The sequence below is a fragment of the Calonectris borealis genome, chromosome 26, assembly GCF_964195595.1.
Source record: "Calonectris borealis chromosome 26, bCalBor7.hap1.2, whole genome shotgun sequence".
In the NCBI taxonomy this organism is placed as follows: Eukaryota; Metazoa; Chordata; class Aves; order Procellariiformes; family Procellariidae; genus Calonectris; species Calonectris borealis.
Window position 1 is genome coordinate 1,574,423 of NC_134337.1, and position 107,039 is coordinate 1,681,461.

Genomic DNA, 107,039 nt, shown 5'->3' on the forward strand with positions numbered 1-107,039 from the left:
TTCTGTCAGAGACTTTTCAGGGACCACAGCCTGGGGGGTAAGAAAGGGCAGTGCAGGTGACGGCGTAGTGCTGCTGCCGCAGAGGGGACCGGGAGGAGAGGTGGTTTGTTTATGCCCGCAAGGCGCTCCACGTGGGGCCGCACGCAGAATCCTTTGGAAGGCAATTGCTAATGCAGAATATAGATGTTGCTGCTTTGAAAATGGCCTGGTGACAGTGATACTGCTCCGTGGCCTGCCAGAGGTGGAACTTGAAGATGGGAGGTCTAGGTCTTTGTATCAGAGAGAGCCGTCTCCTTGCAGCATCCTGTCATCACCAAAAATGTGGCGGTATTGGTATTCCCTCCGTTCGTCATCAAGAGGAATTTGCTGGTAGATTTTTCCCTGCTGGTTTTACACCTTTTCCCAGGGGCAGAAGTGTGCAGAGTCACTGGGCGCAGGGCAAAGCCTTCGAGCCACACATGGCTGACAGTGACGTGGGGGATCGGAACTGTGCAGGAATTAGATTTCCCAGGGGGGTTAGATTGGGGTTTTTTGAACATTGAGTATGCTTTTTAGTCTCATGTTGATTTTTGGCTGTTAGAGAATCTTCAGCCTGGCATAGATGAATTGTCTAAAATGGTTGGGGGGGCGGGAAGACAACCTGACCGCACATACGTTAGTTAAATGTGTATATGCTTCCATAGTATGACTTGTCTTTTTTATTTACTGTAATTACCAAAAGGATGTTTTGTGGGGTTTTTTTGAGTTTTTTTTTTGTTGTTGTTGGAAGAAGTCTTTGTGCAAGGTTAAGATAACAGTCCAAGCTGTGGAAAAAACCTGATCTGTAATAACTTCCTTTTAAAGGGGGCAGACGAACAAACTTGAAATAGAAAGAGCTTGCACAGTGTTTTGATGTAGCTGAAAACATTACAAAAGTTTCTCTCACAGTATCCCTTTTATTTTTTTTCTATTGAAGAAATGGCTGTTTACCAAAAAGTGCTAGAGGAAATATGATGCAATGAAGTTTAGCGTGATGATTCAGTACAGGACCAAGGGAAAGTTGTCATTTTGTGGACTGTAGGGACCAGAGGAGACCTTTGTGGTCCTGACAACAAAATTTCTCATCAGGAGTAATGAATGCAGTAGAAATAGTGTGATGTTTTGGAAATTACCACATCTTTCCTTGAAAATTTTCAAGAAATGGAAAACCCAGTCCCTGGGTGACCTATGCCCACAGTACAGGATGTCTGCTTAAGGATTTGCATTTCATTTCCTGCTGGGACTGTGACCTCAGGAAGGGGTGGCTGGAGGCTGCTGCGGAGCTGGTGGTGCCTGCTGTGCCACGGGGCCGTGCTGTTAGATTTCATCCCCATGTGGGTACTTCAAACTGGATTAGGTCAGGTTTTGACTTTGTCAAACTAAATAAGCAAGAGATTTGTTCTTTGCTTCAGGGTGGGCTCTTCTGTGAGCATCCCTTGCATGTTCCTCATCAGGGAAGATAATGAGGGCTGAACACGCTCAGCAGCAGGGTCTGTAGGGTCAGCTGTCCCTTTCACCCCTTTTCTTGTCCATCCTAGATTTCCAGAGGATAAACCAAAACAAGCAAAAAAAAAAAGTCCTTCCCACCCCATTCTGCTTCACTTTAAAAAAATTTTTTTTTTTTTTTAGAGTGAAGCAACCAAGTACATCAACCTCCCTAGATTGCTCAGATCCTAATTCTTTATTTAATAAGAATAGTTTATGGTCTCTACATTAGCTTAATCATAAAATAGGACAAAAATCACCTTAGCTACCCTACCTGTGGATTTGAGGCTGAGAAATCTGATTTTATTTAAAGCCTGCCTGTACCATCCATCAGACGTAGGGATCGTATCTGTTGTGACACCTTTAATTTGCTTGATGTGCACTTTCTCGTGCCACATGAGGAGCATCAGAACAGACTAACACACGCCCAGCTGCGTCGGTTGTGGTCACATTCAGCACCAATAAGACAACTGATTTGAAGGAGAGGCAAGGGTTTGGTTCCGCGTATTTCTGGTCTTACACTGAAGCCTACAGGGCTGAGGCCATTTCCAGACATTTCCAGGACCCAGTTGCAAAGTTCCTACGTTATTTGAATTGGGCTTTCCAGCACTCTGACCCCCATCAGCCTCTGAGAGAAGAGCTGTCTGCAAGGCAGCCCTTTGGCCCTGGCTCTCTTTCGGAAGCAAATTGAGGATTAAAAGGCTTCGTGACTCCAACACTGTCGTGGTTTAACCCGGCAGGCAGCCAAATACCACGCAGCTGCTCGCTCACTCTCCCCCCTGCCCCGCAGTGGGACAGGGAGAGAATCGGAAGCGTAAGAGTGAGAAAAACTCGTGGGTTGAGATAAAGACAGTTTAATAGAACAGAAAAGGGGAAATAATGATGATAATGATAGAATATACAAAATGAGTGATGCACAATGCAGTTGCTCACCACCTGCGCTGACCGATAACCAAGTAGCGATTGTTACTTCCTGGAACATGCCTACCATTCCTATACTGAGCATGACGTCACATGGTATGGAATACCCCATTGGCCAGCTGGGCCAGCTGTCCTGCCTATGCTCCCTCCCAATGCCTTTTTTGGTTGGTGTTTTGGTTTTTTTGGTGGTTTTTTTTGTTGTGGTGGTGGTGTTTTTTTTTTTTTTTTAAGCTGAATGTCCTTGACTAGCAGGGTACTTAGCAACAACTGAAAACATCAGTGTGTTATCAACATTCTTCTCATACTAAATCCAAAACACAGCACTGGGAAGAAATTTAACTCTATCCCAGCCAAAACCAGGACAAACACACGTTGGGGATGCCTTGGATCCAGAGTCGCTGAGAGCTGTGGAACCAAAGGCAGAAGGTAGGCAGCTTTGGAGGAAGGTTGGAAACGACGGTAACCAGATTGGTCACTATGTGCTCTGATCCACAGCAGCGGCTGGGTGCCCACGTGGATCTGCAGCCCTGGATTTCTGCAGAAAGCTGCTTCTGAGGGTGGCAAAAGAGATTTTAGGCAGTCGTGTCAGCACTTACTAAATGAAGGTGTTGGAAGTGGTGCTGGTTTTCTTCACGCTCTTCTTATACCACCTAAGGAGCCATCCGTTTCCTCTACTCACACCCTGGTAACGCATACACAGGATTTATTTTCCTCAGGCAGAAACTGCTGCTGGAATTGCAGTATTGGTGTGATCAGTGGTCAGTCCGACTGGCCACCAGCAAAGACAAAAATGTGTGGAACAAAGTACATGGGGAGAAAAGAGCATGCCAAGGATTTGGTATAAACGTCTTGTCTCGAACAGTCAAATAATCCAGTCCTTCCTTTCCCCAGCACCTTCTGGGTGATGGTCTGTGCCGAGACCTCTTCTTTGGGGTAAGAAGACAAAAAAGGTATGCTGTTTAGGGGTTAAAATGAGTTCCAGATACAGCAAAGGATGTAATTTCTTAGGGACAACACATCAGTCCCTAATACTTTGTACACAGTTGAAATTCAGGTATGCAAACAGAATTGATTCAGGGAGGGGGAATGTTCCCTTCACAGCTGTGGAGTCGTGTGTTTACGTATTAAAGGGCACTGAGAGGGGAAAAACAGAACTGAAATGTCGTCTTTGTGCATTGTGGGACTTCAGCAGTCATTTGTTAGCCCGACACAAGGATGGGGATAGGGGGTGTCTAATACGGACTAAATACATATATACTCAAGTAAACAATGCAATAACAAACACAGTTAATTTTACAGCTTGACACAGAAGCTGTTTTGTGTTACAGCTGACTGTGATGCGTGGAGGATTGTTAAGCGTTAGCGCACGTCAGGGAAAAGGGAGTTACAGCGAGGGACTTCAGCTGTAGGCCAGATCCCTACCAGGGCAGACAACAGATCAACGAAGATAAAAGCAACAATGAGTGTTTCGGCTGCCGTATCTGCAGTAGGAGATGTGTTTGTAGGACATGACTACCTGTGTCACACAGGATTTAGGAAGGGAAGGTCTCCAGAATACACACGCAGGCAGCAGCTACCTGGTAGCAACATTAAGGAGCTGAGGTGACTCTTCTATGAGTCTAGAAATGAATGTGCTTTTCCAAGAGAAGGGTTGAGGTACAGCCTTGAAAAACAGCTTTATCCTTTCTTCAGAAGTGAACAGCCCACATATTGAGAGTTCTCCTCTAGGACGTAAACATGTCTGTCTCTGAAGGCAACAGCCCCGCACCAAGAAGAGCATCAATGAAAATAAAAGCGATGTCTGGAAGAAGAGATAAAGCAGTCACACTAGATTATAGCACTGCAGGTTCAACACTCAGCTTCTATTTGAGACAGACAAAAATGGTATCAGTGGGTTCCAGTAAAAAGATCTTGGGTAGAAGGAACAAATATTTTATGAAAAAAAATAAAAGCACATGCGATGATGTGATATGCTGCTGGGTCCAAAATTCCAAGTGCTGAGAGGGAGGTTTGCTGAAAGGTGGTTGAAAAGAAATACTGACATACCCTAAATTAAAAGCAGTGCAGCGTCATGAAGGTACCTTATGTACCTCAGTGTTTCAAGTTCTGAAATGTTTGTTAATCCTACTGCTTACAGTGATGTTTTTAAAGGTACTTGGCTGTTTAATCACAATACTGGGCCAGATTTTATGTGTGTGTGGTTGCTTCCTGAAATCTGGGTGAGCTCGGCATCTAAAAATGTATAAAGATTTCATAAAAAGTAGTAAAAACAGTAGCTACCTGTCTACAGAACACGCAGTTCGCTCGAAGAGCATCTCCATCACCCAGGGTTTGTTAAGGACGAACCAGTATTTGTCGGGTGTTTGGGCTGCTTCAGTGCCTGTTGGGCTTTGGGGGTTTCGTGTTGTTGTTTCTGCCTGGAGTTAAATTTTAACCAAGCGGGGGACAGGTCAGGCATGTACCACGTAATGCCCCCGGATAATGCCTTGTAATGCAGGGTGATGCTGCGCCTGTTCCTTGTGCTGGCCGCGATTTCTCTTGGAGGATTTCTGCTGGTTACAGCAGTCCCATGTCAGCTGCACTTCTTCCTGTGGGGTCTTCCTTGGCACGGGTCCCCAGGGGAGCTCAAGGGCTTGTGTGCCTTGCCCGCGAGTTGAAACATCACAGGAGGACACAAGGAGTTAATCAAAATATCTTTTCATGCTAAGAATGTAATCTTTTTGTGGTGACTGAACTTTCTTCCCTAAAGCATATCAAAAGAAAAGCTGAATGTCAGAACCCATGCAGCTTTGAGGCAAAATGCGTGGCATTTGAAAGGCAAGCTTAAAGTTTGCTGGATTTGCAGGAAGCATCTATGCAGAAAACATGTGAAGAGACCGTGCAATGTACAAAACAGATGGGAATTCAAACCTGAAAAAGCCTGGAAGATTCAAATAAATGTAATTTCTACAAATACAGAAAGACGAGTTGGAGCATTCAGAGCAGTTGTACCGTCATTTGAGCAAAAAAAAGGATTATGGGCTAGAGAAGCATTGCTCTGGGATACCCCTCCTCTCTGCAAAATGTTAGTAAGCGCAGAGGAAACAGTCCTGATCGTTAAGAAGAGACAAAAATGATCACAAATACTTGCGCAGACATGTTGATTCTGATGTTAGCCAGCCAGCACAGGGTGCCAGCGGAAAGTCTGGTGTGATAGTCCTGGGCAGTAGGAATTCACTTACGTTTTCCACTAAGCCAAAATACTAGGACGGCGCAAGGATGAGCAGATGACCCTGGGTTAGCAGAAGTTGCACCCTGTGTAAATACATATTTGTTCCTCCAGCAGAAGCAGCATTCTGGATTGGGAAGAACAAGAGACAAAAATAATCTTTATTCACCTTGTAGAGGACTCTCTGGCGCTCGCAATGACCGGGCAGCCCGGAGGGACGGGGTGTGCACACCCTGGCCGTGCTGTTCAGCACCAAGGCCCAGCCTCTGCCTCTGGGTGCGAGCGGCGTGGCTGCAGCCTGCTCTCCTCCCCTCTCCCCACGAAAATACCAACCTAAATTGGTTGTGCCCGCGCCGCTGATTGGGAATGACCTTTGCTGTCCCCAGCCTGCCTGCCGCTGCCAGGGAGAGCGTGGCTTGGCACAGGACGCAGGGAGTGCTGGGCATTGCCTGAGCCCATGCCCTGGTCCTGTTCAGTTCAGGGGGAAAGACGGGGTCCATCACCCCAACTTCCCTAACTTGCAGAAGAAAACCTAACTTCACAGTGTGGGGGATGTTTTTATAAGTAATCCTCACGGCGGATTGATTTCAGCTAACTGCAGCTGTCCGGACAGCATCTAGCGTAAGCTAGAGGAGCTTCTGGAGAGCAGTTCATGCCACCTCCGCTGACTGCCTGTTTCGGATGTGAAGTCACTCTCTGAAGAGCTGTCGCTGCCCGGAGAGAGAGACCCCGCAGGGAGACCCCAGGCAGGGCTGGGGCGGTCACAGAAGGGCCCCAGCCAGCGTAAGGGCTGTGCCAAAAGAAGGAGCTGTCACTCTCGCAGGGGACGTGGATTAGTGCTAACTAAAACGGGGTTCCTGTCCGGTCCGCGGTCTGGCTATCTGGCCCTTGTGCGGGCGGAGGGGAAGGGCTGGAGCGAGGCGGGGACCGGGCGGCTGTGGGGTGACAGTGCTGCTGTGCAGCGGGGCACTCGCCTCCGAATGTGGCTGCAAGGAGCTGAACCTAGTCTTGTGTTTCTGTAGTATCTCGAGTTGCTCTCTTTACTTGTAGAGAAAATCTTGAACTCAAGTTGCAGAAGTCACATGCGTGATTTATAGGAGCATTTGCTTGCATTGCTCTTGACAAGAACATTTAAAAATATATTGGTGGCAGAGAATGTGACTGGACGCGTTATCCCAGAGAAACGGACTCCATCTCAGAAGAGGTTGGCAAAGCTGGCTTGGAATGTAACAAAATACAGAAAAAGAGCCAGGTGGATGGGGAAAGGATGTCTCTAGGAGTCTTGTTAGACTTGTGCGCAAGTGATGAGGCATGCTTAATTATTAAATAGCACCAGGACAAGACTAAAAACTAAATACTCCTGGTGGTAGCACATCGATTACCAGGTCATCACTTGATAACCCTCAAGTAGCTTTCAAGCAGAAAGTGGTGTGGGCAAGGAAAACAGCCCCTCACGGTGACCAGAATGACGACGGGCTTTCTCTGGAAAGAGAAGTTCCCCCAGCCTGGAGGGAGTCTAAGTCATAAGAGACCTGTAGGGAAGGAGTTAAAAGCGCATAATGCAGCCAGAGGCAGCATGGGGACTGGTTAACATGACTGCTGCCTCTGTCGTGCTTCCCAGGCTCACCCCTGCTACCGGACTGTTTACATACAAATCGGTGTCGTACTCCTGGGGGTCTTGCTGCAGAGGAGTTAACGACCAAATAGCCACTCGATTCAGAAAAATCCCCAGGAGCACCACACTCCAAAGCGCGTGGGACCTGGTTACTCGGACTTGCTAGCACCGTGCCAAAATGCAACTCCATCACCGTCCCTCATGTGAGAAGCCCATTTTGTATGTGTTAATACTGCTTTTTGGTACTTGTAATGATGTGTAAAACTGCTTATACTTCCTAAATAAACCGTTGTAGAAAACAGAGGTGGAAACAGAGCGGCACTCCGCTGCCCTGCGTACGTGTGGCTTTCGTTTTGCTCACAGCTCAAGGCCATCTACAGCTGCCTGGTTCCTGACTCAGAGAGTGATGGTAGCCCACTTTCTTTTGCTTCCCCTGAGCATCATGTACAGCACTATTCAAACCTGAATCAAGAACTTGAGGCTTAATTTACCTTCCAGCTCTGCCCTGCAGCAGCACGCCTGTAGTCTCTGCTGTCGCAGACAGGCTGCCTGCCTCTGGGACGACAGCAAAGCTGCTCGCAGGGTCGGCCCCGTCCCTCCTGCTCAAGCTGCTCCGAGCCAGAAGACCATCATGGTGCCCTGTAGAAGTGCTGCCTTGGAGCAGTGCCACCACTCATCCCCTCACAGATTTCTGCACAGAAGTGGGGCAGGAAGGACTCAAACCTCTTTCTGTGCCCCCATCTCAATGCCTTTGCAAGGAAACCTCAGCCCAAGGGTGACTTCACACCATTTAAAAGCAGAACTAAGCTGGTTTGGCCCAGGTGGCTGCATCTGCCCCTTCAGCGCAGGCCCTGAACGGCCTCACCCAGCTCCTGAGGGCTCGTCAAGGCTCAGGCTGGGAGCTCGCCACCGACACGGGTGGAAAAATGCGGTCTGAGGGACTAAACGCTTTTCCCGGGCTCTGACTGACCCCTGCCTCCCGCCATGACAGGAACTCCCCGGGTCTGGGGAGACGCTCGGCCCTGAGGCACAAAGGGGCCTCTCAGGCTCCTGCTCCGGGGTCCGCCGGGCCCCCCTGGCGCCGAGGCAGCGTCCGGGCTCCCTTCGGCGCGCTGCGGGAGCCCGGACGCTGCCTGGGCCCCGGCCCCGGTTCCCGCTCCGGGAGACCCCCCCGCCATTTCCCAGCCACCGGTCCGGTCCCGCCGCGCCACCGGGGGGCGCTGTGAGCGGCGCGCGGAGCCCCACCGCCCTCTCTGCGAGGCGGGGCGCTCGGCGACGCTCGCTCGCGCGCGCGTGCGTGCGTGCCGTGCGTTTGGCGCGCGCGGCGGCCCGTAGCCCGCGCGGCGGCGGCGGAGCGGGGGGGGGGGGGCGATGGCGGGCGCGGCGGCGGCGGGCGGAGGCGGCGGCGGCGGCGGGTCGGGACCGGGACCGGTGGCGCAGGGGCTGAAGGAGGCGCTGGTGGAGACGCTGACGGGGATCCTGTGCCCGGTGCAGGCGGTGCGCGCCGCCGCTGAGGAGCAGGTGAAGGTGCTGGAGGTGACGGAGGGTGAGTGAGGGCCGGGCCGCGCTGAGGGGACCGGAGGCGGGGGGGAGGGGGCGGTGTCCGGGTGGGGAAGGGCCGCCGCCGCCTTCCCCAAGCGTTTCCCGGTACCGGCGCCTCGTGGCCGCGCGTTGGCCTCGGCTAAAACTTCCAGGTGCAGCGCTCGGGCCGGCGGGGAGCAGGCGGCGGCGGCGGCGGCCGCTTTCCTACCGGCTGTTGGCGTGTGCCCGGTTTCTCGTGAGCAGCCCGTACCCTGCCTCAGGCGGTCAGCTGCGGGTTCGCCGGTGGGGTTCGCCAGGGCTGTCTCCGGCCTGCAGCGGAGGTCACGGGGCGAAGCCGCCGCAGGGTTTCTTCAAGGCAGCGCTCTCGTCAGCGGGGAAGAGGGAAATGGCCGTGGGGCAGTGTGGGGAACGGCCGTGGCACGACGGGATGTGTGCGGGAACTGGGTGACGAGGGAGCTCTCTAAGCTCACGAGTGGTAGGACGCGGAGGGGGAGGACGTGGATGGCGAAGCAGCGGCCCTGTTGCTTGGGGCACCTCTTTCCACCTGAGCTGAAGTCTCTAGGGTTGCTCACACGATGGTCATGGAGAGCCTTCCCACTGCCTGTTTGTCTCCCACTCCCACAGTGATTCTCTCCACCTCTGGACGTGCGTGCCCACGTTCTGCGAGTCGTCATCTGTGCATGGTGTGGTTTGGGTTGAGTGTAGTCAGGACGCAGCTGTACCCTCATCTTGTGTGAAACTCCTACGACGGGGCTCCTGGCGCTCCAGCGTCTGTTGCGGAGAGCTGAGGACATGTGGGACACTGGAGCTGGATGGCAACCGCCCTATGGCTTTGAAAAGACAGAGCTTAAAAGAGCAAGTGCCCCAAATTCAAACAGTGTCTCTAATTATTCCATTACTCATCTGGCCTTTTTACGGTGGCGCTAAACTAGCTCATGCACTTGCTGCTTTTCCTGGGTGGAAGCTACACTAAAAAACCTATCGATGGTAATATTTTATTTCACTTCAGCTTAGTTTTTATAACCCATCCCAAAGAACTGGAATCTGTAGAAACCACTGGAAGGTTTACAGGTAGTCTACCATTATGGGAGCTGGAGAGCGTGGCAGTGCAGCCCTTGGCCCTAAGTTGTGCCTGTGGCCTGGCAGCTTGATGGGCTGGTTGTTTGTGGACCCTCCTCGAAATTTTGCTTTACCTTTGCCTGATTGTGCCATTCTGAAAGTGTTTTGTGAAGTGTTTTAAAGTGTTTCTGCTCCTGAACTTTAGCTCAGAGATGTTATCAAAGGAAGTTTATGGTAAAGAGAAGGAAGGTGTAAGGACGTGACTGGGTCAAGAACAGTATTGTGATTATGTTACTCTGGAAATGTGATCGGGGTGATGAAAGGAAGGCAAATTGTTTGATAAAATGTTTCTTGTTATGCAGTCCCTTAACGTGTGCTTGTTACACTCTCAGGTTAAGTCTTCCTTGATGCTTTACCAGGAAATTTGTGTGTTGCCACCGCAGCTACTGGAGGTTTTAATGAGTGATTTGACGGCATTTGCAGTAGTACGAGTCTGGAAGTGCTGTGAGGTTCATTGACCCACAGAGCCTTTGCCTTGCAAAGCTACTACAGTCAGCGTGCTCTTCAGTGGCAACTTTTTTTTTTTCCCCCAAACAGCCTGATTCTTACCACAAGAATTGAAATCAAGTTTGTGTAATGGTTTGGATAACAGGTTTCCAGAAAAGAATTATTTTTTGAGGGCTCTAGGTGATGGATGTCCCTAAGGTCCCTTTGAGAGCCCAGGAATGCAACAGAATTACATTTGGTGGATAACATTGAGGGCAAGAGGAATGGAGTCATCTACGTCTCTATTTTTTCACTGTTTTACAAATATCCTAACGTCGCCCAGTACTTCTCTGCAGTTGCAATCCTAGAGCTGCACAGGTCTATTGCAGGACCTGTACCCATGACCTGGAGGAGGCTACAGAGTACCCTCTCATGCAGTTTGCAGGTGACACCAAACTGGAGGAGAGGCGGTTGATGTCCTTGAGGGCAGGGCTGCACCCAGAGAGCCCTGCAGGAATGGACCGAGAGGAACCTCCTGAAATTCAGCAAGGACAGATACCAAGTTCTGCACCTGGGATAGGAGAACCCACCACAGGGATGCGGGGCAGGCACTGCCTGGCTGGGGAGCAGCTTTATGGCAAAGGGTCTGGAAATCCTGGTGGCCGGTGAGCTGGACAGGGCCAGCAGCGTGCCCTGGGGGCCACCTGCCTCCCGGGCTATCTGAACAGGATCAGAGGCAGTGATCAGCCCTCTCTAGTCAGCACTTCTTAGACCACATCTAGAATACTTGTCCGGTTTTGCTCCCACCCCACCTCCCCCCATACAAGAAAGACAGCGACAAACAGGAGTGAGTTCAGCAAAGGGCCATCAAGTCGGTTGGGGAACTGCAGCACGCTCCACATGAGGAGATGCTGGGGGAGAGGGGTTTTCCAGTATGGAGACAAGAGGGTTTTGGGCGTGGATCTGACAGCAGCTTCTGGTAACTATGAGGAGGTTGTCAGGACACTGGGGGGTGGGAGAAGATGAAGGAAAACAGGCAGAAACTGAAAGAAGAGGTTCAGACTGGGTATAAGGAGAAATTTTTTCACTGTGAGGAGAGCCAAGCTTTGGACCTGCCTAGAAAATGCTCTGAGCAACCTGATTTGATGCTGCTTTGATCATGGGGGTTGGACTGAAGACCTCCTGAGGTCTCTTTCAGCTGAATTATTCTGCACTTCTGTGATTCCTCCTCTCTTGTCCTAGTCAAGCAGCATGGGAGGAATAAGCTGTATTCTCCTTTCTGTGCCGTCTTTGGTATGGAGAAACTTGCAAAAACCAAGAGGAGGAGCTAAAGGAATACAAGTGTTTGCCAACACCATATTACTGAGGTAAAAAAATGTGCATCATGTGTGTCAGAAGCCCTTTAAAGAAACAAAAAATGTAGTATCACTAAGGAGTATAAAGAAGATGCTGAAAGTAAAAATGAGGCAGTAGAAAAGAGCACAAATGTTGGCACTTTTACTGAAAAATAAATGAAGGTAGGCAAAAAAATTGAGGAAAAACTTCTTAAAGACATAAAAACTTATGATGCTTTAAAATGTTGCAGGAGCAGAAAGCATTTCAGAGAGTGTGCATGGCCACCAGGTGACTGAAGTGTGCAAGATACGTTCAAGGAGTATAGGGCTACAGAAAAGCTGCATTCCTTGTGTTGGTGTTGACTTAATTTGCCACATTGAAGGGTCTCTACAGGAGACACATTGGAGAATCCACGTCAAGTTGAAGCATGAGTAGAAGCATTTTCACTTATCGGTTTACTTTAAACAGCAAGTGCTGCAGGGTGGATCTCCAAGAGTTTTTAAGGGACTCAAACATTAAATTACCATGCTACGAATTGTGCTGTAAAACTTGCCACTGAAGGTCACTTAGGGACCACATAGATGTAAGTTGGTAAACATGGGACAGCTTTTAGTAAGGGCTCTAAGGTGAGGAGGGGAGGGATGAATGTTGAGGTTGTTACAGGTGAGTTGCTGTGGCCTTTGCACTGCCTGCAATGGTTAAATTGTGTCAGGAGTTGGAATGAGGAGAGCTGGGAACGTGAGATGGTTGTTGCAGAGTCGATATATGTTTAATAGAAGAGCTGTTTGAAGGAGTCCTGGGGCTGTCAAAAAGCTTTTAGAAAATTCCCTTACTGAAACTTTTTGAAAAAACTAAACTGCTGGAGACAGCTCTTGAATTAATAACTGATTAAAAGCTTGAAGACAAGAGGTAGAAGTGACTGGTCATATTTCACACGGCAGGGAGATAATCAAGAGTCCCATGTGAAGCTGGACTGCTCAGCACATCCGTAAATGATGTGGAAAAGAGTGAATAGTGGTGTGGCAAAGTTGCTGATAGTGCTGTGCTGTTCAGTCTGGCCGGAGTGAGAATTGGTGGCAAAAATTACAGAATGATTTCACAAGAGTGAGTTGAGTGTGCAAATGGTAGGTGGAGGTCAGTGTTGGTCAGCAAAGTAATGCTTGGGGAGGAGGAGACAGCATAGGTGATACCTTAAAAAGTAACTGACGGTCCTAACTATTGCCAGTGGGAGAAGAGATCCCATTGTCAGTGTGGAGAGTTTCCTGAAAATGCCCATTCACTGCTCTGCCGTGCTCCGAAAGCCAAATGGACCGTTAAGGAGGGAACAGAGAACAAAGCGCGACATAAATTCCTCATGCTTCTGCAGTCGGAGTGCTGCATGCATTACTGGCTTGCTGCTCTCTGGAGGGATAAAGCAGGGCAGTAAAAATGCAGCACAGAGACATTCACAGAGATGTGGAAAAGCTTCTGTTCTCAGAAGGAGCAAATACATTGACTTTTCTGCCTGGGAAAGAGTTAGCAGAGATGGAGACTCTAAAATCATAAGCGACAGAGAAGGTGAGTGAGGAGTGATTATTTGTGACTTTTCATAAAGCTAACATGAGATGAAAATGAATCTGAAGCAAGTAGAAGGAAGTAGGTTGTTTCCCTCAGCATGCAAACTATGGAACTCATCACTGTTGGATATTAGAGGTAGAAATGGTTTTAAAATGATTTGACATTCCTGGAGATAAGAACTCATCAAGAACCATGAAACACGCTGGTCGGATACACCACCTGCTGCAGGAGGTTCCCAATGCCAAGATTTCTGAGGGGGTGTGCTGGAGGAAGTGTTGCTCTGCCCTCACCTCTTTTCTTAAGCTGCTTGCAGGTTGGGTTGTGTAATACGGTTAAGCCAGTACAGCAGTTAGCTCTCCCCGTATGTTGTGTGCTGCCCCGCACTAGCGCCGGCTCTGCTCCATGCAGGGTTTAGCCAGGTTGGGATGGTTCAGTTTTTTGTGAGGATGCAGTCGAGCTCCCTGAAGCAGCTTGATAGTGGATCTGGCCAGTGCTTGTACAAGGGGATGGGTAGAAATGCAGTCAGAGGTCAGCCTCTGGAACAGGCTGAACTGTCCAAGAGGAGTCTCCTGTCTGACTCGATACAGCTGTTCTGGAGGAATACAGGACGTCAGCTCTGGCGTAAGGACATGGTGGCAGTTTCTTTCTGCCATGTCACACTTTAGCAACTTCCAAACACGTCCCCAGCGACTCAGTCTCTTCCCTGCATCTTCTGTCTGCTGAGAAAGTGTGGGAATAGGCACCATCTGTCAGCTTGTGGATGGGAGTTGCATTATCGTTGGTTTCCGGAAAAGTGAAAGTTCACCTGGTGACCTTTGTTGTCTCTAGGTTTTAATGGAACATAAATAAAGGCAATGTCTGAGACTGTTCAGGGGGAAGGCAGGAGAAATGAGAGCTCCAGGTTGTGGAGCAGTGCTGCTGTGCATGTGTCTAATTTGGCTTGACTCTGCCATCGACTTGTTCCCAGTGAAGTGGGAATAGTGCTTCCATTCCCCCTTTATCTGGTCCGTCCAGGTAACATCATACACCACCTCTGATGGTATACATGTGTGCGCTACCACTGACGTCATATGACTTGAGGATAATTCCATAATGTGTAAAAATAATCTCTTTCTCTAGGTCTTCCTATATCAGAGAACACGTATGGAGGCCAAGCCATCTCCAGGAATGTCAGAGTAGGGGCAGTGTCATTCTGAAGGAGGTGTACAGTGTATCTCGACCAGGAAGGATCATTCTTTGACCCTGTTAAGAGGAGCAATGTCTGTAACATTCCTTAAATTATGCTGATAAGGAGTTTTAATGCCAACTTCTTATACAGTTGAAAAATACCTGTAGCCACTTGTCTGGTTAGATAACAAGTTTGATGTTTTATGGTGACGATATTAAGTCTCTGAGCTATTTGCTCTTGTGCTCTGGAAGTGTGGTGGTGATAGATGAATGGCTTCAGGCTGGAGAATTGCCTTTCTTTTGCCTGTCTACATTATGTGTTTCTGTTTGCCCTTTTTGCAGGTGGAAAAGGCATTTATATGGCTGTCTTCAGCGTGGCTTATGTTGTGACATCTTGTGTATGAAAAGGCATCTTCAGCTCAGTCCTTTGCAAGGTTGTTTGTTGCCAGAAGCTGAGATATGCAGGTGGCTGTGAAGATGGTGCTGACCTTGGCAAATTGACTCATGTGACAATCTGGGCATGCTGACCCTCTTTACAGTTTCTTGTCTGTCTTGTTTGAGACTAGTCTTGTGCAGGAGACAACCAATGCTTTGATTTGAACGTGATCTCAGATTTGAATATTGGCTTTACAGGCCTTGTAAATGTTCTTCTAGTGTCTTCTCTTCCAGAGTAGGTGGCTCAGCCCATTTAGTTTGATGCTTTAAAACTCCATTGATTCTTTGATGATATTTGCATGGTACGGTTTGCTGTCCCTTTTTATCCGGAGAACAGCTGAGGATACAACGATAGCGCAAAACTTGTAGCGTCAGTTGTGCTCACCAGTTCAGCATGTTTTTGCTTATGGCCAGCTCCTTCCCAACATAAGTGTTTTGATGCATGTGGTGTCGAGAGTAATTTCTGTGTGGCATTGGGTACCTCCTTGAATACATGATTTTACGTGTGGAAGGAGGGATTCTGGAGAATTTACAAACATGACCACAATATGTGGTTGTATGGGTGGTCTCTTGGCTGTAATTTGAGTTATAGTAGAGTGGATGATGGGCAAAAATGGGTGGAAATCCTGTGATTGGATAAATTGCACTGCATTTTTAACAGGAGTTAACATTTTAACATTGAACTGAATTTTTAACAGGGCAATTGAAACAAGAAATGGCCACGTTGGGACACGTGATATCTGACTTGCAGGAAGAAAGGGGTTCACAGCAGCAAATGCTGTGAAATGCTGCAGACATGTTCAGTGTAGTGAGAAGTTGTGAAGAAGGCATTTCAAGTGAGATACCTAAAGCCATCACGGATGCTGGAGAAGACTGGCCTTAATCTTTCTGTCCGTTGCTGAGAGATGAGGAGAACACAGTTGTAGTTTTCAGAAGTGTGCTGAAAAAAAGAGTGCTTTTGGAGTAGTCGTTGAGCATCATGATGGGTGCTGAAGAAGTTCCTCAAAGAAGCACATTTGTAGTGTGTAAAAATTATGGCTAAGCTTTAGGTACCTACTTGGTATTTCTTCCTAGTCTGTCTGCAGATGCCCTCTGTGCTCTGCACTGGTCTGACCTCGTGGCTGTCCCTGCTTTGAGCAAGAGGTTGGACAGGATGACCTCCTGAAGTCCCTTTCAACCTGAATTACTTTATGATGATGTTATTGAAAACCAGTCCTGTGGAAAACATTGTCTGCGCCTGTGTAGCTGAAGACTGCGATGCACAAGGGGTGGGCAGATGTTGTGTAAAGGGAACTCGATTTCTGATGCTGCTGCGGTTGTGAGATCTGATCTCTGCAAGCTGAATGTTGTTTTAATTTGAAGTGTTGGCGGCCATGGGGCAGTGGATTCACCTGGGTTGGCTGCAGCAGCTACCACGGTCTCTCCCCCTGCCAGTGCCTGTCTCTGCCCCCAGCAGAGAAAACTAAAAGGAACTTGTAGCAGCCCCTGAACCAGCTCTGTATGGAAGTACTGAGCTGGACTCAGTCGGTGCGGGCCCACTTCAGCAAGGTAGGATGTGAAGTGCAGTGAATCAGTAGAAAGTCCTGCCCATTTATTCCTCCCTGCTTGCTTAATACTATTTTTCGGTTTGGTCTGGCTTAATTTCTCCAAAAAGTTGGGGGGGAAGAAGTAGTAGATTATGTAAACTGGTTGTGTGGTTGATGGAGCTTGGTTGTGAAGGAGAGTTGGATTTCACTAATATTGAGGTTAATGGAGAGGAGAAGCGAGCTGGGGGGACATGTGGCCACGCCCTTCATTAAAAGTTTCTAATCTTTTGGGTTTACAGACTTTATCTTGGGTAGAAGACTGGATGCTTCTGATATCTCAAATCTACAAAATATAAGTGGAGGAAGCACTTATGAAGAGATGCATTTGAACTGCAGACGCCCATGATAAAAATAGAAAGTTTCCCCAACTGGGAAAAAAACAATAATAAACCAATTCTTTGAGAAGAGAGGAGCCAGTAAGCTATACAACAATCAGTGTAATTTCAATCCCTGGAAAGATTCTTGGACCAGCTCATTAAAAGCTTGCCAGTGTCTATAACATAGTAGGATAAATAGATGCTACACAGCTAATGCAGTTATATGATCTGTTCTCGATAAGTTCATCTAATTTTTGTTTGACGGAAGAGCTGGCTTATTGCTTAAACAAGCAAGCACTTGGTATGCATGGTCTGAGTTCAGTAGGGTTCCTGATATGAATTTGCCACAATGGTCATTTATCAGTTAAGAACATACAGTTTTGTAATATTTTAAGATGCACAGTTGGCTGAAAACCTGTGTGTAGAGTTGTTATCGGTGGCTTATTGTGAAACCCAAGGGGCTTTTAAGACAGAGCTCTTGGTCACTGCAGTAGTGAGTACACCTCTAGTTTACTAATGATGGCACTGCAATCTGCTTGGAGAGCAGAATTAAAAAGATGTTGGAAAATTGGAGAGATGGCCTGAAATAATTGAAACAAAATTCTGTAAATCAAATGCAGAGTACCATATGTAAAGGCAAAAATCAAGTGCATATATGCAACCAGATTTAAAGATTGCAAAACAGAGTCATACTAGTGAGTTGCAACTATGTGAAGCCGTTGCATTTATTCTGGCTTCTTAGTTCATTTATACCCTTTAAAAATGTGGCTGAAATGCAATGCCATACTGAAGTCTGGAATATTGCAGACAGCTAGAAGAATCATTACCGCTACATTTAAGAGGAGTATTATGTTAAGTACATCTCACAATGAGGCTCCCTGCTTTTGCAGCTAGGATAAGAGAGGATTTTTTTTCCTTTTTTTTTTAAATGCATGATCTATGAATAAAGGTTGAAGGAACATGTTCAGTGTAAGCATGGGAAAGTGAGAGGCAATTATCTCCCAACACAGAAAAGCCTCTTACAAGTGAGGTGGATATTAGGAGAAACTCAGATAACCACATTTGCGAAGCACTCAAATATGCTGCTAAGGAAAGTTGCAGAACTCTTTTTCAGAAGAATTTTCAATACATTTTTGTCAGGGATGCTGTAAGCACGTTTATCCTGTCTGTGGGAGTCAGGTTGTGCTAGTGGGCCCTCAGGGGCATGCCTTCTGCTCCACAGTTTCTAGAACTAAAACCTCACAAATGCATTTCTTAAGCAGACTAGCAAAATTAAATGAAGTATTTAGTACAGTTATCAGCTACCCGGAACTTAAAGTTGCAATTTTAAGCAAATTTATTGAGGCATATGGATTTACTATACCAGAACAGCTGTTCTTCCTGGTTTTTATTTCCTGCGCTCAGTCATCAGCAGAATTGGTACAAGCGTTTTAATTTTGCCTTTGTTACAGAACTTGCTTGGCAACTAAAAGAAACTCTTAATTTTTCTGGACAAATTTCTTACTGGAGAAGGTCCCGCAGCCTGAATGATTGTACAGGCAGTTTTTGGTGTCAGTGTGCTCGGGCAGGGTTTGCTCAGGAAGGTGCTTGGTGTGTTCTGATCTGTCTTAGGGTGTGTTTTGGGACATCTGAAGTGATGTTTCCAAGTGGCTCTCTGGATGAACCTGGCTTGTCCAAAAAGGGACTGCTCACTGACAGTCTTCTGTCTTACCCCATCCTGGATCTTATCCATGCATCCCTCATGTAGGGACTTGACTAATGATGTAACGTTGTAGATAAGATTTTTTTGAAAGTTGTAAATCATTTGCTTGTTATTAACCTGTGTTGCAAAATTTTTTGCCCATGAGAAAAATAAGATGCTGAGAAAATAAATTAAGTTTGTGCAGAGAGCGCAAGGGAGAATTAATGCTCGTGATTCATTTGAGTAGCTATGCTTTGGAATTGTCTTCTCCTTCCCACATATGAGTCATTCAATTGGTATGATGTCTTTCTCCAAAAATCTTGATGAGTTTTGCTGTGTGGGAATAAAAGTTATGATACCAACATTTTTTTTTTTCCTTGCAGAATTTGGTGTTCATTTAGCAGAACTGACTGTAGATCCCCAGGGAGCTCTGGCCATCCGTCAGGTGAGTTTACCTGGAACTGTAGAAAGAATTTTGATGTTGGTTTCCTTGGTTTTTAAAATATTCTCTCACGTTTCCAGGTGAAAAATTGGAGGTAGCTTTCCATTACTGCTTCTCCATTTTCTTTTACATTTCTCTAGAGCCATCACCTTCTTTTTCAACATTATTCGGATGTTATAAACTTACCTTTTTTGAAAATAGTGCTTTTTGGACTTAATAAACCTGGTGCTGAGACAGTACTGTACTGGGAATGGGCACAACTTATTAGGTGGATGGTAGGCATCAGCAAGCAGAAGTGTGACTTGTCTTTGCAGCAACTTTTTCTGTAGGCGTCTTCCTCCTTGAAAAGGAAGTTTAGGTTCTGTATTTCTTTAGTTACCAGGTGGCCCATATCTTGTGCCTTTTTAGAAATAAAGCTGCTGCCTTGTGTCGGTGCTGTACAGGCCATCATTGCTCAATGAATGACCATCTTTTTACTGCGGTAACTTTTTTTTGCCTGTTTCACAAAGATTTTGCATTTTTGGCAAGCCCTGTCGCCCCTCTAAAAGCAGCATGATGGGATGGGAGAATGAGCAAACGGGTCAGGGGTGGTGCTGTGGTTGCAAGTTTTGTTACTGATTCTTGACCTCTCTTCTAATACAGCTAGCGTCTGTCATTTTGAAACAGTATGTGGAAACTCACTGGTGTTCTCAATCAGAAAAGTTTAGACCTCCAGAGACCACAGAAAGGGTAAGATTTGGTTTCATGTTGTCTACTTTTAGACACTTTATCCATCAAGAATATTAATTTTGTAGATGGTTTAAAAAGTATCACTGCCCTTGTGTATTATGAGGATTAATGTCTTCAGTTAAGGTTTTCTGACGTTTGCCACTTTGAAAATCTGTTTTCAGTTGCCTAAAACAACACTAGACTTGAGAAGCTTGGGCTAATTTCTGTAGGAAAAGTTCAGCCATGATGTTTCTGCTGCTTTAAGAGCAAGACTAGAAGAAAGCTGCTTTATAAGTTTTACAAATACTGATTCTGGCAGTCCTTTTTCAGAGATTTGCTACATCTTGTGTTTTTCAGCTTGGAACTTAAAGGCTGTTTTCCCATGACAAATTTCAGTTTAAAGGTCTGCTGGGTTTCATTAAAAATCTACTCAGTAGGAGTATCTAACAGCTAAGATGGCCAGAGGTTCTAGCCCTTTGCCACTTTGACTGTTGACTGGACCATCTTTGACATCTAGGGTATGATTCATCCCATCCAGAGATAGTTGCTTGAAATAGATCTTGTGAATTATGCCACAGAAGTGCTGGCTTTTTTCTTCCTGTCCCTTCAGGGTTGGGTGACTAGTTCTCATTTACTAAAATCTTCCAAAGTAAGCAAACATAGTCCCTGACACTGGGGCTGGGATTTATCTCGGCTAACTCTGGATGTCTTCCATGTAGATATCTACATCCTATCTAATTGCAGCTGTGAGCTATTTATTGTACGCTTGGACGAGTGCTCTGTGTGGGTAGAGTGCTACGTTACAACACACCATGCAGTTTTCCATAAAAAAATTACGGGGTGTAGTGTGCAAGGTTTTGTTGTCTCATGAGTGTTCATTTTGTAAAACCAATGTTAGAATCAATATCAGGATACAGTCAAAGGTATAATTTTTTTTTTATTGAATTGTTTTATGAATGGGGATGTGTTTTGCTAAATAATGTTATTCCCTACAGGCAAAAGTTGCTATTAGGGAGCTCCTACCCAATGGGCTGAGAGAATCGATCAGCAAAGTGCGCTCGAGTGTTGCTTATGCAGTTTCAGCGATAGCCCATTGGGACTGGCCTGAAGCCTGGCCCGAGCTTTTCAATCTCTTGATGGAGATGCTGGTTAGTGGAGATGTGAATGCAGTGCATGGAGCCATGAGAGTGCTTACAGGTATGTGTATGCGAGAGCTTTGTCAAGGCTGATGTAGGAAGCGGTTTAGGCTTTTTCTTACCTTAGTGTCCTATCACTTTTCCCTCCAAATTGAAGAAATTGGAATTTGCTGCTTCTCTTCTGCTGGGCATGATGCCTGTCGGTCACTGTTGAGTTGCATGCTCAGTAGATGTCATGAAAGCTGAGGAAGAAGGTTCTGTGCTATCGGTTGTAGCTCGGAAGGAACTTTGATTGCAACACCCTGTTTTCCAGATACCTGCAATTTTTAGTGTGATATTTTTCCTTTTGCCTTCAAGGATTGCCATGGGTAGGCCAGATGACACTGGTCTAGTCAACTACAAATCAATGTGTTTCTAATATGTTGTTAGTGTTTCCCAAAGATTCTGTTGTTGCTGTTGCCTACAAATTTGTTTTCTTATAAGAACTTCCCTTCTTTTTCCATTTTCTAGAGTTTACGCGGGAAGTGACAGACACACAGATGCCACTTGTTGCTCCTGTTATTCTTCCAGAGATGTATAAAATTTTCACAATGGCGGAGGTATGATCTTCACTATTAAGTTGGTACTGAATGGCATTAGTGGGAATGTTTCTTGGAGCAGAGAAACTCCACATTTAATGGTTAAGCTGTACTGTAGTATGAGTTAAACTTAAAGAATTTTCTTGATGATGTGGTAGTTGATGGCAGCTAATGTTTCAACAGAAATATTGAAGCCAATGGTAAAATAAGAGAATCAAGTTAAAGCCAAAAAAAAAAAAACCCACAACAATTAAAAGAAAATTAAAGGAAATAAGTACCTTGTGTTCCTGATCTATTATTTAAACTTTTTTTAGGTGTATGGTATTCGCACAAGGTCGCGTGCAGTGGAGATATTTACCACGTGTGCCCATATGATCTGTAACATGGAGGAATTGGAAAAGGCAAGAGTTTAACTTACAACATACGTTGAATTCAAACTGAGCGAGGTTCTAAATAATTATTAATATGAAAATGAAATGTTGGAGAGTTATGTACTCTGTCAGCTGTAATTCTGGGGAAGAGGTTGTAATTTAATACATGTAAAGTAGCTAACTTCCTCCTTTACATGCATGCCTTGATACTGTGACTTTGTTTCCATATTTAAGTTTAACTTGTGACATATCAATAGATGTTCTTGTAACAGCTCAAAGAAAGGGGAGTCAGCATGGGGAGGAGATAGTGTATCATCCCTTTGTTTGGAAATCCCTGCCGTAGCTCCCAGTCCCCAGGTGAACTGTGCGTTCTGGCCCTTGGGCGAGGCATTGGTTACAAGTCCTGGAACTTCATCAGTTGTTTTAGCATGCACAGTAGCCTTTTGTTCCTAAAGGGCTGGTGGAAACCAAACCAAAGAAAATTTTAGAAGAATAGGTCTTAAGAAAAAAAAAAAACTATGGAATTAAGCAGCTTTATACATGAGTCTCTTGTCTGGTTCTGAGCACATGTGCATTTTATATGGCCTTTGACAAGTGGGTTTCCCAGCACTCCCCAGACAATAATTGTTCTTTCTAACTTTTTTGGGGGTGAGAGTAGGAAAGGGTGACTCTCAATCTAGTGGCTGGTCGTTGCTGAGTGGCTATATCTGCTGTTTCCTCCCTGTTTGCAGAGGGAGCAATTCAGTGCAGACTTCTGGGAAATTCTGATAATTACACCATATCTCTAGTGCACTGACAAGGTTACTTATGCAATAATACCATGCAGCTGGTACCAGTATCCAAAAGATAGTAATAGCTCCCCACTGTCTTATTCTGGAGGAGGGCTGAAAGTGTCCTTTACATTGTAAACAAAACTTCGTCTGTTGGAATTTGACTTTAAAAGATTGCCTCTTTTTCTTTTTTTCCTATAAATTGCTAAGGTGGTATTTCATAGTTTATTTAAGCATACAACTTTGCTGTCTTAGCTGTGGAGTTATGAGGGATATGCTCAATAAAATGATTTTTGTCCAATATTACTTGCTCTGCCAAGCACTGCTTATGGAGTGCTTTGACATCTGGAAAAATATTTACTGCGTTTTCCTAGGAAGACTCATCATGGTAATCTTCAGGCCAGCTGTTGATACTCAGCTCACAAAGAGCTTGTTTGGTTTGGGGGAGGGTGGCTCAGGAGGGAGATAAATGCTGTCCACAGGGTTCGGTGTAATTGCTGGTGTGTGATAGTCACCCCAGGTTTCTTTTATAGCCCGAGGAGGGTCCAGGCGGTAGGGTGCAGGGATGATTCATTTAATCAAATGAAAGTGCCTCTTTAGGAGGACGTGCGCCACTCCTGAGACTCTCCGGACTGGATTGTCTGGATCTCTATTTAGAGTCTGAAGCGATTAGCTTAGATGTAGGTGTGTGTTTTGTAGCAGTCTGAGCTGTGTGATTTTGATGGGTGGGATTCAGCCGAGCTTAGTTCCCAGCATGAGGAGAGAGCCAACGTGATGTCTGAAACAAGTATTTCATGTGACTTTGCAACGTTCTGCAGTTGCCATGAGTCCCTCTTCGGTTTTGTGGCAGAAAAGTGCAATTTCCATTGCTTCTAGTGCTTTACGTCAGATGTGGGGGTTCTGTATCCAGTATTGACCTGTGCTTGCATTGATTGTAACTAGGGTGCGGCCAAAGTCCTGATTTTTCCTGTGGTGCAGCAGTTCACAGAGGCCTTTGTTCAGGCCCTGCAAATGCCTGACGGACCTACATCAGACAGTGGGTTTAAGATGGAAGTCTTAAAGGTAAGTCGCTTAAGACTGATTGAATAAAGAAAGAATTGAATACCAGTACACTGTCAGATGTGCTGGAAGACAGAGAAACTTGAGTGCATGTCACCTCTCCTAGTACTGCTCGTGTTATGAATAGTGAAGTTTTTTGGCTCCGAGCGCCATACAACGTTGGAATAAATTGTTCTGCCTGTATTGAAGATACCTATGATGAGATCCATAGGGATCTGTCCATAAAATGATCTGTCCTTGTAATTCGCTGATCTAAGACATCTTGGATGCGTCTTGTTTGGACACCATACTCAGTGGTTAAATATCTGTCTTTTGTAAAGATGCTGCAGAATTCTGCTGCAGTGAAGTTTTAAAAGCTTACTACGTGCAGGTGTTTTTCTAGAACTTGCCGGCTCTTTAATACTAAATTACCTCTGCCAAAGGGAGATGGAAAGTCTTTGTATTCTCCCGTTTCCCAGAGAAAGAAAATTGGATTGCAGAGCTCTATGTGTATGTAGCTCAGTGTGTGGGGACAAGAGTGGCAGTGTAGGTACGGAGATCCCTTCAACAGCTGGGAAAGCACTGGAGTTCTAGGGTGCGCTGCCTGCAACATGGGAGAGAAAAGAAGAGCTCAAAAACCGAAGCTGCAGAATCAAATCCGAATCTTTCATTTACTTGCACATGTGCTGCGATAAGCAAGACTTGGGTCATAGTGTGCAGGTTTCTGAAGATGAATGGCTGAGGCCCGTTCAGCCACGTTCCCTGAAAAAAACAATAAGCGTTATTGAAGACAAGCATCAAATGTTTTTCATAATGACCAGCTTTGCGCTGGAGCCATGAAAATAAAGGCTGGGAGGTGCAGGAGGGTGCTATCATTAAACAAACTAGCAACTACTAAGTTCTGTGTCGTGGAACTTGTTTTCTTAGTCCTGTTAAAGGCAGCAGTACCCTGGTTATGGCATCCTGTCACTTCATAGTAAGGGGTTGCAGGTATCGTACACTGGAAACAGCAAGAGCTTGTTTCCTGCCGTGCAGCACCAAATGGAAGGGAGTTTGGGGTAGGATGTTGGCAGGTTTTGTTGGGACAGTGTCTCTTGCAGTATTTTTTCCTTTCCATTGGCTGTGCACTGGGATTCCTGGTGATAGAGGAAAGCTAACATGAAGGGGACGCTCTGCAGGATGTAATCTCGATTTGAACAGGCTGCAGCTCAAGAATGTCTGAATCCCTGATTCCAAATGCATACCTTTGGGTGTTTAATGAGTAGAAGTTTTCAGCCTACTTGGAAAGCAGTTGTAATTGATAGTTTCGCTCTAACCATAGACCAGTTCTTCTGTTCTTGTTACATTCATAAATTTTGCAGCTTTAATAACTTTTTTTGTTATTTATGTAACAGTGCTTACTGGAATTGGATCTATTTGTACTTTTATGTCTGCACTGATATACAGCAGTAGTCCCTTGAAAGATGTGACAGGCTGGGAAACTATTTGAGGAAATGTCATCATGTTCTTGCTCTGTTCCTTAATTGTGTGTGGGCATCTGCTTTTGGCCACTGCTAGGTAGGTGCAATACAAGAGAGGATTTTGGTCTGAATACACTATTGTATGTTGGGTGGCATTGATGGCAGCAGAAAATCAGTATGGATTTAAACAGTAAATTCAGGAGATCTTCTGCTCATAAGTGGTTCGTAGGAGGCTTTTTGTGAAGAGATGAGTATCCTGGCTCAGGGCAATTCATGATTTTGCCACTTACGGTTTCTAAGCTGATGATACCAATTTTCTAAGGAAAAGGGATTCAGGTGAAAGACCCATAAATTGCCTTCCCTTCTAGAAAAGTGGATTTTATAGTCATTGTAATGCAGAAGTAAGAGATCTCAAGGGATTAGTTAAGCCAGCTTTACCGTTGAGATCATTACAGGAACCCCTTGAAATGCTGATGAAATGGAGGATGGAATTGAGACTTTTTTTTATAGTACATTTTCAACCAGATGCAAACTCAATCCTATCTTTTTTTTCCTTAATGAAGTGCTGTGCAGCAAATGACAGGAAGATTTTTTTTTCCTTCCCTGTCTCTTGAGAGCTTTGTACTCCAAGGTTCATGGAGTTCTCAGTGGAAATAAGAGGCAGCCCTGACCTAAAATGTCTTGCCCTCCATATAAGAACATCATGCAGGAGAGTGTTGAAAGCTTTAATGAGTAACACTGAAGTGTACACGTCTGCCTCTTATCCTATTTAAGAAAGTAAGTAGGTTGGATCACATCATGGTGAACCACTGATTGTTAATTTGTCCCAAATCTTTCCAAGTGTAGTCACAAGTTTAGAACAAATTATCAGCAGGAAAGTCAGTGCCTTTAATCCTTGTAGGAGATGGGACATTTGGCCACAACAGTAATCTTTTCAACCATGAGGACTAGAACAAAATACCAGTAGTGTAATTCATTGTTTTGTTGTTTGATAGTTTAGCATGAATTAAATTGATATCTCTGAGGAGGAATGAGCTGCAACTAAATGATTCTTGAATTCCAATTCCAATGTTGTTGTTTTTGAACATGCTGCTATTGATTGTTTTGAGAGAAACAGAGTTATTAAACATGACAGGTAACAGAGTTGAGGCAAATTTCATAGCAAGCGAATACAAATATGATGTACTTAGTATGCAGTAATTATATCAAGGGCATCAATTAACCAACAGTCTAAAGTATCTTACAAGATTGCTGTAGTGCTTCTTTGCTTATGCTTAAAGTCTGTTCTTTCAACACTGGTATATTGGGTGGGTCAGAAAAGTTACGCTTATATTTTTCCTGCTGTTTCCTGTGGAACAAATAATAAGTTACAAAAAATAATTAATCATACCCTCTCTGTTCTTTGGAAGACAAGGTAGTGGCCAGTGTCTTGGGGGCAAATTTTGCAAGTTTATGCGCAAAATACTTTTTTGTATTTTGCACTCTTACTGAACATTTAGCTTTAGCATGCTCTCCTGCTGCTGGCTAGCGTATATTTTAAGCTTTTTATCCACAAATTTGGGGATTCCATCTCTGTCTAAAGACACAAGTAGGAAGTGAAGCAAGAAAAGACTTTAATACAGAGTGAATTTAAAGAGATGCTGAGCAATTAGTCAAGATGCAGTTGGATGTTTGCTTGCGGAATAGCTGGAAGAGGTTCAGGAGCTGTTGTGTTGCTCCCTCAGTGGTGATTTTGGTGTGTCTGTGCAGTGAGTCAGGCTACAGGTGTGGATGCAGTCGGTTATTGCCTGGCCATTAAATGCCCTGCTTTGGGGAGCAGCTTGACTTTGCTCTGAAGAGAGACGGATAAGGATTTTCTTGGAGGATTTAATAAGTGGTGGAGCAGTACGTGGGGGTAGGCAGAGGAGGAGGAGGAGATCTGTGAAGCAGTTCTTTTAGCTCAAACAAGCAGTGGGAATTGGCAGAATGAGAGGCCAGGTGTTGAAATACAACATTTGACAGGAGAGAGTGCTCTTTTTTTAATGACTTGCACTGCGGGAAAGTGTTGAACTTGCAAACGCAGCCTTCTATTGTTAGAACTGCAGAGCTATTGAATTGAAGAACTCTCTTACCACTCCAGCAATGCTTCCTCCAAGATTGTCTTGGCATATAGCTTAGAAAAACTTGCATAGGGTTCATAAGCAGTGGCATATGGAACAAGTCTCTTTAGATGCTACTGTGGCCATAGTCAGGATGTTGAGTTTGCAGCAGTCCTGCAGATCAGGTTCAGATCCTCTGCCAGCACCTGCATAAACTTTTTTTTTCCCCGGAGGCTTCAACAGGTCTTTTCTGTAATGCTTCTAGCACCTACCAGGCTCATTCTCAAACTTATGTATCTGTATTATCTCTGACTGCCTGCTCATCTCTAATACTGATATTAGAATGCTGTTTTTTTTCTGGAAGGTGAATTTTTTTTTTTTTTCTATTAATGTATCCAATGCAACAAACAAACAAACTGGACAAAGTGTTTCGTATTGGGTAAGCAGAAACAAACTGATACCTGTATGTCTCGTAGCAGCTGCCAGACAGGCAGTTTGTGAGGGGTTCTTCTATAGCCAATATAAAATAATGGGGAGCTTTGTCCCTGCGGCAGGAGACGGTGTCTGTTAGGTGGAGTGAGAGTTCTCTGACTCCTGGAGGGTCCCAAAAGCTTTTTGGCAGGCGTCAGTGAAAGGGCTCCCCTAAATCAGGGTGATCAGCTTCATGAAACCCCAAGCACAATCTGCTGTAGAGCTGCTCAGCTACTCCAAAACCAGCCCCTGCGTTGGGCTGGCGCAGCTGCCTGTGACTGCAGCTGAAATGGATGAGAGAATTGATCTGGGTGGGTGTTTTTATCTGCAACTATTCCCTGGATGTGCAAATGGATGTGTTGCTTGCATGTGTAGAAGTGTGGGAAATAAGCTGTGGTCTGGGTTTACTTGATATTAGAGTTCATTTTCTGGGACGAGATAGCTTCCAGGTGGTAATCGTATCCAGACAGTGCTGTGCAGTCACGTACTTCTGATTGGAGTCTATACCTTACCACCAAATTACTGCATTGTCTTCATTTCCAGAGTTGTACATCTTGTGTCATCCCTTTGCTTTCCTGCAAAATATGAAGAGGGCCCTGTTTGTCAGAGTTCGTGCAAGTGAGGGGACTGCCTGGAGTGAGGAGGAGGAGACCTGGGTGGCAGGAAGACATTGGATTATCTCAATTGTTAATGAAACAGCAGCCCATGATTTGAGTGTTTGTTGACAGTTTTCCCCTGCTTTGCTTCTGATTGATATTCTTTTTTGTTCCAGGCTGTGACAGCACTTGTGAAAAACTATCCAAAGCACATGGTTTCGTCAATGCAGCAGATACTGCCCATTGTCTGGAATACCCTTACAGAAAGTGCCGCCTTATATCCTTTGTAGTGAATGGTTTTAACTAGAATAGAACAAGACAAACTCTGCCTCATACACAATAACGACCTGAACACAGCTGAAGAGCATGGTACATGGTGTAGTCTGCTGTGACAGAATATAGGCGTCTATGGTGTAGATGTACTGGATATTTCTGTTATGTCAGTAGGCTCCATTAAGTTTCTTCTAGCTTAAAAGTCATATACGATGAATGATGTGAGTGCCCGTGTTATACTGGCTGTAGAATTGCGGCTGATCTCTGCATTGTTTCTGGTACTCTTCGGTGAAAATTGTCTTCTTAAAAAGATGTCTAGTCACAATGTAAGGTGTTCAGGTAAAGGAGAATCTACAATATCCCTTGCTACAGCAGTACTAATGGCTGGTTACACTTGCTACTGATGTTGATTTGCCTTTTGAATTTTATAACAGTCATTACTTCACTGCACAATTGACCATGTTAGAGGTGTTCTGTTGGTAGTTTTTCCAGTACTTGCAAACTGACAGATCAAATCTTTCCATATTGTTAATCCAAATCTGCTTTTTTAACCTTTTATAATGAGACAGTAATTGTAGAATACTGAGTCTTCTGATAGCTTTTTCTGAATTTTTGGTATAAACACCAGAACTGGACACTGTGTTGTAATAATAGCGTGAGGGTTGACTGAGCTTTTCCTCTGTAATTTAATAAGAATGACAATTCTCCTAGAGATCATAGATCTAGACCTTTTTATATCAAAGCTGCCTGCATAGTCTTGTATTTCAGAATCCTGCTGCATATTGGGTGATAGGCTCTTGTAGAGTGAAAATGGGAAGGGAGACCATAAAAGTAGCCTTAGTTCTAGAGCAAGCAGAGACTGACTAGTTTCAAGGTCAGCTGTTTTTTTTGGTATGGTTTGGTTTGGTTTGGTTTTTTTTTTTTTTAGACATCTGTTAAAATACAAGGAGCTGTTTGTTAAATTTTTGATGGTGTATTTCTCCCTGTCCTGTCCTGACTCCTACTGCCATCCTGCTGGCAGCTGAGCTGACAAAACAGTTTCTTGTTTGCAAAAGGGGAGAATCCTGTCCTTCCTTCCCTTGTGTTTGCTCTGGCATTTGTTGGGCCTTCAATTTGCCATCCCCAAAGAAACCTCCTTCCTCTCCACCCCCAGGTTAGTTTTCTGCCACTTCCCAGAGTTGGAGGCTCATGGAGAGGCCTGACGAGGAGCAGAGCCAACATAAGGTAGCACGTCGATCAAGGGATGGCTCCTCACCCTTCAGCAGCAGTGAAGTGTTGAATTGGCTCGTTGTCCCCTGGAAAGAGTTGAGTCTGAGTGGTTCCATTCTTGCAAAGTTCTAACATAAATGAAGTTTTGGGTTACCTTGGAGGATTTGGTTTAAGTGAATCAAATGATCTAAAGGTTGCATTAAAGTGATGTGGAAGTGGTCGTTGAAGTTGCGGGGTGCACAAAGCCAGGAGCTCCTGGGGCTTGTCGTCTCTCTGAAACACAGGACTCTGCGTAAAGTTAAAGATATTTTTAAGAAAGAAAACTCCCCTGCTTATCAGGAGTTTTAAGATAGGAATAGATTAATTCATAAATAGATGCAGTTCTTTAGAAACACACACACATTTACTTAACTCCATCCACTTATGTGAGAACAGAAGTAAATTACACAGAAGAGGTGGAAGACCCTGTGGATTCTGATGGTAAGAACTTGTTAAACTGCACTTTTGCCTTCCCTTTTGCAGAGGAGTGGACTTACATAATATTATTGTCAAAACAGTGACTGAAACACTGTAGGAGATTGTGCTTAAAGGTACATTTATGGTGTTAGAACAGTGTACATCACTTTGCAAGTTACATGATTGTGATCAATGAAGCTGCCTAATTTAAGTTTTCTAATGACTCAAGGAGTGAGTTCTGCAACAATTTTGAGGTAAAAATAATGGGACATAAGAAAACCAAACAGGTTTTAGGTTGAGCTTGATCAGTTTTAATCAGGGGTGTGCGGTGAGGTGGGAAGAGAGCAGAAAGTGATGAGGTCAGACACCTTCCTGGGGCTGCTGCTGCCCTTGCTAGTCCAGGAGTAAGAATAAACATTATCTGGTCAGACAAGCTAACCATTTGTAATTATATTTCACATCCATTTGTACGTTTCTGTATGTTGGCATATTCAGTCATTGTTTTTGTTTTCACTTCTGCCTTTCTGTATGTTGGCATATTCAGTCATGTTCTTTTTTTTTTCCCCCACTTACTTCTTTGTTCAGGTGAAGTATTGGGCTTTGAAAATCTAGTGTTCAGCATATTTGAATTTGTTCATGCCTTGTTGGAAAACAACAAATTTAAGAGCACAGTGAAGAAGGCTTTGCCAGAGCTGATCTATTACATCCTCCTTTATATGCAGATCACAGAGGAGCAGGTGAGCATGTTTGTCTTGTGTAGGAAGCAAATGAGATGAGAGATTTAAAACAGCTAACGTCCTAGGAAGAGTTTCAGTGTGTGGAAGGTGCTGTAATTTAATGGGCTGTTCTGTCACTCTGCTGTGAGTTAGAGCAATAGCATCCAAATGTTCCTAAGTGGCGTATGGTGGACAGCAAATCACAGAATCATAGAATGGTTTGGGTTGGAAGGGACCTTCAAAGATCATCTAGTCCAACCCCCCTGCCATGGGCAGGGGCATCTTTCACTAGATCAGGTTGCTCAAAGCCTCGTCCAACCTGACCTTGAACACTTTCAGTGATGGGGCATCCACAACTTCTCTGGGCAACATATTCCAGTGTCTCAGCACCCTCATAGTAAAGAATTTCTTCCATATATCTAATCTAAATCTACCCTCTTTCAGTTTAAAACTGTTGCCCCTTGTCCTGTCACAACAGATCCTGGTAAAAAGTCTCCATCTTTCTTATAAGACCCCTTTATTATTGAAAGGCTGCGATAAGGTCTCCCTGGAGCCTTCTCCTCTTCAGGCTTAGCAACCCCAACTCTCTCAAGCTTGCTTTCTTCATTCCTTCATGAAGTATTATGCTGTGAAATTGAGGATTATCGTGCTGAAAGGGATAGCCAGGTTTCTGTCATAGTGAAAATATTGTGCTAGTGATGTGAAATAATTTGTACTGAAACCGTACGTGGCTCCAGGCCTCCCAAGCCTGACAGCCATCATCTTTTTATTTAGGTAGGCATGCATAAAAACAGGCACTCTGTTAAAGATTCATCTGCTTCTCCCATTACTTATCTATAAATAAAACTGTGTAGCATTGATTCCAGGTCAGTCATTAGTTTTGCAAATTCTGATCTCAAATGAGGAGCGGAAGAGCAAAATGAGCTCAGAACAGAGAGGGTGTCCTCTTTTCAAAGGTTTCTCCAATAAAATGTAAGAAAAATCAGTTGAAGACTATGACTTCTTATGGCAGAGAAAAATTCTGAAGTAGTTTTGCAGAACTGAGATTACTGGGAAGAGAAAAGCTCCCTTTTACCCTTGGTATTCTGAATTGGTCATCCACCCTATCCTTCTTGTCTCCTTTTTATTTCAGATAAAAGTTTGGACTGCAAATCCACAACAATTTGTGGAGGATGAAGATGATGATACTTTTTCATATACAGTGAGGATTGCTGCACAGGATCTGTTGCTGGTATGAAACGTGTTCCACATTTAGATGCAACCAAAATAATAGTAACAAATAATAAACCTAGCTTCATGAAGGGCATTTGGAGAAAAGGCCAACTTTTAAAAGTCTATACAAATAAGTGGTGTTATTTCCTTCTGCGCAGGCTGTGGCTGCTGATTTCCAGAATGAGAGTGCAACTGCTTTGGCTGCAGCAGCTACAAGACATTTACAAGAAGCTGAGCAAGCTAAAAACAATGGTGCTGAGCACTGGTAAGGAGATGGGGCAGCAGGGAACGACACTGATACGAATGGCAAGCTCTTTTGCAGCATTGGGTGCAGCACAATTTAATCACATTTTTTTCGTGACACTGCTACTGATGGACAAGGATGAAATTTGAGAACTCTGATTAGAAGAAGAAAAAGGAAGTACAGCAGTTCTTGAGCCAGATGATGAAATCTTCATGTGGAATACTTTCAGCAATTCCTAGCACAAGCCAGCTGTCCCCAGGCTCCCTCCCTCCAGACCTTGACAATTCCTTAAAACACATCGTTGGAAACTATAATTAGTTATACACAATCTGAAGAGAAATTGGCAATACTTTCACTTCCTGTTCAGTTATTGAGCTCAAAATTTCAGGCGTATCTTCTTTTACCTGATGTAAAGAAGAGATATAGGTGCTGTATGCAGATGTCTATGTTCAATTTTAGAACTTCAGAGTTGCAATTTTTAATGTTACTTGGGGATAGGAGGAGAAAGCTTAACTGCAAGAGTACCTGGGAGCTGTTCCATAACTATTCTGTCTTGGTTTTGTAGTGCATTAATTCAGTGTTTGTGTTTATTTTGAATATTGGTGTCAGAGTAGCCAGTCTGTATGGAGAGCAGCAACTGAATGGCAGAGAAATCGGACATTGAGTCCCCATCTGCGTTAATTGTGATCAGTTTTAAAGTAGGTTATTTGCTTCACAAATAAAACCAAGGAGAAGTGGTATTTGCCCATAACCCTATTTCATCATAATTAACAAAACGTAATGCAAGAATAGACATTTTTAAACCTTTAATGTACTGGCTCTCGCAGGGCTTCTGCACATGGAATAATCAAATAAGGCACAGCTGGAGATGTAAGCCTTCATAGAAAAGACTCATTTCTTTTTTTATTATGGGAACAAAATTGGTACAAGAAGTAGCAATTATTCAACCGGTATTTTAGAAAGTGATTGAGAATGCTGCTTATCCTGGGTGAGTTTCCAAGCCCCCAACTTGCTGAATATTGCAAATGTTCATTTCTTTCACGGTCTTTTTAAATTCTCTGCTTTGGGATCAAGAAAATAGTTGTGGTAGCTTAGACCAAAAACTTTTTATCGTTTCACTTCAGAATTTTTATTTATTTATTGAGGCGATGTTGGGGGAAAAACCTAAAGGCATCTGAATTCTTTTGCAGGTGGAAAATACATGAAGCTTGTATGCTGGCCCTGGGCTCTGTGAAGTCTATTATTACAGACAGTGTGAAGAATGGTAGAATACATTTTGATATGCATGGCTTCCTGACAAATGTTGTTCTTGCAGACCTCAACCTTTCAGGTACATTGGCCCTTGCCATTACTCAGAGTAATTGCTGAGTGCCAGACCTTGGAAATCTCTTACAAACAAAAGTATCTGATGAATCAGGTTGCCGTATGTGTGTGGTGTTGTGAAATGCAGTTGTACACATTGTACATGAGAAAGGGCATAAATCTTACCTTGTGAATCCACGCATACTACCAGATCTGGTGTAAGTCATTTAAATGTAGGACACTGTGCCTTTGGTTGCAACTCACTGTTGACTGGATGCTTGAGCCTATAGGGCTTGGAGATGGAACGGCGATTGCTTGGGGAACTTGGTGGAAAACAGCTGTTCTGTTGTCTTGTATCAGTTTCTGGGAAAGACACCAGCAGTGTTTAACAGGCTTCAGAATTCCTGCAGCAACGTACCAGCCCATTTTCTTTATGCTGGGGCTGACACTAGTCATAGCACATGAATTCAAATAATATTCCTAGCTGAGTGGGATCCTGTTGTTGGGATCTCTGCGGGCTTCTGCGTCTATGTTATCTTACATCAGTATGCAAGAAGGTCAAAGGAGTTGTTGAAAGTTGGACCACAAGAATCCTTAAAATTTGAGAAGTTTAAGCCAATATGAGCATTATTGGTGAGTCCACATTAAGTTGAGTCAGTGCAGAAAACCAAATTGCTGGATGCTTTCATCAAAGAAACATTTGTTTAGCCTATTACAAAGCAGGTTTTTTCTTTTTTTGAGTTAATTTTGAATGAAGAAATAGTGTGCAAAGTGCATAGTGTGCAATGCATGTAAAAAACCAACCTCAGCTATTTACATATATTTACACACATTTACATATGTGGTATTGGGTTGTAAATGAGCTATTGTGCTCTAGAAGGAGCTCCTGAATTCAGTATATAGATAGTTCTCAGAGGATGTCCGTTTAATGCCAGTAATGGTAATAAGACAAAGAAATCTTGCTTTTTATAATACTTGCTTAGAAAACAAAGCTTTTCTCTTACTATATATCTTGCATCTTGGAGTTTTTTGATGTCCTCATCTTAAAATTAATACTTGCAGGAGTATAAATAATGGCAGTAAAGATGCTGAGAAATAGAGAGCATCATCTGTTTGAGGATAGCCTAAATAGATAAGGATACTTTTAGCCTGAAAAGGCAGAAGGGTTAAGTGCGATAAAGATACCTCATACCTTGATAAGTGTAAACAGGTGAGTAGATAATGAGTATTCACTGTTTCTCTGGTGCTGTTGAACATTATGTTCTGTAATTACAAGGTGATGGCTGGAAATTAGAAATGTAATCTGTAAAAGATCCCTGTATACATGCTCTGTTTCTCTAATTCTTCCACCTAAGCTTCTGCTATTTGCTGCTCTTGGGGACAGAATATTGAGCTGGATGAATAGGAATTACTGAAAAAGCCTTCATTCTCTTCCTTTACTTTTGTTCTGATGATCACTGAAGCATGTATTGCTGTATTGATCAACAAATTCAAGTGTAATTAGTTGAGGGAAGATGATTTTTTTTTAAAAAATGAGAAATTATGTTTCTAAATAACTAACAAAATAAACTGGATTCTGCCCATGAATAAAAATTCTTTGTATGCCTGCATACTGGTCTTGTGTGTCATATCTTACCATTTTCCTAGTGGGATGACAAAATTTTGGATAATGGATGGAAGCAGCTGTAATTTTAAACTTAGTCTAAAACTACTGGGGTTTTTTGTTTTGTTTCAGTGTCTCCTTTTCTCCTGGGTCGTGCTCTGTGGGCCGCCAGCCGTTTTACAGTGGCTATGTCTCCAGAACTAATCCAGCAGTTCCTGCAAGCTACTGTCAGTGGTCTACATGAAACCCAGCCTCCTTCTGTCCGAATCTCTGCAGTAAGAGCTATCTGGGGGTAAGTAAACCCCAAGCTATTCCAAAGTTCCAGGAACAGGTGGTATAAATTACACTTATAAAACTGGTATGTTAAAATATTGATAATGTTTCTGTATAGATTGTGGAAGTATTGGCTTTGGGTGAAATAGATGTCAACTTAAAAAGAAAGCAAGCAGGTTCAAAATAGAATAACTCTAATGAGGAATATGAAATTGAGATTCAAGGTTGGCTACAATAAAATGTTATAATGGATACAGTTCCAAAGAGAAGCAGAACTAGACAGCGATGGAAAGCATAAAAATGAAACCAAGATTACTCCTGTTCAGTCACAAAGGTGGCTGAATGGCATAATATGGGCTTGTGGAGCAAATCACAACAATAAGGGATGTTTGCGGGGGAGGGGGTTGTTGGCATCCTGTTTTTCTAAGTAAGTTGCAAGAAGAAAAAGGGAAGATCTCCTGTATTTATTCTAATGTGAAAATTGAACATTAAAAACACACACACACAAAAAACCCACAAAAAACATGCAAAAGAACAACTCTTCCCCACCTCCCAAAACCACCTTGTCTTCTATTTGCACTGAAATGATAATGAATAATGGCAGAGAGTTACAACTTAGTTATTCCTGAAATTGTTTTTTTCTTCCCTAGCTCACTTGTAGAACATGGTGATTAAAGACGTAAGCAGTGAGTCTCTCAGACTGTTTTCTTCCTCAAGGTTTATTTTCTCCATCAGTGTGCAGTTCTTAAGAGAGAATTGTTACTAAGAGGCGGTGGAAGCTTTTAACATCACTTGGCTCAACTCTGCTTCTGCGAACCATTGGGGGTGGAATGAGGAGGAAAGATAGCTGAGCTGTTGAGAGATCAAGGAATAGTAGACTGATGGGGAGAAGTCCTAGAGGAGTGAACTTAAGGAAGAAGAATGGGTGGGGTGAAGTAACCCTTTATATATCATCTAGTGTTAAATGTATAAATCACTTTAATATATTCGATATGTATTTTTGTATCACAAATTTCTTGTCTAGCTACTGTGACCAGCTGAAGATCTCTGAGAGCACCCATGTGTTGCAGCCTTTCCTTCCTAGCATTCTTGATGGACTGATCCACTTGGCAACTCAGTTCAGTTCAGAGGTCCTAAACCTTGTGATGGAGACGCTGTGCATTGTCTGTACGGTAGACCCAGCATTCACAGCAAGTGTGGAGAACAAAATCTGCCCCTTCACGATTGCAATATTTCTGAAGTACAGTAATGGTATGCATTCAAGTTACATTCTCAAAGTACAGTTGTTTTTGCTACTGAATCCTGATGCTGAAAACTTAATAAATAATAATTGAATGAACATAGATTCCTTCAATGGTAAAGCTAGAAGGGAAACCTGCTGCTTTGCCTATTCGAAATAGTGGTAGCAAAAATTGAGATGTGTTTGTTAGTAAATGTTTTAGTAAATGGTGCTTTCTCTCTCCAGATCCAGTCGTTGCTTCTCTTGCCCAAGATATCTTTAAGGAGCTAGCTCAGATAGAAGCCTGCCAGGGTCCAATGCAGATGAGGCTAATACCAACTCTTGTCAGCATCATGCAGGCTCCTGCTGACAAGATCCCAGCAGGGCTTTGTGCAGTAAGTGCTACAGTGGTATGTGGTCTTGGCTGGAGATGATTCCCTGTTCTTTAACGTATAGGATGGCTGGTCTGCAAAGAGTAGAAAGGTTGCTTTTAAACTGCTTTGGAACAATGACTTCGATCATTGGTAGAGGTTGCTTTGTGGAGAGAAGGCGAACTGCAGGTGGGGGAAGATGCTTCCAAAAGTTAACTTTAAACTGCTCCTTTGTCTTCCAATCTCTACAGCATATCCCTAGTCATTTTGCTTTGACATAGCCATCTTTCACCAATAACAGTCTCTTCTTTCTGGTGGAATGTTCTCCAGCAGGGTACACGGCCATTCCTTGCATTTTTTTCTAAGTCTTTTTCTGATTTATATGTCACATATGTATAAATTGCTGGATATAAATTATACAGGTTTGTCCTTTCTATAAAAAGTCAGCTTATAAAAGATTAAGCATTGACTATGTAGAATGATTATGCACAATTAAACCCATAAACATCTTTATCAATATGCTAATATCTGCCTATTGATTGGTATGACTGTAACAATCGCTCATGGGTAATTAATATAAATTTAAATCAATATAAATAAAAATGGAACAACTCAGCTAGAACAGTTTTCTGGCTGTACTGATTTGCATGCATCAGGGTACCATGAAACTGCCATATTTAAGTGGTTACACTGCTTTTAATGTTTGAACTGCCTTGGGAACTTTTACAGCGCACACCATGTATCCATGTCAAATACAGTGATGCTGTGGGTGTGTGACTCCAAGGTCCTCTGATTTAAAAAATATTCTGGACTGTAAAATCAGGATGTAAAATCAGTACCGGCTCACATCCCTCCAGTTTACGCCTTTGATGCTTGCACCAGTGGTGGGTAATTCTGACTTAGCGTACTATGGCTGCTGCTGTAACAGTGCTTTTGTTTGTGTTTTCCTTTCAGACTTCTATTGACATATTGACCACAGTTGTGAGGAATACCAAACCTCCTCTGTCCCAGCTCCTGATCTGTCAAGGCTTCCCTGCAGTGGCTCAGTGCAGCTTGAACACAGATGACAATGCTACTATGCAGGTAACGCTGTGGGGAGTGGTATGGATTGCATGCAGGGCTATGCAAGTCCAAGAGAGGTGACCAAGTAAGACAGGTCACGTAGCCTTTAAGGGAGTCCAGGCTTTGCTTGCCAATAGCTATATCGGCAGCTCCTCAGGAGTCTCTGCCACCTCCAATTTATCATGAAAGTACTGCTGTTCAAGGGCCTGCAATGACTTCTAGTGTTCATTCCTTAATTTGGAGGACTGGAGTGAGTAAAGCACCAGCCTTGATCTTTTTTTCTATTTCAGGGCTCTGGAGCACATTAAAAAAAAAAACCCAAAACAAAACCCAAACAAAAAAACCCAAAACCTTACTGCTTTTCTTCCCCCATAATAACTTTCATCACACCTAGGAATGCCAGAGGCTGTCTTCAGGAACACACTCAGGCATAGGGAAGCAAAAGACCTCCTCGTAGACGACCTCCTAGACCACCTCCTCCTAGCAGTTTTCTCCTGTACTCATTTAGGTGGGAAGGGGAGGGCAAACTTCTCTTTGACTGAGCCAGATACGGGATGGAGGGAGAGCGAGAATTCATCTCAAACAGCAGTAGTGCCTGAGCTGTGCTTGTTGGCAGGCTCTGCTATTACCTGATGATGTCTTTCGAGTATTTAACCAAGAAAGAAAACGTGTCAGAGGCTAAAAGTGCAGGGTGCCTTTTCATTCCAGCTACTAGCTGGCATGTAAATAATAAAGCTGGTTTCATTCCTTACATAAGGAGTTTTATAGTGCCAGCTACCCTTTGCCATGTGAATACAGACCATAAAAATGGCTTTCCTTAAATAACATACCAGTAAGAGTAGAATCATAGAATCATTTAGGTTGGAAATATCATCAAGTCCAACCGTTAACCCAGCACTGCCAAGTCCACCACTAAACCATGTCCCTAAGCACCACATCTACATGTCTTTTAAATACATCCAGGGATAGTGATTCAACCACTTCCCTGGGCAGCCTGTTCCAATGCTTGACAACCCTTTCGGTGAAGAAATTTTTCCTAATATTCAATCTAAACCTCCCCTGGCGCAACTTGAGGCCATTTCCTCTTGTCCTATTGCTTGTTTCTTGGGAGAAGAGACTGACCCCCACCTCGCTACAACCTCCTTTCAGGTAGTTGCAGAGAGCGATGAGGTCTCCCCTCAGCCTCCTCTTCTCCAGGCTGAACACCCCCAGTTCCCTCAGCCGCTCCCCATCAGACTTGTGCTCCAGGCCCTTCACCAGCTTCATTGCCCTTCTCTGGACACGCTCCAGCACCTCAATGTCTTTCTAGTGAGGGGTCTAAAACTGAACACAGTATTGGACACCAGCAAGAAGAGGTTGGAGACCAGCATGCTGGTTGTTCTGCTGGATCTTTGTTTTAAAGAAGAATTCAAAAAGATTGCAGCTTGGCTGCTGAGTTGTGTTTTGTTCATGCTACACTTTTCTGTCTTCATCTCTCACTTGTTAGAATCTCTTGGCATTTCTCTGGGTAACAAGACCGGCACAAAACTGCAGCTATTTCAGGTTGTCTTTGTATTTATTAGATGATCTTCTTGAGAGCTGCCTGGGCAGTGAAGAGTTTTGTACCTGATAATGGACTGAAGTCCGTAGAAATTATTTTTAAGTCTAGGCACTCATTTTACTCACATCAGAGAGCTTGGATCTTTTACAGGTGCCACCAGTTTGCCCATTGTTTTCATCTTGGTTAAGGGTCTTTTTGGGGTGATGGAAGGAGATGTCTTCCCATGCCTCCCCGCTCCCTTACCTAGAAAGGGAAATTCTAACATAATTTTCTTGTTTAGAATGGTGGCGAGTGTCTGCGTGCATATGTCTCGGTGGCGCTGGAGCAAATTGCACAATGGCATGATGAGCAAGGCCACAACGGACTGTGGTATGTGATGCAGGTGGTGAGCCAGCTTCTAGATCCAAGGACCTCAGAATTCACCGCTGCCTTTGTGGGCAGGCTGGTCTCCACTTTAATTTCGAAAGCAGGAAGTGAGCTGGGAGAGAATCTGGACCAGATCCTGAGAGCTATCCTGAGCAAAATGCAACAAGCGGAGACGCTCAGTGTAATGCAGGTGAGCAGGCTGAGCACCCAGGAGAATAAGTAGAAGTGTCAGGAAAAGAAATTGCTGTCATTTTTTGTTTGAATTGTGTGCCTGATTATCTATGGCTACTGCAATTGGAGGTTCTACATATCTTCTTGAAGTAGTCAGGAAAACGCCTGCTCTGCTCATACAGAGTTGTCCGGATTATAGGGTAAGAGAGATTCTTGTGGGTAAGCTTTAATGCACCTTAAATAGTCCCTCATGACCTTGTTTGCAAGCAGTGAACTTTTAGAGGGGACAAGAATTGCCCAAGTACGGATGTTGTGGCAAAGGCAGCACATGTTTTCAAGTGTTTTTGTGCTGTATTCGAAGAATAAATGCCTGGGAGTTGAGACAAGGTGAACTTTTGGTGGATGGGAGGTGTAGTTGGCCTGCATCAAATAAGAGGCCAGACAAAAGCATCACCATCTCTTCTAGCCTTGACCTACTTCGAGTGGCACACTTTTACGGAATTATTTTATCCCAGTGGTCTTCATTCTCTCTCCTATCTTTTTTGTCTGTGCCCTTAATGTAAAACATCTAGTGATGGCTGCCCTGGTTCCTCAGCAGCAGCTGGGGTAAGGTGTTTTGCTGGCACTGTTGAGGAGTTCTGCCTTCTGGCAAGATCCCACCTTTGCCTTCACTGTGGCACTTGACTGAGGCTCACTCTGCTCTAACCCTTTTATCTTGTGTATTTCTCTGATTTTTGTATGTGCATTTTTCAAGCCAGCACATAGTGAATCAAGGAGGCCATTCAGATGTCAGCACAGATTTCATCTTAAAGCCTTGATTTTTTTTTTTCCCCCCCTCAGAAACACTGTTGATTCTTAACTATTCAGAATGGCTCTCACTTTGCCTATTTTTGGATTTAAAAGATCCGGAAGCTTAAATCTGAAGCAGTCACATGAAGCCCCTGTAGCCAGGGGAAGAGGAATGAGCCTTTCACAATGCTGAATATCTTCCCTGTGTTAGCCTGAAAGATGGACCTTTGGAGGTGGGCAGCTTTTCCTTGAGGAAGCCTACAGGGATGCCCTCAGATTTGGAGACTGACTTTTAGACATATGCAGCATGTGAATTCTACTCCTGGTTTTTCAGAGTCAGACTGTAAAACTGCATCTTGTAAAAAAAACCTTTCTAAAACTTGCAGTTCTTTCCCTAAAACTTGTGTTCAAAGTGCACTCAGAATTGGAAGAGTGCTGCTGAATTATGATGTGATGATGTGGGAGAAGGGTGGTCCTGTGGTGGAGGTGATGATGGGAAATCGCTGGAGGGAAAGGGGAAGAGAATATGGGTTCTGGCTCTGGACCAATAACTTCTATTCCTTAGCTTGATAATGAGACACGTTTCTGCCAGATATGCGTAGATTTATAGCTTTGTGTATAGGACTATGTGTACAGCTTCTGGTCCATTGAGCAAACCAGGGCAATTGCAGTGTCTGAGTGTTGCCATATGATATTTTTGCTAGTCAAAAGTCAATTGCAACCTCTGATATTTTTTAAATAGCTTTTCAATCTTTGCTTTAGGAAGGTTTGTTAGTTTGGGGCATGAGTGTGAGTAAACTTATTCCTGCTGTGTTTTTTGGTGGGGGGTAAATACTGCTGTTCACTGTAGAGGTTTATTGCCTGCTTTTGTAGCACGGAGTGTCTTGTAGAGGATTATACTTTTTCTTCCTCTTGGTGTAAGCACAGTCTCTACTCTTGCAGAAGACTTGGTTACTTGAATATTTGATAAAACATTTTCAGCTATTAAATTATGTACAGCTAACGTTTCCTTTCTCCTCCTGTAGTCCTTGATTATGGTGTTTGCTCACTTGGTTCACTCACAACTGGAACCACTGCTGGAGTTCCTGTGTAGTCTCCCCGGACCAACTGGCAAGCCTGCCTTGGAGTTTGTAATGGCCGAATGGATGAGCCGGCAGCACTTGTTCTATGGGCAATATGAAGGCAAAGTCAGGTAGGATGTTTGCATAAGCAGGATCCATGCATTAACGTTAGCTGACTGATCATCCCATTGCAATTAAATGCACTGGGTTTGAGGGAAAGGGGAGCTGGTTCAGACTCGGATTAGTGTGTACCAGCATTGGACAGAATTAATTTTTCCTGCACTGTCAGTTTGGCTCAGGAGAGCGGTGGTAATTGGAGCAATCTCTGGTCTTCCTTTAAGTGCTCCTCTTGCTGCCTGGTGTTTCTGTGCTGGAGCAGGGTGACCCAAGGGGGAAGGGGATATCTCTTGCAAGCACAGGAGGGCTTTTGAGATTGAACTTCTGTGAATGGGATGAGAATAGCTTCCAGACGTGAAATTGCCTTTATAGACTACTGTAGAGTTTCAGGGCATTGTAGAGGGTTTCCTAAGAGAACCTGGTGATTTCTTGTTGATTTAATGATCTCTTAAAAGTCAATAAAGAAATCAACTGAAACAGTTTTCTCTCCCTTTTACTGTAGGAGCACATTTGTGTTCTGGTGCAGGCTGAGTACTATATTCCAAAGCATGAAATGCTCTGTATTAATTTAAGTTTTGCAGCAGCTGCTGTCTTTGATTTTTCTGGAAATGTGAAGCCTAACAGACCACTCTTGGGGGTCTCACCAGCTTTTAACTCACTTCTTAGTATGTGTTGGTGTGTTATTGTTATAAAGCAATCAAATAGCCTGTGAAATAATAAGAAGCAGCATGTCTAAAATGGACATTTGTGAATGATCATGCAGAACAAGAGGCAGTCTGATTTGGGGATCTGGTGCTGTTTTCAGTCACACTTGGTCTGTTTCATCCTTAGGAGCAGTGGTTTATCCCCATTTTGACAGAGCAGGGTTGTCTGCAGGATCCCCTGGGACTGCTTATGGCCACAGGGAAAAGCCAAGTCTGATGCTGACAGGGAGAACAAGGTTAAACTTTGTTGTTCAGTGCTGTTTCCGTATTGTCTGAGATTAGAGCTATTTGTGTGGTGACTTGGCAGGGCTCCACACTATATTAAAGAGTTTGATTTGGGTTACTTACAGTGATGCTTATTGTGCGTTAGAAAATGCTAGGTGTTCTCTGCATACTGAAGAAAAGCAATGCCTGTTCAGAGGACCCTCTTGTTTAGAGTTAGTAAAAGGAACATGAAGATAGCTGACGCCTTCTGTGTGCATCAGTCCCCATCCCTGTGAGTGGCAGGTTGAAGAAGTGGCTGTTTGCTGTTGACTTGCATGATGAAAGGATGGGAAAACTTCGGGCAATTCAGGGGTGGCATGTAAGATCTGGATCCAAACCAGCAGTATGGGAACCTAGAGCCATAGTGTGGGAGAGAAAGAGGGTGTGAAGTGAAAGCACGAAAAGATGGAGTTCTGCGGAGCTCCGAAACTTCAGTTTGAGACGTGTGGAGCCAGGAGAGAGGTTTAATAGTGCCAAACGTAAATTGGTGGCCTTAACCTATAGTCAAAGTCATCTTCAGTATGGCTTGAAAACAACCTGGAACTGGACAAGGTTTGAAAGTGTGGCATAGAAATCTGAGCAGCAGAGATGGAAAGAACACATGAAGATATTGAGGGAGCAAGCTAGAAGGTCTTGAGTGTAGCTGAGCTGTGAAGGACAGAAGTGAAAAAGAGCTTTGAGACTGGAGAAAAGTAGAAGAGATGTTTGTGGCTGCAGATCAACCAAATTACTACTTTCTTGCCACTGCTTTCCTCTTAATTCCATCTTCATCTGCACGCGATGCTTCAGGAGTGTGTTTAACCTCGTGGCCCTTCTGAACTGGAAAAAACTTTAATGTATGTATGCACTGTTTGGTAGTGTTTAATCCAAAGCTTTGTTAGTTTTTGGCTTGCTGTGCAGGAGATGAGCCCAGTTTTGGATGCTGATATAAAGCAGAAGAAATAGGAAAATTCTGTATGCTTGTTCTTGGCAAAAGTGTAGAAAAAAGGGCATCTGAATGTCTGCTCTGGAGATGTGTTCCCTATTAACAGTTCACTGTGAAGGCCAGGCAGTTTAGAGACATTCTTGTCTGTAATTTTCCTATTCCCTGCTCCCCAGCTCTGTAGCGTTGTGTAAACTCCTTCAGTATGGCATCAACACAGATGACAAGCGACTTCAGGACATTAGGGTAAAGGGAGAAGAAATATTTAATATGGATGAGGGAATACGGACACGATCAAAGTCGGCCAAAAGTAAGTAATCATTTTGCTGTTTTTAACAGGTTTGTTTTTTTCCTGTTAGTAGATGCTATGAAAGGCTGTAAAATAGATCTTGCAGATCACAAAGCTGTGGGAGATATTTCCTACAGCTAATCCATTTAGAGCTAATCCATACATCATGTACTTAACGTATCCATTATTTGCTTTAATTCTGCCAAAGACTGATTTGGAAGACTCCTGATGTCTCTGATTTAATGTAAGTGGATGGAGGTGATTATGGGATAGGGAGTTATTCACTGCTATTTTGCATCATCCTGTTCCATCTAATGAGATAGAACTGATAATTTCATGATGCCTAGTAGCTTCTCTGAGAGGAAGGTGTGTTTAGTGAATGCAGAGATTTAAAAAAAAAAAGTGGTATTTTTTTCGATGAGACAGACTTTTACAAATATCAGCAATGATTTCAGCAAGCTAAAGATCACTTTTAAGGAAAGCTCGGCCAGTCTCCTGCATAAGACTTGTCTTATTTTTAATTGGCTGAACCCAAAATCCTGATTGGAGATTACTGTGTAGAGATTCATATATTAAATCGGAGAGAGCACTGGGCAGGTTTTTTTGGGGGACTCAGCCCCAGAGAGGAAGACACTGGGGAGCCGCTCAGTCAGCGGTCAGTCAGAACCTTGGTTCTGCAACTTGCTGTGCTAGAGCTTGTGCACAACCCGGTGCAGGCTAGGACGTAACGGCTGTCCTGACCTGAACTGGATGGAGGCCCATCGAGGCAGTCGGTGCTCCTCGAGCCTTCAGCTGTCGTAGGCAGGGGGGATTTGGGCTGATGCGGTAACACTTAGTAAAGGAAATAAATAGGGGAAAGTGCTAGGAGTGTAAGAGGTAAGTAGTGGTCACAAAACACCTGCTACCTTATTATTCTGTGCTTACAAAAAAACACCAAACAGCACAAAGCAAACAAACTCAGATATTGTCTAGTCAGATAGAAGAACAGTCATTGCTAGCATCTGAGCACCTAAAGAGTTAAAACTAGTGCTCCCAGTTTCTTTATTTGATAGCATCTTTACTTTTGCAATTAAGGACAAAAACACTGTCTAGCTATCCCTATGGAATAATTAGGCCTTGCAGGAGCCCTGGTGAGGAAAAGTTGGAGCTTGCAGTGTCTCAGAAAGGGTAGAGCCATGCGTGGGAGTGCTGCACTGCTCATTCACTTGAAAGCACTGCTAGATGTGCAACAATAACTTTAGAGAAGAATGCTTATTGAAGTCATCTCTAACTATGATTTAATTGAGTAGACTCACAAATAGTTCAGCTGTGAAGATTTTAACTATGCCTTCTCTTCATTCAAAATATGCAAGATTTGATATTGCCGTTAAGATCTTCGGAAATCTAGCTGTGAAGGTATATGGAAGGAACATCTGGGGGTTTTTTGTCAGTCCCTTTTTCCTCCCAACCTGGACGTTTTTGCTCGCCTGTGAGCATTTTAAATGAATGGTAAAATTGAAAAAAACAACCACCACAAAAAAAGGCTGTTTTTAACAACTTTTTATTAAAAGCGGTATGAATATATATTTTTCTTCTCTAGATCCTGAACGCTGGACAAACATTCCTTTGTTAGTAAAAATCTTAAAATTAATAATAAATGAACTCTCTAATGCAATGGAAGCAAATGCATCTAGACAGACAACTGCAGATTGGAGCCAAGGTAAAATACTGGGTTTGCTTTTCCTTTTTGCATGGCTTAAATCTACTTTGTAATCTCTTCAGAAGGATTTACAGTAATAAGAAACTCACAATAGTAAATAGTATACCTGTAATTACAAAGGCTTAAATAGCGATCCAAAGGATAAAATCAGTCAGTGTTGTGTATTCTTAAACCTGAAAATTATTTTGGGCCAGTTTGGAAGATGGGATTTGACCATATGCCAATAAAATTATCCTTCTTGATGTATCTTGTTTGCCTTTCTTCCTCCCTACTTCAGGCATCCATTCTTACAGCTGCTTTTTGCTTAGCTCCAGTTCTTGAGTTACTCGTTCCAAAGGGATGGTAAAGATTGCAGGTGTTTCCCTTCATCTACTTACACAAGCAGGGATGTTTGCCAAAAGCTATGCAGTCCCCTGTATAGTGATCGACAGACTGGACCTCTGAGATTTTGTTTATTTCTAGAAATTTTTGTTTCCTAAACAGATGATTCAAATGATATGTGGGAGGATCAGGAAGAGGATGAGGATGAAGATGAAGGCTTAGCAGGACAGTTCTTATCAGATATTCTTTCCACAAACAAGTATGGTAAGTAACAGCTTTAAAGTGCTTACTCAAAGCAAAAATAGAGTAGATGACATCCTAGTCAGGGTTTTCTTTCCTTGACAGCAGCTCAACAGAGACTGCAGGCAAGGGGAAGGAAACATTACACTGGGATTTTGAATAAGGACTTTTTTCTGTAAGAAAGGGACATGTCTGAATAACACAATGATTAAATAACTGCATTTTTCACCTGAGAGTTCAAATGCTGCGTAGGCTTCATGTTGCTGTGAGGTTCATGCAGGTATTTCTTCTAAAGAGAAAACTGATGTTTAAAGATGTAGACATGACCTGGGAATGACAATGTCATAACAGTGGATGAGTTTGTTTGTGGAGTGACCTTGAGAAATAATAGCTGCATAATGATGGAGCAGGTATGATATCTCCTTTCCTCAGCTCTCCAGTTTGCATATAGTCTTAGAAGAGAGAACCTTGCAGGCAAATATAATAAGGGAGACTGCTTACGTTACCACAGAATCAGAAATGTGTCACCCTGATGTAAAGTTGAGGCATAAGATAATAGCGCACATAACTAACAAACCTGCTTGCCTAGTATCCTGTGTATGCTCGTCTTACCTGCGCGTTCCTTGAGACTCCCACTATGACCCTTCTTGTTCTGGGATGTGGTGTTTTCTAATCATCTGAACTTAAGGAGCGAATATTCTGGGTACAAGTTTTTTTACCCAGCAGTGCTGAAACTATTTCTTTTTGCATCCTTGGATTTCAACAGTAGTCTAATAGAATAATTCCTGAGATATTTTGCTCTGTTTGATGTTAAAATCTGCTGATTTGCCTCTGACAGATGAGGATTACTATGAAGATGATGAAGAGGACGATCCAGATGCATTAAAGGACCCTCTTTACCAAATAGATCTCCAGGTGATGCTCTACAATGAGTTTTTAAAATCAGGTTCCTGTGATTCTTTATAAACTTAGTTTTTCTATGTTGTACTTTAATAAAACTGTAAACACCAGTTATTGATTGTTGTCCCGAATGTACTCAGTTCACTGAAATTACTTTGGGAAGTGCTGAGTATCCCAAGAATGCTTGGAGCTATTTTTCCTTATTGGATCAATATCTATAACTTGGAAATGTGAATGAACAAAACTTTTTGAACAGAGGGAGATGAGACTTTTCTACCTGTGAGCTTCACAGCTATTTGCTGAAGTCAGAAGTAGATTGGTGACAGAATTTCATACTCCACTGGGAGATGCTCCCATCCAGTCACAGCCCCTGTATGATACTTTGCTCCTGCTTTTAACACCACCTGGCAGCCAGTTATCAGCCCTTCCCCTCTGCTGCCACCCTTCCTTCTGCATCGCTTTTCTGTTCCCTGCAATCCCTTTGTCTTACTTGGTGCATGTTGAGGTTTATCTTTTGATACGTGAAAGAAACAGAATTTCCAAAGTGACATGATGCTAACTGGGTCTTTGTCTTCCTTTCAGGCCTATCTCACTGACTTCCTCTGTCAGTTTGCACAGCAGCCCTGCTATGCAATGTTTTCAGACCATCTCAATGAGAATGAAAAGCGAGTGTTACAGGCCATTGGTATATAAACCCGCTTGAGAGACCATCCTGATCATATCTGAACAATATTTTTTTTGGCTTATTCCACGTTTTATGATTAAACATAAAACATTTTCCAGTGTCTGCCTGCTTGTTACAGGTGGATGATGGCCTCGTTGCGATGTATTGAGCCTCATCTTAACATGAATCTGCTAAGGGAAGGAATACTAAGAAAGCAGCAAGGACAGAAGTCTGTAGAGCTTTGCACATTGATCTCACCATGGGAGCACTTTCATTTTCCACAGTAACTTTCCAGGAAGTTCTTAAAGATGAAAAAATGTGTCCTTAATATTTTTAAAAGGAAACTGTCTCTACCTGTGAAGAGGCACTTAACTGGGTTTCCCACAGCACAGTTGGACAGAGAAAGGAATTGGGTCACTTACAGATTGCTTGGATGTATCTTGAGAAATTGGAAGGTTGTTCCTCTTCGCGCTCGCATAACACATACAGGGTAAATATCTTGATCTTACAGCGTGACTTCTTTTTATAGAACTATAGACTCTTATCAGAGATGCCTGAACGGTATGGAACCTGTTTACAGGAGTTTGGATGGGAAGCTGAGACAATAAAACTGAATGCATATCTTCTTTCCTGTTGTGGATGGGGCTTTGTCGCTCACATCTGCTGTCTAGTCCCATGGGAGCAGTTCTTTACTAATGCTTTTGTGTGCACATGCTCAAAGGAAGCTACCACTTAAATTTCTGTTCCTGTGGCATGTGGCTACTAAAGACTTTGGTTTTATGGAACACAAGGAGCCACAATTTTTAGGGGAAAAAAACTGATTGTATTTAACGTATTTGCTCCATGACAGCCACTCTGAACTACTTTGCTTCCTTCACACTCCTGTGTGTATTTTTATAGAGTGGTAAAATAACATTCACAAATTGATTTACCCGTAAGAACAGCGTGATGTATTTCACAACACCTCTCTGCCTTTGGTTCCCCCTTGGGGAAAATGAAAATAAAACTATTAAAATGTACATCGGTATCCTTCTTATAAAACAGATTTAAAAGGAACTTGCACTTGTTTTCTGAAGTCACTTTTTTAAGACATATTTCTTCTTAGCAAACTTTCTATATGTGCCGTCCAGAGGATGTTAGGGTATTTCGCAGGAGTCATCTGGACAGAAAGGGAGTCCTGTAATGGATACATCTTCTTCTGCTTAAAAGAAAAAGGCTGACCCATTATAGAGTTTCCTTTCTTAGGAAAGGTACTTGCTGTTCCTTTGTGGAATAATATGCTTCGAAGTTGTATCTAAAAACCTCCAAAGAGCTGGAGTAATTCTGTATTTTACTGGTCTAACAGAGTATAGCTTTTCACTTTTTTACCAGGAAGGGATAATAAATTAACTTTTTAACAGACAAAGATGGCACAATTTGTTTAGCATGTGTGGGGAAAATGGTAGAATAACCCTGAATTCTAAAGCAGACCTTGCTCCCCTCTCCCACCCTAACTCCTCACGTTGTGCCCGAGAATGGGCAGAACGATGGGGAATCCCCAGCATTCGCTGCAGGCTGATCTTGACCCGTCCTTGAGTTCTCAATAGTTTGGTATGAATAGCTCTGGGAGAAGCAGAATTTGGAGCCTGATTTTTGTGTGTGTGTCTAATAAGGCATAAGCTCTGATCAAAAGTTTCCATGCAGCTGTGTCGCGCGGTATCTTTCTTCCCTGTGGATTCTCTGGTGTATAAGAATATATAATTAAACTTTGTGCCATGGCCGCCTCTTCAGTGGGAATGCCGTGGTTCTGTCTCCTACCTAGACTTTTTTTTTTTAAAGTCTATTAGGAATTTTGTTTTGAGGCATTTGTCTCTCTCAGCTTTCACTGAAAAGGGCCAACAAGTTGAACTAAACAGTGCAGTCTCTTGAGGAAACCAAACTAGAGAGAGGTGGCTGCGGTGGTGTATGCTGATAGCTGTACAGGAAGGATCAAGGGAGAGTGAGCGGTCCCAGCCCTGGGAAGAGGTGGGACCATCTTTTTTTGTGCCACGCATTGGCAGCAAGGCTCAAAACCAGTCATCCGTTCTTGGAGGTAAGTGAATACCAAACATCTGGAAGCATTTAGGTGTGTTTTAGGGTGTCAGTTGTAAATGGAGCAGTTCAGGTCTGGTTAGCCAGGGCTCGTGAGAGGTGCTGGTGGGGTTCGCGTGCTTTCTGGTGGGGGTTAACTGGTGTGTGCCTTAGTGGTGCTTGCTTTAGTTAAGTTGGATGGTGGGTTTAAACAAGACCATGAAAAATAAGAGCAACCTAGTACTACTGATACCATTCCTCATCCTGAACTGAGAAATCAAAGGATTTCTTTGCAATTGCAAGGTCCCAAAAATAGATGGGTCAGTTCCTGTTGGAGCTCTTCAGTGTGTTGGTTAGGAACTGCTCTTTGATTTACAGATATCGATGGCTTTTCCAGGGGTGTAGATGGTGAGATGGGAAAGACTAGGGGATAAGTGGCTTTTGGGGACTGGTGCACTGCACTCTCCTCCTGCAGCGTCAGCTCACACGCAGCCTGAGCTGGCTGGGCAAGGTCTGCTGTATAGGAGCTGGGATAAGGTATGGAGTTTGGGACCAACCATGGAGATGGCGGGCACAGGAACAGCGTAGCTGTGCAGCACACTCGATTGCAAGCAAACTCGTGGTGCGCAGGATGTTTTTTGGCAAGAAATACTGTGATTCAAGCTTCCCCTAGAAAGAGGCCAGGTAGGATGTGAGAGCGACGGTGGGCAAGGGAGATGGTTTGAAGGACCTCTGCCTGGTGCTACTGGTGCTGGCACTGATGTAACTCCTTTGCCCTTATGCTTTCTCACTGTTCTTCCTCCTAACAAAATTCTGAATGCTCCATGATGTATCTTTAAACAAGATTTTTTTGCTGGAGGGGCGTCAGCTTTGCTGAAACAACTGTGACTCCTAACAAGGCTCGCGATGAAGAATGCTGGGCTCTACGGAGGTGCATCAAGGTCTGGTTTTGAGGTACAGAACAGTCCTCCTCTTGTCTGCTGAGAAGAAACTAAACTAACAGTCGTACAGGTTGCTAACACCGTGTTAGGAAATACAAGCTCCCCGTTAAACTGAATTAAAACTGAAGGGAGGGCTGCAGGCAACCGCACAGCCCTGGGCACGGGCCGCTGCCAGCGCGTGTCCGCGGGGAGGAGCCGGTCGTGCTCTGCACAGCGTGAGGCTGCGATTTAACTACTTAAAGCTCAGCTATGACTCTGGAACGAGACTTTGTGCGTATTCATGAGTATTGTTCTTGGTTTGGTTTTTTTTTGTATTAACAAATAAACTTGTAACGTCCCAACCTGCCTGGCTCCTCAGTCTTGGCGAGGCGGCCCCGCTGCCGCCTCGGTCCCGGCGGGCTCTGCACGCGGGCGCGGGCCTCGAACGCGGGACCCCGCCCCCTCGGAGCGGTGCATGCTGGGGGCTGTAGTCCACGGGGGGGCGGCCGGGCACGCCGGAAGCCCTGGTCGCGGGGCACGCCGGGAGCTGTAGTCCGGCGGTGAGCACGCCGCGAGCCGTAGTCCGGCGGGCGGCCCCGCGGTTGCTGGGGGCTGGCGCGGGCCATGGCGGCGGCCGGGGCGCCGGCGGGCAGCGCGGGGCGCTCGAAGGTGGCGCCGAGCGTAGACTTCGACCACAGCTGCTCGGACAGCGTCGAGTACCTCACCCTCAACTTCGGGCCCTTCGAGACGGTGCACCGCTGGCGCCGCCTCCCGCCCTGCGACGAGTTCGTGGGGGCCCGGTGAGCGGGGGGCGGCGGGCCGGGGTCGGGGGGGCGCGGTGCGTGTGCCGGCGGCTCCTGACCGCCGCTCTCTGCCGCCCGCAGGCGCAGCAAGCACACCGTGGTGGCCTACCGGGACGCCATCTACGTCTTCGGCGGGGACAACGGGTAAGGCCACGGCGGGCCTGTGGGGAGGGGGCGCGGGAGCGGGCGGGGCGAGCGCCGAGGGGAGCAGGCCCGGGCCTGAGGGGAGCGGGGCCGCCCCTCGCCGGCTCCGCGGCTCGGCTCAGCCGCCTCTCTCGTTCCGCCCCGCAGGAAGACGATGCTGAACGACCTGCTGCGCTTCGACGTGAAGGACTGCTCCTGGTGCAGGTGGGCTGCGCGGTGCTCCCCTGGCTCGGCCCCTCCGGGCCTGCAGGGCTGCTGGCAGCGCTGGCAGATGCCTCGCCTTTCCTCAGCAGCTCGGTCCCGGGTGTAAAAGTTGGGGGCTCTACCAGAGCATCCGAGGGCAATCATCACCCCTGAGCCAAGGGCTGTCGTAGCTGACCTCTGCCAGGTGTTATCGAGTGTCCCCGCACAGCTCCTGCCAGCGAGGGGATGCCGGGCAGCACAGCGACGGACAGAGCCGTGGGTTGCCAGTGTTCGCACACCTGTGAGAGTGCTGAAAGGATGCGCGGGCAGAGGGACTGGGCTGCTGCAGCCCCTCAGGGCAGCGCAGGTGCCAAGGGGGGCTCACAGATGTCTTTGCTTTGCTCCTTTCCTCTGGACTGTGCAGTCTGTGTTGCCGTACCTGTGTCTCACTTGCTCTCTCTGCCAAACAGATTTCAGCAGCATCATGTTTGTAACCGTTTATGCTTATAACACAAAGTTTGTCATAAAATCTTAGATAGTATAATTAAGAAACCAAAACTAGTGAAAACACGCAGGAACAGACAAGTAACTTTTAACAGTTTTCTTTTTTGAATCTGCGCAATAGCTTTGAGTGCCTGAAGCATGACAAGAGTGTTTGATTGCTGCTGTTTAAATGTTGTGCAGGGCTTTTACCACGGGGACCCCGCCAGCACCGCGGTATCACCACTCAGCTGTGGTCTATGGGAGCAGCATGTTTGTGTTTGGTAAGACAGCGGCAGATTACAGTTGTGCGTGCTTGGAATGATAAATGTGCTGGTATTGTATTGAAAAAACAATGAGATAATTTTAGGAAGTGTCAAAAGATCTTATTCAGTAGCAAATCCAGTATTTTTCATGGCTGACTGTGATTTTCAACTTTAGCTTGGAAATACTTTTGCTGTTTTCTCTAAAGAAAAGAAGACCTGAAACTCATTACCATAGTGTTTCTTTAGGGGAGGGAGTGGAGGGGAAGTCTCCCACCTGTAGTAGCCCATTAGCCAAATGGACAAATCTCTTTGTGCGACCTAAACTAGTTTTCTTCTAATATAATGACTAGAAGCGTGTATGCTCTGTTGCGTTTGAGTGTAATGGGATTGTTGTTGCCCAGGTGGCTATACTGGAGACATTTATTCCAATTCCAACCTGAAGAATAAAAATGATCTCTTTGAATATAAGTTTGCAACTGGACAGTGGACAGAGTGGAAGACTGAAGGAAGGTAAGGAGCTGGCATCATTACCCTACTCTTCAAGGGGACTTGAGCGTAACTTGGCAAACATTTAAAATGGCACAGTTAGAATTGGTTACAATGCTAATATTAAGGCTGCAGGACAATTTCTGCTCTACTTACTTGATAAAAGTTTTCTGAAAACTCTCTTTTGCTCTGAAGGAGTTCTTTTGCAAGGCCTCCATTCCAGAGTGTACTACCTTGGAAATTTGACCAAAATCCATTCTTCACGTTTCATTTCCGTGACAGAAGGGATGAGAGCAAAGGAAATTTTTTCTTTTTAATTGTTTCTTTTTTAAGGATAGCATGAAATTTGTTGATCTCTCATTTTGTTGATCCCTCATAGTTTCAATTTAGTTTTATCAGAAACCAATTTGACGCGTATCTGTAGTGAAATCCACTTATTCTTTTCTGAATAAAGTTTTACTTTCTTGGAGTGCTCTGAAATGCACACACTTGCTTGAAGCGCCTTAAGGTGATGTGTGTTCATGCAAATGAATTCAGAAGCAGATGAATGAGTAGATGATGTATGTTTGGATCTGTTGAACACAGGTTCCTGAGATTCAGCTTTCCAAGGTGAAATCAAAACCAGTAATGCATTACTTCTTAAAGTTGCCTTTGTGCGTGTTTCAGGATGTTATCTGTGACACTGATTTTGACCCAACTACTTAATGTTTACCACACCCGCGTATGGGACATACTGTGTCTTGACACGCAGTTCATTACGTATTTGAAGTGTCTGAAATGCTGATTTTAGTGGGAGGAGGGAAAGGAACATTTATTATTGTGATTTGTAGAAAGGGATGAGGAATGCACAATCCATTCTTAAGTTACTGTTGCACACCTCTGATAAACATATGTTATGTTTTAGAACATAGACCACATTAGTAATTTCTCTTTCCGGTTATTCTAGGAACTTCGGACGTTTTGGAGAATAATTCATATTAATATTTTACGAACTCAAATGTCCTTGCCTTTCCCCACAAATACAAGTGTGCATACTGCACAAATGACCTCAAACGAGCTAACATTACATATACTGGCCTTGTGGCATCACAGTTCTGTTCAGCCCTTCTTGGCTGATTTAGTAAAAACAACAAAGATTGGTGAAGAGAAATCGTAGGTTTGATCTTTTATTGTGGGCACTGCATCTCAGGAACGCCCTGCTAAACAATCCGAAATAAGCATTGTGAGCTCAGTCCCAATTCTCATTTATGTGTTCCACCTTCTTAGTGCATGAAAATATGCATGGGATTTTTATAGCATGAGTGGATGGACACTTTGCCATAATGATAGTGCTATTAATTGTCCCACTATTTAGCTACTTTCCATAAAATACTGGAAGAATATTTGAAGCCTGGCAAGGAATTAATTGGGATTTTTTTTCTTTTCTGTATGCATTAAGGTAATTTTTCTCTAATGAAGGAAGTAGAATGTAAAATTCTAAAATGTTCCCTTCAGAGGCTTGCTTTGTGTTTTGAGGGTGTATGACACAAGCAGTTTCTTGGCTTGAAGCCATTTTGTGTAGGGGACTTTATTCTTCCTACATGTCCATTTTAGCTGTTATGCAGATCCTTCTTACAGCACCTCTGGAGGTGACTTAAGATTTTTTTTTCTTCATTTTCTCAATTGCAGATTGCCAGTTGCGAGGTCAGCTCACGGCGCCACAGTGTATAGTGATAAGCTGTGGATCTTTGCAGGATATGATGGCAATGCACGGTATGTGGTGGGATCGCTCTCTCCTTGGGTCCTTTTGTAAAATCCCAGTCCCTCATTTTTCACCTCTGTAGAGACATTTTCATATACCGAGTGATTTAAACACGTGACTGGAGCTCTGCAAAACCCAGCCTTACATCTTTGCCAGTTCATATTCAAATAAGTATGTGTTTAAAACCTAGAAATCTGGTGACTCAGAATGGCTATGTATGTACGATTTGACAGCCTTCTTGGCTGTAAAGATGCTAAATGATCTTTGAAATTTGGCAAATGAGCATTTCTCAAAAGATAACCGCCACAGGCCTTCTGATGTCGCTGAAGATTTATAGAACAAAGCATGGATTTTCTCTGAAGTCATATGACAGAACTAAGAACAACATGTCAGCTTTTTGTCTGAAAATAAGTGATACCCTCGGTGGGGATGCTGCACTGAAATACCAAGATTATTTTGGTTGAAGGGAGATGAGATTTTGGCTGGGGAAGGACTGGAAGTGAGTGGTACTGAGAAGTTAAGGAGAGTCTGGTGCCTTGTCCCGGACGGCAGCTCTTCACGTTTGCTGTTAGTCTGTTCCCCCCTTCTGTTAGGGAAGAATCAATTCTGAACACATAATTTTTCTCCGTCTTGATGAACTTGAGAAGTATTTTATGTTGATGCACAACATTTGCTTTGTGAGAGCATACAGAGATTGTCGCAAACAATGGGCTGCCTCAGCGTGCTGGGCTGCCTCCTCTTCTGAGGAGAATCTGCAGGAAGGTTACCAGCTCTTCAAAGCCTTCGGGAGAACTGCTGCTAATTGGAAAAACAGATGGGATCTTTTCTTTATTTCTGGAGGAGGAATTGGAGAAAGATGCATGACTCTGTGGAATTGCTCAGTTCCAGCTTAGGGAGTTCCCCAGGGACCTTGGGTAGCTGGAAGGAGGGATTGGGTGAGAGGAGCTGTCTAATTTATGTTAAATACGTCTAATCATGTTAAAAAATGTCTTTTTGTGGAACATGAGCCTCCAGGCAGATTTGAACAAAGGAAGCATCTGTAGTTGTCTGTGAGTAACTTGTGCTGGGAAAAGCATAGTCAGATACGTAGTAGCCGGTGATGTGTCAGGTTGCCCACTTCGTCCTGCTTTATGTATTTTAGATAGAATTCAGCCACAAAAATAATTTCTGTGGTCAGTCTCAGGGGTTAGCAGGGATGGGTAGAAGAAGGCAGGGTAATGAGGGGTATTTCTGTAAAAATCCTGAAGATTAAATAGCTCAAATCCTTAAGCTCCAGGCAGAGTTGCTGTGTGTAACTGTTAACTGTAGTATACTTGTAACCAGAAAGATGCTAAAGCAAGCTTAGGTGGTGGTATAAAATTTAGATGTAGGAGAAAAAGATTATAATAGTTTTTTCTGTTAGCTGAAGTAGGAGATTCTTCCTGTGCAGGAGAAGAAATGCTGATAAAATAGGATCTCTGTCTTTTCAACTCTGTGAGCTAAAAATTACCAAAAATAAACTGTTTCAAATCAAGCATTTTTTGTGTTAACATGTAGGTTAAATGATATGTGGACAATTGGCCTGCAGGATAGAGAGCTGACATGCTGGGAAGAGGTAAGGAGCTTTAATTTGAACTGACACATAGAATTTTCTTTTTTGGTTTTCATACACAATTATTTAAAATTTCCTATGCTGTATTATACTGCTCTCTCTTCAGAATTTATTTGTCACACAGCTGAAAAGAAACAGTTCAAATTTGATTTTGTTTGTGTATTTGGAAAACCAAGTGTATATGAAAGTGATTTTTTGCTTGTGAATCTGTGAAGCGGACCTAGACTACCCATGGTGGCTTTGCTATCCCCCCTGTAAAAAGGGACTGCATTTCCCACTTTAACCACTGCCGTGGACTGGGAGCTTTGTTGGCTGGCTATCAGGATCAGAGTCCTGATCCTTGCAATATCAGGGGCTTTAGAAATGTGGCCTCTCATCCTTTTTATCCATGGTAAAATTAGTCTGTGCAGACATGTAAGCACAGCGTTAATTGATTACCTGTAGCCAGATTTATAAGGACTTGGTTGTCTGCGCACATCGCTGCCATGTGGTCTGTCTGTCTGCTGATGTATTTATTGCATGGTCCTGCAGCACACTCAACACGTGTAGCTGTGCACTACAATAATACATTCTAAATTTTGAACTTTGTCATCTTTCAGATTGAACAAAGTGGTGAAATTCCTCCTTCGTGCTGTAATTTTCCTGTGGCTGTTTGCAAAGACAAGATGTTTGTTTTCTCTGGCCAGAGTGGAGCAAAGATTACCAATAATCTCTTTCAGTTTGAATTCAAGGAAAAGATGTAAGTGTAGATAGTTAAGTCGCACAAAATCCACATAGTCCTTGACTACTTCAGTTGAGAAATGCACATACTTAAGGGTATTGAGGAAGAATACTGCATCCTCGTGATGAGGAAGGGTAGATAAGATAAAATATGGACTCTTCTAATAAGACTTTGTCGTTTGCCATGTGCATCAGATTGGTCTTTTTCAGCAGACGAACAGAAAGTTTAGTAGATTCACTTTAAACAGTAAGCATGAATGTTAGTGTATTCAGAACGGGATGCCAAATACTACCTTCCTAAAAGTTGTTATGTGAACACCTGATTAAAACTAGACATAGGTCCTGTGAAATACCAGTTCATAGTGAAATCACTGGGAAATGTGAAATGCATAGTATCTTTTAAAATCTTGAGTATTCCGTTTGAGACGTTTGGTGTGACTTGCTCAAAGTGTCAACCATTGCTCTGAAAATGTGGCCCCTCTGATGGGGGTAAAATGCCAAAAAGTGGGAATACAGACGCACTCGTCTGTTCTGACAACCTGGTCTGTCTGGTTACTGGCTGAAGTGGAACCACATCTGAAACAACAGCTAATGGTCTCCAAACCTTGGCTGAAATCGTGCTGTCATGGGGAATAAGCAATGCCTTATCAAAATGGGATACGGTATCAGAATGGTGCCCTTTACTTAGAAGGGTTAGCTGTCAAAATAATGGTGTTTGATAATAGATCACTGATTCCTTCCCAAGTTGTGGTCTTTGAGCTGCTGGGGCTTACATAAATACATCTGGGTTATGGAACCATGTTGCCTTTATCACATTTTCAATTAGAAAGTTTAGCAACACGGAGCTGACGTAGGTCTCTGAGAAATCTGCAGGATTAGTCATTGTCTGTGCTCATGCAGGTTCAATAACTACCATACTAGAGCTCCTCTTCTTTATTCTTACAATCTGAGAGTTAGAAAACTTACTTTGCAGGAAAGAATTGTAAAAATACACTGTTTTGTTTCTAATGTCTCAGTTGGACACGAATTCCTACCGAGCACTTACTTCGAGGCTCCCCTCCTCCTCCACAGCGAAGGTACGGCCACACAATGGTTGCATTCGACCGGCATCTCTACGTCTTTGGTGGTGCTGCCGATAACACGCTGCCCAACGAGCTTCACTGCTACGATGTGGACTCTCAGACCTGGGAAGTTATCCAGCCCAGCCCAGACAGTGAGGTAAAACGTTCAGCTCTTGTTTCTTCCTTTTATGCTCTGTCTTTTTTTTGACCCATTTTTGCTTTCAGGCTGTGGACATGTTTTTGACAAGGACATTGACTTTTAGTTAATTAGTAATAGCTCCTTCCCACCAATGGTTAAGCGGCTGAAATATTGTGGGCAACAATCTTTAAAAATTAGTCAGTGTTGACACATCTAAAAATTTGCTTAGTACTGTTTAAAGAAATACCATAAAACACTTGTAATTCAAGTTTTGAGTCAGTCGTCATCTGACAATGACTAGGAACGAACTCACTGTGTGGACCAGGGGTTGTGTGGTTGGCTGTGTGATGCTCTTGAAGCAGGATTCAAAACTAGACAAGGTTTTCATTGTTTCACTGTAACAATGCCTGTGTGCGTAAAATCTTATAAATTCTGTAATTATACAGAATAGCATTTCCCTTTTAGGTCAAGTGTAAAGTGTTTGCTTATAAAGGTATGACTGTAAAATAATAATAGAGATCATAGGGAGGCTCAGAAACGGCTTTTTTGAACATAGTTGTGTTAATAAGATATATAAATTCAAAAACTTAGGTTCTTTACATGAACTTAAAAAGGCAGTAGACCACCAAGGGCCAAGTAAACACCCCAAATGAGAAAATATTAAAAAAAAAAGATTATAAAGGTATTAATAAGTTTCCTTTGGGCTACTTATTGCAATGCGGTGATTGTGTGATAAAATGTCAATTTTTTTTCATAGCGCTCTCATAGATACCATCTCTGGGATAACCTGGTATTTCAAGTTGAAGCGCTGAGGGTTTGCATGGTTTCAGTACCCATTTCAGTTCACATTTCAGTAAATGTGGTTTCAGCGGCCTCTGATCATTTCATTCCCAGAATGCACAAAAAAGTAGGTTTCTTGAAGCCTGTACCAATATATGTATTTCCTGGATTTAGAATGGTTACATTGACTGTATTTGTTAATTTTAATAGTTTTTACCTTAAGCCATGTTAAAATACTTCAGCTGATTTAATAGTAGGTTTAGAGTGTGTTAGCTGATCTGCGGGGAAGAAATACTTGATGGTTGTGTGCTGTATAGAGAAATGCAGAGATTAAGGTTATACCTTAAAGAGATGAATATTACATGAATTAGGATCAAATGCAGATTTACTAATTTTGCCAGAACTGCTATGACAGAGGTGCTCACATCCTTGACTGTTGCACTGTATTTTAGTTTGTTTGCAAAGACATACAACTCAGCATGTGATGAATAGGAAGATACCATCTACACACTGCACTTGAATTAACAATGCATGTGGGCCTCATTTTGAAAAATTATTTGACCAAAGTATTTCATGGAGCCTATTTTACGCTTTACAAAGCTGATTTATTTTCACATGAAATTAATAAAACTGCATCTCCAACTTTTTAAAGATACTTTCAGGATGTAGATGTAAAGATGGATGTAAAGGTGCTTTCAGGAATGTAGATCCCATTCTGTTCCTACCAACGTTACCATTTGACACTTAAGGCTTCCTCAGTCACTGGTTCTTTGTGATACAATTGCTCATCACTTTCAGGAGCAAAACAGCATTATTACCTGACTTATCCCCTGCTAAATTTCACTTCATATTTCAGAGCTCTTTTCTTGCGCTGTCTGTAATCCCAGGCAGGTGTCTGTCTGTTAGTTGCGTGTGTGTATTTTGAAGTTTCTTCCACAGTTATGGCATCTAGAGACTAATTTCATAGAAATGGGAAGTGAGATTGAAGCACTGTTGAAACACGTGATAGTAAATTTTCTTGGAAGACTGATTAACTGCAAGATCCGAGAGACTTTGGGTGTTTTAAGTAAGTTTTAAATGATTTTGTGTGTTCTGGAGTGATAACTGGATCATTTCTCAGGATTGTTTTCCTGAAGTTTCTATGAGCTTTTGGTAAAGACTTTTAACAGTGGCAGTGAATCTCTAATACCGTACTATTCCCAGACACTCTGAACTTGAAATTTCCTTTCTTATCCATATCTGTGAACAAAATTAATCACATTAAGTTGAAACAAAGTAGAAGACAATGAGTGCAATGCTATCTCAGCACTTGAAGAATTGTGCTTGTGTGTGAAGCAATGGTGACCTCTGTTACCATGCAGCAGAATAATCTACCTTGGCTTTTGATAAGCTGGTTTTTTTTTCTTTTTCTAATGGATGGATTGTATAGCATATGTTCTTCTTGTATTTTTCTGTGTTATATGATCTTAGAAATGCTGCATTGCAGCTTTGCTTAACAGCGCTATAACTAGGTTAACTTTCATACTTATCAACATGTGATGCGTTTCCTTAATTCTTTCTTCTTTTGGACGTTTAGCATTGAGTGGGTAAAGCCTCCAGTCCGAAATAAGAAGGATTGGTGCTGATTTAGCTATTAATTCAGTAGCAATTTTTACACTGCTTTGGAAAAGAGATTTCTTATACTCATGCTGAAGGAGAGTGACTGCTGCCATTCCAGTCTTTCTCATTCTCTGAACCAAGACTAAGCCAGCCCTGAGAAGCTTTTCAGAGTGATCCAGGTAGCGATGTGGACTTTTCAGACCTACGCATGCCAGTAATAGAAATCGGCTGTCAGGTAGAAATGGGATTTTCCCCTGCTACCCTGTTACAGGCAATGTGGAAGGTGACAAGTCACGTGAGAATGAAGAATCTCGAGGCTTTTACCCGGAGAAGGTGGCACAATTTGAGCATTAACAACAGTGGTGCAGGGCAAGTTCCAGAAGGTTGTAGAAGCAGTTATTGAGGCCAAGCAGCAATCGGGTATCAGGTGCTGTAGGTGCACTGAGACAGTCTTGCATTTTCTGCATTTTGGGTAAACAGGTGGAGCAAAAACTGGAAACAAGTCTGGTGATGGACCTGTTCTAGTTCTCTGCCCAGGTCTCTCGAAATTGTTGACAGTGCCTCGCTGTGGCATGGAGGATGGGAAAATGGCTTAATGAATAGAAGAGGGGAAACTGAAGTGGAACAGGTCAGTACTTCAAAAATAAACCAGGAACTTCTATTTTATGCTTTTAGGATATCTCCAAAATGAAAATCAAGACATGCTTTCTGAACTGCACAACTGCAATTCATCTTGATGCTATAATATATGTACATATATATTTTACATAGCACACAGAGCTATTCTCCATCTTCACTGTTAGATGATCTTCACAGCTGGGGGTTCTACTTTTCTAAGGCAGCTGGAGGAATATCACATCTGAGTCCACGCCTGCCTGCGTAACACTGCCAGAGCTTCCTAAGGTGCTGGGTTTCCTTTATACAGGACTATCAGAGGATTTTAAAATAGTTTAAATATATTTTCCTATTTATTGGCCTCAAGTTTTCCTATTGAGCTGAAAATATCCTTGGTTTTCTGAAGAAGGTTGGAACAGCATAAAAAATCAGCAAGCAATAAGAGGGAAAACGCCCCATCTTGCACAGTTGCTTGCCAGCAGACAGACAGACAGACAGACGCGTGCGTGCAGCAGTCGTGGTTTGTGCTACAGCAGAGGAGTGTATCGCAGGGAACGGCGGAGGAGCTCGAGGTCTGGGAGGGGTGCACGTCCATTTGTGGACACAGTCACGCAGAATCAAAAGTGATGTCTGGAAACATCCACTGCCTCGTAGAGGACAAGGTGTCGTAGGAAGAGGAAGAAAATTCTCCTTCCTTAATGCTTAAAGAAGGTCAGTGCGTGGGATAGTTAAAACGTCTGTGGATCGCTCCCCTGTTACCAGGCGAATTACCATCAACTCCCCAGTGACCGCAGGTACTAGCGAGCAATCTGTCTTCCCTGAAGTTACAAGAGAAATCTTTAAAACATGGCCTGTGAAACATTTTAGTCTCACAATTAGGCCTTTCAAAGCCAAAAGCAATAAAAATTTCTGACTTTCAAAGCTCTTAATTTTTCTTTTGGTAAGCAAAAAGGGAGGTTAATGTGTTGGTAACCTTCTCTGGCTTACTTTGAAGAGATCCAGAACTGTGCCTCAGATGGATTGCAGTGACGTGGTTTGTGGGCAGCTAAGAAGGATTAAAAGGACTTACTCATCCTACTGCGGATGAGTCTGCCACGGTCTCCCTGTGCAGAGATCAGTTACACCCGTTGAGGTATCTTCAGGCAAAAGAAACATGTTATTATGTGAACAAACCCCTGAATTCCTGCAATGAGGCCGCTAACAAGATCTGCCTTCAGATGTGGTGAGTGTAGTTGTCAGGGTATCGTGTTCTGCTAGGAGAGTTAAAATCCAGCATTTCACAGTCCAAAGACTGATACTTTTTATGTTTATAAATAATATGTAGTGTTCAGACTTGCATCCTTTTTAGAAAATACTTTAAAAAAGTGTAGGATCTTCATACCAGTGACCTTTCCAAGTTTATGCTCAGTAAGCTGGAGGGAGGCATCTTGAAAATGTTAGTATTTATAAAAACCTAGTTATCAGAGTGACTGTAGTTAAGATTGTTGCACAGCCGAATTTCTGTTTGCCAGGTCTACATCCATATCCTTTCTGAGAGATGTTTTTTACATGCTTTTACAGAATTCTCCCAGAGAAAGCAAAATGCAGGGGTATGTGGATGATAGGCAGAAGGAATATATTTCTGTAGCTCACTTACCGGTAAGAAATTAGAACCATACAGTGTATTAACATGACTCACATTAAATGGGTATAAAGTTGGATAACTGAAAGATCTGAAATATGGTTTTGAATGAGGAGTAGTTACTCTGCTTAGGTCCTTTAGAGACTGGTTCATGTTGTTGCATTGCTATAAGCTTTTGTCAATGACCTTGAAAGAAAACAGAAAATCACAGCTTTCCCCTAATTTTTACTAATTGTCCAGAGTTTTGCCAATTAATAATTAAAAGAACAGTCTGCTTAGAGTGATTTGGTTTTCTTCTTAAGGTGGGCACAAACAATACATATTTCAATGTGTATGTAAAGTAATACATCTAAGAACAGGGTGTGTGGTCTATGTTAAAGTTTCCCTTACAGTATCCCTGGAAACAATGACTTAAAAACTTTAGTCTTTGTGGGTAGCTGAGACAAGCTCCCTGTAATGTAAAATGTGCTGATGATATTCTTGGCTCCAGAAGCTGACATAGGGTAGTATCATTTAGTAACATAAATACATTACTCCTGTGTTTATTAGATAGATCTTCCAGTATAATATCTCACCATCTTGTGTTCACAAATCAAGGAGGTTATTCAGAGGAGAAATCTGAAAATGATTAAAGATTGGGAAACACAGTGACCAGCTGTGAAGCATAGTCTCTTTTAGGGAAGGTTTAGGAAATTAATTCTTCACTGGCCTGCCTGGGGAACAGAGGCTTTTTAATCTATTGGTAAAGGATAAAGCAAGATCCAGTGGCTTAAAGTTGAAACTAGAAATATTCAGACTAAAAAAGAAAAGAAAATAAAAGTTTACAAATTGTAAAGAATAAGGGTGTCGTGGTTTGACCCCAGCTGGCAACTAAGCACCACGCAGCCGCTCGCTCACTCCCCCACAGTGGAATGGGGGAGAGAATCAGAAGAGTAAAAGTGAGAAAACTCATGGGTTGAGATACAGACAGTTTAACAGGTGAAGCAAAAGCCGCACACGCATACAAGCAAAGCAAGGAGTGCATTCACTACTTCCCGTCGACCGGCAGGTGTTCAGCCATCCCCAGGAAAGCAGGGCTCCATCACGCGTAACGGGTACTTGGGAAGACAAACGCCATCACTCCGAACGTCCCCCATTCCTTCTTCTTCCCCCAGCTTTATATACTGAGCATGACGTCATATGGTATGGAATATCCCGTTGGTCAGTTGGAGTCAGCTGTCCCAGCTGTGTCCCCTCCCAGCTTTTTGTGCACCCCCAGCCTCTCGCTGGTGGGGTGGGGTGAGGAGCAGAAAAGGCCTTGACTCTGTGCAAGCCCTGCTCAGCAATAGTGAAAACATCCCTGGGTTATCAACGCATCCAGCACAAATCCAAAACACAGCCCCATACCAGCTACCATAAAGAAAATTAACTCTATCCCAGCCAAAACCAGCACAGAGGGTAATGTTTCATTGGAACATTTTATCAGAGCTTTTTTGGCAGATTATTCACTACTTCTAAACCAGAATTTGGTATTTTCTAAAAAGAATGAGCTTACTCATATTTATGACTTTGCTTTTGTACCTGTTAATTTATCCTGTGTTGTAGGTTTTTTCATCATGGTCTTCAACCTTCTATCCTCTACCACAATCCATGACAATCCCTTTTCTGTATTAACTGCTTCGTATGAGGAAGTGGTACGTACTGAGGTGATCCTCTGCTTTACACCACTGTTGAGCTATAATAGATTAATTTATGTTGGCAATGCAGTTATGAAGATCTCAATAAATACATTGCAGACAAAATATTTTTGACTTGCTAACAGTAGTGCGGTGTTGAAGATTTCATGAGAAGCCTTGAGAAGTCTCTACCACTGGAAGTCTTTAAGAACAGGCCAGATGAACCTCTCTCAGGAATGAAATAGATATTGTTGACGCTGCTTGGGGCAGAGGAATGGAAATAGCTTTTAATGAGGTCCCTTCCAAGTATCTGCGATAGATGTTTAATTCCCTCTCTTCTTGTATGGTACAATCAGAAAAATAACAAGGGAAGAGGAAAGGCTAAATTTCCATCTTAGACGTAAATTAAATTTCCATCGTAGGAGAAGCTAAGCTGGGCTTCCAGACCTGGAGTAGTTAAAGAAAAGGAGGAAGTCTTTGAGTCACAAACGCAGGTAGGTTGGAAAAGACCTCCAGAGGTCTCGAGTCTAACCTCGTGCTCAGAGCAGGTCTGGTTAGGGCAGGTTGCTCAGGGTCTTGTCCAGTCCGTTTCTGTGTATCTCTTTAAGAATAGAGATCCAACAGCCTCTCCTGGCTCCTCTTCCAGTGTTTGTCCTCTCTCATGGTAAAGGATTCCCTTCATACCAAATCAGAACTTCCCGTGCTCTAACTTGTGTCTGTTGCCTCCTGTCTTTCCACCGGGCACTTCTCAGAAGAGTGGCTCTGTCTTCTCTGCTCTCCCCCTGTAGGTAGTTGCAGACAGTAAGGTATCTCCTTTGCCTTTTCTTCTCTCGTGCATCATGTGCTCCAGGGCCTGATCGTCTTGGTACCTTCCACTGGAATTGTTCCAGTAGGTCAATGCCTTTCTTGTACTGGGCAGAGTACTTCAGATGTGGTCTCACAAGTGCTGAATAGAGGAGGAAAAATCCCTTCCTTCATCCACGCTGGCTGATACAGCTGAGGATGCTGTTGGCCTTACTGCGGGATAACAATGCTGACTCCTTTTCAGCTTTGTTGTCCACCAGGACTCCCAGGTTTTTGTCTTAAGAGCTGCTTTCTAGACAGCCAGTCCCCAGCCTGTACCATTGCAAGGAATTACTCAGTCCTGGGGGCAGGACTTCGCCTTTGCCTTGGCTGAACTTCATAAGGTGCCCATCAGCCCATTTTTCCAGCCTAGATAAATCCTTTTGAATAGCAGCCTCCAGCATTTCAACCCCTCCAGACTATTTGGTATCATCCACAGACTTGTATTTTGTAGGAGATCATCAGGTTAGTCAGGAAAAATTTACCCTTGGTAAATCCTTGCTGAGTGTTCCCAGTCACCTCCTTCATGTGGTGGAAGTAGCTTCCAGGAGGATTTGCTCCATAACCTTCTCGGGATGGAGGTGCGGTTGACTGGCCTATGGTTAGCTGGATGCTGCTCCTTACAGGTGAAAGAAGCCTTTGCCCAAGCTGTGTTCCTCGGTTCATATCATGCCGGATTTTTAAAATTTTTTTTAAATTATTTCATAATCCATGAAGCACTTGTTTACTTGTTTCTCTCAGGTACCTACAGCCGCAAGCTAGGACAGACGAGTCCATTGCCATAATCTGGAAGGAATCACTGTCTAAGGAAAGGCGTAATAAAGCCCTTCAGCATTTGCCTCCTTCTTTGTTCATTTGCAGAGCTCTGTGTCTTGAAGTTCACTCTAAAATGAGTCTGTTCCAATTTTGTCTGAAAAGCATATAGATTTTCTGCACCCAGCGTGTGAAAACATTTTAAATCCTTAAACCTCCTTGAACCTAATGAATATCCAAAGCTCTGTCTGCCCATCTGTTTGAGAGTTTTATGCTGCTGCCTGATACGATGGTGTAGTAGCATCTCTTGGGTATAAACAGCTACCAGTAGTGACACCTCATTTGGACCTGTTGGAGCTTACGGTTTTCTTCCAGTTTCAGAGGAAAAACAGATAATTTTTTTTACCTTTTAGTTGATGTTGGTTCACCAGTTTGTTTGTTGATGGCTTTAGGTCTTTTTATTTAATTTTGTCTTAAAGTTTTTAGTAGTACTGGAGGATAGAGAGGCTCATCAACATTCCTAGATTGTGAAAGAGATCTGAGCGCATCTTCACTGGCTTTGGAGTTCAGTGCAATGATCAGCTTCCTTCATACCTGCTCGTTCATATACGAGGGTGAGGAGGGTTAAAATCTACACAATTATAAATTTATTCTGTAAGTGTAAGAAGACTTCTGAGAAGCTGAGAGAATGAGAAAGAAGAGCCTTGAAACAACTGCAGTAGATTTGATTTTAGCTATTTCCTAATATTGCACATAACATTGAAATTCCGATCTAACTGAAACCCTGTTAGAAATGCTTTGAGAAATGAAGAGATAAAAGATAAACACTGAAAACAGCACAGGTAGTCACAGCCTGCAATAATAGTATAGCGAATATATTCTTCGCAGCCAAGAGAATGAATCTCACTACAAGCAAGTTACGTTTTTGTAACTGACCCAGATCTCTTGACAGAGGTGCAGAAGAGTTGCGTCTGGACCACGGCCAGGCCAGGTAAAGCTTGGCCCTGGAGGAGCGCTCGGCGCTCTGGTGGAGCAGCAGCGGCTGCGTCAGCTCTGCGCGCGTCGCCTGTCGTCACGCCGCGGTGTAACCTGTCAGCCGTAGAGAAGGTTTTACTTCATCGTCTTCCAAATGTGTTAGTCAGCTTTGACATAAAGTACAGGTGGTCTCTTTGGGGTGATCCGTCTGCTCTGTTTTTTCATCAGGCCAAAATGTGGGAAGTCTCTCTCAGACTGTGGGAATAGCTGACAGATATTGCCTCTTTGCCATCTTGTTCATGACCTGCATTCTTCCTACTTGCAGTAAACAAGCTTCTCGTGAAGAACCATGGGAGGAAGAGGGCAGACAAGAAGCAATTAATGCTTAAGATTTTAATTGCCGTGTACCTCTGTCATTGCAAAAAACATAAGAAAACTACATGACTAATTTCTTAAATTGTTCAGTCACAGTGATGGGCCCCAAGCAAGACCGGGGTGCTTTTTCTGGACTGATTCTGAACGTTTTGGATACATGGGCACAATCTTTTGGAGCGTCAGCCGCAGGGGGACTCCTGCTCCGTGTCCAGTCTCTCATGCCTCCCATCTATACTTTCACACGCTATTGTTTTTAAATCTTGTAACCAGGTATCCCATCCAGAAGTGGCTGAGAGAGTATCTGCCCCAGAAGAAGTTCCCTCCTTGCTCTCAGAAGAACGTGGTTTAAAAAAATCTCGGGATGTATTTGGTTTAGATTTCGGCATAACAACAGTTAAACAACCACCCACAGCAGACTCAGAGGTAAATAAAGAAACACTGAGAAGTGAAAAAGGCTTCAAAAATGCAAAATAAATTTATTCCAGGAGAGACAAATAAATTCCAGCCTTGTATATACGTTTTCTCCTCCACTCCTTTTTTCTCCTCTTGAAATTTATCTTGAGCCATTTCAGCTTAAACTGTAATCTAAGAACCATTTAAGCCTTGACTCTGCACCTGTGAGTTCTAAATTGCATATAGAAAACTAACATTGACCCCTGAGTGCAAACTATTCACTTGATTTAATTTTACTTTTACATTGATTCATCTTAATTTATTAAGGACTTCAAATGAAGCTGAATATTCCTGGTGAGGTTCAAATTTAAATCAATGAGTTTATATAGGGGTTTGCACAGGTTTAACTTTAAAGTATGTGGAATCAGCCCCAAGAGATGATGCTCAGGGCTGTAATCTCAACTATTTGAATGATTGCTAGGTGCTCTAGCACAGGGAGAAGCAACACTAATGCACAGCTTTGTAAGTCAAATCAGAACCTTGATGAACATCACAGGACAAACTCAATTTGTGCTGTCTAGACAGGATACAGAGTGAGTTTTCAGCACAAGAAATGCAAAAAAAAAAAAGACTTCTGAAATACTTGAATTTTGATGGCTTGAATCATGCCGGCAGTGTGGAAAGGTATACTGAAAGGGAAGCAAAGGTGACTGATGAGATCTGCTTTTGAAAGCAAAGATTCCAGCTTGAAAAGAGCCTCAGATTGCAAATCTCATTAACCTTAAATAGGGAAAACACTTCAACAGATGAAACAGGGCAGTGTATCTCGGAGAGGAGTGCCAGCCCAGATCATCAGAGGTGTCAGGATTGAATCTAAAATTCTTTTTGTCAGACACTGCTAATAAAGTAAGGAGATCACGTTGATTGAGAGATGAGTATAGGATCTGGAGCTGACAGATACATTCAGGCTGGCAGTGCATCTCAGTGTGTGATTTTTAGCATTCTTGTACGCACTGGCAGTGAGAAGGACGATAGCCCTTTGGATTCACACGCGGCCATCTGGAGTTGCGCCAGCAGAAACCCTTACTGAAATTACAGTTATTGCAAATCAAAAGTATAATTTTGCACAGATTATCTCACCTGCCAGACTCAAGTTATGTTTGCACAGTGCTGGTTTTAGGTAGCAGCTGTTACTATACCAGGAGGACTTTACCGGTAGGTATACTGGTATGCCTTTATAGTTAAGCATGCCTAACACAGGCCTGGCTCCATCGTGTAATGGCTCTGTTTATCACTATAATCCTGAGTGCAATTTTTGCCCTGTTATCTGGAATATTTACACTAAAGTACATCAGGGAAGGGTTTCCATCATCTGAAAAAAAGTGAAGGCGTGGGAGGAGGCGTCTGATGCACAACAGGATTGGGAAAGCTCTTTGCTCTCCCCATCTCAGCTACCTCTACACAAACACAGGTGGCTTAGAAAACAGGAGGAATTAGGAGGTCGTGCACAGCTGCAGAGCTGTTGGACGTGGTGAGACAGCTCACACGACCAGAAAGACAGGCTGGGAAGGTGAGGAGAAGGCGTTGTGCTCCATGCGAAGGAGTGCTTGGAGCTTTGCCTGGGGATGGGTGGTGAGGCAGTTGGGAGTTAATGGGTAAGGATCAAAGGATGGACCAACATGGATGACACTGGAAAGATTTTAGCTTCAGGTGAAACAATAAGCAGCAGGAAGAGAGTGCTGACTTTTAGCAATTTAGAACATGGCCAAGTCTAAACAGAGTTTCATGGGACTGCAAAGGACAGTGGTCTTACTACCGGCAGGACTTTGGAACTTGACAAGGTGAAACACTGGGAGAAAAGAGCGCGAGAGGACATCAGAAGAAAACTGTCCAAAGACACCACTGACAGATTCATAGCATGAAGTTATGTTCATTACCTGGCAGCTCTTAAGCAGAAATCTGCACTTCTTCATATCAGATTCAGAGCCCTAGCAGCCAAACTTAGAATGCAGAAAGTACCAGAATAACCTTAAAATTTTAGGCAGCTGAAAGATACCCTGCAGACTGTGCACGTGCTTGTTAGTCTTTCTTTACGATCTCAGAAAATTAGTACAATTTCTTTGAGCCTTTTTGCCAACTGTAAAATGAGGATGACCAACACATTCCTGTGTCACAAGCAGGATGTGGGACAGTTCGTTAGACTGTGCTTGTAAAAGACAGAAATTAGGATAAATGTGTTCCACTGCAAAACAAAGGCTTAGTTTCACATTTGCCCTACTCTGTTCCTCTGAATGCAGGAGTTCCTAACTGTAACCTTGGCTTACAGTGTTGTGAGCAGGGAGTCACTCACAAGCGATAGACTCGTTGTCTAAGGCAGTTCTAATGAACTGCAACTAGTAATAATCCTTTACTTGTGCAGATGGATGGAGTACAAATATGCGGACCATCAGGAGAATTCGTAGGAAAGCCGTAAGAGCAATCAGCCAGTATGACCCCATTGAAAAGTTGAAAGAGCTGGAGATGCCTAGTTTCTGGTGGGTGGGACAAGAGTTAATATGATTAATGCTTAAAAAGCAGCAAGGAAGATTCAGCCCAAGTACTAGGAATAGCTTGAACCGGAAGAAACATGGTGCACCATTTTCTACCTACACAATTATTTGTAGTAGAGTGTTTGTGTGTTGAGAATCAGGGTTTCTGTACTCTCTTTCAGTCTTTTACTGGGGAGTGTGATCCAGTGGCTGCAACCCTGTAGTGCTTGATGCTGGCCTTTCAGGTTTTAGACAGGTTTGCTCTATTATAGACTGTGATTCTTGTCCCACCTTTGCATGAACTGACCTTCCTGGGGTTTTATCAAATCAGATTTGACTGTGTGCACTAGTACAAGGTATTTCATATCTGTTCCATATAAACTGTACCTAGGTTGAGCATGTTCAGCAGCTGGATTTGACATCTTGGGGGATCTCCCAACCAAAAATTCGAGACAGGGCAGGGTTTTGGCATCAGGCATTGATGGGTGAGGAACATGGAGCCCAGCATGTCTCTCTCCACCTCTTTATGCTCCTGAGCGCTATTAACATTTTTTTTTTTCCCCCTGAATATTTTCTTCTTGAGGACTGAGCTCCCTTGGTTTGCACTGGGCCAAATTTTTTCTCTGGCCAAAGCCTTGGTCCTGGGAGGGCAGAGTGTTGTTCTCCTTGAAGGTGGCATCCACATCTCACCGCTTGGCAGGGTTGCTGTCACCGTGTGAGGGTTTGTGCTGGCTTGAATTCTGCTATTCTGATTCAGCAAAACAAATACCCCGAAACCCTCAGCTGCACAATGTTTTGATGAACTGTGTATGGCCTTCCTTTTTCTGGGCTGTCCTTTCATATTTTAAATTTCTTTACGTGTATTTAAAAAGTAGGGTTGTTTAAGTTAAGTTGTTTAAGTTAAGTTTAAGTAGGGTTGTTTAAGCTTAAGTTACTAGTAAGTGGCAAAGCTCTGGTTCCTTGACCATGCCAGTACCAACCATTAAAAATCAAAAATCATCATTATAACGTTCCTTACAGATCATTTGAGTTAAATATGATGTGACTAGCAAGTATGGTGTTACTTGGTTAAATATTCAGATGATCCATGTTTCCTTTCTGGCACCAATTATGAAAATGCTGTAAGTTTTTTTGGTTGCAAGAAACATAGTTGTTAAATACAATGGCTGCTTTTTAAAAGCAACTACTAGAGAATATTGAGAATTATTTCAATTAAAAACAAAGCTAAAGTATTATTTATTTAAAAAATTAAAAAGGCTGAAAAAATGACCCGAATAAGTATAAACCAGGTGGCCTGCATTTGGTCTCTGACAGAATAGGTTTTTTGTTTGTTTTTGGTTGGAGAGTCAGTTGTAAGAAAGATATTATAATACAGCTAATATCAGCCCATCTAATAGTGTGGAAATAGGTCTTGGCAAGCAAACTTCATATTTTGGGATGAGGGTGGAGGTCCAGTTGATAAAGGTCACTGATGTATTTTTAAACTACTATAATATGTTTGATTTTTTCAGTCAGTACATCTTATTTAATTAATGAGATTACTACTAAGAACGAATAGAGGCCATATAAAATAGATTATACTTGACAGTAAGCTCATCCTCTTTTGGAAGGGTATCAAATAGGGGCCCAGCTGGAGTGTACTAATAGATCAATATTATTCCATAATCTTCCCATCACAGCATTTATTAGACCAAGTTTACAGTTTCTTTGATAAAGTATCCATGAAGTATGCCAGAGACAGAAGGTATCTTGTTTTTCCAGAGGAATCTGGATTGCTTGTTAAACTGGCATAGATGAACATGCATTTTAAGGTGACCAAACCTATGGTTTATACATCTGAGAAAAAAAAAAAACAAAACAGGTCCTAGTTACTGCATGGGGGATTATATCTTTAAAAGCTGTAGTTTGAAGAAAAGAAAAAGTCATGGAAAGTCTGGTGAGTAACAAGCTAAATGAGACCATTGTGTGATGCTGTGGTAAAAGGGATAATTCGGTGGTAACGAAAAACGCCAGTCAGCATGGTTTCCTGGAAAATATGTCTCTCCAGATAAACATAATCTTCTTTCGTGTCTGAGTTTACTTGAGTGGTGTCTATAAATACATATGAGAAGAGAAGATTTCTTATGCCAGAGGGCTTTTTATTTTGTAGGCAAAGATTTAATGAGATTTGCTGCCTGGAAGACGAAACAAGCCTGATCAAACTAGAAAAAAAAAATGAAGTTACTATCACCACTTGAAGACTTTATGTGAGATATCTCAGTGAGATGTGCTAATTTGATCAGATACCTTTTGTGTAACCTCAGACGAAACGGGTGAAAATTATGTGGTCTGTCCCGTGAGGAGGGTCACTGCGGCTTTGACTTGCAGTGACTCCTTCCTGCGTCAGAATTTGTCTGATTTTGCAATCCCGAGGTGAAGCGTGTGTTGCATGGGATGGTGCGATCCCTCAGCCCTATAAATAGCTGGGGCTTCGTGCAGCATGGGGTGGCTTTATTTTCTGTGGACCTGGCATGATGGAGAAAGGAGACTTGACTCCGGGGTGCCAGCTCTATGAACGTCTCCAACTTCGGGCTTCTGTTGCAGAGTCTGGCATTGCTGGAGGGGCTCGTTAGCCAGATGGTTCAGCCCCAGCAAGCTGTGGGGAAGGCATGCGTTTACAAGCCTGGAGTTCAATACCCTGCTGGGATAGATGATCATTTACCTTTCAAGTTCCCGACAATATTCAGAATAAGCTCTGAGTTTGTATAGTGATCACATTGGGAGAATCTGTTTATTTCCAGAAGTGCATTTTATTTTTCTATGTAAAACTTAGCTTTTGAGTCTGAGTTTGGTACATGATATATTTTGTAACTGTGATGATGTGTAGAGGCCTGTGTATGTACCATTCTGATTAGAAAGTGCAATGAATAGGTGTTTTTAAATGTGACTGGAAAGTATGTTCTAGATACACTAGGAAACAATCCTAAAATATAGTAAATGTCACTCTTAGGATGCAAGTGTTTGTGTTGCTTCAGACTACATTGATTTTCCCTTCTTGCTGTGGATCTGTTGCAGGCCCATTTTCTTGGGAGAAAAAAAAAAGATGCTTTTATTTATTCCCTCACCTATTTTGTCGCTTTCTTTCCCTAGTTACCCAGTGGGAGACTCTTCCACGCTGCAGCTGTTATCTCAGACGCTATGTACATCTTCGGTGGCACAGTGGACAACAACATTAGAAGTGGAGAAATGTACAGGTTCCAGGTAATTCACCGGTAAACATACTCAAACCAACTCTGCCTGAATCCTTCTGGCTGTCTCCGGACGTGGCGGAGTTTCTGGTTTGGTTCGCTGTGAGCTTGATGGCTTTCGTTTCGCATTCTTCCTGCAGGAAGCCTTTGCCTTTCAGATTCAGCTGCCAAAGATTAATGTATATCTTTAAAATCTTTTGAGATATGTTATCTGGACATTTTGGTAAGGTCAAGCTCTCCAGCGCCTTCTGAAGTCCTAGCAGAGATCATGACAACTTACTTTGACAAATAATTGAAAAGTGTATCAAACGGGATTTGCCAGCATGTTTAACTGAAAATTGGCTGTTCCTCTTCATGTACTGTCAGGTTCAGGGTTCCCGAGTCAGAGCATTTCGTACTGAAGTTTTATCAGCACTCCCATCCCCCCAGTAACTGTGGGAATTTTAAACTTTAAATTTCAAGATACTCATACCAGGTCAACCCCCCCCTACACTCAAGTTTATTTTATTGCGTGGGACCCTCAGTCAACTCCTGAGAGCAGGTGAGACTCCGAGCCACCAAATCCTGAAATCTGGAAGTAGTGATGAGAGGCATTTCTTGCATGTTAATTTGTGTTATCTTCATTACCCTCACCACAGAGGAAGCCCTTGCATGTGTTTGGCCTGGTTGTTATTTTCTGCTTTATATACTACATTGAGGTCAGGTTAATAAGAAAATCCAGCGATAGTATATGTGACTACAGTGCTTTTGGATATAGCCATTTGAAATGAATTCTGTCTTCTGTGGGTTTTTATTTTTTTTTAGTTTTCTTGTTACCCTAAATGCACTCTACACGAAGATTATGGAAGGCTATGGGAAAACAGGCAGTTCAGTGACTTGGAGTTTGTTTTGGGAGAGGTGAGTAGAATTTATTGAAAAGGTGCCAAAGGGGGTGTTACTGCGTGTGTAGCATGTTTGCTGGGAGAAAGCAAATTGTACGAAGAGTGTGCCAGAAATCCTGGGAATGAAGTTTTAAGAGCAGTGTCACTGGTGAAAATGAGGTCTGTCTGCTTTACTAAGTTCCACTAATCCAGACAAATTTATAAAGCTGCAAAGGAGAGAAACTTTTAAACTGAGAAGATCTGTGGATCACTGAGACATAACCCAAATTTACCGCAGCACATTATATATAGTTGCAATATGAAAATGATACTAAACGACCAACTGTCTCTTGGAAAAAGCAGGTCAGTGGTTTGCAGATCCATGTATCATTTCAAGAGCAATTTTTAATTACTGAAATAAAACAGAATGAGAAAAAACACCACAGGGGAATGATTCTCTAGTAATGAAAAAAATTATAAAATTCTAAACAGAACATGTTTTCTGAACAAAAACATGAGAAATTTGAACTTTCCTGCATTCCTTTTACAAAAAAAAAAAGTTAGAAAAGACTTTGCAAAGATCACATAACAGATCCTCAACAACAGATGAAGTAGATTATGAAGAACAAACGTAACTGTGGTTTTGGAAAGAGAAAATTAAATCGAAAATCAGATGCAACAATAAGAAGCAATATCTGTGACTGAACCTACACAACAGCTTCCACTCAGTGAACATAACAAAGACTCTTTCCAAATGGTGTTTGCCATTAGCCTTTTGGGAAAATAGGTGTTGAATTTCATGTGGATGTGCAGAGCAGATGCAAGGTTGCCTTTGATTCTAACTTAAACTAAATGTATAGTGACCTGGAGTTCAGCCCAGGTTTCTATGGCTTCTGCCATCTGCCATCACCATGTGATTTGGGAATAAAAGTTTAATATGTGTTATTCTTTTGCCTTTGACAGAAGGAAGAACGAGTCCGAGGGCACACTGCAATTGTTACAGCTCGCTGCAAGTGGCTGAAAAAGAAAATCATACAGGCAAGGGAGAGGTTGAAACAGGTGAGTATTTTAGGAAAGTAATCTTGTGGCAAGGTAATGCTTATTCTACCCAATTTTGGAAATACGATTGTTAGGAAAAAGGTAGTATCTGCTGAGACAGATGTAGGACCAGAGCAGTATCTGATGCTAAGGTGCTTTTGGGCAAGTAAAATAAAGAGGATAATTAGTATTAACATAGGCTACGGGATGTATATCAGGCCAGGCGAGGAGCGTAACATGGAAGAGCCAAAGTTAATCCAGTTATCTGGATTTGGCGGAATGGTTCTTGGGAGCTCTCGTAGCTGTCTAAGTTCTAATCTTGTGGAATACCCCTGGGGAGGTATGTGTACCCCTCCCTCTGGGAAGGGCAAAAGCTGTATGTCATCGGGGATGGCCTGCAAGATAAGACAGATTAGAGTGAAGGCAGTGGTAAGGTTTTGAGGCTGACTCTGTTCCCTTTACCTTAGTATTTCCCGATTTTTTTCCAGAGTTGAAGGTCTGGTGCCTATGGTTCATTGTCTATTGATTTTAACTACTTACAGCTTTTCAGCAGCAAAGATTTGTTGCTCTTGAGGAAGTGGTAGCACACAACCTGCAGTAAGACGTATGGATGCCTCATTGCCCCTTAGTTAATTGCTTTGCCAGCCCACAGCCCTCCATCTTCACTGGAAAAGGCTGTAGGGAAAGGCTGTCAAAGTGAAACTTGGAAGTAACAGAGTGGCTTAAAATACTTCTGTGCAGCACTTTGAGCTCTGACTTTGCAAGACAGGGGTCTGCGGAACCTGCTCCTGCATCTTCCTGCTGTTCCTGCTGAGGGCAGAAATGTGAGCTCAGTGGAATTCATTCCTCCCTTTTTCTGAGGTCCTGCTTTTGAGCTTCATCCAGGAGCTCATATTTGTTCTGATCCATGTTTGTTACAGGATATGGAACAGTAAGTCTAAGACATATGAATTCCTTATTATCTTGAAAATAATCTTAAAGATAATGAGATCTTGGGTCTTGAAGATTGTCCTGTTTTGATGGTAATGTGTGTGAGCTGACACAGCCTCGTTGCCGTGTTTGAGTGTTTTTTCTGTCGCAGAAATCAAAACAAGATATTGAAGATGAGGGACATGCGACGTGTCAGAAGGATGGGATTGGTGGGAATGTCAAGTTGTGCCGCCTGCAGCCGCTGCTGGAAGTGCCTATCCGAGAGGCTGAGGCGCAACCCTTCGAGGTGCTCATGCAGTTTCTGTATACGGATAAAATAAAATACCCTCGCAAAGGTAGGACAGTAGGATAAAAAAAATACTAGCAACCGGGGAGCAAACATTTATTTTGATACAGAGCAGGATCGAGCATTTGCAGATGATCAGTCCTGCTCTAAGTGCTTAATTACTTACCTGAGATTAAAAAAAATAACAGATTTCTATCAAAGCATACTAACAGTGCTTTGTTTTTTCCTAATTCTTTTCAAACATCAAGGAAAAGCAGGTTCTTGATCTTTCCAAAAGGTGTAAAAAAACCCAACCAAACAAACAAAAATTTCATGGTATTTTGAACATTACGGCAGCCTGCCTGGAAGGACCATGTATCCTGGGTTGGCTTATTTCCTTTTTCTGGTATTGTTTTGATCTGTTGCAAACTGAGCCCACACAGAAAGACAGAGCAAGCCAGTATTTATCATCTCTTCAAAATGCCAATCCAAAGTAATGCCTCAAGAAAGGAAAAATCCATTCGATGCATTCATTGAAGATCCCTGAGTTAAAAACAGTTGGAGGCTGAGAGGTAACAGCCAGAGCTCTCTCAGCTCCCACTCAGCAGATCTAACTCGTGGCCTGGTTCGAGCGATGAGGTCTGTTGGGCTGTGGGTCAGACTGGATACCAAGGGGGAACTCCAGCTGGTGGGGCTGGGGAAGCTGCAGCCATGTGGCACGGTCATTTAGAGTGAGGTATGTCTATCTTAATGCTGGAAGCTTTGCTTCAGCTTCAGTCCAGGATCTTTCCTTTCTATAAAAGGTAATTCTTAGAAAACTAATAATTTGTATGCAGTTGTCTCAAGGCTTTCCCTGCGAGGTGGCATGTCTGAGAGCAAGCCTAATTAATGGAGACGAGGGAACCTTCTCATTGGTGTCTGCCAGCATTGCCAGATCCTGCTCTCAGCAGGTTCACTGATCCTCTCAGCACGCTCATTGCAGGACAGGATCAGACCAAAGAAGGACTTATCACACTGAACCTCTTCCCTTTGTTACAGGCTTCCCAGGCAGCCTGCCACCCTTCTCCCCAGCCCATCAGACGTTCTCCCTGTCTGCTGGGATCCTCCAATGGCCCTGTCCTGACCACTTGTATTCCTGGTTGCTCCTCTCAGTTCAGAGGGCAGCACCTTGGGGATCCATCTAGAGGTTGAGCTAGTAGAACTGGGCATGCTTATCAAATGGGATTTTCCCAGTTAGACACAGGGAAGGCACGTGACATGCAAGAAGGCTTTTCTGTATCAAAAGGTACTTACAGCAGATGGCCGGAGATCTCCTGTGAGGAAAGCAAAGGCTGTGGAGGATTATTCCTTGAGTTGGTGTCCCAGTAGCCCCATTGCAGTGGCCTTCGAGGGTCCCCACTGCCCCTCTCTTACTTCAGCCCTGAAGTAAGAACCAAACAAACACCATTGAAAGCTTTCTACCTACCTATTAAAATGAGTCAGGCTGTGAATGCACAGACTAGCCTGCCCTTTGTGGGGCTAGCTGCTTATGCTACAGTAAAATGTACAGGAATCAAAATTAACTTAAAACCCCATAGCAGTTAACTTGCTTGTGCAGCAGAGCGCTGCGAGACCAGCCTCAGATCTGTACACAGACAAGAACAGAGTGCCTTCATGAAAATCAGGGACCTGATTGCTAATGCTGCATAAAAACCAGGAACTTCAGCAGAGCTGTTAGCAGCTGAGCACTTTGGAAAATCAGGCTGCTAGCTTCGGAGCTTGTCAGTGTTTTTAGAGACTTCACTTTCTTTTGAGGGTTTTAAAAAATTGTGATCCAGATTGTCACAAAATCTTTGTCCAAAAAATCTTTTGGGGTGGCTCTTTCACGCCTCAATTTTGAAACTCCTTTTTTAGTATCAATTCAGATTTTGTCTAACCAGCAATGGAATTTTTTTCTCCATAAAAGTACTCCAGTCGCTGCCCATTCTACCATTCTGAACGCTGAAGTTGATGTAAAAAGAAATACTTTGAGGAAAGTTTCTCTTTTTGTTCTGTGAGCTCTCCAGCATTTTTATCTCTTGTAATTTCAGGTCATGTGCAGGATGTGTTACTTATTATGGATGTATACAAACTAGCCTTAAACTTCAAGCTCTCTCGACTGGAACAGCTCTGCCTTCAATATATTGAAGCATCCGTAGACCTGCAGAATGTGCTCATTGTGTGTGAAAATGCTAACAAGCTTCAGCTGGATCAGCTAAAGGTAATCACATTTTGCATACAAAGTAACTGATAAGAAATTTTAAAAAATGAAGTCGATGTAATTAGTGCTTTGCAAAAGCTATCAGCTTTTGCAAATTCAGTTCTTTCGTATAATTATAGTTGCTTGAGTTATGTTTGAGTGGATTGTCCTGCAGTTGCTCATGAATATTATGTAGGTTTCTTTCAATAAGTGTTTGATATTTTTGCGTATCTGCGCTGTAGGATGCAAAGGGCAGAGTGACTTCGGCTCTTCCTCAGTTCACTCTCACTGCAGCAAGATGGAACCAGTGCATTTTCTGGTCCCACTGTTTTATACAGAGACTGCAAACTTTCGCCTGGTCTGATGAAAAACTAAATTCTGTTCTCATGCCTTTGATCTGAAAAACACTCTCGTGAAAAACAAAATGTGTCTGCGATTCTTCGTCTCTATGTAGTGGGACAAGGGCTTTTAGGCATTTGCTGAAAGTCATGACAGAGTCGATATCCCCAGGCTTCAGACCATGATTTGCTGTGGTGGTCTGGTTCCCACCAACAGTGGCCAGAGCCGATTCTGCTTAAAGCTGCAGAGAAGTTCCTCCACCCAAGTCCAAGAGTCTGAGATCATGCAATACCTATTTGAGCAGCCTGTGCACATCAGCTGGCAATATAGCTGGCGGTTGCAAGCAGAGTGGGGCTAGACAAACCAGTATGCACCAGCACTTCCTCAGGCAGTCTTTATGCACTGGATTTGGGCAAAGGAAAGGCATCCAGGAGGACAGCAGCAGAGTCAGCAGCAAGTACGTAAATGCTGGCACAGTCTTTGGTGCATAGGACCGTGATGCCATTAGCTGCCCAGAATCTCAGCATTGGTGGATCTAGTACCGATAATTTCAGATCAGCCAGCTACCTCCACCTGCCTTCGCTACCAGCAGGGTGACCGGGGCGCTTCCACACAACTCCGTTTGGTTAGGATCACCTTGAGTTGGCACCCTGTCTTCTCAAGTGCGCGTTAGTCTCAGCGGGTAGGTGCCATCTGCAGAAGACTGCTTTTTCTGGCATCCTAGTCATTGTTTAAAACACTTTACAGGTGGGTCCTGGACAGATCCCTGTGGATCCCAGGTGAAATAACTTGGCAGAAAATGGACAGTAGTAATTATTCTTTGGGTGAATTTTTTACTCACCTTATGCTATCGATTATATTTCTTGCGTATGAAAGTGTTCTGAGGGAAAGCCTTGGCAAGCACTGGCAAATGAAGTGCCATTTTTTGTCCCTTTAACTGTTTAGCATTAGGTCTGGTTAATTTGTGACCTTTCCACCACATTGATTTTTCTAGCAAGTTAGTCGTACAAGAACCTACAAGAGCTCTTTCAGACTGTGCAACCTTTACAGAAAAGGTTAAGGCAAAATCCACACAAGGAAATCCTGCAAACTATTTGTACCCTTAATGTATAGTGTTAAGAGTTAAGATCTCTTCAGCCTTCTAATTAACTTTTGTATCTAATTGTATAAAGAATTATTATGAGATAGCAGCCAATCTTAGTTAGCTCCTTGAGGTTTTCGGCGTCTCCTGAGATTGCTATTTTAGAAATCTTCAGAGCAGCTAGATGGGAGACAATTAATCTTTTCCTTGTTATTATTTCTTAGTCAGGTTTTTCTAGATGCTTAGAATTGTCCTGAATTTCCTGTTCGAGTAGGAGCCTAAACGGTCATTTAGTAAGGAGATCATTGTTTGATAGTTCCAGCAGCAGGATCCGTGTGGAAGGTCGTAAGAAAAGATGGCTGTTTATACGTGTAACATGGTAACATTTATGTGATGCTGTAGGATGACTTCGTACAGTGAACCATAATTTTTTTATTAATATTGGGTTTTTTTTAAGGAACATTGCCTGAACTTTGTGGTGAAAGAATCACATTTTAATCAGGTAATAATGATGAAGGAGTTTGAGCATCTTTCTTCATCCCTCATAGTGGAGATTGTACGGAGAAAACAGCAACCTCCTGTTCGAACGCATTCTGATCAGCCGCTTGACATTGGTAACTTCATGCTTTATAAAGTTATTAGTTGTGCTGGTTTTGCATTGCTAATGGTTTGTTTACTCTAGGAAACAATGTAGGAAGTAGACCACTGCAGACCACCGAGTCTCCAGTAGGCATAACTGTGCTTAGGCTGTTTCCCAGACTAAGACAGGGCATGCCGGTTCTTTTTCCAGTGAGCTTCAGTCAGAACATTATCCCCATCAAAATTCATGAAAGGTCATATTAAATACAGTTGTGTTCTTCTTGCAATAAAATACCCTGATTCTGTTCAGGGAGAGAAGAGGCAGAAGGAAGGGTATAAAGAACGGTTCAAAGAAAAGGCAGTGGACGTTCAGTTTAAGAGGACTAGAAGGTAACAAAGCGGAGTGGGGGGGTTGGCCTGCTCACAGGTTTTCGCCAAAGAAGGAGCGAGAGTAAGGAAGAAGATCTTGTGAGTAAGCCAGTGCTGATAAGGTAGACCTTATTGTGAGAGAGGGGGAGAGGAAAAAAAAAGCATGGAAAAATTAACCAAGAAAAAGAAAAGTTAATGGAAGAAAGGAAGAGAAGATAGGGAGGAGAAGACTTTGAGAAGATAAGTAACCTGTACTAATGGTCATGTCTTTAGTTTCTGTGATTGTGCTGGAAGGAGAAGATTTGATTTACAGTTCTGTTACAGAATTCATCAAGGACTGATTTGGGACTAGCCTTATTCAAGACTTTATCATCCCAACACACACAAAAAAAAGGAATGTAATAATGAAATTTGCTGAGGCCACAAAATTCAAAGGCATTGCCAGTATTGATTTGGAGTACTGCACAAAAAGAATTTGGGACTGGAGAAAAAGATGGGGAAGCCAGTCCTGGAAGGTCAAGTAGAAAGCCTTGGGCTGGCATTTGTCCCAGGGAGGAGAGAGATGCCCCATCTGGGAAGATGGCATAGCCAGCTTCTGTGTCCACAACTGGAACGGTGCGAGAGACCCAAACATCAAAAAATTGAAAGATGAACTTTGAAAGTATGAGTGAATTTGGATCAGACTTGAATGTGCTCTATTTCTCAGTTACTGTGTATTTTCAAAGGTTAATTAAAATGGTGGATAAAAGAAGCCTTTATTGAGGATTTGAGAAAGCTTTTCTGTTAAGAGACAAAATTTTATATTCCTGGTGGTTGGAAAGAATGAGAAGAAAAGGGTGGGGAAAAATCAGATTTCTTTATCTATAGAGAACACCTTTCAGTGTGGCCACTGCTAGGTTTTTTCTGGGATGGGCAGTAGGTAATGGATTGAGGTGGGGAAGGATGAAGCTCATTTTGCTCCAAGATTATGAGGAAGGGCCTGCCTCAAACTCACCCCAAGGAAAGAGGGGCTGGAGCTGTGGCTTGGCCATGTATTAATTTGATAGTACCTGATCACCTGGAACTATCGTGTCTTTTATGTTAACTTTCAGGAACATCTTTAATTCAGGACATGAAGGCTTACCTAGAAGGAGCTGGGACTGAATTCTGTGATATCATCCTTCTCTTAGACGGCCACCCACGGCCAGCCCATAAAGCAATCCTAGCAGCCCGCTCCAGGTGAGTCGCTGTTTACTGAAACTGTAATAAATATTGTACGTGTAAAATTCAGTGCTGTGCAGTCTGTGGGTCAGCTTGCTTTTTTTAGAAGATAGGGAGGAACTTCGTGTCCGCATGAAGTATAAGATGCAGCTTCGCTCAATGAGTGTAATAAGCCTTTAAGCAACAGTGCTTAAATTTTTTTTTTATTTGAAACCCAGCAGGGAAAGATAGGAGGAAATTAATACTGTAGAGATTCTTTAGAGGATGTGTAAGAAGCTGCACTGCAAGATAAAGAATCTGTAAAATCACAGGAAGGGAAAAAGGGTGTAAAGCATAAGGCGGTTTCAGTGAAGTGGAAGGCAACAGATGTCCACTGAGGTCAGAATGAGTCTTCTGGTGGTGAACATCCATTTTGAATCATGTGAAACTTGAATCTCTTTCTCACTTGCTGATATTTAAGAACTGGGTATGACTAAGCACAACAAAAAGTGGTGCATAACAGAGACTAGATTGTTCCCATACTTTGTTGCAGAGGCAAGTTCACCCTTCTGAAGATGGGGACTATTCTCCCTCCTCAGTACGTGGGTGAAGTGGGTTTGTCCCTCGCGTGTATGTTCTGTGTACCTGCACCTTTATGTTCACATAAAATTTCAATTTCAAATACCGTCACAATTTTTTTCCAGTTCCAGTAATAATATTCAGTATTAGTTACCGTGGTATCTTACCAGAAGCATTTCACAGCTCTTAAAACAACCCTGCGTGATTGGCAGCCTGTAGATACCAAGGAGATTCATAATGCTTTAAGCTCTCTACTGGGTCTTATGCAAATTAGACAAAAATCAAAGCACCATGTGTCCTAATTTTCAAGAAACAGACAAATTTCAGGTAGTGCTGATGGCAATTAGGGGGATTATATTTGGAGTTCTCTCACAGGCAGACATACATGAAACAACAATTTAGCAGTGTTTTTGCCCAGGTTGTCACCTGAATTTGCTTCTTTGGAAGCTGTAGTGCTTAATAGCAGCCTTTGAACAATACTGGGTTAAACCATCTGTCTGCAGAATGTGTTACATCAGTTTTATTTCTTTTTCCAGTTACTTTGAAGCCATGTTCCGTTCCTTCATGCCAGAAGATGGGCAAGTGAATATTTCCATAGGCGAAATGGTTCCCAGCAAGCAAGCATTCGAATCTATGCTTAGATACATTTATTATGGAGAAGTAAACATGCCTCCTGAAGACTCCCTGTATCCTTAAATCTAAAATAATTGAAGTATCTGTCTAAAGTGCATGTACAGCAGCTCACCTTCCTTTTGCTCTAGATTGCCAGGCACAGCCTGGGAGGATTATTTGTCAGGGTTGCGTTAACAGGCACCGCATTTTAACTTCTGTCATTGATCTGTATTTACAATCAGCGCTGTTACCTTTGCTTTACGTTTTTTTCCTTAAAGAGATTAACAGTTACCTCTTTGCTGCACCTTACTATTACGGCTTCTCCAACAACAGATTGCAAGCCTATTGTAAGCAGAATCTAGAAATGAATGTCACAGTGGAGAACGTACTCCAGGTGATTGTTCCCAAGCAGCTTTAATTAGTCACTTGACTGACATACAGGAAAGCCAAAGGACCTAGTCAAGTGGGTACCCCCAGTGCCAGGTTCACTGCGTCGCTTCCAAACTGACATCCGCTGAGACTGCACAAACCCTTCTAATGACAGTGGCCCTGCGTGGTTAACACCTATGCAGGGGCGCAGCCTTCAGCGGCTTTGTTCCCTTATCTGCTTTTTGTGTCACTCCTGCTCCTGTGCTGAAGTGTTCAGCAGATATTGCTCAGCTGGCCGACAGGATGTTCCCCTGGAGCTCCTCGACCCCCGTTGTAGGCCAGTGTTTCTGAAGGGCTTTTTAAGATGTACCATGTGCTCAGCACTCAACTCCAAACCCTTTTTCAGTAGACATTTGTACCGGGGCAAACAGTGAGGTGCAGGTGACGTTAGTCTTGTTGTATCAGTAATGCTGACAGGATCTGGCAATGAAGTTTATGCTAACAAAAAATATTCTGTGATAAGAAAAACTACCATCTACTAGGTAGGCAGCCTGAACCCACTGCAACACGAGCAGAATCAATTCCAGCGTTAACTGCTTTTGGCTCTTGCCTGTGCCAGTCTCACTGGGGCACTTCAGAGAACCTGGCTCTTACACAGATCTGCAGTTTCCTACTGATTATCTCCTGAGGACTCCACACATTTTAAATCCAAGGCTTATTTTTGAATAGTTCAGAAAAGATTCAGGTTTGTAATGAAAAATGGAGATGTTTCCCTAGCTCAGAGGAATTACCTCTTCTGAGTCAGAACAGTGTTTGTGCCTTGTACGTCTGAGCCATGCAGAAGGAAAATGACGTTGTTGCTTTTGTTCTAGATTTTAGAGGCAGCCGACAAGACCCAGGCCTTGGACATGAAGAGGCACTGCCTGCACATCATCGTTCACCAGTTCACCAAGGTTGGTTGCATCTTTTCTGGGGCTTTTGAGAGCTGCTGTCCTCTGTCGCTGCGTTGGTTAAAGACACATTAATATAGGAATCCATTTCATTCTTCCTCATGTGAGACAGCTGAGAGCTGGCTGCATATCACTGACACTAACAAGTCTGCTAGGCATACTTTTCACCTAAAAATAAACGGAAGACTAGAACAGCCTGGTCTGGAAATGTGAAGACCTTCCAAACAGAAGTTACACAGAATTGCATCCATTTCCAGCTGTTAATTTTGTGCCGTGCCATCGTTGGATTCACATGTGTATAGCAAGATAAGTTTGTTATGTATTGAGTGCACAAATCTCTCTTTCACTAGCGGTTACGAGTGTGCTGTTCATATCTCTCTTGAAGCATTCGCTGTCACAGATGTTATATTGTCATGTGCTCAAAAGGCACATTGCCATGTCCTGGCTGGGCTTTCTGTAGTTCCCATGTTTTGATACGTGGGATGATGCATTAGCGATAGGAAGGGTCAGGAGCCTGATGTGCTGATATTCCTGTCCTTACTCAAGAGAAGAAGGGTATTGTCATTTAGTTGTTCCTATGAGACACGATCCCTCCGTGAGAGTTTCCCAGCATGTCACCAGTTCGTTGCACAACTATTAGCATTGTTGAAATTGATAGATAAATCATAGGAATTGGGATTTCTGGATGCTACACACTTATTGTTAATAATTCCCTAGTTAGTATTCAAGTAGCTCTCTATCTTCTGTATATTTAATCTCACAATCCTCCCGCCGCTGCCTGTGGGGGAGGAAAGCACCGCTCAGTCCAGTTTGTATCTAGAGGTGAGACAGAGGGAGGTATTCAGGCTTTTTATTAAATGCCTAAGTTGCCCAAGTGTAATGCATTTTACATTCAGAAATAACTGAAAATGCATAAAAAGCTTTGAGAGTGAGCCAGCATCCCAGAATCGCACTCTCAGTGGAGAGTCCCCAGCATGAGGTTACAGCCCCTGCCTTCATCTTAATGTATTGAATCCTGCAGAGTGGCCCAACTTCAGCGGGGGATGGAGAATGGTCCCACCGTGGGTTACAGGATAGCCTGGTGGTTGGGACATCTCCGGGGATGTGGGGTCAATGCGTTGCAGTCCCTGAGAGCTGAAATCTCAAGGTCTTGACTTCCCAGTGGAGGCCACAGGAAGACAAACAGGTTGGCACGGTTCTCACCAGCACGTACTGGGGGGAAATGAACATTGCGACATTTCAGAAAAAGAGATTTGAACTGAAGGGCGTTACTCAATTGTACTCCGCTAACCAGAATATGTGGAAATGTTTTATATTTAGACTGTTGACTGTTAGAACAGTTTTCATCAAAATGTGGCTGGAAGACTGTCAAGCAGATGTGCACGAAGAAATCTTAATTATGCAATGTTTTTCTTTGGCCTGAGAGGCTTCAGTGTGTGATTTTTGGCCTGGTGCTGGGTGACTCTGTGTGGCTGGGCAGGAACGCTTGCCGTTCGGCTCCCTGGCAAGCCACAGGCTCTGAAGGGTGGTTTGTTCTAGCTGCGCAAGCCCGGTGGGTCATCAAGGCTTAGGCAGACCGGGCGTATGGCCGTTGGGATCTCCTGTTCTTCCAGCTTGATTAACGCTGTTCTCGATTTGGGCTGTTAAGGAGTTTTCCCCACAGTGAGAACACTAATTGAAGAGCTGTTCCCAGAGGTTTGCTAGTTTGGGCAACGTGTTTTTAGGCTCTTGTGTGTCAGTATTGTGCAAAAGCCCTAATAAAACTGCTGTTCTGAAGCATTTGTACTGACACCCTGATCTGTTCCTCCGCAGTGCGTGCCTCGGTGCAGGGGCAGGATTCCCGCCAGTCTTAAGGGGGTCTTTTTCCCTCCCAGTCCTCGCGGACCCTTATTTTGGGGATATTACTTCAAGCGCATGTCCTGAGCTCTTTCTGAAAGTATATTCAGCCGATTCCTTCCTGGGTTTCAAAACATGCTTGGGACATCTTTATTCTTTATCACAGTCGAGCTTCTTAGAGTGAGGTGATATCTTTTATTAAATCAGTTAATAGCGGTTGGGTAAGCGGACAGGCTTTAGGCAGAGTCTGCCTGCAGGGCTGGGCACGTATGTTAATAACTCCAGAAAGAGGGATTACTGGCTCATTACTATGAGGTTGTGGAGCAGGAAGGAACGTATAGAGCTCCTTTTTGATAACAGCTGAGCTTCTGAACAGCCTAAGAGCATAAAGTTTGTCGTAGATTCTCATTTATCTGACACGGCAAAGGTTTTTGTTGGCTAGTGCTCCAGTGACCTGCTTTGACTGCGGGAGGCGTGCCAGCAAAACCAGCATGGACGCTAAGCACAGCCTCTTCTTAGGAGCACGCAGGAGCGAGGAGATCGGGTCCGAAGTCTCGTTCCCAGTAGAAACACACAGACTTCAAAGTTCAGGGCTGTGCTGGTGCCCAACTTCGCTTTTAGGAGAGTGCTTAGTTGGCATCCATTAGCAGTAGAGTTGTCAATATAAACAGTAATTACACTCCTTTCTCAGAGAGGCGGTGCTGAGGCCAGCATTTCTGCTGTTCTGCCTTCCCATCCCCTCCATGCAGCAGTCTGAAACTGGGTTGTAAGTGCAGGAGGTCGTGACTGGAGCCCCGTGGGCCGTCCTCTGCAGCCCAGCTCCACGGCTGCGCCCAGCCTTTGACTTGCCTGATCCGCCTGTTTCACGTGGGGTGGCAGGGGTAAAACGGTGATACACCAGCTATGATTTGGGGAGGGTTTTAATTTCCTTCTGTTTTTTCTGTTCTGTTTTTCTTTTCTTTGAAGGTCTCCAAGTTGCCAAATCTCCGCTCCCTAAGTCAGCTACTCCTTCTTGACATCATAGAATCGTTAGCTAACCACATATCAGACAAACAGTGCGCAGAGCTGGGCTCAGACATATGACGTGCTTTGGTAATCGAACTTTTAATTTGTTCCTCAAAAAAACTAGCACTTTATGGCTGACTCTCTTTTTTACCATTCCATACTGAGCTGCTCAGAGTGTCTACACACCATAGCAGGAGGCCAAGAGGAGCACGGACAGCTGAATTGCTCTCCCGTGGATTTGTACCTTTGTGGAGAAGGGTTTGGTCTCTGTTACGCAAATGTAAAATTGAAAACCATTACAGGAATGAATTTACTCCATGTGGTTTTGGGAGGAACTAAGTTCAGAATCAAGCCCATTATTACTTTTATACTGTAAAATAAAGCAGTCATGAGTAAGAGAGTCATTAATACTTTGAAACACAATATTTAAAGAATACTATTTAAAGAACTTTTGCTGACACAGCCAGGGGCTGTAAGGGAGTCAGATACAACAAAACTAGAAACAGAGGGCATGGTGTTCGCAGTGAGGCTGACCGCTGGACCAGAACGTAGTGACTTTTCAGAGACTCCATGGTGTGGATTAAAAGATAAGCCCTTTCGCAACTGCCTGGATGGGTGGGCTGCAGGAAGTCCAGACCTGTGCGCTGCAGCAGGTCAGACTAGAAGATTACAGCGGTGCTTTCTGACCATCAAATCCATAATCCTGTCTCGCTAAGCCTAAATCAATTTATTAATAAAGAGTTAACATCTTCGCCTTTAATGATTGACTTGGCTTTCATTATGGAAAAAATTAAGCAAAAAGAGCTCTGAGCTTGATGAAGGTCACTTTGTCAAAAATAAGTGTGCTACATCTTCTTACTAATTTTATGCTGAAGTGTCTGTGTTAGTCGTTGCCTTTGCAGGAAGGTGAATGAAGGCAGAGCGCCCTTCCCAGCCAGTTCAGGAGCAGCTGCTGTTCCCTCCCGGTTGCAGCTCCCCAGCTCCCCGCCGTGCTGGATGCTTCCCACGCTGCAGAGGGGAGAGGGGCTTTACCTCTCCCCGGCTGCTGAATGATGCCGCTTGGTTGGGGAGCGTAGGAGATCAGCTGGTGTCGGTGGAACGTCTGCAGACAGAACTGCTCCCCAGCCCGAGAGCCACCAAGGCAACGCAGAGGAGGGAGTGACACAGAGACTGGGAATCAAAATCTTGTCCTGCCTTAAGCTGCACCAGTTCGCAGAGGTGAAGCAGAAGGCAGCACTGACCTGGTGCTGCTCTCTGCTTGGCTTTTTGGATGGCAAGAGTTGGCTTGAGCTGGAGTGGTGGAAGATCCCTCCTGAGGTGGGAAGCGCAGCTGCCCAGCCCCTGTGTTTCTACCCTTGCAGCCATAATTTTTAATTCAGGCCAGTAAAGTGTTCCCAGTGCAGTACGAGATGCGAGCTCCTGTTCGGCGTCCTGCAGCATGACATGCACGTGCGTGCTTCTGTATGCTGAGGGCATTGCAGTCTCTGTGAACGGAGAATTTAATCCAAGGGAAATGCTTTCGGGATCGCTTGGTCTGTCTCCCAGCTGAGGGCTTGCTCAGGTGAGTCAGACCAGAGGTGGCAGGGGCATCTGAGAGCTGAGGGCTCATTTTCAACCAGAGGGGTTATTTCCAGATGCCTCATAGGTAATTAAGTCTCTTGTCAGAGGTTATGGTGTTAATTGTACTGACAATTTGGGAAACCAGAAGATCAGCAAATGGAGAAAGGTTGTGTGCTACAACTTGTCAGAATACTACGAGTTATTTTCAGCGATGCTGAATCCACTAGAGGACACCCATTTCCCAAACATGCGCAGCCTGGTTCCCTCAGTGGGGAAGAATGGGCTGATTTCAACCGTGCCATAACCAGCCCCTTTGGCTCCATTTTCTCAAACTATTTGGGTTTTGGAGCTTATTCCTGAGCCCGTCAGCGAGGCAACGCGCAGCCTCTGCACCCTCTGAGCTGGGGCACAGCGGGTGTCTGTGCTGTGGAGGTGGTTTTGGCTTAGTCGCAGCCCTGGTGACCATAGTGCTCGGTCAGGGTTGCATTACATCGGTGGGCTTGATTGTCTGAAAAGTTGCGGTCAATGGTGCTGTTACGTCGTCGTGGTGATTTGCCTCTGGGCTGCTGTGCGCAGGGTGCCAGGACCTGCCCCACGGGCGAGGCTGACCCCCTTCAGCCTGAGCTGCCCCCCCCAGCCCCTGGGAGCGCAGCGGGGGCTGCGGCGGGTGCCCCCGCGCTTCGGCCCTGCGGGGCTGGGTCGGGTCTCGGGAGAAGGAGGCAGGGAAGTGCCAGGGCTGCGGAGGGGGGACGGGCCAACCTTCCCGTAGGAACAGGCGGATGCATGGCCCAAAAGGGACGGCCCCACAGGGCACCCCGGGTTTCCTAGGGGATGTCGGGGCGGGAGGTCCGGCAGGCGCAGCAGGGCCAGCACACACAGTGGGGTTTATTTGTGCTTTCTAAGGCAAGGGGGTGTTCTCGTTACCACCACCCCAGAGCGTCCTTTTGAGCCAGCGGCCTCAGGGGCCTTTACGGCCAGCAGGTTCCCGGGGTTACTGGTGTTAGTGCAGCCTTGGGGCAGTTTTGTATCGGAATTTTGGGGAGCGTGCTCATATTCCTGCATTTGATAAGGAATAAGTAACAGCGTGGCTGTAAGGCTTTGTGTTAGTCCTACAGTCTCCACCATATGCAGGCCATGCTGGCTCTTTAAAGCCCTCAAGTCCTGCTTTACTGGCACCATTGACCACACTGGGATTTATCCCAGCAATCTGCAAAGAGCAGGTCCCCGCTAAGCACATGGCACCACCTCTGTGCCCGTTCGGGCTCGTGGCGTTTGCTGTCAGCGCGTGGCTGCTCACCGGAGCAGGGACTCGTTTTCCAGATTGAACAGGCCTGGCTAAAAGCCTGTCAGGCTGCGCAGGGGCAGAGACCCCCATCCATGACGCTGCTGTTCAGAAATCTGCTGTGGTCGCTCCCCGTGGGTTAGGTCCAGGTTTACGAGATGCCCCCAACGGCTGCTCCCAGCAGGCACGGGCGCCTTCACCTCCTCCCGCCTGCACGGAGCTGGGGCAGGCAGGGGAGCCCACGCGGTGCCGCCGGTTTGCGGGCAGCTCTCCCGTGGGGCTGCCGGCCCCTCTGCAGAGCGCTGTCCCCCCTGGGAGAGGGGCCGCTGGTAGAAGAGCAGGAATGCACCCTATCCCCGACTCCAAAGGGAGCCCCTCTGTGAAGAGGGAGGAGGAGAAATCCCCAACTCATCCTCTGCCTTCTGCAGCACCCAGGGGCGCTGAGGGTCCCAGTTTTGCCCCTCCGCGCCCACCACAGACCCCCCAGGGTTAGCTCCCTGCGGTGCCGACAGCAGCAGCCCCCAGGCAGAGGACCAGCTCCCCCCGTCCCTGCTGCCGTGTGGGACCTTGGCAGGAGCCCAGCAAGGACCAGACCCCGGTGCAGATCAGGACCTCCTTCAGCTGCTCCAGGCCTGTCCCTCCTGTGCCAAGACCAGGAGAAGCCACCAGCCTCCTGGAGTGACCTGCACCTCCCGGCCCAGGGCTGGCAGGGTCCCCTCCTGGGGCACCAGTCTGGATCCTGGGCAGGAGGAGCAGGGAGTCACGCTAAGGCTGCCCATGGGTCGCTGGGAACAGGAAAAGCACAAACAGACAAAAATTACAGATTTTAATACGGAAACGTGCAGTGAGGGAGAGCGCGCTGAGGTCCTGCCAGAGGGAAAGCCCACAGAGGGAGCAGAGCCCAGGCTGCCCTAGTCCTCTGCTACCTCCAAGCCCAGGATCTTCTTGACGTAGTTCTGGACGTTGACGTGGAGCTGGGGGGCCGTGGCCGAGAAGGTCTCCACGGCCAGGGCCCGGGCTGACTCCGACCCCCCCCACATGGCGCGGTAGAGGGGCAGGGTGTACTTCTGCTTTCCCTGCAGAGACAGAGCGGGGGTTACCCCCCAACCTCCTCCCTGGCTCCAGGGGGATGAAGCCCCCAGAGCCCCACATCCCCCCAGGGCACACCACCTCCAGCATCGCCCTGCTCTTAGCCAGGGAGAGAACACAGAGGAATAGGACAGGGTGGAAATGCTGCCACGGGCAGCCCTTGGCACTGTGGCACCTGGAGAGTGGAGGAGACCTGGACCTTGGAGAAGGAGCAGGCCTGTGAGAAGCTCAAGTTCAACAAGGCCAAGTGCAAGGTCCTATCAGTACAGGCTGGGGAATGAAGGGATGGAGGCCCTGCCAAGAAGGACTTGGGGGTACTGGTGGATGAAAAGCTGGACATGAGCCGGCAATGTGCGCTCGCAGCCCCGAAGGCCAACCGTGTCCTGGGCTGCATCACCAGCAGCGTGGCCAGCAGGGCGAGGGAGGGGATTCTGCCCCTCTGCTCCGCTCTGGTGAGACCCCCCTGCAGTGCTGCGTCCAACTCTGGAGCCCTCAGCACAGGACAGACATGGACCTGTTGGAGCGGGTCCAGAGGAGGCCACGAAAATGATCAGGGGGCTGGAACACCTCTCCTGTGAGGAAAGGCTGAGAGAGTTGGGGTTGTTCAGCCTGGAGAAGAGAAGGCTCTGGGGAGACCTTACTGTGGCCTTTCCAGATATAAAGGGGACTTGTAGGAAGGACGAAGAGAGCCTTTCTACCAAGGCCTGTAGTGACAGGGCAAGGGACAATGGTTTTACACTGAAAGAGGGTAGGGTTAGATCGGGCATGTTGTACGATGAGGGTAGTGAGATGCTGAACAGGTTGCCCAGAGAGGTGGTGGATGCCCCATCCCTGGAGATGTTCAAGGCCAGGTTGGATGGGGCTTTGAGCAACCTAATCCAGTTGTAGATGTCCCTGCTCGTTGCAGGGGGGGTAGGACTAGATGATCTTTGAAGGTCCCTTCCAACCCAAACCCCCATTCTGTGGGTCTATCAAGAGCAAGAGCCAACCCCTGACCCTGGCGCAGAGGTCCCGTGCCCATCTCTCCCCTGATGGCACGCTGCCAGGTGCGGTCACCGCTGCCCCGGCACAAACCTGGCTGTGGAGGAAGTCCTTGACCTTGCTGTACTCGGCCTCGAGGTTGTTCTTGAGGACAATCTGGCACCAGCGGAGTCGCAGCTCAGCGTTCTGGGCCTTGGAGATCTTCGGGTACATCTTGCTCAGCCTCTCCACGTTGCCTGCGAGAGGGGGATCATCACTGCCCCCATGGGGGCTGTGCCTCCAGCTCCCAGCCCCTGCTCCGAGGGGACCTCATGAGGCCATCCCAGCTGTGCTGCAAATCCTCTGGGATCCTCCCAGCCACAGGCCAGCCCTAGACCCCCCCAAGCCTCCCAGCACCCCCAGCTCTGGGAGCATCCCAGGCACTCGCTGGCTCCGGGCAGGAGGGTGCCTGTGTTGGGCTCCTGGGGCCAGGCAGCCCTGCAGAGCCACGTGCCCCATGGCTTGGGATGCCAGCACAAAGGGTCGGGGGTTCCCTCAGCAAGGAGAGGTGAACACAGAGAGGCAACAGCCCAGCTGAGCCAGCCTGGGGACAGCAGGGCACCTCCCTGCCACTGCACGTGTCCCCAGAGGTCTAGGGACACGCTTCCTCTGGCTCTCCGCTTCCCACCGCGCCGATGGAGGCTTCCCAGACACCAGGAACTGCGCTGCTGGACCGCCGTGGGGATGGGCTGATGGCCATGCATCCACGCGTCCCGCTGACGTGTGTCTCATCCCCAGCCAACTGGCTGGACTGGGGCACGTCACCCCGTGTCTCCCCTGGGCACCGAGCCCCGGGAGGTGACCTGACCCTCACCTTCTGGCAGGGGGGATTTCTGCAGGACCTGATCCAGGAAGTAGACCAGCTGGTACGTCCTCCAGGCCGTGATGTCCACGGCTTCGATCGCCTCCATGTTCAAGCCATCGGCTGCCCAGAGCTCTGCCAGCTCGTCTGCCGGCTTCATCAGCTGCTCCCCCGGCGAGAGGTCGGGCAGGTAGGGCGGCCAGCCCGGTGTGTTCAGCCAGCGGTCGAACTCAAAGCCTGCGGCGAGGAAGGGAGAGCTGGGACGGGTTTTCTGAACCCTGGGTCAGGCGCAGCTGCCCAGACATCCCGCTGCCTGCTCCGTGGGCGTCCCCAGCACCAAACCTGCACAGGGATGGCGACGAGCAGAGACTAATGGGGTGAGGCCACTAAGCCACCCTGGGCTCGATGTGTGCTTGTGCAGTAACAGCCCCACCGCCGCCAGAGAGCTGAGCCGGCTCCAGCACGGAAAGCTCCTGCCCAGCCTGGCTCCCTGCAGCGAGGCTGAGCTGAGCCTGGGGCACCAGTGAGTTGGATCCCAGTGCTCGCCAGCGGCTCCACCAGCAAACGCTCACATCCTGGTGCTAGAGACTCACCGGGCTCAGCTGTCCGTGGGGAAACCCCATGAAACAGCACCTGAGCGCAGAGCATGGACTGGATTTGCATGGAAAAAAATCAGGCTGAACAGGCATGTGCCTAAGCACAAGTCAGCGCCTGACCCCGGGCCGGCCAGCGCCGCGCTGCCTCCGCCGGAGCCGAGGCCAGTGGCAGCGTCCCCAGTAAAACGCACAAACCAACGGGGTCTGCAGGGGACACGGGACGGCTCCGACGCCCAGGAGGTGCTGGTTTGCAAAGCGGCGCCCCAGTCCCCTGGCCAGGAAGGCACCGTGCTGACCTGGGATGGAGTCCACGCCTTTCTCCTTCAGCTCCGGGAAGTACTCCAGGAAGAAACCAAGGGCGTCGTCCGCCGTGATGCTCTGGAACTTGAACCGGTTCACGTAGGCCTGCGGGGACGGCCGGGGTGTGATGCCGCATGTGCTCAGCCCTGGCTTTGCTGCCCGGCCCTCCCTGTGCTCCATCTCGGGGGGGTTAGCATTGCCAAGCCCACGCCGGCCCCTGTTCCCCCCGCAGGGGCTGCCCAGCCCCCTGCACCCCCCGGGACACCTCTGAGCATTGCCACCCCCTGCTGCCAGAGCAGGGCCAAGCTCTGCCCTCATCTCATTCCCCCCGTGAACATCTCTATTTCCCATCTCCTCTTCCTCTCCCCAGCCACCCTGTTCAGCCCGTCCTTCCCAGGGTCCCGCTGTGCTCTGGCCTCCCGCTGCGGGGTTTTGGATGACTCGGCACCTCCACCTGGTACCTCCTCGTACCGACCTGGAGGAAGGCATCGAACTTGCTCTGGTCCCCCACGAGATGGGCCAAGTAGCTCACGAAGCAGTACCCCTTCTCGTAGGGCGTTTCATTGTACGTGTCGTCCGGATTGACACCTAGAAAAAGGGAAAACCCTCAGAAATCATCTGCCCATCTGCAAAAAACGGCCCTCACGTGCGCCAAGATTTCTGCTTTCTGTGCAGGGTGCAAGCCTGGCACATCCCTCCCGGAGCCATCGCCTCACTCGGGTCCCACCACCAGCGCCGGTTTTATTGCATGAAACACCCCAGCAGCAGGGCTTCTCCCCGCCGCACACCTCGCGTGCCCCCGCTCCCCCCCGCCGGCTGCGTGAGGACGGGGACGCCCCACAGACCTGGCTCGATGACCACCCGCAGCTTGTTGAGCGGATGGTCCTCCCCCGTGTTGTCCATGTGCTGGCGCAGGAGGGCCCTTCCCGTCGCAGCCTCCAGGCAGGTGTACGCCAAACCTGGGCAGAGACAAGCAGGAGGCGTTCGGAGACCCCGACCCGATCCCCGTGCGCTTCAAGCGCAACGGGTGCTGCTACGGGGGAGGGAAACAGCGTTGGCTTATGAGCTGGGAGAGGAGGAAACGGATAAACAAGGCATTGGGATGGCAGAGTTGCAGAGAGGCACGGCAACCCAGCCCTCGGTTAGCAAGAGCTTTTTAGAGCCATTTAAATTTTTCCAGATGCAGCAAATGGTGCCGGGAGTGCCTGAGCTGCTGGATGTGACCGCGTGAGCAGAGGGGAGCTCAGGGCGGCTGGTATCAGCTCCCCGAGGGAGCTGCGGGAGCAAGAGGAAGGTGAGGCTGGGCAAAATGGCAGCACCCACGTCCCTGGCACGGGGCTGCGGACGCTCCGTCCAGCTCTCAGAGCGAAGGTGGTTCTGTCGCTAACATGAAACCCCCGGGGCGTTGCATGTTCACCTCTTCCGAGATGCAGCGCAGGCTCTGGCCCCGCACGCAGCGCTCAGAGGGGTGCGCTGAGCCACGGTGCGCGGAACCTGGAGCCGCGTGGGCCCTGCCTGCGCCAGCACGGCCGCACGCGGGGACTCGGCACCCCACGGCCGGGCAAGGCCACGCACCGTAGACCTCAGTGGAAATGCGCCTCTGGGCGTACATGGTGAAGCCCTCGTTCAGCCAAAACTCGCCCCACGTGGCGTTGGTGACCAGGTTGCCAAACCAGCTGTGGGAGATCTCATGGATGATGACGTCCACCAGGGAGCGGTCCCCGGCCAGCAGGCAGGGAGTCACAAAGGTGAGGCAGGGATTCTCCATCCCGCCGAAGGGGAAAGAGGGCGGCATGAACAGGATGTCGTACCTGCCGGGGAGGAGCAGACGGCTTGGGTCAGACCCACCTTCTCCTGCAGACGCAGCTGGGGATGGAGGGATGCTCCCTCCCCGGCCCTGGGGAACAAGGTCCTTCAGGAGCAGGAGGCCATACCTGCCCCAAACATAAGGTCCAAAGAGCTTCTCTCCAACCGCCAGGAACTCCTCAATCACCCCATCGTACTCCTTCTTTGCAGCCTCGATCAGGCATGGCTCAGCCCAGACACGGCTCCTGGCCAAGTGTGTAGAAGAGGAAGTTTTAACCATCAGCGGACTTTTACCCTATTGCTTCATCAGACAAAAACTGCACGTGTTTATTCCACAGCAAAATAAAAGCCTGCTGATAGAGGAAGCTAATGAGACTGATAGTGCAAACTGCTGTCTTTTCTTTCCTTGTCTGAATGTCAAAGGGCTTTTATATGGCTACTGTGACAGCCGGGAACCGAACAAACCACTGGCCTGGGGAAGAAACGAGGGACCCTCTGTGAACGGGGACCCGCTGCTCTCATTCATGTGCATGGGGGTGAAACGAGCAGAGCAGGGGCACCCTCGAAGGCGAGGGGACCCGGCACCCAGGCTCCTCCTCACTCTGGAGAGCAAGAAGCACCCTCCCCTGGCAGAGCCCGTGGTCTGGTGACGCAGCACCATGTGCACAGCAGACGGGGGACCGACCGGGTCATGCTCACAGTCGGTGTCTCCGTGCCTGCCTGCTCTCCAGAGCCCAGCGGCGCAGGGAGAGGCAGCAGGCAGCAGCCATGGGACAGCACGGCATGGGAGCTTCACCGTGCGGCTCCCACAGCCAGGGCTGAACGCTGGGGTCTCCTCCAGTGCCGCTTACCTTGGGCCAACATCAGCAGACACAATGTCCCCGACAGCCAGAGCGATCAGGTATGATGGGATTGGTTGGGACATCTTGAAGACGAAGGTGTTATCCTTCTGCTTCTCCCAGCTCGTGGCACTCATCACGGCCGTGAAACCCTCAGGGACCTCGACACATAGATGGAAACATCTATTAGATCCTTAACGTACAGCGTGGGACGTCGGCTAACCCAGCAGGGATGCCACGATGTCTGATGGCAAACACATCCCAGCACGCTGAAGGTGGCCGGGGCTGTGGGCATTGCAGGTTTTGGGGCGCAGAGCCGAGCAGTAACGACCCGAGCTCCAACTCGGGATCACAGCTGCATCCCTGCGACAGCATCACTCGGCACGTGGGCTCAAACATCGGCTGGGTGCAACACCAGGACACCCGGAGCTGCCCTGTGAGGTGCCAGCGAGATAAAGAAATGCTGGGGCTGCAGGTGCTGAAAGGGCAAAGGATGCAGATCCTTCAGATGCTGGCTCTCCTCCCATTTCTTACACAACAACTCGTTTTTCCCGTTCTCAAGCCAAAGTAGAACCCGTGGCCGATCCAGCGGCCTGGGCTGAGCCCTGGGAGACTGATCCCGTCTCTTTTCTTCCAAACGCGGGGCGAGCCCCCGCAGTGCCACGGGGAACACAGCGTTCTTGGTACAAAGCATCACGCCTGGGCTCTACGACAGCCGAGCCCCGTCGGGGGGGATGCTGCTGAAGCTTTAAGGGTGGAAATTAAAGCAAGAGGCAAAATAAAGAAATTCTGACATCACCAGCTGATACCACCACATGCCATCAGCCTTGGCTTGGTGTCACACCAGTAAGTGGCTTCCCTCGTCTGCAGCAGGCTGGCACGCCAGGGCGGCCCAGTGCCGGTGCCACCGCGTGACCGCCCGCACGCAAGGAGGGAATTTGGATCATTCAGTCCTGTTTTTGTACTAAACCTGGGGACCAGCAGCTGCTCCTTCCGTCCTGGAAGCTCGGCAGCCCCAGCACCGCCACCAGGACCCGGTGCCGCCCGGCGTCACCCCCCCTCCTCCAGAGTGTCCCCCCAAACTCAGCTCGTCCTGGTCGCCCTCCCGCTGAGGGCCAAGAGCAGGCATCCCGCTGTCCTCGGACTGCTACCGGGCACAAATAGGGTTTTCTGTGATAATTAGAGGAATTACTTAGACAAATGCAGCAGCACGAGGAGAGCAGAGAGGTTTAAACACCGGGCTGACCCCAACAGTTAGCTGATATTTTGGCATCAAGCACCGAGTATTTCGGCCACCTCCCACTGGGAGAGAAGAGCTTTCGGCAGGACGGCCGGCATGTGCACGCGCTCGCCAGGGATTGCACAAAGCGGCGCCCAGCACGCGCGGCTGGGGAGAAGCAAAAGGGCTGCTGGGGTCTGCTTGTACTCATCTAAAGATGAATGTAAGAGAAAAACAGTATAAATGACTTATTTCTCAGTGTATTCTCTGCTGGGGGCCTGCAGTGAAGGCTTTGAGGCGAGTGCGACAAGCATCGCCTCCAACGTGCTGGCGCTGCACAGAGGCCCGGGCGGTGCTGCTGATGCGATGCCCCGGCGCGTCCTGCAAGGGAGCCGGCAGCTTCCCCGTGAGCAACCTTGCAAACCGGCGGAGGGTCTTGCTCCCGCTAGGCGGGACGGGGACGGGGACGGCTGGGTCTGTGCGCCCGGGGGCACCGCTTACCTTCACGGTGGCCGAGTACGTGCATTTGACTGACGGGGTGTCGAAGCCGGGGAAGAAGGACCTGTTGAGGACGGCCTGGCCTTGGGTGTACATGTAGGGCTTCTGCTTCCCCGCCGTCTGCTCGGGAGCGAGCCAGCACACCTGGGGGGAGGGAGGGAGGGGAGAGACCCCCGGGTGAGGGGCGCCCCCGGCTCCTCGCCCGTGGGGGCTCTCCGCTGATGGAGCCGCGGCTTCTCCCCGGGGGAGGCTCGGCCCGCTCCGTGACCGGTGTCCCCTCCGCTGCCCCCGTCCCCCCGCTCACCCCGGGCCCCTCGCCCGCCTCGTAGTCGATCTCCAGGGTGAGGAGCTGCCCGGCGCGCACGGGCTGGGGCAGGGCGATGTGCAGGGCGCTGCCGTAGCTGGCGAAGGGGCGGCTCTCGACGGGCAGCGGCTGCCCGGGCGCCCCGGGGGTGCCGGCGGCGCCGGGGGGCGGCAGCAGCGCGGCGCGGCGCACGGCCAGGCTGGGGTGCGCGTCCAGCCGCAGCGGCCCCGCGCCCTCGCGCGCGCAGCGGAGCTCGAGCCGCGCCGTCCCGCGCAGCCGCCCCGCGCCCGCCGCCGCGAAGGCCACGCGCAGCGAGAGGTGCAGGTGCCGCAGCGACCACGCGCCCGCGCTGCTGGCCGAGGCCGCGTCCCGGCCCGCCGCCGCCATCGCCGCTGCCGGGGGGCGGGGCCGCGGCGGAAGGGGCGGGGCGAGACGGGCAGGGGCGGGGCGGGGCCGCCCGGGGGCGGGGCGGGGCCGGGAGGCAGAGCGGGGCGAGGGGCAGGGCCGGGGCAGCGGCGGGGGGCGGGGAGGGGGCTCAGGGGGGATCTGTGGGGGGGACCCATGGGGGACCCGGGGGGGGATCCGGGGGGGGATCCATGGATCAAGGGGATCCACGGGAGGGCATCCATGGGTCGGGGGGTCCGTGGGGGATCCGAGGGGGGTTTCGTGGGAGGGTCCATGTCGGGATCCGTGGGGAGGGGATCCAGGGGGGGTCGGGGAGGGATATAGGGAGGGATCCACGGGGGATCCGGGGGGGGATCCATGGGTCGGGGGGTCCATGGGGGATGCGGGGGGTCCTTGGGAGGGTCCATGTCGGGATCCGTGGGGAGGGGATCCAGGGGGGGTCGGGGAGGGATATAGGGAGGGATCCACGGGGGGATGCGGGGGGGGATCCGTGGGTCGGGGGGTCCATGGGGGATCCGGGGAGGACCCGTGGGGGGGTCCATGGGGGATCCCTGTCTCAGGCTTCGCCGCCGGCTCCAGCCGCCGCGTCCCGGCAGCCGAGCGGCACCGGGGGCCGGGCGGGGCCGCCCCGGAGGGACCGAGCGGGGCAGGGGCGGCCCCGCACCCGCCTCTCTGTGCCGGGGCCGGGGCCGGGGCCGGGGCCAGGGCCGGGGCGGGCACCCCCGGGCGGCCGGAGCGGCGGGGCCGGGCACGGGCCTGCGCGACTCCTCCCCCGGCCCGGCCCGGCCCGGCGCGGGGTCCCTCGGCCGCTCTGCCACTCTGCGACCGGCGGCGGCACCGGGCGCTGCCCGCGGCGGGACGGGGCGCAGCGAGCGGTGAGTGCCCCGCGGGGGCACCGGGGAGCGAGGCGATGGGGCACATCCCGACGGGGACCGGGGAGACACGGCGGACACCCCGACGGGGACCGGGGGTGATGGGGGACATCCTGCGGGGACCGGGAAGGCACTGGGGACACGCCGGCAAGGACGGGCAGTGATAGGGGACACCCTGAGAGGGATCGGCGGTGACATGGGGGACACCCCGGTGGCGCCGGGGTGATGGGGACATCCTGCGGGGACCGGCGGTGACAGAGGGGGCATCCTGGTGGGGATCGGTGGTGATGGGGGACACCTCGTCGCGGGGCCGGGGAGGCACGGGGGGCACCCTGCTGGGGACGGCAGATCATGGGGGGCACCCCGGTGGGGACTGAGGTGATGGAGTCATGCTGCGGGGACCAGCGGTGACACGGGGGACATCCTGGCAGGGACTAGGGGTGACAGGCAGCGGCTGTGGGGGCTGGCGCTGCCTGACACTGGGGGCAGCCCCCCCATGTCTGCTCCCCTGTGCCCCTCAATGTCCCCACCTCTCCGTGGGGACCCTGTTTGAGCCGCAGCATAGGCGGCCCCGGGAGCAGTGTGGCTGGGCTGGCAAATTCCCATGTCCCAGTGCCGACCAGTGCCCCCCAGACACAGCAGAGGGGGGCTGCGGGAAGCCGCCGGGGTGCTGGAGGCAGGTGCCAGTGCTGCCTGCTCCTGCCTTGCCTCCGCAAACCAGCCCCGGGGTGGACAGCAGTGCCAACAAAGGGCGTCAGGGGGAAACTGAGGCACAGGGGCTGCCAAAATGGGTGATGGTTCTCCAGAGAGCTGGCCTGGGGTGGGAAGACGCGTGTCGTACTGCCCCACATCTCCTCTCTGCAGGCAGAGCAGGTCGGTGCCGGCAGCTCGTGGTGTCTGCCCTCATTTCGGGCACGGGAAGGGGCCGTGGGCACCCATGGGTGGTCCCTGGATGGGTGCCCAGGGCTGTGCAGCTCCAGATGCTCCATGTCCCCATGCTGGCATGAGGACAGCAGGGAGAGCAGTGGGGACTTTGGCTTTTTTTAAAATGCAGTTTTCACTGGTAGCAAAGGGGCCAGCGGCCTGATGGCTTCTCCCTGCTGGGTGCTTGGCCACTCTGGGGATGCTCCACCGCTCCAGGGATGCTCGGCCACCCCGGCCACCCTGACTGGTGGCCCAGAGTGGCCGAGCATCCCTGGGGTGGTGGAGCATCCCCAGGCCCCTTGCGGGATGGCTCCCGTGGAGCTGGTGTTGTCGCAGCCCGGCTTCGCTCAGCGCTGCAGCCAAACTGGGATGGCACGGCACAGGGGGAAAACTCAGAGGTGACTTCAGCGTGGGCCATGTCCCCCATGGGACCTGAACGTGCCATCACGCCCCGGGAGCGAAGAGGCTGCAGCCTGTGTGCGCCGGGGCTCCTGTTTTCCTGGATTTCACCTAGGAAAAAAACAACTGGGAGGAGAGCCAGGGAGCCTGGGTGTGCCGGGCTACCGGTCCTGCAGCCACCCCTGCCGGATGCCCCTGGCCGGCCCGAAGCGGGCGAGTGCGTGCCCCCGCACAGGCAGGGTTTGCCCATGGTTGCTGGGGTGCTGCCCGCGCTCCCCAGGGCTCTGCTGTAGCTGCTCGCGCCCTGTCATCCCCGGTGCCGGAGAGTGTCCGGGTGCTTCCAGGGGGGTCACAGGGATGGGGGGAGCCCCCTGGACCCCCTGGCAGGGTGTGTTGGTGTCTGTGTTGTTGCGAGATGGGGTTGGACCCCCCCCAGTTTTGCAGCCGGGGAAGCTGAGTCAGGAAATCCCGGCTGGCCCGGCCGGATCCTGGCTGAGTCATTTCGCAGGCGCTGAGTAACTGCCCATGCCCTGCCGTGGGGGTGCAGGGCCGCCCGCGGCACCTATGGGTGGGCAAGAGCTGCCTGCTTTGCCTGCTCTGCCCGCACATGCCCCCATCAGCGCCCCACGGCCCTGGCCTCATCCAGCTCACAGCCTGCACCCGCCTCAGTGCCCTCCTCGCCCTGCCGCCCCGTGCCTCAGTTTCCCCCCGTGTTTTCCTGTGGGTTTCCCTTCTGCCAGGGACTGGATGGGGCAAAAGGCTCCTGGGACGCAGGCATGGGCTGAATCCAGCCCCGCAGCACGTCCCTGGCATGGGGAACCAGCTCCCAAGGGTGGGTCTGAATGGGGGAGACGGGGTGGGATGGGGAGCGTGGGGCTGGGTGAGCTCTGGTGTTGGTTGGGAGGGGAATGATGTCCCTGAGGCAAGATTTGGGCCTCCTCCTTCTGCTAAGGGGGTCTCCAGGCTGAGTCTTGGTGTGTGGGGAGGGGGACGGAGTCGGGGAGAGGGGTGGGGATGGGATGGGGACGCGGACTGGGATGGAATGGGAATGGGGGTGGGGATAGGATAGGGATGGGGATGAGGGGAGGATGGGGACAGGGACAGGGATGGGGATGGAGGGGGGAGACGGGGATGGGGACAGGGATTGGGATGGGGCTGGCGGGGGCTGGAGCAGGGCTCGGGGTGCCAGTGGGGACGCTGCGGGGCGATCCGGCCGGCCGCGCTGGCAGCAGGTTATAAATAACCCGCCGAGACACGAGGTTTTTTCCTGCCGCCCCCCCAGCGCTGCCGCCCCACGGACAGGAAAAAGGTGTTTCCGGACGGGAGCGGGGCCCCGGCCCGGGGGGGACGCGGGGCCCGGGCCACGGGCAGGGCCTGGGGGTGGCCCAGGTGACCCCTCCGGGCTGGTGCTCAGGGTGCAGCCTCTGAGCCTGGGGCTGGCCGGACCCCTGACCCCGGCGGGGCCACTGCAGCCCCCGGGGCCCCCGGCTGGGCTGGCTGCGGGAGCCCCAGCCTGAGCCACCAGCCCGCTGCTGGGCCCGGCTGGAGCCGTCATGGGCACGGGACGGGGTGCCACCGGGCTCGGGCACCCTGTCCTGTCCCCAGTGCCACCAGGCTCGGGCAGCCTGTCCTGTCCCCAGTGCCACCGGGCTCGGGCACCCTGTCCTGTCCCCAGTGCCACCAGGCTCGGGCAGCCTGTCCTGTCCCCAGTGCCACCAGGCTCGGGCACCCTGTCCTGTCCTCCGTGCCACCGGGCTCAGGCACCCTGTCCTGTCCCCAGTGCCACCAGGCTCGGGCACCCTGTCCTGTCCCCAGTGCCACCGGGCTCGGGCAGCCTGTCCTGTCCCCAGTGCCACCAGGCTCGGGCACCCTGTCCCCCATGCCACCGGGCTCGGGCACCCTGTCCTGTCCCCCATGCCACTGGGCTCGGGCACCCTGTCCTGTCCCCAGTGCCACCGGGCTCGGGCACCCTGTCCCCCATGCCACCGGGCTCGGGCACCCTGTCCTGTCCCCCATGCCACCGGGCTCAGGCACCCTGTCCTGTCCCCAGTGCCACCAGGCTCGGGCACCCTGTCCTGTCCCCAGTGCCACCGGGCTCGGGCACCCTGTCCTGTCCCCAGTGCCACTGGGCTCGGGCACCCTGTCCTGTCCCCAGTGCCACTGGGCTCGGGCACCTTGTCCTGTCCCCAGTGCCACCGGGCCCGGGCACCCGACGGGCGCGTGTACCCTGGGGCCATGTTCCTCCCTCCTGTGACTGGAGCAGGATCTGTGCGGAGCCGGGAGAGCCAGAGCCGGTGCTGTGGGAAGGAGGGTGCCTGGTCGTGCCCGTCACACGGAGCCCGGCGCCCTCATGGAGCCGCTTTCACTCACCGATCCGGTGGGACATCCCCTTGCCTGTGCTCATTCCCGGGCGGTCCGACGAGCTCCCGTGCCAACAAAGTGACAGGGGGGAGTCAAGCTGGGATGGGGACATCGGCCTGGGATGGGGACACCAGCGGGGGCTGGCGCTCCTCAGCACCCATTCCCACTGCTGTGGTGACACCCCCCAGGTCTGCTGGCAAATGGGTGACAGCCCCCCGTCACCTGCTGGGTGGCAGCCGGGGACACCCCGTGCTGTCCTCCTGCAGCCCTTTGCACCCTGGGCAGGGGGGAACCAGGCAGTGACAAGGATCAGTCCCCAGGGACGGGGCAGCTGGGACCGTGCTGGCTCTGCCTGCTGCCCCGTGTGTCCCCAGGGAAACCCCAGCTCGTGTCACCAGCCTGTCCCCAATGAGCAAGGTCAGTCCCCAAGCCCTGGCCAAGCCCAGAGGAGTGACAGCCCCCAAAAACACACCCCAGGGAGCCGGGACCCACCGGGGCAGTCAGTGGCCACAGGCAGTGACGAGGCCGATGGCAGTGCATGGGGAAACTGAGGCACAGGCTGCAGGCAGGTGGCAAATTGCCAACACCCGTGGGTCCTCCTTGAATGCTCCCAGGTGACAGATCGGCCAACTCGTCCCAGCAGGCTCCGACAACTTCCCTGGTGCATTTGCCAGCATGGCCCGAGCCCTGCTCGTTAGCAAGCAACCTCTGACGAGCTTTGCCCGGCCATGCTGCAGGCGTTACGGACATCGGGCACCGCTGCCAGATTAGCTGCCTGGATTAGGGGGTGCTCAGGGGGAGAGGGGCTGGAGGAGCCCCCGGCACTTGGCACCCACCGCCACCATCACGGGGAGTGACAATAACTGGAGAATGCAGGATTTTTGTTAAGCAAGGGAGGAAAGGTCCCGGCTGAACAGCACATGGGGAGGTTGGAGCTTTGCTCTGTTCCAGGGGGTCAGTGGGGATGTGGGGGGCAGGAGCTGGGGTGAAGCTGCCTCTGGCTGCAGGACCTGGTCCCCCCGCGCTCCTCCGAGCTTGCCTGGTCAATGCCCCAGCCTAGTGCGTCCCCTGAACCACCTGCAGCATCATCGCTGTCCCCCGGGACCTTTATAAGGGGGCTCCGGGTCACCCCATCTCGGTGCTGAGTTCCCATGAGCACCCGCAATGGCTGCATGTTGCTTCATCGCAGGGTCGCATCCTGCAGATCCCCTTCCCCAAAAGGCTTGGCAGCACATCCTGGTGCCACCCTGGCTCCTGCCCTGCTGCCACCCTGTGTCCTCATGTAAGCGCAGTGACACCATCCTCTGGCACCCACCGTAGCTTTGACCCGCTGTGATTTACACCGCGGCTCCTGCTTTCGGGGCTGGACTCAGCCGTGACCCTGTTGTGGGAGCTGCCCTTCACGCCGGCTGTGCGCCGAGGCAGGATTTGGCCACAGAGGGGATGAAGCCGTGAGCCCAGGTCCTGCCCTGCAGGCATCAGGGGTTGGGGTGCCCCAAGGCATCACATGGGGAGGGGACAGGTGGTGACAAGTCACCCATCTCCAGGGCCAGCTGGGGCAGTGGGACTGGCGGCCTGGCATCCTCTCACCGCCAGGATGTGGGAATTGGGCTCCAAAGGTGTCGGCCGTGCTGCGAGGAGTGGGTTTGGGGTGGGAGCCAGCGCTCAAGTTAACGCCTCCCAGTATTTGCCTGGATTCCCTGGGAGGAGTGGGGATGGGAGCTGGAGGAGCCGGGTTCGTGCTCATCCCCCCATCCTCATCCTCAGCTCCCACTGGACACGGCCGCGGGGCCCATGCGGATGCGGCCAGGCGGCGTCACCTCCGGCAGCGGAAACTCCCCCTGCTCAGGGCCGGGCGATAAATCACGGCTTCTCCTCCACCCCTTCCCCCTCTCCTCCCCCTGCCCCTCGCCCCGCTGGACTCTGTGCCCTCCCTTGCTGCTGGCCCCCAGGGACTGGGCTGCCCGTTTGGGTGTCCATCCCAGGGGATATGCAGCGCGGGGTGGGCGAGGGGGAAGGCAGGAGAGCTGCCTTCCTCGCACGGGCTGCTCGCTGCGGTCAGGCGGGATGCTCAAGGCATGCTCGAGGGATGCTCGAGGGATGCTTGGGCTCTCCTCTGGGAAAGCCGGGCATCCTCTGGTGTGATGGACCCACGGTGGCTCCATGAGCCGCATCTCTTTGAGGTGGGAGGCTTAATTTCACATGTAAGAGGGTGGTGGGACCAGAGCTGCCGCCTGCTCTGGGGCTGCCGGGGGGGGCGCTGGGGTCGGGGGGGGCATTACCAGCCCCTGCCCACCTCTTCCAGCCACACGCGTAAGTGGCTCTGGCTCTTTGGGAACATCAGCATCAGGGACATCAGCATCAGGGACACGCTTATGGTTGTGCTGATAAACCCCTGGGACGTGGCTCCCTCCGGGCCACGTGTCACTTGAGTCTGGCAGCGGTGGTGGGCGGGCAGCCTGCCTCTCACGCTCGGAGCGGGCACCGCTGCAACCCCCCAAGACCCGAGCAGGGAGGTGTTTGCCAGCAGCCACTGCGGATTTACAGCTCACTGGAAAAT

At 47.0% G+C, this 107,039-nt stretch overlaps 3 protein-coding genes across 9 annotated transcripts; 2 read left to right on the forward strand and 1 right to left on the reverse strand.

Moving 5' to 3' along the window:
* The first annotated feature begins 8,618 nt into the window (after positions 1 to 8,618).
* On the forward strand, positions 8,619 to 49,843 carry IPO9 (importin 9). 6 transcript variants are annotated; one of them, XR_012677334.1, is made up of 25 exons: positions 8,619 to 8,793; positions 18,796 to 18,857; positions 19,497 to 19,583; positions 20,558 to 20,759; positions 21,209 to 21,297; positions 21,591 to 21,677; positions 23,360 to 23,479; positions 28,237 to 28,346; positions 29,973 to 30,022; positions 30,584 to 30,735; positions 31,847 to 31,945; positions 32,085 to 32,191; positions 33,361 to 33,500; positions 35,208 to 35,367; positions 36,373 to 36,599; positions 36,814 to 36,962; positions 37,893 to 38,021; positions 39,821 to 40,096; positions 41,892 to 42,058; positions 44,111 to 44,244; positions 45,803 to 45,922; positions 46,406 to 46,507; positions 46,779 to 46,893; positions 47,322 to 47,398; positions 47,966 to 48,161. XR_012677334.1 is itself a non-coding variant. In XM_075174167.1 (24 exons), the coding sequence occupies exons 1-24, from the start codon at positions 8,619 to 8,621 to the stop codon at positions 47,977 to 47,979; spliced, it is 3,066 nt and encodes a 1,021-aa protein (XP_075030268.1). In that variant the 3' UTR covers positions 47,980 to 49,843. The 6 variants fall into 6 exon arrangements, 5 of the variants coding, with proteins under 5 accessions (XP_075030268.1, XP_075030267.1, XP_075030270.1 ...); XM_075174167.1 differs by lacking the exon at positions 46,779 to 46,893 and having other exon boundaries at positions 47,322 to 47,429; positions 47,966 to 49,843; XM_075174166.1 differs by lacking the exon at positions 46,779 to 46,893 and having other exon boundaries at positions 47,966 to 49,843.
* Positions 49,844 to 51,603: 1,760 nt separating this feature from the next.
* Positions 51,604 to 88,963, forward strand: LZTR1 (leucine zipper like post translational regulator 1). Of its 2 annotated transcripts, XM_075174171.1 has the most exons (21): positions 51,604 to 51,816; positions 51,901 to 51,963; positions 52,111 to 52,167; positions 52,831 to 52,910; positions 53,294 to 53,402; positions 55,047 to 55,130; positions 56,656 to 56,713; positions 57,310 to 57,449; positions 58,447 to 58,648; positions 68,117 to 68,269; positions 73,897 to 74,007; positions 74,799 to 74,891; positions 75,818 to 75,913; positions 76,974 to 77,157; positions 79,157 to 79,326; positions 81,183 to 81,339; positions 82,765 to 82,891; positions 83,968 to 84,117; positions 84,332 to 84,437; positions 85,285 to 85,365; positions 88,165 to 88,963. In XM_075174171.1, exons 1-21 carry the CDS (start codon positions 51,641 to 51,643, stop codon positions 88,279 to 88,281), a joined length of 2,514 nt encoding a protein of 837 aa, XP_075030272.1. In that variant the 5' UTR covers positions 51,604 to 51,640; the 3' UTR covers positions 88,282 to 88,963. The 2 variants fall into 2 exon arrangements, with proteins under 2 accessions (XP_075030272.1, XP_075030273.1); XM_075174172.1 differs by lacking the exon at positions 68,117 to 68,269.
* Positions 88,964 to 91,850: 2,887 nt separating this feature from the next.
* RNPEP (arginyl aminopeptidase) lies at positions 91,851 to 99,905 on the reverse strand. The gene is made up of 11 exons (XM_075173992.1): positions 99,519 to 99,905; positions 99,218 to 99,358; positions 97,510 to 97,658; positions 96,787 to 96,903; positions 96,428 to 96,663; positions 95,698 to 95,811; positions 95,328 to 95,440; positions 94,849 to 94,957; positions 93,969 to 94,193; positions 93,209 to 93,351; positions 91,851 to 92,121 (listed from the first exon to the last, which is right to left on the reverse strand). Exons 1-11 carry the CDS (start codon positions 99,903 to 99,905, stop codon positions 91,957 to 91,959), a joined length of 1,899 nt encoding a protein of 632 aa, XP_075030093.1. The 3' UTR covers positions 91,851 to 91,956.
* Positions 99,906 to 107,039: the final 7,134 nt, after the last annotated feature.

Bases quoted from the DNA above. Each gene is read 5' to 3' on its own strand.
- LZTR1 (XM_075174171.1), top strand. From the start codon at position 51,641: ATGGCGGCGGCCGGGGCGCCGGCGGGCAGCGCGGGGCGCTCGAAGGTG. The intron at 56,714-57,309 runs GTAAGGAGCTTT...GTCATCTTTCAG, and splicing joins AGCTGACATGCTGGGAAGAG to ATTGAACAAAGTGGTGAAAT. The intron at 84,438-85,284 runs GTGATTGTTCCC...CTTTTGTTCTAG, and splicing joins CAGTGGAGAACGTACTCCAG to ATTTTAGAGGCAGCCGACAA.
- RNPEP (XM_075173992.1), bottom strand. From the start codon at position 99,905: ATGGCGGCGGCGGGCCGGGACGCGGCCTCGGCCAGCAGCGCGGGCGCG. The intron at 95,441-95,697 runs GTCTGTGGGGCG...CCCTTTTTCTAG, and splicing joins GCGGGTGGTCATCGAGCCAG to GTGTCAATCCGGACGACACG. The intron at 94,194-94,848 runs GTCAGCACGGTG...TCCTCGCCGCAG, and splicing joins AGGCGTGGACTCCATCCCAG to GCTTTGAGTTCGACCGCTGG.
- IPO9 (XM_075174166.1), top strand. From the start codon at position 8,619: ATGGCGGGCGCGGCGGCGGCGGGCGGAGGCGGCGGCGGCGGCGGGTCG. The intron at 38,022-39,820 runs GTAACGCTGTGG...TTTCTTGTTTAG, and splicing joins ATGACAATGCTACTATGCAG to AATGGTGGCGAGTGTCTGCG. The intron at 40,097-41,891 runs GTGAGCAGGCTG...CTCCTCCTGTAG, and splicing joins AGACGCTCAGTGTAATGCAG to TCCTTGATTATGGTGTTTGC.